The sequence below is a fragment of the Protomyctophum parallelum genome, assembly GCF_964188405.1.
Source record: "Protomyctophum parallelum genome assembly, chromosome: 22".
NCBI classification, from domain to species: domain Eukaryota; kingdom Metazoa; phylum Chordata; class Actinopteri; order Myctophiformes; family Myctophidae; genus Protomyctophum; species Protomyctophum parallelum.
Genome location: NC_139714.1, coordinates 6,637,864 through 6,742,680, shown reverse-complemented (window position 1 = coordinate 6,742,680; position 104,817 = coordinate 6,637,864). Strand labels below are relative to the sequence as shown.

General features: G+C 42.6%; 1 protein-coding gene across 3 annotated transcripts; it reads left to right on the top strand.

The window, feature by feature from the left end:
* The first annotated feature begins 32,142 nt into the window (after window positions 1–32,142).
* Window positions 32,143–92,421, top strand: slc38a4 (solute carrier family 38 member 4). 3 transcript variants are annotated; one of them, XM_083757585.1, is made up of 16 exons: window positions 32,143–32,238; window positions 56,464–56,706; window positions 58,816–58,912; window positions 59,042–59,157; window positions 62,910–62,983; window positions 64,122–64,214; window positions 64,569–64,650; window positions 65,416–65,498; window positions 66,360–66,418; window positions 68,215–68,487; window positions 69,548–69,627; window positions 69,960–70,060; window positions 70,347–70,471; window positions 85,336–85,480; window positions 87,280–87,377; window positions 88,703–92,421. In XM_083757585.1, the coding sequence occupies exons 2-16, from the start codon at window positions 56,576–56,578 to the stop codon at window positions 88,796–88,798; spliced, it is 1,653 nt and encodes a 550-aa protein (XP_083613711.1). In that variant the 5' UTR covers window positions 32,143–32,238; window positions 56,464–56,575; the 3' UTR covers window positions 88,799–92,421. The 3 variants fall into 3 exon arrangements, with proteins under 3 accessions (XP_083613711.1, XP_083613712.1, XP_083613710.1); XM_083757586.1 differs by lacking the exon at window positions 32,143–32,238 and adding an exon at window positions 34,200–34,221; XM_083757584.1 differs by lacking the exon at window positions 32,143–32,238 and adding an exon at window positions 51,506–51,653.
* The last annotated feature ends 12,396 nt before the right edge of the window (window positions 92,422–104,817 follow it).

The following is a 104,817-nucleotide window of genomic DNA, read 5'->3' as shown; positions in this document are numbered from 1 at the left end:
GTGTAAAAAGTAACACAATACTTACATTTACACTTACAGTAATAACATACACAAATCAAACACAACACTTGTTATCAAGCTGATGTCTAGAGTCTAAAGTCTACCTTGAGAAAAAATGAAGGGGCTCAGTTTTAGTTGAGTGTCACTTCAGACAATCAGTCAAAAACAAAGATACAAGAGAACATTTTGAATGTAAAATCAACACTGTTATAACTTTCATTTAGACTAGTGACTGTTTCATGAAGAAAAGACGAGGCTAGTCACATTAATAGCATGCTGAAGTGCTGTAAGGCACCCACATCTCTGATTGCAGGGATACATTCTAGTACAAATATTCATAACCATGATAACCAAAGTCATTTCATTCATGGGTTCCTAAAGTGGGGTCCAGGGACCCCTAGGGGTACTTGAGGGACTTCCAGGGGTCCCTATCTAAATTAGAGATAGTTAGGAACAAAATGGACCCTTATGGGTCTGTAACTCTGAGTGTAAAAATGGAACCAATTGTACACACTCAGAGTTAAATGAACAGTGGTATAACAATATAAATTGGGGTGGCCTAATGCGTGTGAAACTGGGGGTCCATGAAATTAATGTTTCGGAATCACACTGCTAGAGCCGTAAAAATCCTTTCTTATCGGGGTCACTGCAGGCATATGTTTTCAAATGGGGTCCGCAGCCTAATAAATGTCAATTTGGGGGTCCTTGACATGAAAGTTTGGGAACCACTGATCTAGTTGTCAGGGATGCCCTAGCCCTACCCCCACAAATACAGACAGTTATATAATGCTTAGTTTTGGATGATAACAAGGGGTCCACATGAGCCCTCACCACACATCTTCCTAAGTATGTTTTACTTGTAAAGTACTGCATGTGTGTGTTTATGTTTGCCTCGGAAAGCTATGCAACCCATGCATGTGCAGTCGTGTGTGCCATTGCGTCTGTACAGTATGTCGTGTCATAATGTGTGGAGAGTGTGTACCATAGTTACCGTACCGTACGTACATGTTGTTCATGTATGTTCGTTTTCCTGAGCCCCAGGCTGTCCCTGACATCCTTCCATCCCAGCAGGGTCACTTTGAGGGGAGAAGGACACTGTTATGTAGCTCCAGCCTCCCACAGGAAACTTATTTATGGATGGAAGTTGACAACGTTTCGACCCCTTATGGGTCTTCGTCAGGTATCCTTGTTTTCTTCATATCTATTATTTTCCCTTCTTGAAAACTGCAAATGATGGCTTGTACGGCAATGAATTTCCACCCACATAATACATTTGTATACCAGTTGTATACCAAAAAATATATATTTAAAAAAAAAAAATATATATATATATATATATATATATATATATTTATTTATTTTTCTTAATGTTTTTTTTCTGGCTTTCGCCTTTATTTTATATTTCTTTTATAGAGGGACCAGTAGGCTGACAGGAAATGGGGGAGAGAGATGGGGGGGTGACATGCAGTAAAGGCCGTCGGGATCGGGAGTCGAACCCATGGCACACTGCCTCGACCGCTGAGCCACGGCCCAGGCCATGTGAAAATAAAGTTCAATGGTGGACAAAGTACTTTAAAATGTTACTTTCATTTATAAGAATAAAAGTATTGGCAGTCATTAAAATATACTTTTACTAAAGTAAAAGTACTCAAATTGAACAAAATGTGTTGGATGTTTTCAAACATAATTATAGCCAATACAAGCTCACAACAGTTTACGTTGTGCGCTTCTACATTGGCTATTTTCAAATATCTGATAGGGTATTTTAAACCTCTAGTCTAGATTAGAACAAAAGCCAAATCAAATATGCATTTATTTGCATTTAATTTGTGTACTCATCCCAGTAGTCATTCAGTTGTGAAAACAGACAATTAGAAAAGAGTATAGGCTATTTATTGATTGATTGAATTAACAGGCTTTGAGCCAAGCCACTACGCTACAGCCTAGGCTTTTTTCCATTGTGGTCAGAATCAGTATCGGCAGATGTGACCCTGCAAATAGAATCAGATATCGGTCATAATCGTGCACCCCTAGTATTTTGTTTACTGTATTTTGTCATAATCTGCAGTGTACAAAGTAGAATATTTGACTAAGATTTAGTGGAGTAGAAGTATTAGATAATAAAAAACTGGAAATACTCAATTAAGGCAAAACAGTACAAGTAGTTTGACTTGATACAGTGAGAGTAGGCTTAGGCTATAGCTGCATGCGTTACCCTGCATAGGGAGAGAGTTTAACTTCTTTGTCAGACTTGAAAAACCAGAGAAACTGGCACGTGAGCCAAGAAGCCTCAGGAAAACTCGACCATACCCTGACGGATCCACAGTTACTTATACAGTATGTTCCTCCCTGAGTAGGTCACACAGTGTTATGTGTGACAACAGCCCTCCTACTCCATTTGCCACTGTCATGCTGTGTCTGTGTGTGTGTTGTGCGTGCGTGCGTGCGTGCGTGCGTGTGTGTGTGTACCTAAAAGAGAGTAACACAGATGCACTTCGTAACAAGGCACTCACACACAGCGAAACTGCGTGTGTGTGTGTGAGAGAGAGGGAGAGTATACAGCATCGCAGTAATAGAGAGACGACGAGTGTTGGCAAGTGTCAAGAGTGGGTGTTGGGTGGGTCTTTCTTGAGAGAGAAAGTGAGAGAGAGAAACAGAGAGTGGACTGTCAGAGACAGGGGGCAGGTCATCCAGGTGGTATGTAGACTAGGTACAGAACCCTCCCACCACAACGGAGCCCCAGGTGCAATACCCAGCTGCAGTGCTTCAGGCACTTCTGAGTGGGCCAGCTGTAGTTTTGCTGTATAGCTTATTTTGTCCCAATGCATTCGGCCCAAGGTGCTCCAGATGGTCTATGACACTATTCCACAATCTCCGAATGCTATATAGAGTCTGGAACTTTAGCCCCCATGAGCTGAGTAAGGAAACTGCCATTTCCGTTCACGAAAATATATTTAAAAACTATCTTTACATTTTATTTAAAGATACGAAGCGATACGAAACTTTCACTCAGGATAGCTCTTCCGTTGGTCCAGACTGTATGATGAAGCATTTGGAAATTTCCGAGAGTTAATGACCTGAAGTCCTCTGGCAAGCGAGCTCTTCCAGTGTGTATTGGGCATTGAGCTACATGGGTCTAGGCCTAGGGCAGGGGTCGTACCTTTGGTGACGAAGTCATTAGATGGTGGGCCAGAATATAAACATTGGTTAATTTAAGAACTGGAATTTTGACTGACCAGCTTATATGCAAATGTTGTTAAGTTAATAAAGATTTGTGTGGCATAACTGCATACTGTACATACTGATAGAACTGCGTGTGTAATCAAATGTTACAGGTGCTGATAGAAGTGAGGTAATCATTTTGTGCATCCTTGAATGTTGTAGCCTACAAAGGGGAATTAGTTCATTAACAAAATCATAGACAGACAGACTCCCTTTCAAACAGAGATAAACAAGCTCTGAAGCTTTGAAAATTGTGTCCATGTACTCAGGCCCAGGCCACACTACTCTCTGGATCTTTTGCAAAACGGATATTTTCGTCCTCCGTTTTAGAAAAAATCCCATGCCATACGACAGAGATATCTATGTCCACACACCCGACTCGACTTTTCTCTCCATATAGCTATTCCTCTTTATTCAACATGTAGACACAGCATGTTCCTATCTCTCTGCCTGGGCATATGTTGATAAACAACAGTCATAATCTAAAAGCACTGAAATACCATACACGAAGCTTGGATGTTCTTTTTTTGGCAATTTAAATATAATTATGTGGTATAGAAAAGGCAAAAGTAAAAGAAATAAATGTTGATTGGGGTCTCACCCAAACATGGTGAAATAACACGAGTTGGCAATTCCAGGGTTTCCTGCACAATGTTGTTGGCATAGCGCTGCGCCATGCTTGAAATAAATTGCGCCATGCCAAGCTGCCGAAAATAAATAAAACCCTTCTTTTTTTTTTGAGGGGGCTATTGAATCAGGGCCCCCCCAGCCCCAGTGCCTCCCCAGTGTCTCCCCAGTGTGTCCCTGAGTGCCTCCCCAGTGTCTCCCCAGTGCCTCCCCAGTGCCTCCCCAGTGTGCCCCGAGTGCCTCCCCAGTGTCTCCCCAGTGCCTCCCCAGTGTCCCCCCAGTGCCCCCCCAGTGTGCCCCTGAGTGCCTCCCCAGTGCCTCCCCAGTGTCTCCCCAGTGCCTCCCCAGTGTCTTCTCAGTGCCTCCCCAGTGCCTGCCCAGTGTCCCCCAGTGTCCCCCCAGTGTCTCCAATAGCAATACAAGAGCAATAATACAAATGAATCTTAATTTATTAATCTAATTAATTAATTAATTGATCTAATTAATTAATCAATTTTTTTCAGAAGCCCGCTCCCAGCACCATGCCAAAGCTTTTTCCTGCAGGAAACACTGAATTCCGTACACGTACACTACTAGTAAAAGCCACGCCTCCGTCGTGGTCAAAACAGTAGGCTATAGTAGGCCTATTGTAAAAATGTTGGTTTTTTTGGGGGGTTTTCTAGTAGTATATGTACGGAATTGCCTGGCAATCCGTGTTATTTCACCGTGTTTGGGTGAGATCGTGCTGGAGGAATCATATCTCACAGTTAGATTGCAAAGTTATATTTGTACCATGACGGTGAAGTGTCCACAACCAGTTGTGAGCTTGTAGAGTGGCTATATTTTCGAGCTGTATAATAAATGTCACAGTATAATGTAGGCTAATACAAGTTCACGTGCGCACATTGTCAGCATGGCAGTGCATGCAGTCAATGGTGTACCCTTTATTACCTAAACATGAGAGAGATGTGCCATATATGCGCATGCACGATGCGATTCCATTCACACACATTATTATGAAATTAACCTCTGGGAAAATCCCTAATTGAGAGAGTGTAGGCCGAGCAAGCGCACCACGGATCATATAGGCTGCTATGGCTAACAGGGCTTGGGCACTACCCTACCACAGGGCCGGCTGCAGGATGAAATGACTGAGGGGTCAATTGAGATTTTTTAGGGCGCAGAAAAATATCAATATTGCATTGTTAAATCAAGCAGGCAGTGGCAGTTCTAGGACTCAGGTAGTCCTATGCAAGATTATAATGATAGCGCTGCCCCATAAATGCTTCAATCTGGTGCACTTTCAGATGAAGAGGCTAGATCTATAATGAACTACACACATCATATTATATTATTATCATCATTACTGTGCTATTGTTGCCATTTGCCAACATCAGCAGTAGGCTACAAAACAGAACATTGAATAGGGCAGCGGTGGGCAACGGGGCTCACAACACTGCTGTGCTTCAGCAACGCGTCGCACAGCTGTGCCACCGCCTGCTCGTTAAACGCGCACGTCAGCAGGCCGGGCACGGTCTCGTGGTAGAGCACGTTGACAAAGTCCCAGCCGCAGTCAGTGCCCAGCGAACGCACGATGTTCAGGTAATCGACGTTGTGCGTGTGATGCATCACTACCAGGATGACGGCCGCCCCTCCTGAGAAGACGAAAGAGAGAGAGAGAGAGAGAAACCATGACCGAGATAAACTAAGTAACTATAGTAGAATTTTAGTACATAGGGCTGTCACAATTATGACATTTTACATGATGATAAATTGTCAAACTAATTAACGATTAACGATTGAATTGTGTTTTTGAACACTATATAACCACACCAAAGGCTCACCATGCAACTCCTTGTGTCCAAACGGTTGCAAGGGGTTGCATGGTGGCACTTTGGTGCGGTTTAATGGGCCATTGAATTCCATGTGTTGAATCACTTGGGACAACGTGGGACAACGTGCGTCAACGTGCAACAGGACATATCACACCACAGGGACAACGCTAAAACCATCTCGACCCTTTGGTGTGAGGTCCTTTGGTGTGATGTCCGTAATTCCATTCCACTCGCTATCTAGGAATGCATTTATTGTATGGATGGAACAAAACACTAACCTTTCTGTATATATATATATTTATTTTGCCATCATGTTATGTGGAATATGCACACAGAATTACAGATACAGAGTCAATGCAATCAGGTAGGGTGGGTCTTCTTATAACCTTCCATAATTTTGCATCCATGAAGCCAATGGGTTGAGTTTCTTGACTCACATTAATTCATACACACATGCTTATGTAATAACGAGATATGTTGAATTAACTCTGAATCTCACTGTGCAGGAGGAGAATGCAACAGACAGATGGCGAGTGAAATTCAATAATTCCGTAAAAATAATTGGACGGATTTAAAAAAAAATAAAAAAAAACTGAAAAGCGTATATGCTATTACCTGGGACGACGTCTTTCATTGCTGCCTTAATGTCTGTCATGTGGTGCGTCTTCACCGGGCAGAAGACGATGACGACCTTCGGGCCGCTGTCGGTCTCGTCTACGTGAAGTCCACCCAGCTGCCTCACGCGTTGCAACAGAGTGTGGTGACAGCCGAAGGTTTGACCTTTAACAATCACTTTGACCCTCACCGTGCTCTGAGCTGCGCTTCCTGAAAATGGAACACTGTTTCAGGGAGACACATTTGGAGGTAGTACCAAACCTAACGTACATTTCATCGCTGTCAAGCAGACATTTCTTAACTCTGTATTCAACCTTTTTTATCACACTACACGTCACACAAAAGCATCAAAAGTAAGAGATCGGCAAGCTCGAAAAGTGTTGAGCGTGTAGATCTACTTTTTCTATTTTCGAATTTGAATCCTGAAAAGTGACGGTTTTGGAGGTTTTGTGGTTTCAATCCGACAGAGACGATTTACATCCATTTCAGGTTAGTTCTGAGCTTTGGCTCAGATCGCAGTGCGCGCACACACACACTCACACACACACACACACACACACACACACACACACACAGGTGCAGGTGCCCTCAACATCATGACATGTGTCAGCTCAACTGTCAGGTGACCGTGACAGCAATTCATACAATTTAAAAAAGATCATAAAAGTGAATGCAAGCCACAGATTTAATACTTCCACCGTCAGTCAGTCGTTATACTTACTTTGCAGAGCAGCAGCGGCATCCGGCGAAACCATTATTGTGACAGGTGTCACTCAAAATGAGTCAGACAGCTCGGTAAAATAATGTGTGTCTGTTAACTCTCTCAGGTCCAAACGTCCCAAGTCAATAGCAGACCTACAAGCTCACTGGTACGTCAACGCTCCCATTGGTCGTTTTCAGGATGATTGACGTGTCCCTCGCCCTAATTTGGAGCTCTGGCTCATGGACTTCGACTTATTTTGGTATTTCCATTAACACCTGAATGCAGCCTGACTACTGACCATAAACCAACCAGAATCTCAACTGAGAATACAGGTTTTGTTTCAAAGAGTAGCGATTAACTCTGGGCTCTACATCATAAAAGGAGATCAGATCCTCCTCATAATCCACAAACACTCCCACTTTCTGAGAGCTCCTCTCTTACAGGGAGGGAGAGAGGAGTACTCTAGAGTCAACAGCAGCCTTCCTCAACCATATAGTCCAGTAACCATTGTTGGGTCTCGTATAGATTCTTCCCTTCCTGTTGATGAACTCTCTGGCCACTCCTATCTTCCCTCCAACCTGGACCTCAAAGTAAAACCTTCCTGAGGAGAAGCTTTGTTTTCCTAAGACACTGAAACATGTAGAGAATCTCTCTTTGTTGTTTGGCAGATTCTTCCATACGTTTCCATGACTCACTTGTTTTCCATCCTCAGACAGGATGAGTTCGCAGTGTGCTGTATCAGGGTCCAGCGTTACATCCACAGCATAGTGCTGAAATCTCCTCAGCTCAGAATCACACAGTTTCTCCATCTTTCTCTTGGTAGGGTGTGAGGGCCACATATGATGGCCACACAAAGTTGGTAAAGCATGGTGGAAACTTGTCTTTTTCGGTTTATTTGAGTTTATATTTATTTTCAGCACTACTACATTCTACACGCATAAAGGACTACACACAACACAACCGGTTTAATGACACACTATTTATTACAATTGTGGTGATAAAGTTATTTAATGTTTTTGTTTTGAGTACTGGAGTTTAAATGGCTGGTCACGGAAAGAAGGGCCAGCTGCTTCAGATTGGCTTATATGGAGCTAGGTAATTGGACTGCACCATGTCCCCATTGCAATGGGGTTGGGCAGGGATTTATGTTTGAATTTATAATGATTTTAGAGTAATGCATTTTGATATTTCATTTTAATTATGTTTCTTTTGTTTATGATTTAGTGACGTGTTGTAGTGGATTATGTTGTAGTGATTTGTAGTACAGGGGACTGTTTCACGAAACTTGGATTAGAGATAAAACGGGATTTAACACATATCCTGGTTCAGCGATTAACCGGTTTCATGAAAGCTGGTTAATCTTGCCAGATTAATTTAACCAGTTAACCTGGATATGTTGAGGCTTGATTCGGTTTCATGAAAGTGATGCTACATTAGTTACCATGGAAACTAATGCTTTGGAGTTAGCCTGCTCCGGACCAGGCTAACAGCCAGGTTTAACCTAATCCTGATGTCTTTACTGTTCATTAAGCAGTCAGACTGATCACAAACCAATGATGTTTTCCAGACTTATTCAATTATTATGGGTTTATGTTCGGTCTGCATTAAAGGACTAATTTTAAGCACTATATAAAATCAAATAACCAAAATATATAGGCTGCACAACATCATGACAGCTTGTGAGCTTGTAGATCAGCTGCTTTTGGTGATTGTTCCCCAGAATAGGTTTGCTGTCGTGCAGAAGAATTATTATATTATATTATATATATATTTTTTTAGTGGTGCAACCACTCCTACATCCAGCAACGTCCATGTACCTAGGTAGGTAGGTAGGTACCTGTATAAGTGAGCACGGGTATGTTACTTATTTATACCAGTAGGGGGCACCAGAGTACAGAGAATAAATTGGAACGATACAGAGAAGAAATTGGAACGATACAGAGAAGAAATTGGACGATACAAATTGGAATGATACAGAGAACCAATAGACGGGAGTTGCACCACTCGGTTCACACTGGTGTGATTTTTTTTTTGTAAAAGTGAAAACCACTAAATATTACCATTACTCATTGTTTTACAACATATTACCATTGTAACGTTTCACCCACTATTGAACCCATGACCCACAGTTCACCAGTCGCCTGGACCTTCTCTATAGTCCCCTCCCTATCGGTCCTCTCCTTCCTCTTCCTTGTGGGACGTCAGCAGCCTTCCCTTAATTGGGGTGACACATATTTGTATGTGTATTATATTCCCTGCTCTGGTTTTCTTTACAGTGGAGGAAAACTAGTACTCTTTACTACTAAGTAAATGTAGCATATTCTATTGCAATATAGAAATGGTCTGTTACAAGTAAAAGTCTGGAATTTAAAATGTACTTGAGTAAAAGTACAAATGTACAAATGTATTCATATCAAAAGTAATGTAAAGCACTATTGTGAGCTTGTAGATCGGCTATTTTCAAATGGGCTGGGCCTAATGGATGTTTTGCGATATCAAAATCTACAAAGTAACTAGTAGTAGCTAAAGTTTTCAAATAATTGAAAACAATATTTGTCTCTGAAATGTAGTGGAGTAGAAGTAAAAGTATATATTTATATTTAGCTTCTGTTAAACTCAAACAAAGACATAACCTCCAATGCTTTGTCCTTTAGCAAGTTAGGGCAGCCTTGTCTGTAATGATGTTCAGATTACCACTGCCCTCTTGTGGTCATTGCTGGGCTGTTACAATAAGGAACTTGCAGAAATCATTATATGCTCATGATAAAGTGATCTGAGCTCGCCTCATAGTGAGTTAAAATGAGCAAACGTTTCTGTCCCGGGACCTTCGTCAGTGCTATATGACCGAAAACGTCTGCTAATTTTAACTCACAAATATGAGCACAGAGCACTTTATCATGAGCATATAAAAATAAAGTGAATTCTACATTCTTAAGTTTCAGTCTAAGGAGTTTTCCTTAATTTGTAATGTAATGCAGCGAGTCTATTGTTTTTGAGACCACCGCAACTGCAGTTAACTTCGAACCAGTGTTGATTTCGACAGCAAATATTTATTTGCGATGAAGAAGTGAGCAAATTAAGTTAGGCTTTTATAATTACCAGCTACGTGCAGTCGTGCAGATTTCAGCACTGCTTGGAGAGCCGTGGATATGCACGGCTTGGGAAGCCAGGATATGCACGGCTTGGCTTGGGATATCCGTGGATATGCATTATGCTCCTGAGGAGGAGGATTCTAAAAACGACTTATAAATCCTAAAGCCTTGTTTGGTCCTATGCTGGAAAATAGCAGATATGCAAACTCACAGCACATCTCATTCAAGACACTGAATTTGCAGATCTGCCATTTTTGCCATCCAAATGCATTATATGGTTAAATAAGAGATGCAGAAATTAACTAGAAAAAGTGCCCTTCTGGGCACAGGTCTCCACCAGGAGGATAGGAGAGTGTGTGATGTTTGGCAAAATATTTAGGAGTAATTTAAACATGTTTGTTTGGGTTTTGTGTGTGTGTGTGTGTGTGTGTGTGTGTGTGTGTGTGTGTGTGTGTGTGTGTGTGTGTGTGTGTGTGTGTGTGTGTGTGTGTGTGTGTGTGTGTGTGTGTGTGTGTGTGCGCGCACACACACACACACACACACACACACATGATGAGGTCTGGTCATATATGCAGCATGTTGAGTGTACAGGGTTTGATGAGGTCTGGTCATATATGCAGGGCGTCTTGAGTGTACAGGGTTTGATGAGGTCTGGTCATATATGCAGGGCTTCTTGAGTGTACAGGGTTTGATGAGGTCTGGCCATATATGGAGGGCATCTTGAGTATACAGGGTTTGATGAGGTCTGGTCATATATGCAGGGCGTCTTGAGTGTACAGGGTTTGATGAGGTCTGGTCATATATGCAGCATGTCAAGTGTACAGGGTTTGATGAGGTCTGGTCATATATAAACTTTATTACAGGCTTGTGGCCCACAAGGTAAGACAGTACATCACATATACGAGAATACAAATAAAAATAAAATAAAAAATACAGTACATTTACCCAGCCCCACAGGTTACTACTCTAGGCGAGGCACTCACATGCCAGTGTCCTCTGATGGTAGAAGTGTACCTTACAGAACTACGGCCTGGGTCTGTCATCTGTCCAATGAGTCCATTCAGTGAGCGATCCAGCCTGCTCATGAATTTGAATGTCAAGTTCCTCAACAGAGCCATGAATGTGGTGAGACCCAATGAACAGAAAAGCCCACTGGCTCTAGTGCTCCTGTGCTCCTGGGCTTTTTTAACAGAATACGAAGACAGTCATTATAGGCTACTTGCAGTTTGCGTAAGCTCTCCTTCTTGTACTTCACCCACAGTGGAGCTGTGTAGAGAGGGGTGCAATAAGCTCTAAAGAGGTTTGTTTACCTTAACATCCATAGTACAATGGTGAAATTTACGGACCATCATGTTGGCTTGTACATATAGCATTCTCCTCTGTCTAAACATGTCCTCGTCATCCTCTAAGTCTAAGGTATCTGTTATATTAAATATGCCCAAGATATTTTGGAATTTTGGACACACCCAAAATTTGACCAGACAGATGAAAAGCAGGAAACTTAAGTTCCAGATCTTCTTTAGTTCTACATATGAGTATCATGCTCTTCTTGGCATTATACTGAATATCAAAGTCAATACCGTAATTTGTACAAATATTGAGTAGCTGTTGGAACCCTGCACTGCTACTTCGGGAAAGTATGGCAAGGTCATCCGCGTACATAAAATGATTAATTAGGCTATCACCCATCATACAACCTGTTCTGCACCCCCCCAGCTGCATTGACAGGCTAAACCCCCCCCCCCTGCCTGACCCCATTACCCACCCTAAAAGGGGTGGATAATGTGCTCCCCCATTTTACCTGCATTTTCTGGTTAGCATACCAGTAGACAAGAATGCGTAATAAACAGTTTGGCACACCCCTAATCTTGATATTATTAAAAAGCTTGTAGTGATGGATTCTATCAAAAGCTCTCGACGCATCAATAAAACCAACCAGCATAGTAGAGCCCTGCCTTCTATAGGTCTCCACTGCTTCTTTCAGAGCATAGATACACAAGTCTGTACTATGTTTGGGCTTGAAGCCAAACTGATTGTCAGTGGTGGAAATGTATATACTTAATCTATCTAGGAGTAGTTTTTCTAGTAGGCTACTTTGGACACAATACTGGCAAGAGCTATGGGTCTGTAGTTATCTATACTTCCTACTTTCCCAGCGTTGTCTTTTATTATTGGAACCAGAACGACAGACAGCATGGAGTCTGGTAAAGTGCCATGAGTCAACATCCCAGAGAAGCAGATAGACAACAACACTGCCAATCTGGGACCAGCTAGCTTCAAGTGTTCAGCTGTAATATTGTCCAGACCACTGGATTTTCTGTCAGCAAGTTGCCGTATGGCATTAACAACCTCATGGGTGTTAAAAAAAAGTACTTTCTTCTTCTATAGTGCCTATATGAAAAGGCCCGCCTTTAACACAATTAAATAATGTCGCATAATGCTGCCTCCAGAGGGCAGCGATACCTACTGGATCTGTGGTTGAAATGGTAGCTGTCTGCAGTAATAGGCCTACTGTACTATTGTCAGAGTTGCTAGCTACACTATAACTGCATCTGCAACACTGTGGTCAGCCTGTCTGTCGTTGCCGTGGTCGGCGCGTCTATCATGCGCTGTATATTGACTGGCTGTTTGATTGCAAACTGTTTTGTGGTGTCTGCGCCCGCACTCTTCAAAGTGAATGCCCTGCGTTCTACAATTACGCGCGACATGCCTGCAGCTTACCAGACATACAAAACACCTGCCTGGCTGCCTTGTTTCCCCAGTGTTTCTCATCATCTTCTTAGTTCAACAGTCAGTTCAGTACAGTTCTTGGATTTGTGATTACCATTACAGAATATGCATTTTGAATAATCTCTGAAACTCGCAGCATGGAATGCAGTTGTCGAGGCAGCGCCGCAGCTGTAGGTTTTCCTTTTTTCCGTCCTTTTACTCCCAGTTGCGCTCTGAGCGCTCTCTTGATTCTCTCTCTGGGGGGTCATGCGTTCCTTAATTGCGTAAGATTGGCCGTTCTCTCACGGCTCTCCACTTCTTTTTGTACAAATGACATTAGGTTTTTTACACTGAACGTATTCTTCTTTCCATCACCATCCTCATCACCGCCAGTTTGACGAGTGAACCCTAATGTGATTTCCTCCGGTTAGTCCGGTATCATTTTCATGAGAATTGGGCACAATACGTTTCCATACGTGTCGGATACAACTCCCCAGGCCCGGCGCCACGGAGGTGCCAGAGCTGGGTGCCCAGCACCCTCCGTTCCAAATTCTGCACCCTCACTTTTATGTACATACAGCATAGTTTTACTATATCAAAATTAGATGTGCACCCTCGCCATTTTCAAATTTCATCAGTCATTGACCTCAGTCATTTCATCCTGGAGCCGAGCCTGCAACTCCCATTGAATCTAGGCTTCTTAGCTAGTGCTACTGAAGCTGGGGTTACTGTAGCAGCAATGCATTATTATAGTTTTGAGACTCATTGAGCCGACACATACATTTGTAGTAGGCTACATTAAGTTTCACAGTAAGGCATGAAAAGTGTATACTCCCACACTACAGAATAACTCACTTGTCTTGCACAGTTGCACACTTGCACTGCTCCACCTTGGTTTTTTCAATAATATACGCATGCAATCATTATAGGCAACCTGCAGTTTATACATGCTTGCTTTCTCAAATTTAACCCACAAGGGGGCAGTATACAGGGGAGTGCAGTATGCTCTGAAGAGATTTACTTTAACCTCAGGTGAACATGAGTGAAATTTCCTCCCCAGCATGTTCACTTGAGGCTGAGCATACAGTATACGGCGCTGCCTATACAGATCCTCATCATCAGACAGTATCACATGTCCCAGATACGTAGCTTTACTGCAAATGGATAACACCTGATCAGATAGATACAAGGAGGGAAATGAGAGGTTTTTAACCCCTTTCGTCCTGCAGATCATTTGGCATTATAGGCTAGCTATTTGATATCATACACTGACTACCCCATAGTCAGAGCATACATTTAGCAGCTTTTGAAAGCCAGCTTTTAGTCATAATAGTTTCTTGAATAGTTTTCATTTAGTTTAAGTCTCATTTTAGTCACCTGGAATGTCTTAGTGTTAGTCGACTAAATATCATAAGATTTTAGTCGACTAAATAAATGTAGGCCTACAGTTGATTTTGTCGACTTAAATGAATTTTGGCGGGCCTTGATGCCGTCATAATGACTGATTTTACACTTGCTGAAATTGAAAATAGCCGATCAAGCTCACGTGTCGCTCTGCAACGCGTTGTGAGCTTGTAGATCTCCTATTTTCAGCATGCAAATTGACTTACTGGATCTCTTGTCCACTATAGTCCCTTCCTAACATTTTTGTCTAGTTTTTATTTGTTGACGAAATTGTCAATATATTTAGTCTTAGTCTTAGTCATCAACTCATCATAGCTTAGTTTTCATTTAGTTTCCATTTAGTTTTTGTCAGTGAAAAAAGGTAGTCGACGAACATTTTTCCGTCATAGAATTAGTCAACAAAAACAACACTGCCTGCAACAAAGGACGAAGAAAGGCACAATTAACAGACCTTGGGCTGTTACAATGCCATACATTATGCTGTTGACAGAATCTGTCTTGAAAAATGTATTATCTCCGCCAGGCTGACACGTGCGTCTGCGACTGTACACTTGCGTGTGTGTGTGTGTGTGTGTGTGTGTGTGTGTGTGTGTGCAGCCTTGGCCCAAAGCCTGATTTTGAGTGTTCCAAGCAGGGGGGCAGTCAGACAGATATTTTGTGAAGCCACTAAGGAAATCGGGACTTCCTGAAAGTTCATATAATGGCCTGTTGTGGCGCTGTCATTGGGCCCAAAAAACCCCAGAGCTCCATAGAGGTCCATGTATTTGGGCCCAACTTCACCTAGACTGTATTACCTTAATAAACATGGTCATGAATACTTTCTGCTTCCAGTCACTAGTTTAAAGTCTCATTTCTCATGTCATAATATTCTTTTTGGAAAATTATGGTCCCATTAATTAAAAAGATTACCATAAAGTCGCGTATGTTCTGAGGGGCGTGGCTACCGTTACAGTCTATGATCGGGAGCCACCCCCCGTTCGAGTCAAAATAAAAACCAACGAAGAAGAAGGGGGGAAGTTCCGCCTCGTTGTCTGGGCCAGCCATAGAGTATTAAAAGGATAGAGACTGAACTGGCGCAAAGCTCCGCCCCCTCCGCTATTCATGTCAGTGGAAGTTGCTCAGTGGCGTTTTGAAGCACCCGGAAGGCTGCCGGAAGGACCGTCTATTTCCGCATTTTTTCGCTGATTCAGCATTTGGGCACCAAACTTTGGTGCCCAAATGCGGAAGTGCAGCTGGGCTTTAACATTGGGTTTCCTCGTCATGAATCCACGGGTCCGCCTGCAGTCCTTCCTCCTACCACTAGGGCCCAGCGCTTCAACATTGGAGTGCCTAGCTGGCCCCTTGGGGCCAGCCAATGGCCAGCTGGGCCCAAACGGATCTAGAAAGATGGCGATTTACAATTCAAGGACTGACAGGCTTCATCTTACGTCCATATCAGACCCGGAGAACGCTTTGTCCACATTTCTTTACAGTCTATGGTTCCAAGACATGGAGGAGTCTAGTTCAGTCTAACACTGTGTAAGGAACATTTTGAACCAATAATGTTAGTGCCTTTTAAATTCATATTGGCAATAGTAGGTGTTTTAACTCTGGAATCTTACTCTATATCCCCTCTGCAGAATTCATTAGGCTCTATGCACACACAGGCTCTAAGTCTCACTACTTCCGGGCCCCTTCCCTATACTTCCCTCACAATCTGTTACCGACGATACTAATGAAGGCTCGATCTGTTCCATTCTGGTCAAACGGTCAAACTCACTGGAAACACTCTGCTACACCAGGGTCACCACCAGGCCCCTCCCTGAAATTAAAACGTTTGATAACCAGTACACTAAATGGAACAGAGCCTTAATTAGTATCATCTGTAACACCTGTGAAGGAAGTAGAGAAGGGGCTCGGCCGGAAGTACAGTAGTAAGAGTTATTCTGTGGGCATATAGCCCGTTCAGCAAGTGTAGCAGTTTGTGAGGGGGTGATAACGCTGGCTGAATCCCTAAAGGTTTTGGTAAGGGGGGGGGGGGGGGGTAAAAAGTGTCTTGTTTTCTTTGGCCCCTGGTCGTGGAATGACCTGCAGCTCAAGTTCCTTTGAGAAGTTTTAAAAGGATCATCTTGAATGCACAGTCCAACACCTGCACATGTTCGGATGTGTACTAGCCTTTGCATAGGCCCATATATTTATTTTTTCCTGTTTTAAAATGTACATTGTGTATGTGCTCTGTGCACAATTTCTTGCGCCCAGTCATTGTTAGTGTACCATTGTTGGAGATTTTTTTTAAACTTTGTATAGGTTTCTTGAGGTATGTCATGGACAGTGTTGTCAAAGTTACTCTTAAATTAAACAGTAATTTATTACTTATTACTTTAAAAAGTAATAAAGTTAAACTACTTATTACTCCCTGCCAAACGTAACTATAGTTACTTATTACTTTTTTCTCTCGCCCCCAGTAATTGCATATTTTGTCCCCAAAAGTCTTACTTTGCATTTTCAACATTAGCAGTCTCCGTATTCTGCAGTGTTTATTTAACTTTGAAAAGTGTACTGTATAGTACTGTACACATGATGATAACTGCACCGATCTCTGCACCGATCCCTAGAGGCCAAGGAAAAACCTTTGACCTGCATTTTTCACATCTGCCTTTTATAGCGCCACCAGGAGGCCAACTTTTGTAAAACACATTTCTTTAGATTACTCTTCCAGATTCTGTCCAAAAATCCCACAATTTACGTGAAAGTTTTCACGGACATTACTACTAGGCTGAGAAATAAATCCCACCCATTTCATATTGGCCTATTATAGCGCCATCAGGAGGCCACAATAAACTGACCTTGCCTGGTAGAGACCTGTGCCCCAAGGGGCACTTTTTCTGTTCGTCTCATTTCTTTTCTGTTTCTAGAGATGCAGGTTCTTCAAACGGTTATCTCCAGGGGAGTTTTGCAATAATGTCTAGCTAGGATGATTCTGCGTCGATGGGTAACCAGATTTCTCTTGTTTTGTGTGCTTGTTGTTGTAGGAAGAAGGGCGTGTCACTGTTCTTCCCACCACCGTGAAAACTCTTATTTCCCGCCGCAGATTTGTCGTGTCAGTCCTGGCGGCTATGAACCCACGCTTGACACAGCTCTGGGGTAGGCAACTGCAAGGTATGGCATTCGGTCTATAGTGTTGCTGCAACCCATTGTGAAAAAGGAGCAGGCCTTGTATAGAGCCCTGGAGGACCCCGGTACAGTAGAATAGAAAGACTATATTAATATTAGGTTTGTTTGACCACATGATATTCCTTATATGTGACAATATATCTGGCAGAAACAGTGTGATTCTGACTTTGCCACAGAAGCCATGTATTCTATCCCATGAATGTGAGCTTGTAGATTTTCAGCATGGAACGTACCAAATGTAAAATCTGCCATTACGACGCCATCAAGGCCCACCAAAATGCATTTTTGTCGACAAAATCAACTGTATAGATTTAGTCGACTAAGATTGTATATTTAGTCGATCAAACCTACACAATAACACTTAAACATTTCAGGTCACAAAAGTATAGCTTAAACTAAATGAAATGTTATTCAAAAGACTAAAACTACAATTTGCTGTCAAAATCAACACTGTATCACATTATATCAGAGCCATTGAAGGAGAGTTAAAGGAGTATTCAGTGTTTTGGAAAACCCCCTGGTCCGCATGATAACAAGATGTGCACATGCATGCGCGCACTACAGTGGGCCAACAGCGCACACACCAAGGCCTGCCCCCCCGCTCGATCATGATTGGCGGAAAGATTGTTTTGAACCCCAGGGGTCAACTGGGGAGGACAGGGAGGAACTCCTTATATGGTCAGCACACTCTATAGTAGGGAGGATTATCACAACAAAACAAAAAAAGACGTGATATTTGAATTAAGTGAAATCACTGAATATAATAGGACATCTCCGTTCACTCCACATGGGGCCAGTCCAATGGCGGCTCCGTGTGGCTATCAGGGTCAGCTATGGTATGGGGAGCCGAGTAGTTACAAAGTCCTGGACCAGAAGTTGACAGAAAGCACTAGAATCGGGCAACAGCACAGCTTTAATGATCTTAAATTCCTTTATTTTAGATCGTTTTTAGTAATTGTACAACATAAACATTACAGAGACTTTAGTTGCCACTGTACAATACTTTAAAACAGTTGTCAGGCTGCATGAACAGCGCTCAGCACTGTTTTCTTCCCCCTCAATGACGCTACTCTCCTAGTCTACTCTGCAATATATGAACAAAATAATATTATTATTTTCCTCCTTTATCAAAGATGTGCCACACACATGTCACATTTGTCAGTGTACGGACAGTTCCCAGTGTCTTTCTTTATTTTGTGCACGTTTCCCGCTACATGCATGCACCTGGGTTTGTGTTTCTCTGTGTAGTGTGAACTATGTATGTACAGGTGCATGTGTTTTTTGCGTGTGTGTGTGTGTGTGTGTGTGTGTGTGTGTGTGTGTGTGTGTGTGTGTGTGTGTGTGTTTTTGCATGTGTGTGCGTCCATATTACGCTGGCTACGTGACACACGTACACGACACACACACACCCATGACACACACTCGCACACACACACACACACACACACACACACACACACACACACACACACACACACACACACACACACACACACACACACACACACACACACACACACACACACAGTCACACACACACACACACACACACACACACACACACACACACACACACACACACACACACACACACACACACACACACACACACACACACACACACACACACACACACACACACTGCCCCATGCCTAAGCAGTCATAGGCGAAAGGTGAAGCTTAAGGAAGGGTTAGAGAGTTCACATTCCAGGTAAGCAATGTGAGGCCAGAGGCCCACCCACCCATGATGTCCTTGAATGCAACTTGACTGTTTGAGAGTCACCAGTGTTGATTTCATCGACTAAAACTATATGAAAAAAAAAGTTTGTCGACACAGGCGAAAGACAAACTAATTGGAAACTAAATGAAACCTATGCTATGTTGACTAAAACTAAGACTAAATATATAGGCTATTGAGAATTTCGTCAACAAATTAAAACTAGACTAAAATGTTAGGAAGGGACAAGAGAAGGGACAAGAGATCCAGTATAAGTCATTTAAACTTGGTTGCATGCTGAAAATAGCCGATCTACAAGCTCACAACGTCAAATCAGTCATTATACAATTTAGTCGACTAAAATCGCTATTTTTCTGGCCCCTGTTCACTAATGCGGGGGTCGTAGACTAACACTAAAACATTCCAGGTAACTAAGCATTACACTTGTTTACAACAGGGTCCACCATTTTCAATTCAACATTTAGAGACGTATAAATATACACTTCTATAGCAAAAAACTGGAAATCACCATATAAAGAAAGAAAAAAGGGAAAAGAAATATACAGTAAGGGGAAAAGGGGGTGGGTTGGGGGGTGACTCAGACTTGATTTATGGAGGCCAGTTTCGAATTGCAGCCGTCCATAGGTGCTCTTTGAGAGCGGTTTTGAAGGAGTCAAAGGATTAATGGCTGTTATAGGGCGTTCCACATTTTGGTGGCATAGGAGCTAAATTAATTTAGTCCCTTGTTTGTGCCGAATCTGGGTTGCACATGGTTTGATGAATCAATATACTGCAATATAGAAATACTAGTGTGTAGAGTAAATACAAAAGTGTTCTTCAAAATTTACTTTCAAATGTATAAAGTGTATATGAGGCTGATGTGGTTAATGTATGTTTTGTAATAATAATCTAAATATTTCTATACGGGAAAAACAATTCCCCACAAGATGTTTCAATGAGTTGTCTGCCGTCGGCTGTTGGTTGGTCAAGAGGTCAAGTCTGAAAAAATAAAAATAAGCACGTTGACAGGAAGACGGCGGGGGGACCCTGCCTGCCTGCTCGCATGGTTAAAGCAGCGGTGACCTTTTTTCTTTGGGAGCACTCTTGCATGATCTGAAAAAAGCTGAGACCCCCCACATTATGCACTCTCTCTCTCTCTCTCTCACACACACACACACACACACACACACACACACACACACACACACACACACACACACACACACACACACACACACACACACACACACACACACACACACACACACACACACACACACACACACATTGTGTTTTACAGAAGATTTGAACCACTTATGCAGCCCTATATGCTCCGAACTCATATGACGAATAGCCAATCAAGATCACAATGCCTCGCATCACGATGCGTGAACTTGTATATTGTATGTTTCTGCTCTTTTTGAGGGGCGCTAGCCCCTCCTATATACAGCTTTTGTCCCCACACGTCTCAATATTTGCCATTGACAATGTAAGGAGAAATTAGGTAAATTGTCCGCCAAATATGACGTAAATTTGTGGCAACACAAACATTAAATGCCATTGACATAACGAAGGGAAAATTTACGTCATATGTAGACGAGCAAATCACAGAAGTTCAGTTGTTCATGAGATGATGTATGATGATGTATAATGATAAGAGCGCCCCTCACTTTTCGGGTGTGATATTCTTTTAAACGTGGCAATTAACTGTGATTTTTCAATTTTGGCAATGTGTGGCCAGGGCCGATGACCCAAAGATGGCCCAAAGACACCACTATGGCTTATCTTTTTTATTTGTAAAAGTTTTAAGTGGTGCAAACACTTCATTAAGGAGCTTTGTGTGTCTCTGGCTGCCTGGCTGGGTCTGTCCCTGGCTGGCTGGCTGTGTCCGAGCACGAAAATAGCATTTGGTTGGTTTTCAAAACCAAGTGTCACTGTTGTTGTGCAGCCTAACACACACATACATATTAACTGTATATATGATGATTTCAGGTGAATCAGTACAGTACAGTACAGTACAGTACAGTACAGTACAGTACAGTACAGTACAGTACAGTACAGTACAGTACAGTACAGTACAGTACAGTACAGTACAGTACAGGGACCCCCTGGGACCCCGATACAGTAACTGTCATTTCTCAACTGTTTCGGACGCGGGGCAGCTCGCCAGGAACGGCCCGGCCCCCTGAGCGTTCCTGGGGGTCTGGATGTTCCGGGGACCCCCCCCCCCCCTCCCCGGGGACCCCCACACGGTAACTCTGTCATTTCTCGACCGTTTCGGACGCGGGGCGGCTCGCCGGAACCGGGCCGGCACCCTGGGTGCCTTCCTGCGGGTCTGGAAGTTCCGGGGACCCCCCCATGGACCCCCACACAGAGTTGCACCACTTACTTCACACGTATGTGATTTTTCTTTTTGTTTTGGCTCAGCCGCGGCCCCATAAACTGCCCAGCCCTTCTGGCATCTGCCATGGGATTGCTAGACTGTCCTATCCGGTCCTGGACATGCCTCTCCTGCCTGTGTGACCTTTGGGACAGCCCCACAAGAGGGCCCGGACCTCAGGTTGGGACACACCGAGATAAAGAAATGGCCTCAGGAGGACTCAGCCAGATCCTCCAGGGCTAAGATGTCATATACACACACACACACACACACACACACACACACACACACACACACACACACACACACACACACACACACACACACACACACACACACACACACACACACACACACACACACACACACACAGACTACATTGAGTACAATAACACTTTTGCTGAGAGACGCCTGTGGGGCCCCCTCTATTTGAAGGGGGTCTAGGGGGGGTATAGAATTCAAAAGCTCAAGGGAAGAAAAATCAACCCCCTTGATGAGGCAAGACTGGAGGGGCTTAGAAACTTCCAGAGGCCCTCATTTATTCAGCTGCCCAACGGAAAAGTACAGGGAATCATATCTGCCCATCCCCCATCCGCCCACCACCTGCACGGCCCCCACGAGCACGCTCTCTCTCGTGTCATGGTCCCTGACTGCCCCAGCTACGTGCCCCGTGCCGTTTGTGGAATTAGCGCAACTCAATTTGACGAAACAACTGCCACATGACACGTTCCGTCCGTCAGACAAGTCTCTGTTTGTGTGAACAATATTTTGCCCAGCGAGTGACACAGCAGAAACGGACAGGAGGATTAATTGCCCTGGTGCAGCTGGTTCTCAAACATTGTAAATATGGAGTGCCGTGATCTTTGTACTTTTTCCGTTTTGTATGTGTCTAAATCTACGGAGTTAACATTACTCCAATATAGGGGGTTTTAGCTGATTATGAACCAGGGACCACCACCCTGACTAAGAATCAACCTGGGGACCTCATCAAACCCTCTATACACTCAAGACACTGCCCCCTGCTGCCACCCTTAGATCTCCATGGAGCTGACCTGTTCTGACATTCCATATGTTGATCTGACCTCATCAAACACTGTACACAAGACACGCTCCATTATGGCCAGTACAGAATTCATTACATATGTTGATCTGACACCCCATGCCAAAGTGCCAGTGCTCGCCCAGCAGTCTGCTGTCACCCAATCGGATGCGTGCACGCCCTTTAGGGCGAGGCCGCTTCTCGCCCTCAGGCCCTTCTCGCCCTCGCCCTCAGGGGTCTCGCCCTCAGGCCCTTTTATGCTCATCTCCAGATAGTCTGGAGACGGGGCAACCTGTGACCGTTTGGAGGTTGAATAAAGTACCAAAAAAACTGCATTGTGGACTCAACCTTTTGGAGCCTTGGCCATTCGAACCTTCTCACAGTCATATATGGAGATTTTTGTATCCCCTATACAGTATAATATATAATATTTTCTAATTATTTTAAAAGTAGTTCTCGAAGTACTGTACTTAAGTAAAGTTGAGGTATTTGTACTTTACTTGAGTATCTCCAATTTCCATTACTTTTACTTCTACTCTACTATATTGCGGATTCGAATGTTGTATACTTCAACCCCACTACATTCATTTGAAAACTTTAGTTACTGTAGTCCCTTACTCCCTATACATTTTCAAGTTATATAGCAGATGCTATTTTCTAAAGATTATACGTTTGAAAACTTTAAATGTGACATTCTGCACAATTTGTATTTTTCAGCGCCCATACCCAAGTAAAACATTTGTAAAAAATAATCTAGTACTTTTTCCACCACTGATAGTTGAACATTTGACCGCATGTTTGTGTGAGTTCGTTGCGGCTGGAACCTGACTCCAGGAAACGTGTGTGTGTCTGTGTGTGCGTGGGGGGGGGGTGCTCTTTTTTTTGAGCCTATGAACGTCGACAGCAAACCCCAGACAGACGCATAAACCTGCCCCCGCAGCCCCATTAGTGAACAGGGGCCAGAAAAATAGTGTCCCAAAAAAATAGATTGCATAATACATTATGTAACAGACTTCAACAATTAATAGACAGGCCAGCAGGAGAGCGGAACAATCAGGAAATTATGTCGAGGCCTTGTTATTGTTGTTGCCAGACGGACTTGGCACAGGGGGGAATTTTAGAATACATTTCAAGCTAAAAGATTTTCACTGTTGGTCATTGCCATGTGGTCTAAGAGAGACATATCACGTGCGTGGTTTAGGAACAAACTACTATTTTATGTAGTCCAAAAGCTATAAAAAAATGAATTGCCCAAATCCATGGTGGTTTTGAAACAGCCAGACCTCAATGGGCTTAGAGCTGAAAACATTCAGACTAGACAAGAGTATAACCCTTAATGTTTGGACCAACCCCACCTAGGATATAGGCGCTGATGATGTGGAGGAGAGAACACGCGCCCCGCGGGAATCAAACCCGGAACCTTCTAGCTGTGAGGCCACAGCGCTACCAACTCCGACAGTAGGTTTATTATTATAATTATTGGACACTTGCAGTTCATTTTATTCATTTCTTGGCTAGAAGGATTTGTACAGACCCCTGTACAGTTAAAGTGCCTTGATCAAAGTCATATGACTTTGTGAGGCAGTATTCAAACATTGGCCCTGTAGTCCACATGATGTTGTCAGTTCTTATTTGAACTAGACTGGCCCCAGCCTACTCGGGAACGATGCAAGTCAGGAACAATGCAAGTTGGGAATGCATCCGGTTATGCAAACCCATCTGTCTGTATCCCTTTCATTCCCATATGGAGATCCCTGATTTCATCAGTATTATATGGGCATATGGGTTGGATCAGCAGCTCTGGATAACTTCATCTCCATATATATCGCCTGTATGCGCATACCGGTCGGATCTGTGGGTCAGGACAATGGCTTGACTAAATGACCTAGTGGTGACCTTAGATGATCCGTGTACCGGATTGCCTGGAGTCATCATTACTATGCCCATTTTATTGCATGTTCCCACTTATACATAAGTTACAAATCAGTAAATCAGTTGATGCGTTTAATTTAGAAGCTTGGATAAAGTAAGTAATAAGTACAACCTTAATTGAACCTTGAGTAAGTGAACGGAATAAGCACCACATTGGATTAGAATAGACCAGTTCTCAACCTTGCTTTGGACCACTAGCATAATTATGTCAGTTAATATTAGTGACTTTTTAGGCCTTAATTGGTATAATTTGTTGCATGTATAGTATCACACAATGAATTATATCAAGCCCTTAACCGTCATTAATAATGAGGACTCAACCAAGCCATTCCCCTTTAACTCCCTTTTCTGTGGAATTTCTTGACCCCCGACTTCCCAGTAACTGTCAACATTGATTTAGTCACTGCATTTTAGGGCGCCATTTCACAATTGCACAATTTGCATTTGTTTTATTTTCACTTGTACGCATGGTGCTTATCCCCTGTACTGAACACATTTATACACATGAATTCAGTCTGATACGGTTGCACGTTTGTGTTATGTGTAATCATCAAACTGAATTTCCTAAACCCCGTTTGTAGTGGGAAAAAAGCAATCTTCTGCATGTACTTCAGCATGTGTCTCTGTTGAATAGGTTGATATGTTTTACATGATTAAAAGTATATAGACGTTAAAACTCACTCCATGCCACATGACGCCTTATGACACCTATCCCGTATATGTCCTAGATTGCCATGGACTTGTTTAACACACACTTTGAAGAAGACCTAAGATGGCTAGCCACTGTTGGAACTCTTAAAAAATGTTTACTGTTTTAAAGAATGGATGCTCGTTTACCAGGCATGGTTATTTTAGATCCCCTTTGTAGTCAATGCTTCTGATTTTATGGCCTTTAACCTTGACCGTGGTCAAATCCCTGCAATTAAGCAATTTAAGCAAAGTGAACCGATGTTCCCCGTTTTACACCCAGCTATGGAATATTCTGGGTCATGTCTAGGATTACGAGTCATATATAACCCTTAATTGTTCATCCTTTCATGCCGACAGTAAATCTGAATGTTTACCAGGTCACTGCTTGTGTGTAAACTCAACAATGGATTTTAACGTATAATTTCCCCTTAAAGTAATGAATTGTTGATGTCGTTGAATGTTGTGTCTAGTGTCTACAATGCCACCCAATGTGTGAGTATTGAAGATACAGTATGTGTATTCTTATTCATAACACACATTCAGATGTGATGCAAGTGCCCGGATCTTCCTCTTTAAAAAAAAACACAAAGACACTTTCAGATGCATTGCTTTTTCTTTGCCTTCAGACCTTAGTTTTATCCCAATTCTTTGTACTTAAAATAATCTATTTTCTAGTTATTAGTGTATGAAGGCTGTTCTTAAAAGTGTCTCAGCTGCTCTCATGTTCATAATAACATCCATCTGGATAAACATCCATTGACAGAGGTTGAATATACCCTAGCAGGGGTCTGTGTCCTTTCCTTTCTGTCCAGAGGAGAACTTTCTTTTTGGTCTAATTATAACGTGCAGATGTTCCTTTCAGAAACAGCAGTCATACCATGTTTTCATATTCACCCTCCAGTGTTGTTTGTCTACCAAACATGTTATACAGAGTCCTGTATTTTTCAATAACAGCATCTGTATTTTTCAGTACAGATGTGTTTGTTATCCAGGAAATCGGTGTGGGGGCCGCACGTTGCGCTGTTTTCGCTGGGCTCTGACTTAAGGCAAGAGGGAGTGTTTTAGAGACAACAACAATGAGAATGCTGTGTAACATCTTGTACAGTGCTGCAAGACACATGCATGGCTGGGTTAAAAGTCACAGTGGCCACCCACACTACACAGGTTGGCAAAAATATCACATGATTGGCTCAGGGACCAGATGCCTTAATTGGTCCGTACATGGACAAATGTGTCCGACTGTGGCAAAGACTTGGTCTTGTCCGTGGCAAAGTTTAATGTTTTTTTACACACAATTATTACTGTTCTTACCCAATTACTGAATGTCAGTCACCAGCTAGGTTTTCTGTTGACACATAGCCCATTTACTACGACACTATGGCATATTAGGAGTCCAAATAGTACTAGTGGTTCTCAAATGTTCTATATAGAGCGTAAGACAACTTCCAATTTATTTATTTTCCCATAGACATTAGTTGAGACGAATAACAGTCTAAATCCATAATTTATTCTGACCCCTCCCCGAAAAGGCCTATCTTTCCTGACCCCTAATCCATCATTTATACATTATGACTTAGTCTGTCTCAACTGCTCATTTCATAAAGTATTTATTTAATGATCTGTAAGCCTCAGTCAAAGCCAACTGGGATCGTGACAACTCATGACAACAAACACATTTTTTAGGCCGAACAAATAATTAGAAAGAAGTTATTGTTTTTCTTTATTTGTTTTGTTGTCATGAGTTGTCACGATTCGAGTTGGCTTTGACCGAGGCTTACAGGTCTTTCAATAAATACTTTATGAAACGTCTATGGGAAAAATGAATTGGAAATTGTCTTCCGGGGCGCTCGTCGTCATGAAAGGGGGCGGGACTGCGACACTCTATTTGCAAGGACCTCCTTAACTCAGAAGTGTTACAGACCTGTTATGGTCATAAGGGCTCATTGGGTTCCATTTTGGTTCCATTTGTTTTTGTTCAGTTTATACTCCACTTGTATTCTCTCAGTTACAAATGGATAGATTAACAATGCATAATTGTCAGGGATTTCATTTTGCATCGAATGTAGGCCTAGTAGTATGCCCTTTGAGACTGAAAGTGTGTTTAAAGGCTATATAAATTAACTTGACTGAGTACTTGACTTGACTTGATTTGTCCTATTTGTAAGATTTGACAGGGAGAAACTGGAGATTATTGCGTTTATTAGCTGAGAGGATGCATGTTAAACTGTGCCACATAACCTCAGCACATGGTTACAGTGTTGATTTTGTCTACTAAAACTATGACAAACAATGTTCGTCAACTACCTTCTTCAACTACATGAAAACTAAGCTATGATGACTAAAACGATATTCATTATTTGTTGACAATTTCGTCAACAAATAAAAGCTAGACTAAAATGTCGATCTACATCTAGACTAAAATAGCCAATCTACAAGCTCAGGCTTGTGGATCGGCTATTTTCAGCGAAAATCATCCATTAAGGTGGCATTAAGGCCCACCAAAATACAATTTAGTTGACTAAATCAACTGTAGATTTAGTCGACTGAAATATTATGATATTTTGTGGACTAAAACACTAAAACATTCCAGGTATCTAAAATGTGACTATAACTAAATGAAAACTATTCAAAGGACTATGACTAAAACTAAAATCAAAATGTGCTGTCAAAATCAACAGTGCATGGTCATATCGATTTCCATCTGAAACAACATTCTGCTGACCCACTGTCACTGCCTGAACATTCTCAGTGTTGTCAAACGTAGGATATACATCCCTGATTGCTTTTGGGGAAAGGTTAGTTCTAGGTTATAGTTCTAGGTTATAGCTCAATAGTTTATCTCTTTATCACGAAGCTTGGGGACCCTGAAGGGTGATTAACTGACGGTAAAGTCCGTCGGGCGGTCTCATGTTGGCTGCCTCACATGTGAGTTCAGTTGAGGTCGGGTCATTCCGTCTACAAACAGCACGTCAGAAATATCGAACCGCTCTGTTGACCTGTTGACCACTCCGATGCATCCAGCACCCAGCAGTGATGGGTGCTGTGTGTGGGGGGATGTGTTTAACTATACTACAGTAAGTGTGTGTGTGTGTGTGTGTGTGTGTGTGTGTGTGTGTGTGCCTCTAAATATACTTGTTTGCATCTAAATGTAGTGATGGGTGCTGTGTGTGGGGGGGATGTTAAGACTATACTACAGAAATACAATTGTGTGTGTGACTGTGTGTGTATGGGTGGGCGTGGGTGTGTGTGCTTGTTGTGTATGTACAGTACAGTAGACCCTGCCTTAATACATGTGGTTGTTTGCGTGCGTCCGTGCGCGCGCGTGCGTGCGTGCGTGCGTGCGAGCGACAGGCCTATAAACTGTGGGACCGGTGTCTATTGTTCATAAACCTGGTCGCCTAGTGGTGGAAAAAGCTGTTCCAGAGCCTGCTGGTACAGTATACCGCTTGCCAGGATAGCAGCTGTTATACTAGTACAATTTGTGGTATTTCTACTTTCCCTGAGTATTTCCAATTTCCAATACTTTTACTTCTACTCCACTACATCTCAGATCCAAATATTATACTCCACTGGCTACAATTATGTATATATAATAGTATAGTTACTAGTTTTATTTTTTGTTTTTGTTTTAATACTCTCTTTTGGGTCTGGAGCTGAAAGGGTTCGAGAACCCCTGTGCTACTGTAAGTGAACCCCTGTTGGGTCTGGAGCTGAAAGGGTTCGAGAACCCCTGTGCTACTGTAAGTGAACCCCTGTTGGGTCTGGAGCTGAAAGGGTTCGAGAACCCCTGTGCTACTGTAAGTGAACCCCTGTTGAAAAGGCCCGCCCACTTTTAGATTGATTGATTGGATACTTCAGACATTGAAGACACAAGACACAACAGAGAGGAGCTCCTCCCTCTGTTGTGGTGCCCATGCGTCTGTCTCTCTCTCTCTCTCTCTCTCTCTCTCTCTCTCTCTCTCTCTCTCTCTATTCAATTCAAATTTCAATTCAATTCAAATGAGAATAAATATTGAATATAAATAGGAATAAAATAATGGTTTAAACATACTGTAGCTGTGTTACATCAATACTTTAAGTAATACTATCTTGTGAAACTATAAAAAAGATTGTGCATTTTCGTTAGCTTTATAGTTTTGAAAGTTGACAGCAGTATTTCAATGGTTTTTGCATTCACTAAGTATAAAAACATTTGTAGCAGCAATTTATTCAAATGTAATTGAATTAAAGTTAGTTGCTCTGTTTATATAAGAGTATTTCATTTGCGTAGGGCATGGGGTTTCAACAGGTGGTCCGTGGACCACTGGTGGTCCCTGACCATGCATTTAGTAATGTAGGAAAGTGAAGATTCGTATTTGAATTTATTGTATTGACCACAAGTTGAGAAACAATGCAGTAAATAATCTGGTGAAAAATGATGACGCATCGATGTTGTCAGTTACTGGGAAGACGGATGTCAAGAACTTCCACAGAAAAGTGAGTTAGAATCTAGAAGGGAAACTGTACCGGATTACCTGGTTGAGTCACCATTATAAGGAAATGTGCCCATAATGAATCGCAAGTGTCTGCTTACTGAGTCAAAGAATAAGTTACAATGAACAGCACATGAGTTTAGTATGGAAGGTTAATTTCTTTCCCCCACACCACGACCATATCCCCCCTCCCAACACAACAATGGTCCCCAGGTTGATTCTCAGTCAGGGCGGTCGTCCCCAGGTTGATTCTCAGTCAGGGTGGTGGTCCCCAGGTTGATTCTCAGTCAGGGTGGTGGTCCCTGGTTCATACTCAGTTGAAAACTCCTGGCGTAGGGTATAAACAGTGTACACACAATGAGTTGTATTCCATTGGTGATTGTATTCCATTTGACATCCTTGTCACAGCAGCTCACAAATCTTGCTGCTGTGTTTGCACATTGTTGTTCTTCACCCAACAGATATGGGAGTTTTTTGTTTCTTTCTCTCTCTCTCTCTCTCTCTCTCAAGAGAAGTGATTTGACAGACAGTAAAATGGCCACAGTTCCTCTGAGTATTTTAAAGACCAGACCAATTGCAAGTTGCTGTATGTGTCTTCCACTTTAGCCATCCCCAGGGCTGTCACAATTTACAAATTTAAATTGAAGATTAATTGTCACACAAATAATTTGCGATTAACGATTGAATTGTGTTTTTGAACATTGGAACGATACAATTTGTAATTCTGTTTGCCTTTTAGGCTTCGTAATCACATATAGCACAGGGTAGATGTGACAAATAACTTGAGTATACAATGAAATCACTGACATATTTAATTGTTTTTAAGATTTCTTTCTTTTTCCCAAAAAAGAAATGACTATGAAAACATGAAAACATGCAAAACCTGTCAGTCAGTCCGTGGTTCTGTCCGTCGTTCCGTCCGTCACGCCAACATATATGGCTGTCAGTCCCTCACGCCTCGTGACACGTCACGCCACCATACCAGCCAGACGCCTTGTGACAAGCTCCAACGGCTCCATATATGGCCATCTCCATATATGAAGATCACGACACTGACCTCATCTAACCCTGGATAAGAAGACTGGATCATCACCTAGATCTGCATATATGGACTGGAGCCGGCCAGCAACTCTACATCTGACCTCAAGGCTCAAACCCTTAGATCTCCATATATGGACTTGACCTGTTCTGACATTCCATATGTTGATCCTACCCCACCCGTCCTTCCTGTTCAGACATCCCATATGTTGATCTGACCGACCTCATCAAACCCTGTACACTCATCAAACCCTGTATGGCCAGTACAGAATTCATTCCATATGTTGATCTGACCCCCCCATGCCAAAGCGCCAGCGCTCGCCCAGCAGTCTGCCGTCACACAGGCGGTTGCTTCTCGTCCTCAGGGCGTCAATGGTTATTGTTGTTGTTGTTTTTAATTATTAGTATTATTATTACTTGCGCGAGCAGAGCGCAAGTATACTGTTTTCGGCTGCGTATGTCGGTGACTACCTCAGCCAATCAGGGATTGTGAATTTTTGGTGCTCCCCTCGGCCAATCAGGGATTGTGTATTTTTGGTGGTTTTGCTTGGCCAATCAGAGCGCTGCGTATATGTCGGTGGCCCCCTCGACCGGATTGGATTGGCTCTGTATGTTGGTGGCGTCGCTCGGCCAATCAGGGATTGGCTGATAACGTAACTATGTATGTTTATGTAAAAACGGTGGTTCCAGGGACAGCACAAATAATGATGACGTAATCAATTTGAGTTTCAAACTTATACTTATAGGAAAATATAATATAAAATATTTTGAACACATAGTGGTGAGAGATAAGTAGGCCTACTTTATGCAAAGCGCAAGTTGGCAGCTCGACAGAGTGCATTTCTAGTTATTATTACCCTTATTATTATTAACAGAATCGACTGGTGTATCTGAATGTAATCCCCACAATTCAGTGACAGAATTGTGCAAAGTTGCACCAATAACATAACGTTTGTAATTGTGTGTTTGTGTGTTTCTATTTATTTATAACTCTTTAAAGTAGGCTAACCAATCGATACATGCCTATGATGCGTTCAACAAGTCTTTGTATTGAGTTTGTGCTTGAAATGTACTGTAAATTCTGCAAACTGTTAATAAATATTTCAATCGATCAATCAATGTGATCATTTTTCCCACGTCCTTTCCCTTTAAGGACGCGCGCGCATTTGGAGCGCATGTTGTCGCTGCTACAATGTGTCCACACATGACGGAAGGAATGTCAACAAAAGACTGCAACAATCACACACGTTTACTTTAGTCTTAAATTAAACCCCCATTCACTGTCTTCAAAACGCCTCCTCAAAATGTGCACGGCTCGCACTTAATTAATAATTGGCCGTGGTAACGCACGCATATGTTATTGTATCACGTTATTGTGTGTTATGTTACGAGATGTTTGAGAGCGGTCTGTCTGTCTTGTAGTGTAACATGATGCTTTTCAAGAGTTACCAGCAGCAGCAGCATCATCACATGCTGTGGAAATTTCCACTGAGTCGCGTTGGGTTGTTAAATGGGAAGGGTCTTTCCCCTCCACGCAACGATCACTTTCAGTCCGCCTCCTCCTGTCCTATCCTCGCCTTGCCCACCGCTTCACGCAGCTGTCCTCCCCAACAACATTCACATTTCACAAGGTAGGCTACCTAAATAATGTCTCCAAACTCTCTTTTATCCTCAGAGTTGTGCTCGATCGGCCCCCAATCAATCTACATCGATCACGGATTATATAGTTGTTGCCTGGAATCAGCTTGCATTTATATATTATTATTTTGTATTTTTTTTTAAATTAAAAACATAAAAATAAAATCACAAGGGAGACGCATTATTTAGTTTATATTTAGAGTTCACAGCTCTATGTAAACTTGTAAAGTGTAATTAATTAGACGTTTAACGTGCAATTATTATTATGTTTTCATCTTTTTCTTTCTTGTGTTTTTACTAGCCAATGATGCATGCATGAAGTTATGATGGGGGCTGTACGCCTTAGTTATCAACAACGTGCTTCTTCCTCCTGGCTGCAGGGTGTTGTCTACTAGTAGCGCCAAACAGCCTATATTCACCCTGAATTAATCATCTCTGCTGTTATTATTATCACGTGGTGTTGAGTTGTTGTAGCTTATTATTTTCCAGTTGGGTTCGAAATGCTTTTATTCCCCCTCCATTTCTAACGTGCTTTATCAGAGCAACACTAGGCTACTACAGTCGCGCCTGTTTACACTATTGATTTGCATACCCCCTCTGCTCCGGGTTGAACATTGGACTAATATTTTGTAGTGCTTTATTTGTATTGCATCAATAATTCTATAGCCACTGTAGCCTATATCGGTCTGCCTGGGCTACTACATAATGGAATAAGTCATCATAATGAGACCACTCTAACAATGATATTATGCATGCTCTCTAGCTGTTGATAAGTGATACATCAAATTCTGTAATGTACCGGTAATGAGAAATTGTCTGGCAGTAGCCTATACCCTATAGCCTGCCTTTCTGGGTTTTTTTGTGTCACTGTGGTGTATACATTTTGGTAAAATAATAATTACAGGACAGTATTATACTAACATTCAGTATAATGTATCTAAGTAACTAGCTATAGTAAAATATATATCTTCAGTTCCAGACAGTGATGGGAAAAAAAAGTACGTTAAGTAAAAGTATCAATACTGCAATGTAGAAATCCTCTGTTACAACTACAAGTAAAAGTCCGGTATTCAAAAAGTAAAAGTACAGAATGTCCCGTTTCAATGTTTCAAATGTATACAAAAACGACTTTGGAAATGGCAGATCTACTGCAGATCGGCTAATTTCAAATGATGTGACGCATTGTGAGCTTGTAGGTCGGCTATTTTCAAATGGTCGAAATGTATATAAGGCTTTTGTAATAATAATCTACCAATTTAGTAACTAGTAGCTAAATCTTTCTAAGCATTGTACTAGTGGAGTAAAAGTACAATATTTGCCTCTGAGATGCAGTGGAGCAGAAGTATTGGAAAGTGGAAATACTCGAGTAAAGCCACAAATACCTCAAAATTATTGTGTCATCGACAAAATAGAATATTTGTTTGCTTTGCGCATGCATGCACATACGGTACTCACCTTTGGTACAATATGACCCTAAGAAAATAAATCCACCCTCTTGTTACACAAGGCAGGCTGCATGGGGCAATAACCTACCACAGGTCCGGCGGACCACCAGTGGTCCTTGAGGGGGTTCCAGGGTCTAAATGATGGAGAGTTACCAACCAAATGGAACCATATAAATCTTTAGCCGATCTTTAACTCATATTTTCAGCATGCAATCACGTGTAAAATGAGACTTATAGGCCTACTGGATCTCGTGTCCACTAGTCCCTTAACATTTTAGTCTGGTTTTTATTTGTTGATTAAATTGTCATATGTAGTCTTAGTCATCAATGCTTAGTTTTCATTTCGTTTCCATTTAGTTTTCGTCAGTGAAAAAAGTTAGTCGACGAACATTTTTCGTCATAGCATTAGTCGACAAAATCAACACGGCTTAAAGGGCCACTTCACCCCTTTGCAACCAGATCTTATTTTAACGATGTTTGGGAGACAAGAAACTGATGTGAGGGGTGACATGGCCCTTTAAGAAGAGCACAGTGAGTCTCTAGCTCTCGGAATAGCTATCATGTCACTATTTTTAAATCCAGTTAAAGAAATACACCTCTGGGATTAGTTCTGCATACCACACATAACACAAGTCATAGAAGAACAGCATTGTTATTTGAAACGGCGCACTATTTTTAATAATCGCTAAATCTAATAGATCGGATATTCTGATACATTTTAGGACTGCTAAGAATATCAGGTTATGCTGCGTACCACTGAGCTGCTAACTTCCACATGTCAGTGGTTTTCAACCAGTGGTCCGGGTTCCAGGTGATCCCCATGCAGCTAAATGATGGAGAGTTGGTAACCAAACGGACCCTTATTAGTTAACTATGAAAACTTGCGTTTTTTGTCACGTCACAGCCCGGCAGGCGGCGAAAACTAGAGTTCTCAACAGGCCCGAAAATTAAGGCCCGGCCCAACCTGGGCCCTCATCAAACCCTGTACACTCAAGACACTGCTATCGCTGCCACCCTTAGATCTCCATATATTATATGGAGCTGACCTGTTCTGACATTCCATATGTTGATCTGACCTCATCAAACCCTGTACACTCAAGCCACGCTCTATATATGGCCAGTGCACACGACCTCACCCTTTAGGGGGCGAGGTCGCTTCTCTTTCTGGTAGATCTTTAACTATTTGATTTCATTTTACTCAAGAGTTACATTTTTGTTAAACATCTGCATTAGTTAAATTATTTTCAAATAGAAATGTAGAATAATTGTTCTTGTTTGATCAATGTTTTGCCTGTTATCTCTCCTATGGTGCCAACATCAATACAGCATGGAATTGTGGACACAATCTTATCCAATGACAACATATTCTACATTTGGGTCTGAGAGGCTAAAGGCCTATTCATACTCCAGTTGTAGGTGATAACGTGACCTACCTCTTATCGGTGATAAGAGACTCACTGCTCACCCAAACACATCTGTCTTGTTTTAACTAAACACCGTTTCAGTGGTCACCTTATCACCTAAAACTGGAGTATGAATAGGCCTTAAATCTCATCAAAAGGTGGTCCGTGGTTCAAATGCCGAATAAATAATGGACCTTGATTTGAAAAGGGTTTAAAACCATTGATCTATGTGAATATGTCCAGTGTTAGCTGTATAGTGTACTATATCATTGTTTCCCAATCAGTGGGCCGGAGCCCATTTGTGGGTCGCGGATGCATATTTTTCCCTTTTGGGTCGCTAGTACAGTAAAATATGCATTTACATTTAGTTTTTCAAGACATTTTCAAATTGATTCACCCCCAAAATTCTCAAAACTTCAGAATGAAATGCAAATCAAACAATTCTTCAATAGATCTACAAGCTCACAATGTGGCGAGGATCGACACGTTGTGAGCTTGTAGATCTGTTGTTTTCACTAGCTTGGGTCACGGGGAGACATCAAATTTCTCTTTTGGGTTTCGAGCTAAAACGTTTGTGAACCACTGCTGTATATAGGCTACTCCGCTACTGTTTGTGTACGTTAACAGCCAGTCACTCAGTCTGGCATCTTGTAAAACAAACCACAATGAATCAAGCCACGTTTTGTGAACTGACATTTGAAGTCATATCAAAGTCAAGTATTTGTGCATTGTGCATAATAAGGTAAATTATTATGATTTAAGACGAGCTATGAAAGTTAATAGGTATACATAAAGGTAAATTATTACCACTGAGATTGTTCTCCTGGGCTGGCACTAGTGGCTACACTCAGAAATATCCAGCATTTATTTAACTGGAGAGTGTAAAGATGGCGTTCATTAGTGTTGATTTTGACAGCAATTTTTAATTTCATTTTAGTCGTTGTCTTTAGAATAAAATTCCCTTTTAGTTTTAGTCATACTTTAGTCATCTGAAATGTTTTACTTTTGGTCTAGCTTTAGTCGACTAAATATAATATTTTAGTCGACTAAAGCTACAGTTGATTTAGTCTACTACTGTATAATGCATCGTGGCAGGCCTTGTTGGGCGTTATAATGCCTGATTTATACCTAGCTGCGTGACGAAAATAGCCGATCTACAAGCTCACAGCGCGTCACCTCTGCGACGTGTTGTGAGCTTGTGTTTCTGCTATTTTCAGCACATGACACCTGCACACAACCAAACATAAAATGACTTGTCTTTCAGTTCTACTGGACTCCACTATAGTCCTAGTTTTAGTCATCATAGCTTACGGTAGTTTTTATTTGGTTTCGTCAGTGGAAAAAAGGTATAGTCGACATTGTTCGTCAGTTTTAGTCAGTTGGAACCCCCTCAAGGACCACTGGTTGAGAACCACTGCTGTATGGTGCAGCCCGCAGGGCGTACGTACGTACGTACTCGCTTTTGTCACTGTGTTCATTCATTGCCTCTCAAAAGACTCTTCTAAAGTCATCAGCATGCAGTTAGAGGTACAATGCTGCTGGTATGTCATTTCAATGGATATTTACTTTACCCACACCTGTCAGACGGCAAGCCAGGGCAGAGAACAGTTGTTGCTGCTCTGCTCTACCTTTTTGGCTGGCTGCCGCCCCTGTTACATAACAGTTATACAGGTCAAATATCTAAAGGCCTTCTAGAGTTGAAGCTCTTCTGGCTGATGCAATTTGTAGAGTTATTGAATACTCAATCTAGGTGTAGACTATACAGTGCTGCGTTGCTGCTTGCCTATTGAGCCTCGCTCTTTTTAGCCGACTGGTAGCGTACACACCAACGGATCTATATGGGTCCCGGGTTCGCCTCCCGGCCGAGGCTACATTGGTGGCAGCGGTGGATTAGGTTCCTCGCTTCGTGACTTAATGCTGTATAGTCGACAGCACGTTACTTGCCTGGGTGTGGACTGGAGGTTCCCCCAGTCAGTCAAGCCTCGCTCCTGACTGGGTGTGGAGGTTCCCCCCAGTCAGTGGAATGTACAGTAGCTCCTGGCTGGGTGTGGACTGTAGAGGTTCCCCCCAGTCAGTGGAGCCTAGCTCCTGGCTGGGTGTGGAGGTCCCCCCCAGTAAGTCGAGCCTATAGCTCCTGGCTGGTGCGTGTGGATGCACTTCCAGGTAGGGGGTGACGACTGTAGGCTCTATGGTGCTGCGTTGCTGCCTGCCTATCGACTGGTAACGTACGCGCCATAGGATTTATAGGTCCCTGGTTCGCCTCCCAGCCAAGGCTACACTAGCACTGAGAATGTATAATGTATATGAGAAAATCTTAAAACGTTAATAACTCTTGATCTAATTCTAAGCAAATATCATGTATTAGACGGCCCACCGCGTTCCCGTCGCTAGTCGTGGTAGATTTAATCATACCTCCCGTTGTTGTCGCCTCTAGAGTGTTTTGGCTACATCTAGCTGCTACAGCCACATCCGAGATAACATCTGGTCCATCGGTAAAAGTGCTCTGTTACTATAAATTGCCAGGCGCTATGATTTAATGGATTAAATAACCCCGGGCGATCGGGGTGTTAATTGCTTGCTTGTTCGTTGTATAATACAAATATATATTTTGTAATTAATACTCGTTTGTGTTTTCTTATTAAATGTTATGATTATGAAAGAAAACTCAAATAAAATCTAAGGTTTCTAATGGATTACAATTGATTTAGCAATTTGCACTTTTGACAAAATGTAGGTGATTTTGGCATTGGATCCAAAAGTGTTGCATCGGGTGGGCTATTGTCACTATGATGATGCAGATAATCTGAGAGACGATCAAAGGATATCAGGAGTCGGACTTCCAAAACACATGTCCACCATGTTCAATGGAAACTGGAGAAGCTTACACGGTACAGCTCACAATACAAGTGTTTGCTATTTACCGGCATACCTCAAGCGTGTCATTATGCAGTAACCTGATGAAGTACTCTGCCTGTTCTCTTATAAGCAACCCAAATATGGTAACCCTCGTTCATTTCACAAACCAACAAATGGTACGTACATAAATCATCAACAGAACATAAGGTGGGCTTAGTTAAAACTTAGAAGTGACAAAATATTCTTTCAGGGAGCGTAGACTAGAGCAATGACATACTGTATACTGTAGCAAAGCAGTATACATGTATATAAGAATGTATTTGTATATTAAGGAACAGTTGTGGGTGTAGTTGGTGTACCAACTTTCAGAACCCAGATATCTGTAGGACTCTGGGGCAGGATCAGAACTATTTCATAAAACGTTTTGATTAATAGAAACGTCTTGTCACAATCGGCAGTTTTCAGTGGCCTCAGTTTGGATTTAGACTTAGTTGCGTGCAGACAGAGGGCGTGCGCTGAAAATAGCCGATCTACAAGCTCGTGCACAACCCGTCACAGCACGACAGGCAGCAAAAGCATGTTTTCTACTACGTGGCTTATTTCTAACAAACAGTACAATGTTTTCACATACATATTAATATATTATGGCTTGCTGATTAAGTTTAACATGAGTAATGCACTGTCTGGATGTTATCTTGAACGAGATTAAAAACTATTCTGTAATCAAAATCAGCTGCGTTTGGAGGAATGTACTATGGGAATCAAACAGGTTAATTAAATCAAGGTTATTGTAATAATATTCATAAGGGTAGCGGCACGTCATCACGCAGCACGTTTCCGTTCACAGGAAGTAATTAAAATGTTTGTTTTTTTATTTTTATAAGATTTTATTATCTTGGAAATTGGAATGGCAACTATGTTAGTTTCCCGAAATATCTAGTCACTTATTTGTGCCATGGGAATTAACATGAACAAGTACTTTGTGTACAAAGCGTCTCCCTCAGGATGATGCCATGGTCTGTTTTATTTGGCAGACGTATAGGTGCAATAAATCACTAGGGAACTGGTTATTCTGCAAACTTGCTGAAAGAGTGTCCCAAAATATTTATATATTTAGCTTTGAGGTTGTACTTTATTGTTCCATCTTGTGTACAGGTAGGCTACATAAAAGTAAAACTTATTTTGGTTAGGGTTCCTTCAGACAATGCAGCAGCAACATGGATAACATCAAACAGACAGCAACAACGGCAAAAATAGAATATAGAGTTAATAAAGAGAAAATAGAATAAAAAGAGTAGGCTATCATCATAGGCTTTTCCCTGTATTAGCAAAGTTAGGTGAACTCTGTGTGAACAACTTCACGCCTAAAGAAAGCATTTGTACAATTCGTAGTAAACAACGTCATGTGAATGATTTTAGGGTTGTCTAAAAATCATTGTTTAATATGGTAGTAGTTCTAAAACCTCTTTGTCCCCAGGATCCTCAAATTGATATATTTGGCCGCAGACCCCCCCTCATCTGAAAATGGTTTGTGTCAGAAGAGAATATTTAAAAAGAAAATCAAAAATGTACAAGCTTGCGCTGTGAGCTTGTATACGTGCTATTTTTAAATAGCCATAGTACCGGTAACTTATTTTAGCTGGGGACCACCTGGAACCTCTCCAAGGGAGCCCTGGGGGTCCCCGGACCACACTTTGAGAACCACTGACTGGTCTATGGTCATTGAAGGGTTACAGGGGGTCCCCAGCAAACTGAGGATCAGGTCAAATATTGAGCGTTGCGATGCAATGCGTCGTGGAGCTTGTAGATCTGCTATTTATTTCAAAACCTTCTCTTGTGGTGTTCAGTCAGCAGCACAAATTATTTTCAGATGGGGATCCCACAGCCAAATAATCCACAAGAGCATGCGACAACAGAAAGCAATCAAACGGTACAGTACACAAAACCTTGACCTTGCGCGTAGGGTTCGATGCTGTTGTAAAGCTACACGCCACTGCCAGTCTGCCACTGTCGTCATCATGGGCCGTTCGCTGTCAGGTCGATAGCTGCTGATAAGATCACCATGCAGAGACCGTCTGTGAGTGAAGAGTTCACAAAACGAGGTTAGAGGCCTGCGAACAAAAGGCCAATACGTTGTTTACTCAAGGCCAACACAGGGTTCATCTTAGAAGACGATGTCAGAATTTATGTCCGCATAATCAGTGGTGGGAAACAGTTGGCTACTCCTGTGTTTTCTTTTCATCAGCTCTTTTTAATGCTTTTCATTGGTGAAACATTTATAAAACCCACAGACAGACTTAACCACTTTTGACCTGGCGTCCGTCCTTATACTACCAAACCACTTCCAAATTGTCCAAAGGTTTTCCAAAATGGTAAAATATAGTTGCCTTTTGTAAGCTTGTAGATTGGCTATCACAGTCCGCTTTTAAGCCCAAAACCACACCAATGGGTCGCCACGCAACACCTTGCAACCAAACGGTTGGGAGTAGACGCATGTAGTTGCAAGCAACCATTGAATGGAACTAATTGTGAATCACATGGGTCGGCTTGCGTCTCAATGCGTCTACTCGCAACGGGCTTTAGGCCAAAAACACACCAATGGGTCAAGACGCAACAAAACGGTTTTAGCGTTAGTCCCAGCGATGTCCCTGTGTTGCATGTCAGCGCATGGTGGTGCATGTCGACCCAAGTGATTCAATTGGTTCAATTCAATGGTTGCTTGCAACTATACATGCGTCTATTCACAACCGTTTTGTTTCAGGGAGTTGCATGGTGACCCATTGGTGTGGTTTGGGCTTTACAGTGATAAGGTTTTATCTCTCTCTCTCTCTCTTAAACACTGTTCACCTCCACACAAAACCCAGTAGTTCAGTGCTCTTCTGTCGCCACCTTGTAATTGTAATGGTTTGTTGTCTAGTGACCAACCATGTCATTATACCACGGTTAGTTGTAGTTGTTACCTTGGCATAGTGGTTTTTTTTTTTTGGTTGAGGGGCGTTCTACCCAGTGCCCATACATTCCAATAGGAACACATCCACCCGATTTACCTGACCTGTCACCTAGCAACAGCTGCCACCACTTCTGTTAGTAACAATGTCATTTTTGAGGCCAACGTTTTGCTTTTGAAATTACGTCATATAATTTGGCATGGCTTGTTTAGAGCAGCACTTTTAACAAACAGAGTAGCAGCCAAGGCTATATGGATAATGTAAATGTATCATTACCAGGTGCCCCTCACTTCACACAAGTGTGATTTTCTTTTCATTACTCCTTGTTTCGAATAATAAAACGCTGGAATAACAGCAATAATCCACAAGTAGGCAGTGCTCTGCAGTGAGATATCCATTGGCACTGGTGTGAACCTGGCCTGGTGCCTCTCGTGTGTTACTGCTTCAAGTATGAAGGCTATTTGAACTCCTCTGATATTTACAGTAAGATAAAGACACATATCTAGGGCACATATTTGGTAGTTGACTATGTGAACATAATCAGTGCAGTGATAGCCAGGCTATGGTATGTGCCCAATGCAACTGTAGCTAACTGCTCGCTGCATGCTTTGCCAAATATTCCAATAATGTTCAACAACAGAACACAAATCGCTAAAATCTCATAATCGTGACCAGTGGCGTGCACAGACATTTAGAGGGGCAGGTGCTCAAGTGAAAAAAGGGCACCTTGTGCTGTGCGTGGAACCGGCCGGTTGCCTTAAAAGTGTGCGACTTATAGATTTTGGGGCATAGATAATATATTCAAAGCTTTTTATCAAGAATTGATCAATGTCACCATGGTCCACATACTGTACACTGTACAAAAAAGCACCACCTAGTGTCTATCTGTGCACGCCACTGATCATCACTTATGTAATTTAGATAGCATATTATATACAACACTATAGTGTATACTGTATACCCATAGTTTCATTGTACAGATACTCTACTGTTAGACGGATGTCAGTGGCTCTTAGCCTGCTTATGATCCAAATATTTGAGTTATTACTATGTTATGTTCTTGCTTACTGTAAGTCTCAGTCAGAGTGTCTCAGTTAAATGCCTAAATTGTATATTGCCCTACCCAGAATAGGGATGCTAGGGTTCAAGTGGTTAAAAGATGTGCCGGTAGGTCGAAGACAGAAGACCAAGCTCCGTGCTACTCATATACGCTGAGTTGGTGATGCCCGGGATGGAACGAACCCGTGACCTTGCGGCGTGTTTCCTCCTCTGCGTCATCAGTGCCCATACCCGAGGCGGGGTTGGCGAAAGGGCCTTTCTGTGTGGAGTTTGCATGTTCTCCCCGTGTCCCCTAGGGTAGGTACCCTCACAAAAAACATGCAGTAATCCTGGTCTCTAAACTGCCTCCCCCTGGCCAGCCGGGGCGCCTGATGTAGGGGAAAGGAACTGGTTGGAATAACGTGTTCCTGCCACGCGCTACGTCCAACCAGGGAAACTCCCCCCTGTCAGGTGTAAAGGAGCAACTTGGACACTCATGCATGAAGGAAGCATGAGTTCAAGTCCGTTGCTCTCCCCAGGTTGGCGGAAGGTGCGTAGAGCCCAGGATCACATTAGATAATTGACACAGGTGTGAAAAATGGGTTACAAAATCGTGGGATAAAAAAAAACACTTCCACAGTAGTAGCTTTTTCATATTTTCTATTATTTTGCATATTTTCCTACATAATGCCTCATTTGCATATTAAAAAGTTTAAAATTTGTAATACAATAAATCATTGTCTTCGTGTAAGTAATCAATTGGGAAAGTGTCATGGTGATAAAATTCTTTTTTTTTTTTTTTTTAAGTAAATTTTATTCAAAGAGTTTGATCATGTACAGTTTACACATAAAGGGAATATGACTCTTAGTTTTTTTTACATTTTCTCCCACAACTCCCTTCCCAGTCCTCCCCACCCACCCACCATCTTACCCCATACAATTCTAATATAGGTATGGTTTTGCACACTCAATTCATAATAATGTTCCAATTGTGGAGCTCTGGCTCATGGACTAAAAACCAATAAGAACTGAACCGGTTCCCATTGGGAACCAACCGGTGGAAAAGGGGCCAGAGAGTATATAAGGTCTACTTCCTCTAGTACATGGGCTGCGTGTTGACTCGGCGCCTCAGAGAGCATACATGTAGAATGTATGACCACTGTGTAAGAGTGGAACGAGTCAAGGGGTTGCTGATCCATAACATGCCTTTGTGTAATGAACCCTCAGAGAGAGCTGCTGCTCCTGCCGCTGCCCATGTACGTCCCAAGTGAAACTAAGGACTGGTGGGACTTTGTCTCTGCGGTGCTCACTTGGCACCATTGCCGTAGATGTATGGCAATTCATAAATAGTATCACGCTCCCCGCCATTTCCGTAGATGTTCAGCAATTAACACCCTCCGCGCTATTTGGCGTACATCTAAGTCAATTAAAGCCTATTTGGTGAAATGACGCCGAATTCTTAATCCTTTTCCTTGCCTTTATTATGGGCCAACTTGTGAAAGCTTCATGCTTTTATTGTGAAGGGTTCAGTTCAGTTCTCACAGCCTGCATGTCTCCGTGTGCTGCTGAAAATAGCTCATCTACAAGCTCACAACGCGTCGCGGACGCAGCGTGTTGTTGTGAGCTTGTAGATCAGCTATTTTCAGCATGGAACACGTTGGACGAAGAATTAATCAGGCATCATTGCGCTTCTGTGGAGGGAGATGTGTTTTGTTGGCCGCTCGAGGCGATCATGTATGGACAGTTGGACACATACTTCCTCAACGCAAAAACAACAACAAGCTATTGGGAGCTAGTTTTCGTGGCACATTATGTTTAATCAAACAACAACACGTTTAGTTTACCTCCTCAGTGTTTGGGTCGGGACATGTTCTGTACATGTGGCTGCTGTCTTAGCCTACTGGATCATCATGCACTGCAGTTAGATATGCTCCAGTGAAATTGCACGGCTGAGAAAGATTAGTTAATTTGTGTCGGATAAGGGCTTATTGGTGGGTTTTCCACTAAATATTAAGGACTGTTTAGGGTGTGTTTTAGCATGGGTTTCGCCTGGAAGGCTCTATGGAAACACTCACTCTTGAACGAAGTTGAACATGTGAAAGTGACGCCAAAATATGAACGTGTTCGTGAACGATCGTTCTTTTAACGCGTTCAGGGACAACACTGCCGCCCTTGATTAACACATTTGCTTTGAGAACCACTGCTCGAGTCAACAGCATTTACTGTAGTGTCTGTTAGAAGAGGGAGGTAGTTATGGTGTTTGGAGGGTGACGATTACTCACCACTAAATGTATATAGGGTGTCATGCATGCGTCATTCTGAAGCACTCTAATCCACTGTTTCCCAAACAATGGGACGGGACCCATTTGTGGGTCAACGGACCAATATTTATGGGTCACGACTTTTCGCATTTACTATGAAATCGTGCATTTCCCGTCTGTCAGTCACTCAACATCCCAAACATCTGAACTCTCTTTTGATCTGTCCATCAAGTTGCTGTGATAATGATCGTATTGATCCTCTTACTGTACATAACTTAAGGGCAAGTGCACAGTCGAACACACACACACACACACACTCACACACACACACACACACACACACACACACACACACACACACACACACACACACACACACACACACACACACACACACACAGGGAACACTCGGGAACTGTCTGTTAGCACAGTGACACGTTGTTCTGCACTTACATGTGCACGTGGGAATGTCACAAGCACTAGGTACGAGGTTAAAGTGCAGATTGTCCAAATTTGATTTCTGGGTATTCACACAGTGTTCACAGACAGTGCGGCTGCATGCCTGTATAGGACCCTCAAAAGATGTACACCTCATGAATCACTGATTGATCGAAAGCCTGTCGTTGGACTTTCACAGTGTCCGGTCGGAGGCTGGCATTTTCGTTTTCCGTTAATGCGGAATTTGCCCCAGTCTCGTAAGTATTTACACGAGAACATGAAGTACCTTCGATGTGATTTTTAAGCATATAGCTTATATATGTGGGGTTGTGGGCTATATCTTGCAATGGCACCCATAAGGGTCCATTTGCTTTCATTTTATGCTTCTTGGTTCTTGGTTACCAACTCTCCATCATTTAGCTGGGGACCACCTGGAACCCACTCAAGGACCACTGGTTGAAAACCCACGGTCTAAAACTACATTGGAGAAGCGTCCATCCTGTCAGGATGGTGCATATTATGTGTGGAGTCATCTGGCGCCGAGCGCGTCAGTGTTATTTGCAGCGTGTCACATGAGGTGCCGAGGTACTAGTCTTATTTTAGTTACTTTCAGATTCCATCATTTATGATTGGTGACAGGCTTGTTAACTCAGGACTGTTGGCTTGACAAAAATGGTGCAGGCCAAGGTGCAAGGTTAGGAAACGGGTTTGTGTGTGTGTGTGTGTGTGTGGGGGCGGGGGGGGGGGGGGGTAACTCACTTACTGCCCCGTTATCTCTCTCATGATCAAATATGCCGGCTTAGTGTTGACAATTGGCCCAAAGCAGTGGTACGTTTTTGAGGTATTTGCACTTACTTGAGTGTTTCCAATTTCCAATACTTTTACTTGATCTACTCCACTACATCTTACTCCACTACATTTATTAGAAGACTTTAGTTAGTAGTCACTTTGTAGTTTTAACCACTTCAGCCCTATATACATTTGGCCGTTTGAAATCAGAAAGCTAGTGTAGATCATAATCGTCAATCTTTTCCATCTTGAAAAATGTCCATCCAAACATTTTTGAAAATGAGCAGAAATAGCAGATCTACAAGCTTACAACACGTCACAAAGTGACGTGTTGTAAATCTGTAAATCTGTAAATCTGTTACAGTTTTCGTAAAGATATGCCCTGTGCAATTTGTGATTACGAAGCCTAAAAGGCAAACAGAAATACAAATTGTTAACATTCCAATGTTCAATGCAAAAAAACCCCCACAATTACAGTACGTAAATCGTTAATCGCAATTATTTATGTGACAATTAATCGTCAACTGAAATTTGTAATCGTGAGAGCCCTGTTACTAACCGTGCACATCACAGTTAAATTGTAATGTAGTTAAGTGGAGGCCACACTGGCCTCAGTAACCTTCTTCTTTTTTTTTTTTTGCACCATTGTATTCGGAAAGCTGTCAAAGGCAGGATGTTTATGACGCGTTATAGAGGCCCTTCTGTGGAGAATGACTCACAGGGGTTACACTTGGCAGGTATCCAGGTACTTAACTGATCCTCATTGTTAGACTGACGGAAGCCTTCGCCAGTGTTGATTTTGACAGCTTGATTTTGTTTTAGTCATAGTCTCTTGAATGAATGTCTGTCGAGTTTTTGTCATTTTGGTCACCTGAAATTCTTTTGTGTTTTAGTTGTGGTTGCATGCTGAAAATATTAAATAGCCGATCTACAAGCTCACAACGCGTCACTCACAGCGTGGCGCGTTGTGAGCTTGTAGATCTGCTATTTTCAGAGCGCAGCTCCAGAGCGCAACCAAACATAAAACGAATTGTCTTTTAGTTCTACTGGATCTCTTTTCCTCTAGTCCCTCCCTAACGTTCTAGTCTGGTTTTTATTTGTATCTGAGTTTGGGTAATTCTGTTAGCCCCTTTGTCCTGCTGTTGCCTTGCTGACACAGTGATACTTCTCATTTCTTCATTTCAAGGAAGGAGGTCCAGTTTGATTCACATTAGGCCACAGCCCCCCGTTCGTTTGATGTGACGTTTTATTTGACAGCGTCACCCCTACGTGTACTGAATCTTTGACATTTACGATCGACACCAAACCTGTAAAACAGCATGTTCCCTGGATTTAAAGGATTGAGCTGCAGAATAGTTTTTAAGATATTATTGATTACTTTTAAAGCCCTACATGGTCTAGCTCCCAGTTATATAACCGACTTGCTGGAACCGACTTGCATAATCCTCTGCGCAAGCCGTGTCACTCGAGGGGACCGGGCCTCTGCGGCTCGGGCACCTCTGCTCTGTCAGTGTCCCATTTGTATATCAAGTGTTTTAGCTAATATTGTATTTTCAATTGTTTGATGGCCTGTTATTTTTCAAGTTTAATGTTTCTGATGTTTCTGATGAACAAAACATCAAAATGTTTTGTTGTTTTTTATGTCCTTTATATTTGCTGTTTATAACCTGTCTGTAAAGCACTTTGTATTATGTTTGGAAAGGTGCTATATACATTAATTCATTAATGTCAAATGTATACTTGTTAAAGACAGAATTATGAAGATTTATACTGAAGTTTGCTGCAATACAGTAAACAAAAAGGAATACAATACTGAATACAAATGAGATTTTAAGAGTGTGGAGAGAGATGACCAGTACAGTACATGTAAACATAGGTCATTATTCCTGGCCTAGATGCCACAAACTGTTTTGGCAAGTTCAATCGGTACTAAATGGACAATTGATGCCAGTAAGGGCACAGTGTTGTTTACTGTAAGTCTTAATGACAGGAAGACATTTATTCATACATCAGTCAGTGTCACAGAGAGTTTGTAGATACCGGAGGAATGCAGTGGAAGGATGCTTGAAGAAAGTCTCACAAATAGTCCAAGGGGTGAGCTACGGTGGGTGCTAATTCACACATGTTTGAGTGGTGCTAGCCACTCCTATAGACAGCAATGTGTGTCCGTATGTCTGTCCCAGTATCTGCCCCTGTGTCCGAGTACTGTCTGTATGTCTGAGTACGGAAATAGCGTTTGTTGACCAGCAAGTGTTACTGTTGTCACTGGAGCCACGCACGCACGCATGCACGCACGCATGCACGCATGCATGCATGCACGCACGCATGCATGCACGCACGCACGCACGCATGCATGCACAGAGGCCAGGGATGAGAGCTTGTACAGCACCAGTACAGTACAGCACCACTCAGTTCAGATGGGTCAGATTTCTTTGTGATTTTGAAATACAAAAACAAATGGATCAGTCTCCAAAATCGGTTTAAACCAGTGCAGAATATCCAGGTTTTTTGATTGATTGATTGAATACTTTCAGGGCTTTCAAGGCTTGTTTCCATTGGGGTCCTTCGTATTCGTTTCATCAGAATGTTTGTGTTGCTGTAAGTCTGTGTAAGTCTTCGTGTCCCTGAAGTGATAATACTGTCTGTTTACAACTTTACACCTAGAATTTTGACATAAATAGGGCAGCATGTTTATGGCATTACAATAGGGCCCTAAACCCCTTATCCCTAAATGTCTTTGAAAAACATATTAAAATGGTTCAACTAGCCGATCTACATCAACAAACATGTTGTGAGCTTGTAGATTGACTATTTGAACCATTCAAAAATCTAAATGGTAAAAAAGGCAGAGAAGTTTAGGGATAAGGGGTTTAGCATGGACGGAAATATATAGATTCTTGCATTGACTCTTGAGCCCCCCTGCAGGCTAGGGGCACATCGAGTTCTTTTGGTCATTGTGTTTGGGTCCATGTTATGCTGGTAACGCTGGCTACGTGACACACACGCAACACAACACACACGCTCACGTTCAAAAGGTTAGCGACCTTACCCCTGCCTAGACCAACCCCCAACCCACCCCCCCCCCCCCAGGCGTACCTATTCTGTCCCCGTTTTGGAATGTGATGGCATTGGCCCAGGGGAGGTCTGTCTGTCTAGTCACAGCACATGGACAGGTGATTGGTTTAAAAGACGCCCGGCTCTCTCACATGGTGTGAACGTGAACACCCTTGGCACTTTCAGCTTTGTGATGCCATTTAAGGAATGCCCCTGTGGCCATGCATGTGAGTTTTCCATTGTGAAGATTTGGATACCTACCAGTCACGGTCTGTTGGAGTTTTATTGCCTTTTTTGCTTTGTGATTCTGTTGTCTTGACCGGGACATTTCTGCATGTGATTTGTAAGGAAATTTGAGGGTCCTTTGGAGTTTAATACTTTTCATTGGTTCCAAATTTGTATAACCAACACACAGATTTAAGGGTGTTTAATAGCATTGATTTATGGATGACAAAATCTACAACCTGACAAATGGAGTTAGGTGTTGGGTGTTCTTGCCGGACAGCAACGATATATCCAGGATTCATGGTCTCTGCCTCATTGCGTACCTTCTACTGAAAGAAGCTAATAACCAGATAGTTTAGTTTTGCGTTGTATTCATGTGGTATTCAGGCCTGTTGTGAATCTGTCAAATTGACAGACGGCTTCTATTGCTGCAGTACATTAGCACCAATACTAACTTGGGAACACTTGCAGAGGTTTTTATGTTTTTTCATGGCTATAACCGGTGAATAGTGTGTCAAATTATCATTTCATGGGTGGGATGTTTCACTACAGAAAAGAGCAGGCTGTTTATTTTTTAAGCTTTCTTTTCTCAGCTGCCTGCATGGCTATGAAATAATTTTAGGTTTTAGTTTTCGATGGCATGATGCCCTGTAAAAATCTTTGTTCTGGGACAATGGCCTGGAAACACAAGTGATGTGTTGTTCTATAATTATATATACATCGTCATGGCTCAGGCTATTTTTGTTAACTCACTGAATGAACTGTGTATTGGTAATAAATCTCTTGAGAACAGAGTATCTCCTACTGTGCAATTTTCTTATTAAATCAGCCACTTACAGTGCAGGTTGCAGGCCATTGCTAGCTTGTTATTGGTGGAATGTTAGCCTATTATGACTTAGACCTAGAACAGGGACCTCATAGGGTTCAAGTGGTTAGTAGCGAGTTAGGGAAGAGTCGCAGATAAACACCTCCAGGAAAATGTGACCTTGGACACAACGACATCCCGACAGCTTGCCACTGATTGGTCATACAGTGGCACAGCCTCCCCTCACTACAAACAGAGTCCGTTGTACTGTCACTCAATGTGCACGTGTGTGTGTGAGGGCGGTAGAAGTACAGTACAGTATGTCCACGTGTGTGAGGGCCAGGGCCAAATTTTCCATTTGGGCCAGTGGGGCCGTGGCCCTGTGCGTGCTCTAGCGGTTTGTCCGCGTGTGAGGGACTTCCCTACATTCACATCTTGATTCACCTTGTTTATGCTATCTGAACTGACAAGTATACGTACCAGCAATGGCACATTCACGGATGTACTTGCACTGTCCTCTTCTTTCCTCTGTTGCTTAACGGCTGATGATGTGGTGGTTGGTTGATTGTTTATTTTTTATTAGACAATAAAAAAAAATTCCTTGCGATCTTGTTTTTTGGTGGGGTGGGTGGGTACTTGGTGAGCAAGCTGTCTACTCTGTGTACAGTGTATATATATATATATATATATATATATATATATATATATGCATGTCTCTGTATATTATCTCTCTGTGTAGCTACTGTATGTTTCATGTATCTTGTTCGTGTTTCACGGGTCCCCCCTTGAAAATGAGATGCTGCATCTCAAGGGGCTTTATCCCTTCAATACAAATCTGAAATCTGGTAGGAGTTTGTGCGTGTGCGTGTGAGGGTGCTAGGAGTTTGTCCAGGGGGGCATAGAAGGGTGGATGTTCTTGGAAGCGTGCATGCTCAGTATATAGTGCTGAAGTGGTTATGTGGCGGTTATGTTTTGTAATAATAATCAAAATCTACAAAGTAAATATAGTAACTAAAGTTTGCAAATAATTGTAGTGGAGTAAAATGAGATGGGGTAGAAGTAAAAGTATTGGAAATTAGAAGTAAAGTACACAAATATTGTAACTCATAATTGTAAAGAAAGAAAAGCAAGTGCGCTTCCTCTGGAAACTGCCCTTGGTTGAGGTAGTGGGTGCTCAGCTTTGAAAATAACTTGACTCATAAACCACGTAGAAAAGTGGAAAAAAGTGGCGCTCCAAAATAATAGATGCAAGACTGGCTCAGATGCAATTTCGCATGTTTATTTGAGAATGCTCAAGTTGACACAACCATTGACATAGACTACTTTCTGAAATCACTCAGTACATCTTTGTAGTGGCATTTCGGCAGACGCTTATGAGTGGCATGTCATGTGATTTTTGTCTTTTTTTTGTCTTCATGGCACACTGGAAACCTTTCGCTGTGTTTATAAAAACGTGCCACTCTCTCACGTACCTCCCTTTTCCTCTTCTGACCCAAGAGTGTGCAACCAAAAGTTACGCACTTATATTTTCGACAGATTGCATTTCCCCATACTGTACCTGCTCTGTCACTCTCTCCCATATCCCTCTGCCCGTCTCCTTTCCCTCTTCACAAGGATCCGTCTGAGTCATTCATTGGGTTTATTTATCTTGTATTTGCCATGTGGGCCTTCGTCACTATAAATGTTTTTCGTCCACTCATCACGGTTCGCTAGCCGCCCCTCTCCTCCGCCTCTGTTGTCTGTGTGGTCGACAGTGTGCGCTTGTCTCTGTGTGTGTGTGTGTGTGTGTGTGTGTGTGTGTGTGTGTGTGTGTGTGTGTGTGTGTGTGTGTGTGTGTGTGTGTGTGTGTGTGTGTGTGTGTGTGTGTGTGTGCGTGTGTGTGTCGCGGTAGGAGCATGTGCAAAGGGGGAAGGGCCTGACTGTCTTGTGTATCTCCTCTCATTGGTTGAGGCGAGCCCTCCCTCCCCCCGTGCTTTAAAAGCCTCCCTTTTCTCACCTGAGTTAGGGAAAGTGCTGCAGCTCTTCTCTGCTTCAGGTGTCCGTATGTTCTCTCTGCCCTGATCCTTGCAAAAAGTAAGAAAGACAAAAGAAATACCTATTTTAAAAGCACAGCTGTGGAGTGTGGACCCCTTTTATAGGAGCTAGTGTGAGTATGCCTACATTGTATTCGATGTTTACTTATGATGTTTCTTGTTCAATAGCCATAACTCTGCAGAGCTGGGTGTGTAGGACCTGGGTGCCAAAGGGTGTGTGCATGCGTGCGTGTGTGCGTGCGTGCGTGCACACTTCTCATGTTTAAGGAATTTCACTCTCGGGTGCTTGTTGGCTGATGCAAGAGTTTGTCTTTGGCCTTTGGGGTGGATGATGCTTTGAGTTGTCTTGATTATTTTTGGAATGTTGCTTTTTGTGACTTGACTTAACATGCAAGGGTGTGAGAGCTACTAGTACGTTGATATATCTCTGGCCATCCTGTAGTTTCTGGATTGAACAGAACACTTCTTGTTATTAACATTTTAAAAGATTTTTGTAATCAGTGCATTTTCCTCCTCTTTAAATGTTGAAATGAAGACTGCATTGTTTTTGTGCACACAATTTCATTTTGTATTGAGCCTTTTGAGGTTACAGCACTGTCTTTATAGAATATTAAATGTTGAAAAGAAGAGTGCATTGTTTGTGTGCACACCATTTCATTTTGCATTGAGCCTTTAGCACAGACTTTATAGAATATTAAAGCACTCAACCTAGAAAATTTAATTATGCTGACGCACGTTGGTCCTGAAGGGCTTGCTCTTTTTTTCTCCATAAATTGGTTTTGTGTGACCTACAGTAGCTGTCCTTTTTGCCCATGAACTTGTGAGCCATTCCAACGTTAGAAACGCTTGGAATCTTCAAAATAGTTGATATTTTTGTTTTGTTTATGTTTTGACTTGGTGGCACTTTTTTTTGTCCTGTTTGTTTATACTGGCATGCTTCCTTCTAATATTTAAATGTGATTAAGTCAAGGTAGCGATATCAGTTTTAATATCAGTTTTAAAAACATATTAACCAAGTTAAAATAGCTAATCAATAATCGCTGTTAGTTTTTTTATGTTGGACAATTTCCACCTATGAGGTGGAAGTAAGGGACTTGTCAGACACGAAGACGAAGATTCATTGAGATACAATTTATTAAGCGTCGCAAGCTACACTCTATAGTTGTTCTCTCATGCGTTACACCTTGCCAACTGTGTGCTTTGACTTAGTGGTGCTGAAGCAGTACATTACTTTTACAAACGTATCCTCGTCAGACTGGTTCAGCCTCTTTGCAATATATATCATGTGTCGTTATGCCTTCTGTGAATATTTCTTCTTTCTAGACATTTCGTTTTTATTACATTTGCAATGGCAAAGTCGTGGGTGATATTTGAAAGATGCAGCCAATACTCAATACTCTGTACATATCGACTAAACTAAGAGTGACGACAAGAACATACAGACTGAGATAAACAACAATATTCGGTCAATATCTTCATCATGACATGGGGGTTGTTATGTTTGTGCTGACTGTAAACTCGCACCGTTTGTGTTTGCTTTCTAGAATGAAAGATCAGACACAGAGACGTTTGTGAGAAGCTTTTGATGCTGCTGTTGTTTGTGACTGTCAGTCCTCAAGGCTGCGAGTTTGACAGTGTAGTCACAGGTTCCTGTATGTCCACACACACGCACGCACACACACACACACACACACACACACACACACACACACACACACACACACACACACACACACACACACACAGCAGCAGCGTTGCAAATTGAAGCACACACACATACTGTACTGTCAGTGGTGGAAAAAGTACTCACAATTCTTACTTGAGTAGAAGTATCAATACTTCAATATAGAAGTAAAGGAATTCAACGTTTACTTAACAGTAACATTACAAAAGTATTCGAATCAGTAACAAACAGTAATATACTGTTTCAAGTTTTCAAATGTATAAAGATCTTTTGAAAATAGCAGATCTACAAGTTCACAATGTGACGCATTGCGAGGCATTGTGAGCTTGTAGATCTGCCATTTTCAAAAGGCCTAAAATGTGTGTGTGTATATATATATATATATATATATATATATATATATATATATAGAGCTGAATTGGTCAGAGATGTATCAGAGATGTACTGGAGTAGAAGTTAAAGTATTGGAAATCAGGAAATACTCCAGTGAAGTAACAGTACGGTACCTCAAAATGTTACTTAAAGTACAGTACGTGAGTAAATGTACTTGGTTACTATACTTTCCAGCACTGGATGTTGACTGTCAACACGTGCTTCACATGACAAGGCAGAAAGCCCTATTTTCTTCACCTTTGAACAGCATTCCTTCATCCTTAATCATGTCATTATTTTGTTTAATAAGGGTGCATAAAATTAAGCCTGCATGTCTCGGCACACAATTCGGAGCAATTAAACAATTGACTGTACATTTCTATCTGTGTACTGCACTAGGGTGTGTAGTCGTCATTTCACTGTAGTTACGCATGGATTAAAAAGTTCTCAGTCGCCAAGACTGATTTCAGTTATTTGGATTCCGTAGAAGGCATGTATGTCTTCTATGGAAGCATGATGTCGCTCACCGAAAATAGCAGATCTATAAGCTCGCAACACGTCACACTGTGTGACTTGTTGTGAGCTTATAGATCGGCTATTATCGATTGTTACAGTAGTTATTTGAGTATTTCTTTATTTTATTTTTTATTTAAATCTGTGATTTCTTCAACTGGTTGGCCACAGCAGCAACCAACAAAGAATGATCATACCTAAACATCATTAATTAACTTATCGTCGTGAGATTTTATTTAGCTTTATTCCATGTAGTTGTGTTTTTTATGATTGAGCGGTCATGTTTCTAGAGCTGTGGTTTTCCATGGTTTGTGTTCATTTCCATGCATGCTGCCTTGCCCTGCCCCGTGGGGGAACAGAGGAGAGAACACCTCGTTTAGGAACCTTCCTGGAGCTTTGCCCCGGCTGGCCGCTCCTCCTGTTTTCATCCAATCCACTCAAAGAGCTCTTTGTGCGACGATGACAAATTGGGGACGGCGGGGTAATTGGCTGTTGAAATCATTTTCGGCAGAGCTGTATACATGTGCGTGCTCAGCTCTGCTCGTGGCCTCTCTGAGCTCTTCTGCTTACATAATCGCTGTGGCCATCTCTGATTGTTGAACGCCATGGAAAAAAGAATACTTTTAACTGTGGTCCTCAAAGTGTGTTGATGGTGTACAGTATGTCAGTGGTGACCCCCTGGGACCCCCAGGGGTCCTTGAGGAGGGTGTTCTCGGGGGGGGGGGGGGGTCCTTAGGAAAAGCTCACATGCTGTGAACTTGTAGATCAGAGGTTTAGAATTTTTCTTTGCCTATAATAGGGATGCCATTATGCCATGCTGAAAGTGGTTAACTCCGTTAGCTGGTTAACTCTGTTAAGCACTTTGTTTGGACACTGTTACTGTATCTGTGTCTCCACCTGCAGTTGAGGAACAAAATAATATGGCACAAAATGTTTTCAAACGGGGGTCCGCAGCCAAACTAGATATCATTTTCACGTCTTTGACATGAAAATGTTTCCAGAAACCCTGGAAAGGGACGTTGTGTGTGGAGTTTGCATGTTCTCCCTGTGTCCCCTAGGGTAGGTACCCTCACACAAAAAAACATGTAGTAATCCTTGACTCTGTTCTGCCTCCCCCTGGTCAGCCGGGGTGCCTGATGGAGGCGAAAGGAACCGGTTGGAATTACGTGCTCCTTCCACGTCGCGCTACGTCCTACCGGGGAAACTCCCCCTCCCTGTCAGGTGATAAGAATCGGCCTGGTCACACCTCGTGCATTGAAGGAAGCATGAGCTCAGTTCTGGGCTCTTTGTAGCTTGGCATCAGGTGAAAAAATAGGTTACAAAATCGTGGGATAAAAAAATGAAAAAATAAACCCTGGTTCGTGTGACGCATTGACTGCTGTGTCGAAATGTGCGATAGCTTCCCTTTTTGGCTTGCCTGGCTGGGTTGAATGCCCTCTCTTACTCGGAACAGGACAGGTCTTTGTCAAGGCTATGGTGTTCTGTTGAGTCCGATAAGACATGCTGTTGGGATGCACCTGTATGCCCTTGAAATAGAGCTGCCCTAGACTGAACTTTTTACAGCTGAAGTGTTATTTTGTATAGACTCGTCGCGGCCGTGACATCTAGGATTTGAGCTGCTTGCTCTGTAGCCCAAAAAGTGGCGAGCTTGAGTTGACTGAGCAAATAGTTACTGTGATTTAGTTGTGTTTTGTACCAGGTGTATTCTGTGATTTTCTTTTCCTCAAAACATAAAGAAATGATAAACATATGGGTTAAGAAATGAAATAAAATGCCAGTTACACATCTTTGACCTTGAGATTTGGACAGAAATCCCAAGGAGAATGTGGTGAATTTGCAACATGTATTGATCAACAGTGTTGATTTCAAGTCATTTCGACAGCATATTTTGATTTCAGTTTTAGTCATAGTCTTTAGAATACAATTCCATTTAGTTTTAGGCCGATCTACATATACATATCTGCTTGTAGATCTGCTATTTTCAGACACGCGAGCGCCACCAAACATAAAATGACTTGTCTTTTATGGCAGATTCACACGTCTGATTTATTCTTAACTGTTCCCGAATACGATTGCCTGGTCCCCGCTGGCCATGATTCACATTGGCCTTGATTCTTCTGCACTCCGAGTACACTTCATTGAACTGTATTCAATGCTTTCACATTGCAGCGATCCGTATCCGAGTTCAGTCGCAGCATTCACACTAACCACAACATCTGCCAAGTGAACCCGAGTGCGCACCCGGGACCATATAGTGTGAAGCTGCCCTTAGTTCTACTGGATCTCTTCTGCACTAGTCCCTCCCTAACACTTTAGTCAGATATTGACCATCTTTTCTGTATCCTTGCTTTCAGGCAGTCCGTCAGGCTTGCCCGAGAAGAAGAAGAAGAAGAAGTGTGCTACTTGCCGTGTGTAAACCTTGACCCCTAACGTCGAGCCCTTACTGCTGTGTGCACCACCGCCACAATGCCGGGATCCATGGACCGCATGGAGCTCAAGAAGGTCTGCACGGAGGGCGATGACGACAGCAACGACAGCCTGGACGGCTGCGACCGCTACACTGAGCCCATTGACTCTGAGAAGGCCACCATCAACAGGTCAGTGAGCCCATTGACTCAGAGAAGGCCATCGACAGGTCAGAGAGGTTCTGCATCCCAGCATACCCGTTTACACACTGTTTACATTACACAAGGACATTTTGGTATAGTGTGTCTTCTGTAATAATGTCTTGAGAGGTGTATATATATATATATAGATCGTAATGCCACACCTTGTGGAATCAGAATTGAGACAACTTTGTTCTGGTAAATTCGATTAAAATTCTGAAACAGGTAAGGAGGGTACTCTCTGTTCCCGATCTGTCTGTACACTCTCCTATCTGTTTTAACCCATTCTGACCTGAGATCAGATTCATACGAGGTTTCCGTTGGACACACATTGGTCTGATTGACCCATTCTGACCTGAGATCAGATTAAAAAAAATGTCAGTCGCTCTTCGATTTTTCAAAAAATAGCAGACCTACAAGCTCGTATCGCGCCACTCGGTGGCGCGATATGAGCTTGTAGATCTGCTATTTTTAAATAGCTAAAGCACGACATGATGCCGACACCAAAATGGGTGCCCGGTCAGAATGGGTTAATCATCATTTTATTCCATTTCCATTTTATTCCTCAGTCTGATGCAGCCTTTGCATATTGGAAGAACAAGGGCCTGATCAGCTTTTCAGATCTATATATAAATAATCATTTTGCATAATTTACTGAGCTGAAAGAAGCATTTTGTTTTACAAGTTAAACATTAACATTTTGTTCAAAATCAACCCGTTACCTCTGAGAACTTATAGTGTCAGCCCCTGTTACCTCTGAGAACTTATAGTGTCAGCCCCTGTTACCTCTGAGAACTTATAGTGTCAGCCCCTGTTACCTCTGAGAACTTATAAACCCCTGTTAAAATGAACACCTGTTAGGGGTCATCAACATGGACAAATTTTACATTTTCTTTTTACACATCATTATAATATTCTTATTGTCTCTACTAGGTCTCCACCAGGCCGAAGGCAGGGGGGAGAGTATGTTTTGCACTCCGTCCGTCCGTCCGTCCGTGTGCTGGCTAAGAATTGCCGATATAGGCTAAGATTGCCTTTCAATGTTTGCACGATTGGTCCATTTTGTATGAAATTGCTCAATTCACGTACGCAGCGTGCAAGTTATGTGAAACTTTGCACACCCATTCCCACCATTCCCACTAGGCCGAATTTTCAGATCAGCCTCATGGTGGTTCTATAACAGCCCGATTCAGATTTTTACATATAACTGCACCGATCTGTGTGAAACTTTGCATGCACACTCCCTACAGGCCAAGGAAAAACCTTTGACCTGCATTTTTCAGCAGTCTTTTGTAAAACACAACGCCTTCAGAGTCTGTCCAATTATCTGCAAATCTGTACACAGTATCTCTATAGTCATCACAAGATGGATCTGTCTGGTATTTCATATTCCATCCTAATTGGCTAACATTGCAGGATTGGCCCGTTTTGAACAAATGCCTCAAATCATGAACGCAGAGTGCAATTTGAGGGAAAATGTGCATGCATAAATCCCAGGCTTTTCACATTGGCCTGTTATAGCGCCACCAGCAGGTGGACTTTTGCAAAACACACTTTTGGAACAAAACGTCTCAAATCATGACTTTGAATGTCAAATTCCCATCAAAGGCGTTAGAAGAAATGGCACCCTTTTCACATTGGCCTATTATAGCACCACGATAACCTACCTGGCCTGGTGGAGACCTGTGCTCAGAGGAGCACTTTTTCTAGTTTTGAGTCCCAATTACTGAATGTCAGTCTCCAGATATTCTTCAGAATACGTATGGCACTGATTTACTATGACACTATGGCACATTCAGTGACGAGTACAGCGGTTCTTAGACGCAATACACATAACTGTGAGAGCTCAGAGTGTACAAATGTACACTCATCACTTACACTCACATGTGTACACTCTCAGAGTTACAAACCATGTTATGGTCGTTCAGGGCCAGCTCTTTCTGTCTGTGTGTAGCCTACTCATTTTGTTCGTCCGTGGCAAAAATATAATTTTGCCATTTAATGTCCACCACAAGCCAGCATGGCGGTGACCCCCTAGTTATGACATGTTGCCTCAGAATACGTCTTAATAACATCATCGTGGGCTCTGTCTCTTTGCAGTCAGTTCCTGGACGACGCTGATGACGGGGAAAGTCAGAAGTTCCTCACCAACGGGATGATGAAGAAGAAGAAATATGAAGAATACCACGAAGAATACGTAAGTCAATTTTAGAACACATACATAACTGAATGTCATAGCCAAACGTATACAACCACATTTCCCTTTATGCTGTGCGTGTGTTTCATTAACATTACATTCTCTCTTCCACCCCCCCCCCCGTCGCAGCATCCAGGCCACGCCTCCTTCGGGATGTCAGTGTTCAACCTGAGCAACGCCATTATGGGCAGCGGCATCCTGGGCTTGTCGTACGCCATGGCCAACACCGGAATCGTTCTGTTTTCGTAAGTCATGAAATGCACAAAAACAAATACATTTCTATCTTCATCAGTTCCAACATTGACACACGGACATTAACCAAAAATCTACACATCTACAAGCTCACACACGTGCTGTGAGCTCGTTGATTTACACCACTAGGGTTTACAACATGCTAGTGGCCATCTTTCACCGACTTTCCTTACAACCCACCCCCTCAGACACCCCCTTGAACACGCAGACACCCCCTCAGACACCCCCTTGAACACGCAGACACCCCCTCGAACATGTGACACCCACCTCAGTCACTCGCCCCATATTTGGTTCTCAGTGAGGTTGCTCGCAAAAGAGAGACTCTTCCAATTACACACAAGTCAGTGCATGCACGCACACACACATACACACAACCATTCATAAGAACTATCATGTTTTATTTCCTCCTTGCTGTACGTACCGAACATAATCTCCACTTCCTTCTTGTCAACCGCACCACCGTAAATTAGACGTGGAAAAACACAAGCCTTCCTCTGTGTCCAAGTGATGTTTCCCTTGTGCATGTATACGCACGCGCACACGCACACGCACACGCACACTCACACTGTACATTCATAAACTCCCTTCCGGGTGTTGTGTCATCACACTTCCTCTCGGTGTCACTGTGGTCCTCTAGCTGTCATTTGACCCATGTCTGACCACGCGCTGTGCATGCTGTGGTCTTCCCCTGCCTCTGGCGATCATCTGACGCGCTCGTGTGCGTTTGTGTGTGTGTGTGTGTGTGTGCATGCTTGCATGCGGTGCTAGGCTCCATATTGGATTTCTTCTTTATGAGCTGCTATAATGTTACCTGGTTATCCCATTCTGACCGGGCACCCATTTTGGTATTGGCATCATGTTATGCTTTAGCTGTTGAAAAATAGCAGATCTACAAGCTCATATACGAGCTTGTAGGTCTGCTATTTTTGAAAAATCAAAGACACTTTTAGAATCTGATCTCAGGTCAGAATGGGTTAATAATGAAACTGTCAGGATGTAATAGACATTTTTAGAATCTGATCTCAGGTCAGAATGGGTTATATAAAAACAACACTGATTCCAGGGATCCTTGAGCGGGGTCCAGGTGCTCTTTATTTATCTTTGTTAAATGTGGCGTAATTTTGAAAAAAAGTCTTAAAGGCATTATCAGCGTTCTCTTTTTGGGGGTACCTGGCACAAAATCATTTTGGGTGGGGAACGGTGGCCAAAATACATTCTGGTATACAATGAAAATGTTTGAGGACCACTGATACGATATGGAGGGACAACTTTGGCTCACAGAAAGAATGTGGTGGGGGTGCTGTTTTTTTTTTTTAGACACACAAGATCTATTTATAGCCACTGGGAGATGACATTTCTTTTTTCATTTTCTTTGTGTCTCTGGTCACATACCGGAGGTTGTCTCAATATTAAAATAGTTGTTATGATGATTAAATTAACTGCAGTCAGTAAACAGAAGAACGCAAATAAGTCAACTGAACAAGAACACAACTGCATTTCTTTTCTCAATTAAATTACCCAGGCCTTTATTTTTTTTCCTCGATAAGGGCTGCTGTAAGGGAAAAGTATTCGTTTCAGAATACAGAAAGCACTGTTGTCACTGTAGTGGTGAGCTTGCACATCAGCTATTTCCTGTGCACATCACCACGCTCATCGAAGTCTATCACGTGCTTAACCCATTCTGGGCGGGAACCCCTTTTGGTGTTTTAACTAAGCATTATGTTATACTTCAGCTATTGAAAAATAGCAGATCTACGACTACAAGCTCATATCTTGTAGGTCTGCTATTTTTGAAAAATCGTAAAAATGCGGCATAAAACATTGAATATATATTCTTTCAGAACGTTTTATTTTATTTCGACGTCAGGCCTAAATAGGTTAATAGAGTTGCAAATGGCGTGATAATTGAGCCCAAAGGTAACTTGATCCCCACCCCCCTTCTCCCCCTGACATTTTGAACGTTAGCACCACCCTAGCATGCCATTTTTAAGACAGTAGCAGTAATTCATACTGTATATCCGTGACCTGGTATAACCCCCACGCAGCAACCCTACTGTACTGACATATAATTATTTATATATACTGTGGCACAATTAGAAACCGCTCAGAGTGTGCTTGGGTTAAAAATAATGTCCTGTGTCCAGTGTTTAGTCATAGTCTCTTGAATCGTTTTCATTTAGTTTCAGTCACATTTTAGTCACCTGGAATGTTTCAGTGTTAGTCTTGTTTTAGTCGACTAAATATCATATATCAATATCATTATATATATTTATTTTTTTTGCGGCTTACGCCTTTGATTGATTTTTGAAGGGACAGACAGTAGGCTGACAGGAAACGGGAGAGAGATGGGGGGATGACATGCAGTAAAGGCCGTGTCGGGTCCGGGAGTCGAACCCGCGGCACACTGCGACTGGATTACCAGTCCGGTGCCCAGACTGTTACGCTACGGCCTGGGCCATCATAAGATTTTAGTCGACTAAATCTGCAGTTGATTTAGTCGACTAAAATGTATTTTGGCGGGCCTTGATGCCGTCGTAATGACTGATTTTACACTTGCTAAAAATAGCTGATCTACAAGCTCACAACGCGTTGCAGCGATCTGCTATTTTCAGCATGCATTACAAGTGTAAAATGAGTAAATGACTTATACTGGATCTCTTATTCTCTTGTAACATTTCACAAAAAAAAATCTATTTAGTCAATTTAGTCTTAGTTTTAGTCATTTTGAAAAAAGGTAGTCGACGAACATTTGTTATAACCATGCAGCATATATATTTGTGTGCTTGGCGTTAAAAATAATGTCCTGTGTCATGCTTTACAGTACACTACAGTATTACATAAAGTATCACCGGGGGGGACTTTGGTATTTAAAGAGAGGGCAGTTGTTTGGATACGTTTGACGCACTTTACTGTTGGATCATGTATAAGTCATGTCGAAAGCAGCTTGCCTGTCCGTTCAGATCCAGCGATAAGTTCCAATAACGTGCATCAACTGTACTGTACATGACATAATAGGCCTACTGTAAGTCCAGTGTAAAGAATGCGGTCTTCTTTAAGACAATGTTGTTAAAACTGTAGCATGCAGTGAATTATGTAGTGTAAACAGACTACTGACAAGCGGCTGCCTGGCCTCTCTCACTTTATGAAAGCGCTAAGAAATGCTACATTAAATGTAACGTGTATGGATGTACACATAGTGGCATTTTCACCCCAAGCATCAAAATGTACTTAATGTAGAATGTACTACTCGCTATGCAGAATGTCCAATTTCAAGTTTTCAAATATTTAGAAAATAGCAGATCTACAAGCTCACAATGCGTCGCATCGCAAGCTTTTGTAGATCGGCTATTTTCAAATGGCCGTGTACATTAATGTATGTTTTGTAATAATAATCAAAGTAACTAGTAACGAAATTCATGAAAAGTCATGAAATCCATTGAAATAATAATTAAAAAATAAAATGTAGGAAACTTCAAAATAAGGGGACCCATAAATATTGGTCAGCAACCCAACCTTGAGTGCAGACCCAGTGTTTGGGAACCAAACACTCTATTCAACCTATCGTGTGTGTTCTCTCTCTGAACCAGTGGTCTATTCAACCTATCGTGTGTTCTCTCTCTGAACCAGTGGTCTGTTCAACCTATCGTGTGTTCTCTCTCTGAACCAGTGGTCTATTCAACCTATCGTGTGTTCTCTCTCTGAACCAGTGGTCTGTTCAACCTATCGTGTGTTCTCTCTCCTCCAGCATCCTATTGGTGGGCGTGGCCATCTTGTCTTTGTACTCTGTGCACCTGCTGCTGATGACGGCGAAGGAAGGAGGTACGTACTGACCGATCGATCGCAATCTCCTAGTTCAACAAGTTCAGCGAGCCTCAAGACATGCGTGTCTAGAATCTGTAGCCTAAAGTATATAATAATCCAAACAAATGTGGAGTCGTTCCCAGCCTGGGGTCCCCACATGGTTTATGGGACAATTTAAGGACTTTTACGACATTTTAATGCCTCCAAAACAAATGAGCTGACTGGTTGACTGGTTGTACAATTATATAACAATGGACCAGCTCATAAATATGATTACTTTTGGGGGTTCTCAGTTCAAATAATTATGATTATTGTGGGGGGTCCCCAGTTCAAATAATTATGATTATTTCCCAGTTCAAATAATTATGATTATTTTGGGGGGTCCCCAGTTCAAATAATTATGATTATGTCCCAGTTCAAATAATTATGATTATTTTGGGGGGTCCCCAGTTCAAATAATTATGATTATTTTGGGGGGTCCCCAGTTCAAATATGATTACTTTTGGGGGGTCCCCAGTTCAAATAATTATGATTATTTTGGGGGGGTCCCCAGTTCAAATAATTATGATCATTTTGGGGGGGTCCCCAGTTCAAATATGATTACTTTTGGGGGGTCCCCAGTTCAAATATGATTTAGCGTCACTAATGAGCTCGCTGTTCGTTGTCTGGCAGGCTCCCTATATGAAAAGCCACCAATACAAACGGACTGCAAAAATAACCTTAATAATAGGGAAAATATATCATAAATTAATACAGAAACCAGATATAATCATTAAGGAAAGTTTATGCATGCACCACGTACTATGTAAACTCTTAATTTCCATTTTCCAGCCATTCAGTTGCAAAAACAATTGTTCTTTATTTATTATTTATTTATTTAAATAATTTTGGGACCCCCCCCCCCCCCCCAAAATAATTTGGCTAGCAGGTCGACACAATGGACCGTCCGTCACAACTGATTTGCATCTAAGGTCGGTCATTCCTGTCATGTCAAGCCATGGCACTCAGCGTTGATCGGCAGGCTTTGTTAGCGAGGTGCGAAAAACTGTGGAATGTGTGAATGGCTATGCGGGCTGGCGTGCATCTATATCTATAAATGCACCACGTCTCTGTATGTCTGTCTGACAATGAGCTCGCTGTTCTTGTTGTCTGGCAGGCTCCCTCATATATGAAAAGCTGGGAGAGAGGGCTTTCGGCTGGCCGGGGAAGATAGCTGCATTCATAGCTATAATCATGCAAAATATTGGAGGTAAACAACAAATGAGTTCATCTTTGTATTCATGTTATCGTTGATATATTGACAGCAAAAGTCATAGTCATAGTCTAGTCACCTGAAACGTTTTAGTGTTTAGTGTGTCTAGTTTTAGCCTGCAGAATATTGTGAGATTTTAGTCGACGAAATCTACAGTTGATTTAGTCAACAAAGAAATATTTTGGCGGGGCCTTGATGGTGTCGTAATGCCGTAATTTTACACTTGGTTGCATGCTGAAATAGCCGATCTATGCTTTTTTTGTCGTAGTTTTAGTCGACGAAATCAACACTGCTTCATGTCCGTTCTACTTGAACAGCAGACCTTACTGTGTTGTGCTTGCCTCCATAAAGCCATGTCCAGCTACCTCTTTATTGTGAAGTATGAGCTTCCTGAAGTGATACGTGCGTTCCTGGGCTTAGCGGAGAACAACGGGTGAGTGTGCGTGTGCGTGAGCGTCTACATTAAAGCCCACAACGTGGCGCTAAGCGCCACGTTGTGAGCTTGTAGTTCTGCTAATTTCACTAGTTTGGGTCCCAGGGGAGACATCAAATTACAATGTCGGGTCACGGTAGGGATGTTGATAGTTTTTTTTTTTTTTTTTTAAGATATTTTTTTGCGGCTTACGCCTTTTATTGATTTTTGAAGGGACAGACAGTAGGCTGACAGGAAACGGGAGAGAGATGGGGGAATGACATGCAGTAAAGGCCGTGTCGGGTCCGGGAGTCGAACCCGCGGCACACTGCGACTGGATTACCAGTCCGGTGCCCAGACCGTTACGCTACGGCCTGGGCCGGGATGTTGATAGTTAATAGATTAATCGATCTGCCTTTCTATCATTGGGTGGTTTTCGCTGAATGTAATGTTGAATGTGGGCCGGTTTAAAACAAAGTCTCCCCCACCTATAGCCACAGAAACGTCTTTGCTTTTGCATGTGACGTGACATACAAGACACTTTACATTTCATTTTATTCCTCATACAAAGATGCCATTGCCTGGCCCTGTATCTCAAATGGTCAAATAAATATGTGATTAAGGAATATTCTTTCTGTATAGCAAAATGTAGATTTTTATGTTAGACATTGAGGGAAATTGAGATTCTCAGATAAAATAAAAAAAGCTGCTTAATTAATCGATCAATAAGGTTATCAATTAATGATTACTTGGGTTTCTCACTGTTCCTCTCTGCTTGCATTGCAGTGAATGGTACATGGATGGGAACTACCTGGTGGTGTTCGTGTCTGTTGGGATCATTCTGCCGCTGTCCCTCCTGAAAAACCTGGGTAAGGGTTCGACGCTGTGCGTGCGTGCGTGAAATTCATGAAAATGTCATGAATTTACTGGGGGAAGACAGTTTTTTTTTTTTTTGTGAATGTTTTTTATAAATGTTTTGAAATTATATTAATTTAAAACAAAATGTAGGAAACCAAAAACATAAAAGGACTAAACTTAAGGATAAAGGATAAAAAATGTGTCCCGGACCCACTGTTTGGGAACCACTGATCTAAAGGACATGTTAGCCTTTGCATAAGCCTGCAAGGTGGTCAAGGCTAGGGCGAGTGCTACGATAAGTGCTACGGGCTAGGCTGGGAAAGTGCTATGATTAGTGCTACGGGCTAGGGTGGGCTATGACACGCGCAATTGAAAATTTGACATAACCTCTATGTACAGTAGGCCTATTTATTCTGCAGGGGCTCTGGACAGGGCCCGTGCCAACTGTGCCCAGGGTCCATATATGGAGCTGGCCTTTTCTGACATCACAACACTCCAGATTTGGGCATGCCTGACATCACAAGAGTCCATATTTAGGCATGCCTGACACAGTACACCAGGAATAAAGGGACACAGAGAGACGGATACAGAAATCTCCATATATGGGCATACATGGGACACAGACAGATGGGTGTAAGGGGTACTCTGACACGGGTACAACGTGTATTGCATAGCCGGGTGGGGCATATGGACCTCCTACTTCCATCGTTACCGACTCGGTGCTCCACAGCCAGGCACCGGTCTAGTCTTCAAAAAGGCGGCGGCCTGGATAGCCCTAGCCTAGCGTACCGACAGCTCACCCCTGGGACTCTCTTCTCTCTAGGTTATCTGGGACTGACTGACGCACTGACTGTATCTTCTCTTCTCTCTAGGTTATCTGGGCTACACCAGCGGCTTCTCTCTGTCCTGCATGGTGTTTTTCCTCGGCGTGGTAAGTCTGACTCCTCACCGTAATATTTTATCTCGTTTTGTTCACAGATGAATCTGATCTTAGATCAGCGCTGACTGACCGAGTGCATCTCAATCCACGCCCTGACGTGACATGTGACACACATGTGATAGAGAGAGAACACAGGTTTTCTTGTCTGCAACGTATATCGCACATACAACAACCTGGACATTCCTATCTTGGGCATGTCATGATGGGTGAACATAGCGAAGATTACAATGCGACGCAATATCAGCTTGGAGATCTACTGTTTGGCTATAAATAAGGATTCTTTCGAAAAAATAAACTTCAATTTCTGTTGTCCCTCAGGTGATACAATCGTATAGCATGCTCTTATCTTGTTTTTTTATTATCTGGTATTCAAACGTAGCATTCAATCAGACTGTCAGTCTGTCAGCATGTGTTTAATTTGGCGTTAACCAACCTTCCCCCCTTAAAGCAAGTCTGGGCACATTTTAAAGGGAGCGTACGCTGTGGTATGCCCCCTACTTGAACTACCTTAGGGTCATATACATCACACGTCATAGTGTTAGCGTTGCATGTTCATTCTGTAATTTTGTGATTTGTATTGTATGAATTGGCCAAACTCGTGTTTCTTAGAAAATTCTGTAAAATCAAGGAGCATTGCTAGTAATCTCACAATCCTGTCCTGGAAAAGGTTTGGAATTTATCAAGGGTCCTGGAAAAATATATGCATTGTTTTTGGCTATTGATTTAATAAAAACATTGTTTCGTCGTTTTCCGCCAAACGCGCTGCGTGATTGTAGCATAATGTGTACCAGTACAGTGACAAAAATAACAGATCGACAAGCTCACAATGTACTGCAGCGTGATCCTATGCCTTAGAGAGGATATGTGCCTTGTGTTGTAGCAAGACATTTGACACAACATTTGGAATGGAATTGAATTATGCTATTCTATATTCTATGCTTTATTGTTGCTACACTGCCTGTCTTTGGGCATTAAGATAATAATTATTGATTGCACAGATTGATTGTCATATAGAGGGTATGCACATGCATAAAGTCAGTGGCAAATTGAGTGGCAAAGTGAATTGCAAACTGAGTTTAACATCGTTTAACGTGGTTTTGTATATACAATCAGATTTCTGTTTGGATATGTTGTGATGTCAAGGCCAGAAAGTAGTTTTTTTGCCACTCAGTAGACGTTCCCGCATAACTTCCGGGTATGATGATGTCACGCTCGATATTGACTTTTTTGCCGATATTCGACAAACCGACATCAACCGATACTGATATATGCGGTCGTGGAATTAACATGTTATGCCTAATTTCATTGTGATGCCCCGCTGGATGAAATCACAAATGTACGGTTTTCCAAATAAAAATAAACATTTGAATTAATTTAAATCGATAACGATAATAATCTGCTTACATTTGTATGCATCTGATCGGCCGATAATATCGGAAATCCCTACTCTATAGAGCGTCGCAGTCCCGCCCCCGACGAGCGGCCCGGAAGAGAATTTCCAATTCATTTTCCCCCATAGACATTTCAAAAAGTATTTATTTAAAGATCTGTAAGCCTCGGTCAAAGCCAACTCGGATGGTGACAACTCATGACAATAAACACATTTTCTTTGGGCCAAACAAATAAAGAAGAAAAATAGGCCAGGGTTCAACACTTTTTGTAGTTTTTCTTCTTTCAAATTATTTGTGTGCGACGCTGTAAATTGGGTTAAATATTCTGGAAAAGTCTTGGTAAATTCATTGTTAAAAATGAGTGTGGGGTAAATGAATTGTCCATTTTCCTTCCAGCTGATCTACAAGAAGACTAAACTGGCGTGTCCTCTGCCCTTCTTCTTCGACCACTATGCCAACCTCAGCGCCGCCAACGCCTCGGACTCGCTGGCGCCGCCCTACGGGCTGCACAACGCCACCGCGGCCACCCTCATGGACTTCAGCCGAGCGGCCATGTCTCCCGCCGACACGGGGAGCCACGATGATTCTCACCACATGGGCGTGCACGTGGAGCCACGCCCCTCCAACGAAGAGATGTGCACGCCCAAATACTTTGTCTTCAACTCGAAGGTGAGTTGACAGGTTTGTTGGGGCGTGAGGCCATCTAAGAACCTTTTGAAAAACGCAGATCTACAAGCTTACAACTCGTGGTTGTGATTGGAGATTCTGCAGAGTGATTATTCTACCACAGTTTTGGAGTAGTGCAGCCACTCCAATGCACAGCAATGTGTCCCCCTATGTCTGTCTGTCTATCTGCAGCCATTATCACACACACACACACACACACACACACACACACACACACACACACACACACACAAATTAATGAATAACCACAGGGTGTGGTTGTTGGCTTAGACTGTGGCTGTGTGTATCTGTGCATCTCTGCATGCATGTGTGTGCACGTTTGGACGAGGAGGAGGACAGATTAATGGCACTGTTAATAGCGCCGTAAACCTGTCTCTGCTGCAACACACATTTTTCTTCTTTTCTCTTTCGCTGGGAGTGGTCACTGAAATAAATATTTCTATATATATATATATTTCTATATATATATATATATTATATAATATAATTTCTAAACATACGTTAGGGTTTGTCTGTGTTCTCTCTGTTAAGGGGATATTTCACTTTCCAAAAAACCTTTGGTCATTTCGTCGTCTACTTATGTGAACACCTCAGACTGTCGATAGCCATACACGGAGAAGACTGGATCATCACCTAAATCTGCATGTACTGTATGGAGCCAGCCAGCAACTCTACATCTGACCTCAAACCCTTAGATATCCATATATGGACGTGTTCTGGCATTCCATATGTTGATTCTTCCCTACCCGTCCTTCCTCTTCGATGTCTCCCTTTTGACACCTTTTTGATACCTGTCCTATCAACAGGCCCGAAGATTCAGGCCCCGGCCATACCTGGGGACCTCATCAAACCCTGTACACTCAAGACACTGCCCCCGCTGCCACCCTTAGATCTCCATCTATGGAGATGCATGTTCTGACATTCCATATGTTGATCTGACCTCATCAAACCCTGTACACTCAAGACACGGTCCATTATGGCCAGTACAGAATTCATTATTCATTATTATTACCTTATGGTGTTTGTGCTCTGTGTGTTTCAGACGGCGTACACCGTTCCCATCCTGGCCTTTGCCTTCGTCTGCCACCCTGAGGTGCTTCCCATCTACAGCGAGCTGAAGGAGTGAGTGCAGTGCAGCTCGTTCATATTTCATACTGAACTCATAGGAGTCCAGTTCATTCATAGGAGCTCGGGCCCCGGGGGGTGCTTTACGTTATTGAGAAATAATTTATGCAGTAGCATAGCGGTATACGTCATCGTACCACGGCGTCGCTCAGCATTCCCAGCAGAAGAGTTGAAAACAACACTCACACACACGTACGTTGTATACAGTAACTGCATCATAGTGTGTATAATGCCGTTTATGGCTGTACTGGTCCAGTATACCTTAAAGTGGAACTGGCAATAATTTGATTGAACTGTCGATAATCTTTAGTCTGCGTGTGCGTTCACAGTCGCTCCCGGAGGAAGATGCAGAATGTGTCCAACCTGTCCATCCTGGGTATGCTGGTCATGTACATGATGTCAGCGCTGTTCGGATACCTCACCTTCTACGGTAAGACAAGACAACCTTTTAAAAACACCTACATGGACAGTGGGGACACACAACACTATAGACCTAGCCTTCTAAAGACACCTGCATGGACACACACAACATTATTATACTTTAATCTGTTGATTTGATTTATTTAAGCACAAGATGTAGAAACGATACTAAAATAACGGCACATGGCATGTTTCTGAATTCGATTGTAATGGTGGAATATGTCAAGCTGTCATGGTTTTTAGATTCTCTCTCTCTCTCTCTCTCTCTCTACCTCTCTCTCCCCTCCCCTGTGCAGACTTCGTTGAGGACGAGTTGCTCCACACCTTCACCAAATTGAAGGAGAAGGACACCATGCTGCTGTTGGTGCGCCTGGCCGTGCTGACGGCCGTCACCCTGACGGTGCCCATCGTGCTGTTCCCTGTGAGTACACCCTCTACATATATCTACAGCCGTTTGGAGATATATTCGCTGAGTTGGTCTGAGTTGACACATCCAGTAGATTTCAGTGTGGTTATTGGTAATTGTGTTTTTGTTCGGTATGTACAAGAGAAGAAAATTACGGAAATATTAACGCGAGTCTGCTTCTTAGCACGTACAGGAAATGGACGATGAATTAAACAATTACCTGTTGCGTGGTATTGCGTACTTCTGATAGTCCAGTGATGTTTTGTGTTTAGAAAGTTTGTAAAGTTTGTCCGGCCGTTCTGTTGTTTAGTTATTTCTCCCACGTAGCTTGTAGATCTGCTTTTTTGTGCTGAATATTCGAGGGAGAGTGAGTGCATTTTCCAGCAGCGGCATCAGCCGCGGAGTCTCTGCCAATTGCCGACAACACCCGCGGCAGTGTCGGACCAACACACTGCCGCGGAAGCGAGCAGCAGTGGAGTGACATAATCCCCCCTACCTTCCCCGGCAGGTGACGCCCCTCCCCCCAGCAGTGTCTGATTGCCGCTGCCGGAGAATGCACTCGCTCCTTCTGGAATATTCTCCCCCAGACTAGGGATACTAGGGTATACTAGGGTGGTTCAAATGAGAAGCAGATCTTAATTTCATGGCTGTCACACAGCATCAATAGAATCTGAACACGTCCATGCACATAGCATTTATTTTGGCCGGTCTACACAAACACCTTTGTATATCCCACACACAAACGCACACACGCACGCACGCGCCACTTACACCTTGTTTTATGCAATGTCTGGCTGCTGCCTCGCAGAGCCAACAATTGACTCATGAAATGACTTCTCACTCACTGGGCTTGATGATTTCTGCGAAAGCACAACTTGCCACCTCGAGTCGTTCTGCCTACAGATGCCGTTTTGTGTTCAGTGCCGCGTCAGTGTGTTTTTATTGACGCAGATCTTTTTTTATTTTTTGTGCCCCTGGTAAAGGACAGCCTGTTCAGTTGACATTTCACTGGTGGCGTCATGAACACATGTGCAGCGCCTTGGTCGTTAAAGGGTCACACCTCTAGTAATCACTGGCGGAAATAGTACTCAAACAAAAGTAAAAGTCCGGAATTCAAAATTGACTTGAGTAAAAGTACAAAAGTATTGTCTTCAAAAATGTACCGGTACTTAAAGTACCAAAAGTAAAAGTATTCTCATTGTGCAGAACACACACACAATTGAACTGACTCTTGAGTGATTTGTGTAGCAGTGATGAGACGTTGTCACACGCACGCATGCACGCATGACCATACCTACGCCCCGATATGGTCATGCGCTAAATTTGTAATGTAAACTGGCACGCACACACACGCACAGTCGCACACGCACACACGCACACACACACACACACACACACACACACACACACACACACACACACACACACACACACACACACACACACACACACACACAGATAACACACAGAGCACACAAACAGCACAGCATTTGATTGCTCATGTAGGTGCAGTAATGGACCACCAGAGGGCAGCAGCTCTGTTGAGAATGAGACACATGACAGTTAATGCAGTGGTGGAAACTAAAGTAACTAAAACTTAAGCACTGTACTTGGGTACTTTTGAGGTATTTGTACTTTAGTTGATTATTTCCAGCTTCCAGTACTTTTACTTCAACTCTCAGAGGCAAATATTGTACATTTACTCCACTACAATTATTTGAAAACTTTAGTTACTAGTTGATTATTATTTCAAAACATACATTAACTACATCAGCTATATATATTTCGGCCTTTTAAAAATACCGGTAGCCAATCGACGTGACGCATTGTGAGCTTGTAGATCTGCTATTTTCAAAATATTTTTTATTCATTTTAAACTTGTGTAATGGGACATTCTGCATAGTACTTTTACGTTTGGTACTTCAAGTACATTTTGATGCAGGTGAATTTCCACACTGCAGTATTGATACTTTTACTTAAATAAAACATGAAACAAGAAATGATCACATAGCGATATTTGTCAGGTGAAAGAAGCACTGTCTCCGTTGTGTTCTTGTCCCCCCCCCCCCCCCATATAATTATTATATTACTATTTATTTTTAGTAACGTGTATGTTTGTGTGTCACAACCTCGCGGACGTTGTTTGCGACGTTCTGTTCATGGTTCAGTGACTGTGTTTTGTTATGGCTTTGCTGCTGTCCGTCCTTGCAGTTTAGCGCATAACATTAGCTGCTGTGAGAGGCAGCCTTGACTGTTCAGGCCGTTGTTTGCTGAGCCAATCAGGACTAGTCCCATAGGCTAGAGAGGCATGCCGTTGCTTAGAGACGAGGCAACCAATCAGGACTAGGTCCCGACTAGGAGCCAAAGTCGTCGTTAAATTTGAGTAAGACATAAGTCAGGTTTCACCCGAGAAAAAACATCTGCAGGTTGTGGCAGGGCATGATGTGGCAGTGGTACAAACTAGCTAATGCGCTACACACACACACACACACACACACACACACACACACACACACACACACACACACACACACACACACACACACACACACACACACACACACACACACACACACACACACACACACACACACACACACTGCTCCTACTCCTACTCAAACATAATCACACTGTCTGTGTCTCTTCACCCTGCACAATGCTTCTTTATGGCTCGCAAATAAACAAGCAGACACATAGACTATTTATCTCACTCTCTCTCGCACGCACGCAAACGCACACACACACACACACACACACACACACACACACACACACACACACACACTCCTTGCTTTGTTCATAGGAATGCGAGGAGTGAATCCCACACACACACACACACACACACACACACACACACTACTACCCAGTGGAAGTTTACAGGAGATAAACCCGGGCCAGACAATGGAAAAACCCTCACCCCTCTGCCTCCTGTTCTGACACAGAGAGGAGAGAGAGAGAGAGAGAGGGGTGGAGCGAGGGGGGGCATAGAGGGAGGGAGAGGGAAAGGGAGGGCGATTGCAGAGAGTGGTTGTGTGAGTGATGGGCAGTGGAGTGGTGGGGGCGAGTTGACAGCAGTGTTGCCATGTCTGCTTATTTCACGCAACTTTTGTCTTGTTTTTTGAGTTGCGGGAAAGAATGCTGCATGGGTCGTGGGTTGTTGCTGTTTTGGGGGAGGGGAGGCTGGTTTTAAAAACGCTTCTTTGGCAAATCTAACAAGCCAACATTTCTTTGATGTGTATCTTTCTATCTATGAATGCACCAAGTCTCTGTGTGAACGATGTACGTACGTACGTACGTAGTATGTGTGTGTGTGTACGTCCCCACCGACTTCAAATTCGACACACTCGTTCCACACCCCCACAGGGAGTGCAGTGTCCCGTGTCGATTCCGTCTGATAGCCGGTTGTCCAGAACCAGCACAAAAGCCTCTGCCCGGGCTCTGGACCAGGCCAGCTCCATAATATATGGAGCTGCCCTGTTCCGACATCAAAATGATTGTTCTGACACCCACATGGACTCCATATTTGGGCATGCCTGACAAAGAACTCCATATATGGGCATTAAAGGGACACAGACATAATAACTGGGCGGGGCATGCATTTCCAACTTGCTTCGTCCCAAGTAGGCCAGCGCCCAACGGTCACCGCTCTAGTACTATAAAACCCCATAGGTTTGGGGGAGTGTGAATCACATTGAGTGATAGAACGGGTCTGGTGTTGTGAGCTTCTATTTTCGGTGCGCGACATGAGTCAGACAGTACGGCCCTCATGGGACTGTGACTGCATGTCATTGCTCGTCGGTTGGAAAGCTTGTATGTTCAAAACCGTTTTAATAACATTTTTAAATTGTGAAAAATAGCCGATCTGCAAGGTCACAACGTGTCCATTTTATTATGCATTAGCAGGTCCCTGGCATTAAAGAAAAGGTGTCCACTGAATTGCACGTGTAACGTTGAAAACGTGCATAGAGGTACAGTATGTATACTGTACTGTGCATTGTGTCTCTGTGATGCATAGAGAATAGCATGTGAATAGCACTGTTTCTGTCTGGAAAGCAGATGCAGCCTGCTTATAGATCTGCAAGAATGTGGATACCATAATACTTTAAAATAGCTGCTATTTTCTCTAGTTTTGGTTGCAGGCAAACATCTAATTTCTCTTTTGGGCCACGGGCTAAAACTGCATCAATACGTGTCATTCTCTATTCGCAGCCATAATCTAGCATAACATCATCCTTCTTTCCACATCATTTTTCTATTTTGTGTTTACTGTTTTCTCCAATGTCATTTCCAAACTTACCGATAATTAAATTAAAAGTCATAATTAAAACAATTATGATATATCAATGTTTTCTTCAGGTTTTTCTTTTCTTTTTTTACTATAACGCAATGTTAAACAAAATATGAAAGTGCCATAAAGTTTACTGTGTTGGGTTACCTGTCTGAAACAAGTTCCATGTCTTTGAAAGTTGATGAATGGGATGGCACGAGTTAAATACAATGGCTTTCTCGAAAGCCAAACAAAGTATGCTTTGGAAAATGATTTCCAGTTGTCATGTCAACTGTACCTTGAGTCATACGGTAGTCACTACTAAACCCTGGGTTCTCACTGTCATGAAATTCCTGGAAATATTTTGAAATTAGAAAAGATTTGGAATTTATCAAGGGTCCTGGAACCAAAACCAAAACATGTATAACATTACACGAAATATGTAACATAAGTCGTTATTCGCCAAAAGGGCAGCGTGATTGCAGCCTATACGCGAGAAAAATAACAGATCTACAAGCTCACAACGTGCTGCAGCGTGATCCTATGCCCTGGAAAAGGTGGTGTAGCAAAACATTTGGAATAGAATTATAGCATTCTATATATTCTATGCTTTATTGTTGCTACACTGCCTGTCTTTGGGCATTGCACATACACACAGTACGAGTAAGATACTAATTATTGCTCGGAATGATTGTTATATAGGCCTAGAAATTGGGTTTATATTCTGGAAAATCTTTGGAAATTCATTGGCAAAAATGCGTGTGAACCCTAGTGTCAACTATACCTTGGGCATACGGTAGTCACTAGTAAACCTAAGTGTGCTAAACATGTCTGACCAGTATGATCCTTTGAACACCAATGACAGGGCGTGTGTCCCTCCCAACATTGTGGATTTGCTTTGAAAACCAGAGTATTAGAACATTTACAGCAAACAGAACCACGTGAAATGGCAACAGGCTGCTCATTCTTGCTGCATTGTAGCGGCAGTGGCTCAGGGGTAGCGTGGCCAGTAGAGCGGCCGGATCGATCCTGGGCTACCCCGGTGTTAGTGTCGAAGTGTCCTTGAGCAAGACTTTGAACTCCTAATTGCTCCCGATGTGCAGCCTTGCATGGTTTCCTCCGCCATTTCGTGTGTGAATGTGTGTGTGAATGGGTGAATGTAATGCAATGTACAATCTATGTAGAGAACCTTGGATAAAGGCGCTATATAAAATGCACCATTTACCAGTTTGAATCTTAACACATCATTCAACATCATCAACACACACACATACAGCTGGTCTTCATAGGGCAGTGGTTTTCAACCAGTGGTCCTTGAGGAGGTTTCTGGTGGTCCCCAGCTAAAGGAGTGTTTGTAACAATGGTCCCTTATACAGTAGATATTTAACTCTTGCTCTACACAAGTCTACACAATTTAAATTTTTGATCAACGTTTGCGTATCTCTCCTATTATGGTACCACATCATGGATGCAGCATGGAATTGTGGACAAAATCTTATCCAACGATGACACAATGATTATTTAGTTTAATTCTCATCAAATGGTGGCCCGTGGCTCAAATGCAGAACGGACCTTGATATGAAAACAAAAGGGTTGAAAACCATTGGCGACAGGGCAAACCAGGCTTTGTGTGTCTTTGGCTCTCACACAAGCCTGAGGGAATTTGCACGCATTTAACCCATTTTGGGCGGGAACCCCTTTTGGTGTTCGCATTATGTTATGCTTTAGCTATTGAAAGATAGCAGATCTACAAGCTCATAGCGCGCCACTCGGTGGCATAGAAACATAGTTTTTTCAGAAAACTGTCAGGATGTAGAAGACATTTTTTTAATCTGATCTCAGGTCAGAATGGGTTAAGAGATCGGATCAAAAAAGGGGCCAGGCGGTCAGGTCGCACCATGGCCCTGCCAAGTGTCTGAAACCCTGGATTCATGGAGACGTAGCATTTGAGCAGAGAGGCTCCCCGCGTGAGCCACTCATTTGGCAGAGAAATGCCAGAGACCTTCAGACTGACAGAGATTTAACGTTGGCCTCGTTTCTGAATGTCCTTGGCTCCAGAAGCAAGGGAGGTCATGTGTGCGTGCATGTGTGCGTGCGTTCGTTCGTGTGTATATGAGTATATGTGCGTGTCATGCTCTCGTGCCTGCACATGTGATACTGTGTATACAGTACAGCACGCAGGCATGGTGTGCGTGTGCGTGCGCGCGAGTGCGCAGTCACGTGAAGACCCAAATCAAAGTCCATAATAATGGCGCTCGGGTCGCACAGGACTTTGTCGGGATCTAGTCCATAATGAAAGGGCTTTACGTGAGCGTTCAGACCTGCCCTAGTTCTCATGGCTCAGTGAAAGGTGGCTTCTAAACCACAGGAGACCGGCTCAGATGCTCGGGGCTGGCTCAGGACACATCGCTGACTAGGTCATTAAACTGAGGAATTGTTGCGGCACTCTTTTAATCTAGGTAGGTGCCGCGTTGCTAGACAACGTAAAATGCCTGCCCTGAGAGGCGCAAGTTGTGCTTAGTTGCGCTTAAAGGCAGTCAGCAAGTTCTTGGCCCGCATAAAGCGTCATTTATACTTTGCCTTGAATTAAATTAGACTTCAACATTGTTTATAAAACCTCACACATAATTACTAAACTGCATTGTCCACAGCCCAGTGGCCAGGTGTCTGCCCTGAGACTGGGAGTTCGGGGTTTGAACCCCGGCTGGGTCATACCAAAGACCCAAAAATGGGGCACTCAGCATCACGGGTTGGATTTGGGTCCCTGCGACATACTAGAGCCATGTCCAGGGGGTGTACTTGGACATCAAGCTGCCTCACGCTACAGAAACAGGAGATAGGCTCCTGTCCTATGGGCCTCATGGCTCGGCTTTCTTATTAGTATTGTCTCCGGGATATTGGTCTTCACAGGTTTGTTCAAAACACCCACAACAAAACAACACATACAGTAGCACAGGAAAACACATCGCCAAGACAATACATAAACACTGTGCACCAGTGTTGATTTTGACAGTAAATTTAGAATTTTAGTTTTAGTCACATTTTAGTCACCTTTAATGTTTTAGTGTTAGGCTAGTTTTAGTCGACTACATATCATAAGATTTTAGTTGACAAAATCTACAGTTGAGTTAGTCGACTAAAGTCTGTTTTGGCAGGCCTTGATGCCGTCGTAATGGCTGATTTTATGCTTTCTGAAAATAGCCGATCTACAAGCTCACAACGCATCGCGTTGTAGATGGGCTATTTTCAGCATGCAAGTGTAAAATGACTTGTGTCTTTTACTTATACTGGATCTCGTCCACTATTCCCTTCCTAACATTTTTGTCTAGTTTTTAATTATTTATTGACAAAATGTTCAATATATTTAGTCCTAGTTTTAGTCATCATAGCTTAGTTTCCAACTTTCCATTTAGTTTTCGTCAGTGAAAAATGGTAGTCGACGAACAGTTTTCTCTTAGTTTTAGTCGACGAAAACAACACTGCTGCAGTACACAGAACCGGGCAGTTTATTGTCTCCACCAGCCGAAGGCATGGGGAGAGTATGTTTTGCACTCCGTCCGTCCGTCCGTGTGTCCGTCCGTCCGTCCGTCCGTCCGTGAACAGCTAATCTCAGCCACCGTTAACCCGGTCGATGCCAAATTTTGCACACACACTCCCTGGATGCCAACCATGAACCTCTGCCCCAAACTTTCCAGAACGGCCTGTTATAGCGCCACCAGGAGGCCGCTTTGTGCAAAACAAGTTTTTGCACAGTACACCTACAGATTTTGTCCAAACATCACGCAAATTGGTACACAGTCTCTCTAGAGCCATTCAACGAAACGGGTCTTTCAGATTTATCAGACTCCATCCTGATTGGTTAAGATTGGCTTCCAAAGTTCACAGGAGTGCTCAGTTTCAAACAAAATGCTGCAAATCATGAACACATCGCGTGATTTCCGTGAAATTGTGCACCCACATTCCCACTAGGCCCAGGACGAAATGCCACATGAACAATTTCAACTCAGCCTCAAGGTGGCGCTATAACTGGCCCAAAAGTGTTTTTACCTCTAACTGCACGGATCTGTGGATAACCTGGTGGAGACCTGTGCCCGGAAGGGCACTTTTTCTAGTTTAATGCTGCGATGGCCGAGGGGACAAAACTCCTACTAAAGTGGACCTTTTTCCACCTCAAGGTTCTGTATCTTTGTCCAGATGGCATGAGGTTGAAAAAAGCAATAAAGGAGACGATCAGTGTCATTTTGATATCGAAAGTGCTAAACCGCGTGATGGCCTTATTGTTCATGAGTGTGGGGAGTCCGATGAGAACTTTCACTGAAGTCTGACAAACGATAAAATACGGCCTTGATAAAGCTGCTCACACTAAGCAATTATTTGAAAGCTTTAGTTACTATAGTTACTTTGTAGATTTTGATTATTATTACAAAACAAACATTTACAGTACCAAGCTCACAATGCGTTGCATTGTGGGGATTGTATATCTGCTATTAATCAAATGTATGCATTTGAAATGGAACACATTCTGCACAATGAGTACTTTTACTTTTGGTACTTCAAGTACAGATGCCAATACATTTGGCATCAAAATGTGCATGCGCGCGTGCCTGTGCCTTTCTGGGGCTAAATGTCATACTTCATTCGTCTTTTTTGAGTGGTGCAACCACTCCAAGGAACAGCAATGTCCGTCCTAACCTATGTGACTATGTTACTGTTACTATGTTTAGAGTACAAATAGGGGCAAAAGTGGCGCTGTTGTGCAAGAAACGGAGAGATAGTGCTGCACTGTTGCCTGCCTCTCTGAGAGAGAGAGAGAGAGAGAGAGAGAGAGGGGGGGGAGTTGCACCACTCAGTTCACACGGGTGTGATTTCTTTTGTTAAGTGTAGCAACAGTGAAAACAACACATTTTTCTAGGTAAACAGCGCTCCTATTTCCCTTTCCACAGATAGCGCTCCGGCCACGTTCAGGTGTTTGCACTCTCAAACAATAGTTTGAGAGGGGAACACCTGTATTTTTGACAAAGACGCTTGAGGTAAATCAGATGACATGACGGGACAGGATGCACACATGATGCGCATTACATGTCGGTGAGTCATGGCAATCCCATGACCGTAAAACAAATGTACTACAGTACAGCTCACATCCTCTAGTCTAGACCAGTGGTTCCCAAACATTTTAGCCTGTGACCCAAAACAGAAATGTTTCCCCCAAGACCCAAACTAGTGAAAATCATTCATTCTTTAAACATTTGTTTTCTAATTAGTGGAATTTCTTTGATTTTTCTTTGATTTCTTCATTAAATTACTGAAAAAATAATAATATTGAATTTGTTTTAAATTAATTAAATGTTTTTCTTTTTTTGGTAATAACAATTAAAAACTAAATGGAGGAAACAAAAACTGAGGAGACTAACGTGTCCGCGACCCACAAATGGGTCCAGAGTCCCGACCCACTGTTTGGGAAACGGTGCTCTAGACATATTATTTTAAAGCAACCGGACGCTTGATTGTAGATCTGATCATTTGTCTGATCACAAACGGGGAGATCTTTCTAAACCACTGGGCAATATGTTTTAGGGCAGTGGTTTTCAACCACTGGTCTGGGGGACCACCAGTGGTCCTTGAAGGGATTCCAGGTGGTCCCCAGCTAAATGGAGAGTTGCTCACTAAATGGACCCTTATAGATCTTTAACTCTTGAGAGTGTGCGTCCATTTGGTTTCATTCGACACTCTCAAGAGTAAAAATGTTGTTAAATATAATGCATTGCTTTCATTTTCAAGAAGTGTACACAATTAGAGAATTAAATGTGGAAGAATTGTTTTTTATCACCGTTTGCCCGTTATCTCTCCTAATGGCACCAACATCAATACAGAATGGAATTGTGAAAAAATCTTATCCAACGACAACAAAATATTATTTCGTTTTGGGACTGAGAGCTTAAACCTCATCAAATGGTGATGCGTGGCTAAAATGCCGAATTAATGGATGGTCCAAAGGGTTGGAAAAACACTGGTTTTAGGGAACCAACGGAACCTCACTTCTCGGTTTAACCCATTCTGGACGGGAACCCCTTTTGGTGTTTTAACTAAGCATTATGTTATACTTTAGCTATTGAAAAATAGCAAATCTACAAGCTCATAACGCGCCACCGAGTGGCGCACTAAGAGCGGCGCGCTACGAGCTTGTATTGTAGGTCTGCTATATTTGAAAAATCTTAAAAATGCGGCACAAATCTTTGAATTATTATTCTTTCAGAACGAACTTTTATTTATTTATTTTGACGTCAGGCCTAAATGGGCCGCTAACTGGCTCAACCTAGATGGGGCAGGGCATCTTAGAATCTTGCCAAATCCCCCCCCCCTCCCCTCCCCTACCCCCGCGCACCTACGCATATCTGCCAGAGGTCGTGGGCTCTGTGGCAGGCCTGGGCCTGAGGGGTAGAAGTGTGTAAATATCGCACGTTACCCTCCAAAGGCTCTGCGCATCGGTAGCAGCGGGGTGCCGAATAGCTTGGAGCTACGGGGAGAAATGTTGCACGCAGACTGCACTTTTTCTGAGCCCACTTCATTATGCAACGGGTTTGCGAGGGGGTGGGGGGCTGGCGGGGTCCGGCGTGGAAGAGATGGTGGAATTTTTGTGTGGTTCTTCATTTGGAGGTTGAAAATCATCGACCAAACACTTCAAAGAAGCAGGGACATGTTAACCAGCGCAGAAGGCCAAGAATAGATTGGGTTTGCACACCGCAGGCAAGGCTTTGCATACGCCAAGTTTACGCAGTGGTGGAAAGTAACCAAGTACATTTACTTAAGTACTATACGTATGGTACTTTACTTTACTGTGGTATTTTACTTCTAGTCCACGACATGCCAATATTGTACTTTTTTTGTACTTTTACCCACCACTTCTCTGAAAATGCCATTTTATAGAAAACATAAAATAATTATAATGTGCACCATATGGATCATAATGTACGCGTCTCATCTGCCCAGCCCTGTTCATCTTGAAGGAGGTCCGCTCGTTCATTCTGACCAGTTAACAGGATTTGTCTCATTTTTCCCCCACTGTACCAGCAGGTGTAGAACTTTGCACCCCCTCGTTGTTTCTTCAGTTAAAGTCTTGACTTGGAAAAGGAGCCCGTTGCAGTAATAATACAAAAGTTACAAAACATTGGATGTGGAGAAACTAAACTAATGCAGTCTCTCTTCTTATCCACTACTGTGCTTTACAGCTGTGTGTTTTTTTAAACTGACACAAGCTTAGGCAGGCCTGTAGTTGCCAAGTGCCGTCTGCCAATAAACGGCTGTTCTTTGCTGGTCTGTTATGGACATGGAGCTGCGGATTGAGCTCAATGACATGGTCTCGTTATCGCGCGAAAGGAGGAAGCAATGAGCGCCAGCCGGGGCAGGGAGAAAATGGTCACTTTGCTGAAATGATAATAGTGGCTTCTGGTAAAAAAAGACACGCCTCCAGCCTGGCGAGTGGCTCCGCCCTCTTCTCACACAGCCTGGCTGATGCAAGCCCGTGGCTCAGTTGCACTGCCGGGCGACTTTGTAATCACCACCCGTTGAGTTTCTGAATGGAGATCCTTAATAACTAGCCCCGCCTTCTCCACAGCAGTTCCTTCAAAGGGCAGGGGAGGGGCTTTGGTTTCACCTGATACTCACGACCTTTCACCTAGTGGGGGCTTAGACACTGTGTGTGTGTGTGTGTGTGTGAGCGCACATCAGCTGCACCTTAGGATCTTAGCTGGTGGCCTGCCTGTCTCACTCTCTTTGTGTATACTCTGCCTGCCTGCCTGTCTGTCTGCCTGCCTGCCTGCCTGCCTGCCTGCCTGTCTGTCTGCCTGTCTCTTCCTCATACTGTACTTTTTTTTTTTGCCCACGATTTTGCAACCTCTTTTTTCACCCTGTTATCTAATGTAATCCTGGGCGCCACACTTCTTCTGCCACGCTTCCTTCTATGCATCAAGGACTGTCTAAAGAGGACGAGACGCGAAGACCAAGTTGTACATGCCCACATTTGTGCATGTACAACTTCCTGGTCTCAACTGCGCATGTTTCTTTCCTTCCATGGAGCAACATGGCGTCGCCCATACGGTCTTCGCATCTCGTCCTCTTTAGACAGTCCTTGCTATGCATGAGGAGTCCAAGCTGCTTCTTTTCACCTGACAGGGGAGAGTTTCCCCAACCGGACATAGCGCAAGTTATTCCGACCAGTTTTTTGTGAGGTTACCTACCCTAGGGGACTCGAGGAGAACATGCAAACTCTACACAGAAAGGGCCTTTCGCCAACCCCGCCACGGGTATGGGAACTGATGACGCGGAGGAGAGAACACGCCCACAGCGTCCCCAGCGGGAATCGAACCCAGGACCTCTAGCTGTGAGGCGACAGCACTACCGACTGTGCCACCGTGCCCCGCCTCATACTGCACTTTTAACACCCTCCCCTCCTGTTCTCTATCTCTCTCTAAATATGTCATTCTCCAACCCACTTTCTTTGTCTCAATCTCTCTGGGTGCGTTCGGAAATGCACCCTGAACGCACTGGTGTGCTCGCTTGTCGTTAGTTTATTCAGTGCACTCGGTGCATTGTCGTTCGAAAATCCAGTGCGCTACGCACCGGGTGTGCCGAGTGCCCGCACTGAGCGACCCTACCCTGAAGCTGGGGTTGTCCGGTGTCGGCGGTGTGAATGCGTCACAGCTGTGGTCGTTCGTAAATAAGGCACACTGACGTCACCGCCACCACACTCAACAAACTGACCACATTCCTGGTTCGCATTTCCGAACGCACCCTACATCTCTGTGTGTCTGTCACTCTCTCCTCTTGTAAGCACGTGACACAATAGTCTGTGTGTGATTAATGTAGGAATTTGCCTTGAGTTGCCGTTGATAATGACCTGTGGGCTGTGGTTCTCAAGAGACAAAAAACGGAGGACAAAAATAACTTGTTGCATTGAGCCACTCTGTGTGTCGTTTCTCTCCTTGAATGGGATTGTTGTCTGACAGCATTAAACGAGTGATTATTAGTAACTCCTCAGATCTATTGAAACCATCATTTCCTCACCATGACGGATATATGACTGCAGTTACACCCATATTTAGTTGTTAGCTTCACGGTCTGAAACGTTTGCAGTGTGTGAGCCAAGCCGTACGCGGCTCATGTCTTATTGCTCTGTACAGCAGTGATTCTCAAACTTTTTCTTGTCAAAGAACCCCCAAATTGACACTTATCAGCCTGCAGATCCCCATTTGAAAAGATATGCCAGAGACATATTCTTATACATTTTTGTCAACCATTATTATTTTCGAGGAGCCCCATGTAATGGCATTTCTATCTCTGGGACTCCAATTTATATTGTAAAATAGTCAAAACAATGTTAATTTAACTCCGAGACAAATGGAACCAAACAGACCCTGGGTCTGTTTGGTTCCATTTGTCTCGGAGTTAAATTAACACAGAGGCGAATACACATATTCAAGTCTGACCCTTTAGGGCCTAAAGGGTCAGACTTGAATATGTGTATTCGCCTCTGTTTGTCCCGTTTGTGTTGCGCCAGGTCGCGCCGCTCCCGTTTGCGCAATTCTCTTGGATATTTCTCTCTAAACATCCAAGTCTGAACGCAGCTTGAGCTACAGACCTATCAGGGTTCATTTGGTTCCTATACTATCTATCATTTAGCTGGGGACCCCCTGGAACTCCCTCAAGAACCCCTGGGGGTCGCCGGACCCCACTTTGGGAACTACTGGTGTACAGATCACTGTTGGAGCTATGAGCCATGAGCAGGGGTCACCAGTATGCCCGTATACACAGGCCACATGTGTCTGTGGCAAAGACTTGGCCTCGTCTGTGGCAAATATTAGATTTTATGTTTTACACACCATAGCATTATAATGTTTTTATGTTGATCATATGACCCAATTACCGAATGTCAGGTCTCCAGGTTTTCTTCAGAATATGTATGATATTCATCCACTAGTAGTGGTTCTCAATGGTGGATCCCCATAACTCTCAGAGTTATGAGTTATGAGAGACCTGCTGTTCTGGTCATTTAGGGCTAGCTCTTTTTGTTTATGGTAATATTATTGTCTGCTAATTTTCCCAAAGGGTCTGGATGCAGAATTCTCAATTTTCTATGTCTCAACTTTCTAAACATTTTTGTTTATTAAATAGCAGAGCTTCGAGCTCACAACATGAGCTTGTAGATCAGCCTCATATTTTCTTTTATGAGGTATACACTGCTACTGACATCGGTGTGTTTTGGTGTGGTTCCACATGCAGATCCGTTCATAGTGACTCGGTTTGTTTTGGTGTTGATTTTAGTTTTAGTCATAGTCTTTTGAATAGTTTTAATTTAGTTTTAGTCCCATTTTAGTCAGCTGGAATAGTCTCGTTTTACTCGTAAGATTTTAGTCGACTAAAATGTATTTTGGTGGGCCTTGATGCCTTTGTAATGACTGATTTTACAAAAGAAAAAAACGAAATTGTCAGTATATTTAGTCTTAGTTTTAGTCATCATAGCTTAGTTTTAATTTAGTTTTCGTCAGTGAAAAAAGGTAGTCAAAAACATTTTTGGTCGACGAAATGAACACTGGTTTATTTTGGTGTGGTTCCACAGATCCGTTCGTCCATCACCACGCTGCTGTTCAGCGGCCGTGACTTCAGCTGGACGCGCCACCTGCTCATCGCGGCCGCCATCCTGGCGTTCAACAACATGCTGGTCATCTTCGTTCCCACCATCCGAGACATCTTTGGCTTCATCGGTAAGTTAGTCTCCATCGCCGGAGGGCTTGGTTTGCGTCACACTATCCATTACCTTGTTGTTACACACAATCTATCCGTTACACACAAACACACACTTGCTCAAGGACACTTCGACACTAACTCTGGCGGAGCCCGGGATGGAACTGCATGGGAACCTCGCTGTTCCCCCACCGGCCACTATAACAGCTACTCATACATGGAAAACAGATACTATAGTGCGCTGTACTGATCTCACTGTGTGTTGATACATATATTATGCCCCCACACGCAGCAACATCGTCACCCCTATCCTTATACACCTGTGATGCTACATGCACTATTCCATTCGCACGGCGCCTGATAATCTACAGTAGTACATTTCCATTTGTTTTACAGTTTTAACACCCTGGCTGGGATCTGGGGGTCAGTCCTTGACCTTGATCACCCAGTTATTAAGAAATCCTGTGGTGGTATTGCGGCTTATGGCAGAGAGGGTTTGTGAGTCGTGTGAGTCACGTGAGCCATTCCTGATCACTGGATCTGAGCCAACACTGGGGCGTTCTCAGTACCACCCAAAACAAATCCATTTAACTCTCTGGCTTGTGGCAATTTATTTTAGAATGCAAAACTACTGTCTTTTTTTTCATTTTGGGGTATAATAATTTGAGGTGCTCCGCACCAAACCAAATGAAACAAGGGACGTCCCGTAGCAGAGACACGCAAGCACACGCATACTCAAACTATTGTGTGTTACAGTATGTACCTCTGTTCTTCCATTCCACTCTCGCTCGTTCTCTCTCTCTCTCTCTCTCTCTCTCTCTCCCTCTCTCTCTCTCTTCCACCTGCACTCTGACCTGTAAAGAGCACTTGAACTTGTACCTGAACTTAACAGGGTAGCCTACGTCTTTAACGACCCTTATAGATCTTTAACTCTAGAGAGATTTAAATACAACCAAATGAACGAATTTGGTTTCATTTTATGCTCTCAAGAGTTAACATTATTGTTAAACATCTGCATTACTTAATTTACAAGAAGTCTACACAATTAGAGAATTTTGAAGAATTGTTAGTTTGATCAATGTTTGGCACCTCATCTCACCTCAGCATGGAAATGTGGACAACATCTTATCCAATGACGACAAAATATTCTAAGTTTAGGTTTTAAATGATGGAAATGGACCTTGACATGAAAAAGGTTGAAAAACAATGATCTATTCCATTAAATACTGACTGCAACATAGGCTATACATTGTGTTTTGGTGGTCTGTGGTCCACACATTGATGCTCCAAAATAGATTGGTGCTGAAAGACACGTCAGCGGGCTTTGACGACGGACGAGTCCAATGGACTCGTCCAGCCGTTGTCAGTGTGTCAGAGCCAGAACTGTCAGAACTGGAATACTACTAGAACTGTGGTTTTAAACCCTTTTCATATTGTTTGATAAGATTGTGTCCACAATTCCATGTTGTATTGATGTGATACCATAGGAGAGATTACAGGCAAACGATCAAAATAACAATTCTTCTCTACAATTGTGTAGATTTCTTTTAAATTAACTAATGCAGATGTTTAACAATAATTTAACTCTTAAGAGTGTAAAATTAAACCAAATTGCTTAGCAACTCTCAATCATTTAGCTGGGGACCACCTGGAACCCCCTTAAGGGCCACTGGTTGAGAACCACTGTATATAGAAAGCCATGAATTTGTGGGTTTATATTATTATCATCATTATTATCATTATAATAATAACAACAATATACGATGCTAATAAAATCCAAAGGGTGTGTAATAGTGTGGTCGTTCCTTGTGTTTCCCAGGCGCCTCTGCAGCCACCATGCTCATCTTCATCCTGCCTGCTGCTTTCTACCTGCGGCTGGTCAAGTCTATTCCTCTTCGATCCCCGCAGAAGATTGGTGTAAGTGCAGCGCACGCTCGTAGACACTCGTACGCCTAGACGCCAGCACACACACACACACACACACACACACACACACACACACACACACATACTGCTGACACACTGCTGTGTCAGCCCTTTCTTCAGATTTCACTTTATATATAAATATAGATAATTGCAACATGAGCAGAGCACCGACATGTTTGGTTCCCCGGGGCCAAATTGGAGCACTGGGCCAAAGAAACAAAACAAGGAACCGCTGCGTTCAAACAATCAACCTCATTTAATCCAGGGGTGCCTAAAATGTAGATCGCGATCTACCAGTAGATCACAAACGCTGTGCAGGTAGATCACATGACCATGTCCCTAAAACATATAATTTAAATAAAACAATAATAATTAGCCCTTCGCAAAATCCCACCCCAAAAAGGGATTGTCCAATGCCAATCCAAATAGTTTAGCAACTGTTGCTATGCGGGTCAAGCTTTCACCACATCATAGCGGTCAGTGTTATTTTGCATGGCTGTGTTGTTGAACATATACAGCTTAACGTCGAGAAAGTTACATTACTGACCCACCCAGGTGATGGCAATAATACTAATGACCGTAGTCTTACCGTGCAAGATGAGAACTCCCGTCAGGTGGTCGTTAAAAGTTGATTTCTCCCTCCGTAATTTCTAGTTTATTTAAATAATGGCGTGTACATTTGTCTCTATTTGTATTTGTTGACTAGATTTAGAAGACATTTTGAAGGTTTTGCTACCGAAATGGTTGATTTGGAGAAATCCCGCCATTTAACATGCATCTCTATGGGGGAGAAGGACAGCTTGTCCTGTCTCCTCACTGACTATACACCGACACAGACTTTTGTCATCAGGGGCGTGAATATAGCTGGGGGGTGGAGCCGGGGGAAAGTTCAGAGTTCTCCCAACCGGAATAAACAGTGTTGAGTGTTGGGTTTTCAAATGCAGATGCTTTAAATACTACTAATTTAAAAGTAGGCGTCATGGCTTGCCAGATCACAGGCACAGATCCTTGTTGACGGACACATTTGAAAATATGTTGTTCCAGGGACCCCCCCCCCCCAGAAGCAAATATTTGAGTTAAAAACGTTCACTGTGAAAGAATATACGTATATTCAAAGATTTGCACACATTTTCATGATTTTTCAAAATTAGCAGATCGGGTGCCGCGCTACGAGCTTGTAGATCACTACGAGCTTGCAGATCTGCTATTTTTCAACAGCTAAAGGTTACAATAATGGTTAAAGTTGTTAAAAGCTATAAGGTGACACACATGCGTTCCAGGTCTTAATGGACTAATCCCAAACTCTTCTTTTCCAGGCACTCATCTTCCTGATAGTGGGCGTCTTCTTCATGATCACCAGTTTGTCACTCATCGTGCTCGACTGGATCCACAACCCGCCCGGGAGTCATTAAGTTTTCTGACCCGTCCCGTCCGTCCCGGCTACCTAATCCCCCCCCCCCGTCCCCCCGTCCCCAATAATCCACACCATAAGAGTACTGACTGCTCCCTCCTTCTTTCTGGGGACCCCCCGGGACATGTCACTCATCAACAGTTACAGTATGTGCTGCTGCTGTGGAGGGCAGGAGACAGACAGACAGACCCCAACCCAACACATCTCGCTCAGTTCATCCCGCAAAGTATGAACTGGAGGGAACTCTTTTTTAGTTGGTTGTGATTTTTATGTTTTTGTAGGTTTTCGTTTTTTTTCGTTTTTGTGCTGCTGTGAAAGATTTTTCGGCAGGCTGTATAGCACCAGACGAGTCGTCACGGACACAAACAATAGTTTGCAGACATTGATTCAAACGGGGCCCACGACGAAGACAACCTGCCTCCTTATCATCCTCATCAATCACGTCAACCACGAAAAAGCAAACGGGCGTTTTGGGCAGTGATCGCTCGCCGACCCGAACGTGAGGCCTGTGAGCGCGAGACGGACGGACGGGGGGAGGGGCAAGGCCCCTTTTAGGTCCTCTGTGTACTTGAAGTAGACATGGGGAAGTGGAGTGAAACGGATCTCCACGAAAAAACACAGAGCACTTCGAGCGTAATTAATGTTCCACCTTGTGTGTGTGTGTGGTATCCTCAACACACGCAAGCACGGATGTTATGCGCGCACACGCACATACACTTGCATCAAGAATATCTACAGTGCCCCTCAACCCAACCCCAATCCGTTTTCTTTTTATAAACAATGCAACTTTCCTACGCTGCCATATTTTTTTCAAAATCAGTTTAGGCGAGAAATTGGCCTAACGCAAAGAGCATTCAGCTATAAAAATAGTATTTCAGCTCAGGAGATTGATCGTGTATACTGTAAGTATGAGTTTCTGTACGCGTTACAGTGAGAAACGTTGCAAGATACTGCTTACATTTTATAGAACAAGAGTCACGCAGGTCGAGGTGAAGAGGAGATGCACGGCGGCCAATGTGTCTTGGTTCCATTCAAAACCGTCATCTGGAGGTGACGGTTTCAGTATTGCTGAGAAATCTGAATGTACATAAAGGTTTGAATGTACATAAGTAATTGTATCTACTGAAAGAGTCAGTGTTGTACATATTATCTTACTTCGCTTTCTCGTAACTTTGTCTTTTTAATTCATGCCGTATCAAGTCGCTTTCTGGGAGTGCCATCAAAGAGGCTTTGTGAGCCTTCGTCAGGAATGAATTACATACGCTTGTAACTTGTCAAGTGGAGGTTGTAATTGACACCAGCTATTTATTGCCTTTATTCACTTGTGTTGTGGAAACGTGCACCAAACGGAGGGCTTTGTGCGTGAACGCTTCTTGAGCTCTTTTGCAGTCACCATCAAACCCAAAAGGCAAAATCATGACTATTGAAAATGTATATCATCATCCATATCAGTGGCTCAATTACGAATTCCTTTTTACTCTTACTTTCAAATCAGAGGTATGTATCTCCATGGAAAACGTGTGTTCAAAAAAGAAGGAAAAAAAAGGCAAGATACATTTCAATTACGAAACACGTTTTCACAGCGAAAAAACAAAAACATGTTGATTACAACGTGTTGGTGACATTGATTCGATAAGACGTCTTGTCGTATTTGTTCAGGATACACTAAGATAAGCGGGGTTATCTCTGCCTTTGGTAATGATTAGAGCGTCCTCTCCCTGTTTTCAACATGTCCGCACACGGACAAATGTGTCCGTGGCAAAGACTTGGTCTTGCTCGTGGCACTTTAGAATTTTGGTTTTACACACCATTATAATCTTCTTGTTTAGACCGAATTACTGAATGTCAAAGTCTCCAGGTTTTCTTCAGATTCAGAAATGTGTATGACACACTAGGACTTAGGAGTCCAACTAGTACTACTACTGGTTCTCAAATGTTTTATTTGCAAGGACCCCCTTAACTCTGAGAGCGTACAAATGGAACCAAATGGACCCGTAGGGGTCCATTTGGTTCCATTTGTACTCTTTGGAGTTACAGACCTGTTATGGCCATGCAGGCCTATCTCTGTATGTGTTTTTGGTAATAGTATTGTCCACTAATTTTGTATGTTTGTGGCAAAAGTGGAATTTTGACAAAAAGTGTCCACCACAAGACAGCATGGTGATGTTGTGTGCTCTTCTGTCTTTGACATTCTTTGAGGTTATCAGACAAATCCCCCAAATTCCCAATACCTTTTTTTAAGAAAAAAAGAAAATATATCGTTGCTGTTGGGAGGAAACTTTCCAAATTCATTTTTGCATAAATCAGTGCTATTGAACACCCTTTTCGATTGTTGTTTCGAAAATATTGAACCAATGGAAAGTAATAAAAAAACGCTTTGGACAAAACCTCTTAACTCCATTGGACCCTCAAAATGTCTGCTATTAAGCAACTAACTCCATCACCTCTCCCCCTCTCATGCAAGTAATTGACAATATATAAAGTCACAACATCAACTTTGATGTGGCACTATTGATTTGTTTAAAAAAATAAAAATCCTGAAATTTTTATATTTTTCATTTCTGAAAAAGGAACATTTTGGAGTTAGGTGGGTTCTTCCCGACAGCAGCGATATCTCAAATTAATTGTGTTGCCATTGTTGCCCATTGGGATTTTCTCTTTCAAAGCGTGCCTTTTGGAATATATAGACTCCTCTTGGAATATTACCGGTGCCTTGGTTATCAAAATGCCAGCAGCCGGTACATTGAATCCAACACAACACATAACTGTGTATGATATATTTTATTATACGGTGCTCCTACGCCATCATGTGACACGAATACATCCAGCCAAAGTGGAAGACGTTATACGGATCCTTTGCGGATCTACATGGGTGGAGAAAAAAAAAAAGATATTTCAAATGAAATAGTGTATTATTACGTGCATGTTATGGATTACAGATGTGGTCTTTTTTTTGACAATTGTATATGCTTTTTGTAAATAATGGTATTATATGGTACACTGACACTCATTGTCTGTGAGAATGGGCTGTGGGGGATTCTGCCTTCTAAATCTTCTGCAATTCAGTGGTTGTTTTAGTATATTATGTTGAAGTCGATCCGTCCGTTCTTTACCTATGCGGGGGACAGGTGGACAGATATTTCACGCATATGTTTTAGGTTTCTGTTTTTTTTTTCTTTCAGTATGACACCAGTTAGTTTTCTTTGTTGAAACGTGTACAGTACATTTGTAGAAAATTGGTCTCTACTCATCTTTCCGTCTATGCCCTTTTAATAATATCTATCTGGATTTTGTGAATTAAATTTGCCATTTTCAGCAGCCTGCATTGGCACATGATAGTCATATAGCCTTAGCGTTGAGTATAGGAGCACTTAGTGTAGTGGTTGAGGTGAGGTGCTTGTCTCCTGCCATGTGGCGATGTACTGTACTGAACTGTAGGGCCACAGTGGGGCAAAATCAACTGATTCACCCAAGGAAGTAAAACAGTATCGATATGGAATCCACTTTAAAAAGCCTTTTTGCTGACACTTTGCTTAAGAAATACTTTGAATCTTTGAAATGAGTAAAACAGACTAAATGACGGATATATCATGGTCATCTGTGACTATCCCTATGCCAATGACGCCTTTTATGACACTTAACCCCCCACCAATGGCTCCCCATGCCAAAGACAACTTTTGGGGGATTTTATTGATTCAGAAAGAGATCGCTGAGAGTCACCATCTAGCAGCGTCTCCATTGCTATAGGTAATGCTCTGCTCAGCTGTGGTCCGTCAATGAAATGATTCCCCGCCATCCACTGCCATGTTAACTGCAATCTTAAAACCCATTTTTCTCTGAATCCTTTCTCAGATTGAGAATGTTAGCGGCTCATTATCAAATCGACGCTACCTGTGGTTACAATATTAACGCTTCGTACGACTTCATAAAAAGAAGGTAGCCAACATTAGCTTAATCATGATGTTGTTTCCGGTTCATTGGGGTAGATTTTGGGGTCTTCAAAATAAAACTTCTGGCTGCACAAAGCCATGGCAGGGAAGGGACTACAGAATTAACGCTGGCAGTAAATTTAGGAGATCTTAAGGGCTCATATTTTTACTTCTGTTCTACGAAAGACTCATTTTGAACGGCTACAGCACTACACGGTTCTTACTCTGGTGGCCATATTGGTGCCCCCAATGAAAAGCTCCCGTGGGATAAGCATAAGCATGGGAATAATCACGACACCTTTTCAATCAGTGCCTCGTGTTTTGGTCTGTCTTACCTGACGGGAAGCAAACCTCATCAGTCTCCCTGCCTACCCTCTGCATTACCCTCCACACCGTGGTGGGCTGCACAGCATAACTTAAGGCCTCTGTCTGGATAGATTGTGAACATACACTAAAAGCTGAATAGGCTATAGGAGGAGCCAGACCTTTAAATGCAGTGTCATTAAGAAAGGAGACGTAAAGTATACCATGCACCCCTGAAACGCTCTGCCTTATTTTTCTATGGAACCACAAGACTTTCAGAAGTACTGCCTCAGTACTGCCCCTCTTGCTGTATGTTGCTCTTCCTGTGGCTCAACTAACATTTAGATTTGTACATTTGCCTGAACAGGGAGGGTTTTTTTGTATCAGTGAAACTGTCAATATTATGAACAATAAAAGAAAAAAGTGAAATGAAAGCTATTGGTATGTGTTGTTTTTTCCAGTGGCGTAAAGTAACTAAGTACATATACTCAAGTACTATACTTAAGTGGGCTATATAGTGGGTTATAGCCCATCGTTTTTTGAATTTTTGAATTATTCTTTTATCCTCGTTTTTCATCATTTTGGACCATGGGCTATAGCCCATATCATACGGCATACTATAGCACGCCGTTTTTCATCATTTTTGAGGATTTGAAAAAAATGAAAAAAGAAACGATGGGTTATAGCCCATTGTTTTTTGAAAAAAAAATTAATCCTCATTTTTCATCATTTTAGACAATGGGCTATAGCCCATATCGTACGGCATACTATAGCACGCCGTTTTTCATAATTTTTGAGGATTTGAAAAAAATGGGAAAAAAATTTGTTTTTTGAATTTTTGTTTTATCCTCGTTTTTCATCATTTTGGACCATGGGCTATAGCCCTGTAGTGTCGGCCCGATAAGCAGCTGGAAATGAGCACAGAGTCAGGAGGTAAAAAGCAGCCACACCGTGGTTTATTCCAAAAAGAGGTTGACAGCATGGAGAATGGCAGATCACAGGCAGCAAACAAATAGGGCATGTTGGTGTGCAGCTCCACCATGCCCTCTCACTGAATCCAACACTGAGTTGGTGTGTGCTTCCTGGCAGCCTTTTATAATCAGCTGAACCAATCAGTGCAGACTGTACCATATTACCTAGTTAAACATGCAACACTTTTCTGAACCCCACATAACCCACATCACTTGAACCTATAAATCTATATCCCTACACCGGTAAGTACATATCAATGATGCCCACTATTGCAAGATAACCCACATATCACATTATCATTAGCAGCTCCAAGGCATAACTCAAACACCCCCATGGCTATTTCACTGTGGTCCAGTCCAGACCAATACATGGTGCTCTGGTAACCTGGGACTCTTTTGCCTGAACACACTGGAACAGTCAGAACAGAAGCAGTCAGTATTCAAGTACCCATAACACAGTCTCATATCGCATAATTGTATTTTCATGTTCATAATACTTTCAATAAACCAGTTCAACTCATGACTCTTCCTTTGTGTGCAAATATACATACTTAAATGTGCCCAATATCAGTAAGGAGGACCACTTCGTTACAAGCCCATATCGTACGTCATACTATAGCACGCCGTTTTTCATTATTTTTGAGGATTTGAAAAAATAAAAAAGATGGGTTATAGCCCATCGTTTTTTTTTGAATTTTGGATTTTTTTTTAATCCTCATTTTTCATCATTTTAGACAATGGGCTATAGCCCATATCGTACGGCATACTATAGCACGCCGTTTTTCATCATTTTTGAGGATTTGAAAAAAATGAAAAAAACGATGGGTTATATACCATCGTTTTTTGAATTTTTGGGAAAAACAATATCCTCGTTTTGCCTCATTTTTGACCATGGGCTATAGCCTATATCGTACGGCATACTATAGCACGCCGTTTTTCATCATTTTTGAGGATTTGAAAAAAATGAAAAAATGAAAAAAACGATGGGTTATAGCCCATCGTTTTTTGAATTTTTGGGAAAAACAATATCCTCGTTTTTCCTCATTTTTGACCATAGGCTATAGCCCATATCGTACGTTATACTATAGCACGCCGTTTTTCATCATTTTTGAGGATTTGAAAAAAAAAAAAAAAAAAAAAAAACGATGGGTTATAGCCTATCGTTTTTTGAATTTTAGATTTTTTTTTTAATCCTTGTTTTTCATCATTTTTGACCATGGGCTATAGCCCATACCGTACGGCATACTATAGCACGCCGTTTTTCATCATTTTTGAGGATTTGAAAAAACTGAAAAAAAACGATGGGTTATAGCCCATCGTTTTTTTAATTTTTAATTTTTTGTTTTATCCTCGTTTTTTCATCATTTTGGACCATGGGCTATAGCCCATATCGTACGGCATACTATAGCACGCCGTTTTTCATCATTTTTGACGATTTAAAAAAAATGATAAAATGAAAAAAAACGATGGGTTATAGCCCATCGTTTTTTTCATTTTTTCATTTTTTTTGTATCCTCGTTTTTCATAATTTTTTACCATGGGCTATAGCCCATATCGCACGGCATACTATAGCACGCCGTTTTTCATAATTTTTGAGGATTTGAAAAAAAAGAAGAAATGAAGAAAAAAAAAACGATGGGTTATATCCCATCGTTTTTTGAATTTTTGGGAAAAACAATATCCTCGTTTTTCCTCATTTTTGACCATGGGCTATAGCCCATATCGTACGGCATACTATAGCACGCCGTTTTTCATCATTTTTGAGGATTCTAAAAAAATGAAAAAAGATGGGTTATAGCCCATCGTTTTTTTTTGAATTTTGGATTTTTTTTTAATCCTCATTTTTCATCATTTTAGACAATGGGCTATAGCCCATATCGTACGGCATACTATAGCACGCCGTTTTTCATCATTTTTGAGGATTTGAAAAAAATGAAAAAAACGATGGGTTATATACCATCGTTTTTTGAATTTTTGGGAAAAACAATATCCTCGTTTTGCCTCATTTTTGACCATGGGCTATAGCCTATATCGTACGGCATACTATAGCACGCCGTTTTTCATCATTTTTGAGGATTTGAAAAAAATGAAAAAATGAAAAAAACGATGGGTTATAGCCCATCGTTTTTTGAATTTTTGGGAAAAACAATATCCTCGTTTTTCCTCATTTTTGACCATAGGCTATAGCCCATATCGTACGTTATACTATAGCACGCCGTTTTTCATCATTTTTGAGGATTTGAAAAAAAAAAAAAAAAAAAAAAAACGATGGGTTATAGCCTATCGTTTTTTGAATTTTAGATTTTTTTTTTAATCCTTGTTTTTCATCATTTTTGACCATGGGCTATAGCCCATACCGTACGGCATACTATAGCACGCCGTTTTTCATCATTTTTGAGGATTTGAAAAAACTGAAAAAAAACGATGGGTTATAGCCCATCGTTTTTTTAATTTTTAATTTTTTGTTTTATCCTCGTTTTTTCATCATTTTGGACCATGGGCTATAGCCCATATCGTACGGCATACTATAGCACGCCGTTTTTCATCATTTTTGACGATTTAAAAAAAATGATAAAATGAAAAAAAACGATGGGTTATAGCCCATCGTTTTTTTCATTTTTTCATTTTTTTTGTATCCTCGTTTTTCATAATTTTTTACCATGGGCTATAGCCCATATCGCACGGCATACTATAGCACGCCGTTTTTCATAATTTTTGAGGATTTGAAAAAAAAGAAGAAATGAAGAAAAAAAAAACGATGGGTTATATCCCATCGTTTTTTGAATTTTTGGGAAAAACAATATCCTCGTTTTTCCTCATTTTTGACCATGGGCTATAGCCCATATCGTACGGCATACTATAGCACGCCGTTTTTCATCATTTTTGAGGATTCTAAAAAAATGAAAAAATGAAAAAAAAAACAATGGGTTATAGCCCATCGTTTTTTTCATTTTTTTGTATCCTCGTTTTTCATCATTTTTGACCATGGGCTATATATAGCCCATATCGTACGGCATACTATAGCACGCCGTTTTTCATCATTTTTGACGATTTAAAAAAAAATGAAAAAATTAAATTTTTCATTTTTTTTGTATCCTCGTTTTTCATCATTTCTGACCATGGGCTATAGCCCATATCGCACGGCATACTATAGCACGCCGTTTTTCTATATTTATTATATTATATTTTTGATCCCACGATTTTGTAACCCATTTTTCACCCCTGTGTCAATCATCTAATGTGATCCTGGGCTCTACACACCCTCCACCAACCTAGTCCCCATATATGGGGGACAAGGGGAGAGCAACAGACTTGAACTCATGCTTCCTTCATGCCTGAGTGTCCAAGTTGCCCCTTTACACCTGACAGGGGGGAGTTTCCCTGGTTGGACGTAGCGCGTGGAAGGAACACGTTATTCCAACCAGTTCCTTTCCCCTCCATTACGGTTACCATCTCCCGATCATGTGGCAGTGTTCTAACATAGTGAACCACTGGGTCCAGACAATTCTCAATGGTTTTTGTTTGTTTTCTTCTTCTGAAATCGGTCTTGAAAGTAAAACTTGAGTGGGGTTTGAACTCTCCATCTCCCAATCATGCGGCCAACATTCTAACACACTGAGCCACTGGGTCCAGACAATTCACACTGCTTTTTGTTTGTTTTCTTCTGCTGAAATATCGGTCTTGAAAGTAAAGACTTGACTGGGGTTTGAACTCACCTTCTCCCGATCATGTGGCAGCGTTCTAACACACTGAGCCAATGGTTCCAGACAATTAACAATGCTTTTTTGTTTGTTTTCTTCTTCTGAAATCGGTCTTGAAAATAAAGACTCAAGTGGGGTTTGAACTCACCAACTCCCGATCATGTGGCAGCATTCTAACACACTGAGCCACTGGTTCCAGACAATTCACACAGACTTCTTCCACCCATTGAAGCCCTATTATAATTGCCATCATTTCTGATGAAACTGAAAGTTTATCAGGGATTCTTCTACCTATTTTAACATGCATTTCTGGTAAATGCCTGTGCCAACTCTGTCTTCTTCGTCCTTCTGTGTATATTTGTAAATAGCTGTAGTATTTGTTTTCAACATACTTGATCTGCTATGCACTAGGACTTTTGAAAAGAGTACTGCATCATGATTGGCTGGTCTGGATCCACTTGCACCTGCACTCAATGGCACAATCATTAGTGTCAGTGACACAAACACACCATAGGGGAAATGAGAGAAACTGCATTAAAGTCCACCTGGTAAATGGTAAATGGTGCATTTATATAGCGCCTTTATCCAAGGCGCTTTACAGAGATTGTGCATTACATTCACCCATTCACACACACATTCATACACCGACGGCAGCGGAAACCATGCAAGGCACCAACTAGCACATCGGGAGCAATTAGGGGTTCAGTGTCTTGCTCAAGGACACTTCGACAGTAACTCTGGGGGAGCCCGGGTTCGAACTGGCAACCTTACGGTTACCATCCAGGCACTCTACCCCTGAGCCACCGCCGCCGCCGCCGCCGCCGCCGCTGCCGCCGCCCCACCTGGTTACACTAAGGTGTCCCTATCCTTATATAGCCTCCACTGGCATGACAAACACGTGATATTAGATACTAGGGTGTCCCAGCTGTCCTTATATAGCCTCCACTGGCATGACAAACAAGTGATATACTATAGATGTCCCTGTCCTGTCTAGCTAGCGTCCACTGCTGACATGTAGCACCTGCTTGTCATATTCTCCTGCAGCGTCCGGCCAGGTATAGCAGACGATTAGATAACCTATAGCTTTCCCACTTTACAAACACGACGTCGGTCAAGGATCAACCTTGGAATGACCTGAAAAGTCGCACGCACGCACGCACACACACACACACACACACACACACACACACTCGTATGCACGTTTTTGTTTTATGTGAGAATGACTGCACAGCTCTGTATGGGGGTGTACACTGTACAGTAGTTTCCCAAACAGTGGGTCGGGACCCATTTGTGGGTCGCGGACACATTATTATGGGTCCCCTAATATATTATTTTATTATTATTTCATTTCAACATAAAAAAAGAACATTCATTTTAAAACAAAATTCAATTGTTTTGTTTTGTTTTACGATAAGATACGATACAACTTTATTGTCAGCTTGCACTGAAATTTGCTTTGCGTCCATGACGTCACCGTTCAAGAAACAGACAAGACATAGACGTACATTACAAAATGGTAAATACCATAAATAAAACAAATGGCGATGCGTTGTGAGCTTGTAGATCTGCTATTTTCACTATAGTTTGAGTCGCGGGCAAACTTCTAATTTCTCTTTTGGGTTTGTGCAGTAGAGAATGTGTGAGAGAGAGAGAGAGAGAGAAGGGGGAGAGAATTGGGAGACAGCAGCAGGGGAGCTGCAAAGAGAGAGAGAGAGAGTCAGTTACTGATGCTGAATGCAGGCGTCACATTCCAACCCAGTGTAGGCCTACTGTGAATTCACTTACATAACACTAGTGAGCTTTAATAACCTCTGTATGATGTACCTCTCTCTCTCTCTCTCTCTCTCTCTCTCTCTCTCTCTCTCTCTCTCTCTCTCTCTCCCCACTGGTGAACAGCCTGAGCCGTCGCCAGCCGTTCCTGACCTGCGGACCACCTGTCCACACCACATGTGTCCGTGTGTCCGGCTGAGATCATGGGATGGAAGCCCTGGACAGCTGGACCGGTCCTTATGGGTTTCTGTTGGACCGGTCCTTATGGGTTTCTGTTGGACCGGTCCTTATGGGTTTCTGTTGGACCAGTCCTTATGGGTTTCTGTTGGACCAGTCCTTATGGGTTTCTGTTGGACCGGTCCTTATGGGTTTCTGTTGGACCGGTCCTTATGGGTTTCTGTTGGACCCCCCAATCCAACCCATTGATGTGCCAAGCAGGGAGGCATTTTCCCATTTTTACAGTCTTTGGTATATGACCCGACCGGGGATCGAACCCCTGTTTCAGGGCAGACACTCTAACCACAAGGCCACTGTCTGGTGTAATCTGGTCCATCCATCCATCCATCCATCCTGGCCGTCCTCCACACAGAAAGACGCCAACCCCACCTCGGGTCTGTTTAATACAATCTAACACATGCAATAATATTATAAAAACAATATGTTGATGCCAAATTTTGCAATCGACTATTAATGATCTTCATTTGAATTAATCGTTCAGCCGTATTTGCGTGCATGTATGTATTATTATGGTTGACAGATACATCCGGCATCTTCACGTGATAAAGTATGTACAGTATCTCCCTACAGTATTGTATACAGTATACACACACACACATAGTACTCACACTGTAAATTGTGTAAATAAAGGTATGGGTGGTGGGAGTGTGTAAATACGGCTGCATTCCCCGTCCGCACCTTCTTTGTGTTTCTTGTCTCTTCCCCCTTTTTTAACATTCCTCAATTACTCTGTCTGTCTGTCTGTCTGTCTGTCTGTCTGTCTGTCTGTCTGTCTGTCTGTCTGTCTGTCTGTCTGTCTGTCTGTCTGTCTGTCTGTCTGTCTGTCTGTCTGTCTGTCTGTCTGTCTGTCTGTCTGTCTGTCTGTCTGTCTGTCTGTCTGTCTGTCTGTCCCCTGTCCTCTGTAAATGGTGCATTTTATATAGCTCTTTTTGTCCATTTTACATAGATGGAGGAAACCATGCAAGGCACCAACCTGCTCATCAGGAGCAATTAGGGGTTCAGAGACTGTCTCAAGGACACTTCGACACACACTATTATCTCTGGGGGATCGAGCCCGGGATCGAACTGGGAACCTTGTGGTTCCCATCCGGCCGCTTTACCCCTGAGCGTCTGTCTGTCTGTCTGTCTGTCTGTCTGTCTGTCTGTCTGTCTGTCTGTCTGTCCAATCCTACATGACTCCTCCCATGTTTTCCCCTTTTCCTCCCCTCTCTTTTCTCTCTCTCTCTCCTTTTAACTTTTTTCACACGCCCATGCATATTGATGCACTCATCTCTCTCTCTCTCTCTCGCTCTCTCTCTCTCTCTCGCTCTCTCTCTCTCTCTCTCTCTCTCAGCTCCTTTTGTGAGGATTAGCTGTACTGTTCTGTACAGTGGGATGAATTCCAGGAGTAGTGAATACTGTCAGCATTAATAACCAACTGGGTTGGCTTGGCTGGGTGGGTGAAGCCACTTCAGCACCGCCAATGCACCGCTACATTAACTGCAGGATAAAAACATTGCGATCCCCATTTGACTGACTATGTATCTCCACTAACCTTTGAAGAACCACCCTGCCGACATCATCTTTCCGTTTCATGACAATCCACCTTAAAATGGTGGAGAATAATCCAAACTGCCGACCAATAACAAAGAGCGTAGGACAGAGCCACGCGCCGCCATTGCCATTGGAATGCATTAGGCCTCAATTTCCCAGAAGCCTTAGCAAGCCAGTGACTGATGTTCTTCCGGTGACGTCATCCGAACGCGTCACCTGTCCCACTCTGTACGTTGGAAACCCCGTAAGTCTTAAAACATAATTCAAAATGCGAATGAAACAATGAAAACATAACTCGTGTAACTCGCGATTGGGAGGGAAGCTGTTCTACATCAATTAACTTGTGTAACTCGTTAATGGGAGGGGAAGTGTAATAATCAATTGGCTTGGCTGGGTCAGCACCGCTAATGCACCGTCACATTAATAACAACCAACCAGGTTGGCTTTTTTTCCTGACCTTTACTTAGTTGTAACAGAGTATAGTTCTAGGTTGCAGTATTGATACTTTTACTTAGGTAAAAAACCTTGAGTATTGCGGCATACTTATTCCACCGCTGCAGTCCGTGACATGATGGAAGAAAATAGCAGATCTACAAGCTTGAAGAGCTGCTAGTTTTGGTATCGGATGTAAATTGTACAGACGGAGCTTTAGGACAAAATGCTAACAGGTATTTGTGAATCATCATTTGTTTGATCTTGGTCTTCATGCTGAAGCATGTGTTCATTTCTTTCCCTGTGTTATCGTCATTAAATATAGAGCTTAAGGCAAACATCCCTACGAAATACCACGTCATCCACCCAGTATCTCTACTCCCATTCACGGGAAACGCTGACTGTTTTAAAACATGGACATTTATAAACATTACAAAGGAACAATGTGATTGTTCTATTCGAGGGGGAATTCCATCCGGTGGACTATAGCAGGAAACAAAGAGAGCAATTGTGTTGTAGGAAATGTAGGAAAAAAGCACCTTGGTGTGTGTGTGTGTGTGTGTGTGTGTGTGTGTGACGTGTGTGTGTGCGTGCGTGTGTGCGTGCGCAGTAGGAAAGAAGCACCATGGTGCCCTGCTGGGTATCTTATGTAAGCTGAAGATGCCTGGTCTGAATGGAGGGCTGCTCTCCTCTGAGATGGGCACCTAAGGATACACATGGCACCTTCTCCTCCACACAGAAAAAAACATTTACTGACGAAACCACGTTCAGCCAAAAAACAGCCTTCCGCTCCCGGACTAAACTGCCTAGATCAGCCAAAACAGAACAAGTTGTTTGGCTTTGCTCTTTGTCATGCTATATTTCCTATTGTTGATGCTGGTCAGTTTATGTACATGGCCCAGGCTTCCAAACATCAGTATGTAGAATCTACATCTGTACCCAAGGTTTGTTATGATATTGAAGTAATGGTTGGTACTTTTAGTATCTTGAAATGCCCTGTCCAGTGACTGGTGTCAACAAAAACAACATCAGGTGTATTTGGGATGTTAGCAAAGACATCGAATGCACAACTAAAACAATCCGGTAACACTCTTGAATGTTTATAAATTGCTGCACTGGATGAGATATATTTTCGAGCTGCATCAGACACTACTGTATAGGTCAACAATACGGTTGTGGCGAGCAATATACAAATCTTTGTACTGCATGCATTATATCCAGTACAGAGTGGAGTATGGACATCAGGATACCAGTTTGACAGATTGTACCGTTACTTGTTTGGTAATACTTGCATGCATCAGTTCCCATTTCAATCCCTCAAAGTTAGTGTCGAAGTGTCCTTCATGAGCAAGACTCTGAACCGCTAATTCCTCCACAATGTGCAGGCTGGCGCCTTGCATGGTTTCCTCAACCATCGGTGTGTGAATGTGTGTGTCCCAGGGCCCCTGTCCAGCGCTGACAACCCCGTCTGCTTGATCTGCGCTGTGTTACTGGAGGGTGATGGATGCGTGTAACACTATGTCTTGCCTGTGGCAAAGATTACAACAGAGTGACAGAAACAGTGTTTCGGTGTGAGAGCTAGGGCAGATCCAAGAAGTCTTATTTTTAGACCCTCGATGACTCACTGTATACTTTGACATTGCTGCTGATCTGACTGGTTTCCAAAGCATGGGCCTATTGTGGTTTGTTTGATTTTGATGAGGAATTTGCCTCCGGGGTGTAACGCCAAAGCCCAGTAGGTACGTGGCCCATGTATGGGCCATGCCCCGCCCCCCACAAGGCTCACAACAACCCACGTTTTACTTTGAATATTTTCTTTCAGGTTTTGGAAAGTTACTTTTTGTGCATGTAATCATATCCTGTGCTCTCTTCCTGTAGGCTGCCCTCGGCTCTACTTTGTCGGTAAAAGATTATCGTCTCACGCTATCCTTAACACTATCCTCGAAGTGTGTGTGTGCGTGCGTGGGGGGGGGGGGGTCGTCATGATCTATATTCTATATGATCTGCTATCAGATCTACAAGCTCACGTGTGCGTGTCAAAAACAGCTGTCTGTCTGTCTGTCTGTCTGTGTGCGTGCGTGCGTGCGTGCGTCAACTTGGTGTAACTTTCTGTTACTTCGTGCAAACTCTCACCCTGTCTCCTTTCTGCTCCAATTATTTGGATTCACCGCAGGAGCACATCATCATCGCACCCTTTCCAGGAACACGCCAAGCATTTTGCTGTCCATACCGATTCAAATGTCTATTAAGAAACACAGGTGATCCATACCGCCATGGCTGTAGGTTGCATCCACTATTCTGGACCTAACATGTGATTTAAAAAGATATATTTTTTCGTCGTCATTCTTTTTTTAAACTTGTATTGGCTATTTTGTGGATTTTCTTCCTTTGGAAAGAACACAAATCTTACATGTTATAAAATCAAGACATACCAATCCTCTTGCCGTTACGTCAGTAAAAATTGACAATTGGTCATTAAAGATAATGATCCCCATTAGTGTTATTGCTTCCCGTTGATAAGATTAGAATTCCAAATATGTCAAAAGTCACTGTGTTTTGAAAGCGGGTTTACATTCCAAAGTGCATTCCAAACAATGATAAGGCATCTCTCATGCATGCTTCCAAACATCCCTGACCCAACCCAACCCCCTTGTTTGAACTGACCGTCCAGCCCAGAGTTCACACCACTGGACTGACTATGGTGGCTCCTTGGAGACAACCTTTGCTTGTCATTGTTCACAGGAAATGCCAGCGTGCCTCAGCACGTCACCAACGGACCAACATAATGCAGTGACGTATCATTTGGGACAGAGACACGGTTACTGTCCTGTATAGTTGGAAGCCAGCATGCAGGCTAATATCACCTCATTCTTGCCATGTAGTATAGATTTTCGGTGGTGCAGTTGACCACCAAACTACAACATGACGTCACGAGCCGCGGTGAAGAGCAAACCACCACCACCGTCCCAGCCCTTCGCTCTGTTTTTACTCACCACCGCTCAACGTTATTTCAGTGGTCACCTCACCACCGAAAATCCAGACTATGAATGAGCCTTTAGGAACTTTGACAACACCATAGACTGTAGAAAATAGGACAACACCAGCTTGCTGTATAGCACTTTCCCAAGCCTCGACAACCAGTGG

What these genes read in the sequence shown, in the direction of transcription:
- slc38a4 (XM_083757585.1), top strand. Translation starts at nt 56,576, where the DNA reads ATGCCGGGATCCATGGACCGCATGGAGCTCAAGAAGGTCTGCACGGAG. An exon ending in TGCCCATCGTGCTGTTCCCT is followed by an intron (nt 70,472 to 85,335) that starts GTGAGTACACCC and finishes GTGGTTCCACAG; the next exon opens with ATCCGTTCGTCCATCACCAC. An exon ending in GATCCCCGCAGAAGATTGGT is followed by an intron (nt 87,378 to 88,702) that starts GTAAGTGCAGCG and finishes CTTCTTTTCCAG; the next exon opens with GCACTCATCTTCCTGATAGT.